Source organism: Lepisosteus oculatus, chromosome 7 (genome assembly GCF_040954835.1).
Source record: "Lepisosteus oculatus isolate fLepOcu1 chromosome 7, fLepOcu1.hap2, whole genome shotgun sequence".
NCBI lineage: Eukaryota > Metazoa > Chordata > Actinopteri > Semionotiformes > Lepisosteidae > Lepisosteus > Lepisosteus oculatus.
The window spans coordinates 41,018,351-41,130,005 of record NC_090702.1 but is presented as its reverse complement, the minus strand read 5'-3'; the positions used below and the strand labels follow the sequence as shown (position 1 = coordinate 41,130,005).

The following is a 111,655-nucleotide window of genomic DNA, read 5'->3' as shown; positions in this document are numbered from 1 at the left end:
GAGGTACTGGCCAGGCTCACAGCTGCTTAGCTTCAGTGGGTTGCCAGTTATGAGTTTCAAAGTGATAGAGTTGCTCGTATATAATGATACTTTCTCCGCATACACTTTGAATAAGCATTTGGAAATATGCCTCTGTGGATCTGTTGGGCACAGTGTAAGGTCTGTAAAACAGCGGTGGTGGGCAAACACCAGTCCTCAGCGGTCATGGGATATTCTGATTTTCATTCCACTTGAGATTTCTGGTAGTTAATTGGACCAGTTTTTTTTCTTAAACCGAGTACGTTATGTGTTAATTTAAAAACAAGGTACAGTGCAGACATGTACTGCCTTGGCAGAAGTTACGATTATCTAGAACACAATATCTCACTGTTTCATACAGAAAGAGTTTTTACCATTGCTTCATTAAGACCCTTATGATGACAGCATGACACAAATCACAACAAAAAGCCACAGAACGCAAATTAAACACCAAAGCTCACTTTATAATGGTTCAGCAGTATGTCACATTAAAGGTACACAACGTTTTTCTTATAGCTACAGAAGAATCATTATTGTGCAACACGTTATTATTTTAATGGTCGAAAAACGTTTAAATGCGAAAAGCTCACAGAAAATTCAGACTTTTAACCACAGGTTGGTGAAAGAGTACGCACACGCTATAAAACCTTAAAAACTGCGGAATCTACAAAAATAAAATAGGGAAATATATAACACCGACGACGAGGGCTGGCTGGCTTTCGAATACTATGAGACAGATGTAAAAGAAAGCGTTTCCACATTTTTATTCCACAATAAAAAAACGATGTTCAGAATTTGCAGCATTTCAAATCATTCCAGTCGGGAGGGAAAATGTTAAATCGTGACGTTGTGGACGCCCTGCCTCCATTGCACGGCCTCGGCGCCAGTGCGCATGCTCGGTAGCAGGCGGCGAAACGTTTGCGCTGTGAGAGGTCACGAACTCTGACCCTCCCTGGAGCTGCAGCTACCAGCAGAAACATACATTTTTATTTTAACATTCTCGGATACAGAAAACGAAACAGCCACACTGGGTAAGATTTTCATTTTTATAAACCGCAAATAAAATAGTGGACTACCTAAAATGCAGCAAAAAGGGAAATCTGTTTTCAAAAGGTAAAAGTGCATTAACTATAAGGGCAGATACATACATAACGACAGCGGAACTGCTCAAAAGGATGTTCTCAGATTTTTGCAAGAAACAAAACGAGGTCTTAGATTTCATTTGACGTATACTTCGCATCTTATGCTTCGGTAAAGTTGCACCCCGTCAAGGGTAAACATCGGCAATATTTGGTGTGGTTATACGGGTTTGCCATTTCCTTATTTTGTAACTAGCGGCTCCTGACTCGAAAATGAAATGAAATGTCCTTTTTTAAAAACAAGCAAGTACAGATTAAAATAAAGTCCAGATCCAAACGAATCGTGTTACGGATTCGGTTTGATTTTTTTGTCTAATTGGAGTTAAATGAAGATTGTGGACTGGCGCCACATCCGAACCCATTACCTCCTGCACGAGCTGCTTTGCCTCTGAACCGACGGAACGGCAACATGCTTTAACCCTTCAATGTTGACCTTTCACCCACAGGAAAAAAAAGATGTTTCTTCCTCCATTTTGAATTTAAATAATGTTGTTTACCTAGGTTAAAGCAACGCCTGATTGCATCAAACAACGGGACGATAGCCCTCTGATGCAACTTTTAAAAATTACAAACATGGAGGTTGTCTGGTGCGCCTTTTGTTTTCCCTCCGTCTCACGAGCTCTCTTTGCAAGGCGGCTGTCGGCCAGCAGCCCCGCAGCTACAACATGATATGAATAGCACGAAGTGTTTAGTTATTGTGCCGTAATTCGGCTTTTACCGATTGTGTAAATTAGAAGAAACGTGCAAATTAGAACGGAGAAGTTAGGAGTCTGCAAGCCGGAGCAATGTCGGTACTGGCCTACATCCTGTATCCCAAGTCATTCTTGGAGTTCACCGTTAAGACGTTTTATCGTAGCCAGTTTTTCACTCCCTTTAAAATACAAAAAAATAGACACTCCTGGGTTGTATAAGAAATATATTCGTGTGTTTTAATGGCACGGACTCTATGCAGCCATAGACAAGTGTTTGTAATCGCTTGTGTCTGGTGGCTCCGTGCTTCTGCCACCTAGAACATACTTTTTTTTTTAAGTGACAAAAACATATGGAAATTGGCAAAAATGTCCAAGGAAAGAAATAACTGAAGAGAAAATATTGTAGAAATAATTTGGAAATTCTAATTATGACAAGGATTTAAGATGCAGAACTGTTCAGTGCCGGCTCTTACAAGTAGCAGTGAAATTGATCGGTGTTGTACTGGTGCAGGCGCGCGAGCTACAAAGACCAAAGCTGTCATTTTTTAAACTTTTTTTTTTATGTTACCAAGGCTGCTGTTCTGTCCTCCGCTGTTTTTCCTGGGCATCAGTTAACTAGCAAAACTCATTAAAATACCGTAACGGAACCGTTAGGGTAATGGGAGCTGTGCTCAAAAGGTGCTGTCCAGTAAGGTTTCTAGGTCACATTAAATCTCCACCCTCTTAAGAGCAAGGGAAGACTTGGGGATTTTTAATGACCACAGAGAGTCAGGACCTCGGTTTTACGTCTCATCCGAAGGACGGCGCTTGTTTACAGTATAGTGTCCCCGTCACTATACTGGGGCATTAGGACCCACATGGACCGCAGGGTGAGCACCCCCTGCTGGCCCCACTAACACCTCTTCCAGCAGCAACCTTAGTTTTTCCCAGGAGGTCTCCCATCCAGGTACTGACCAGGCTCACACCTGCTGAGCTTCAGTGGGTTGCCAGTTGTGAGTTGCAGAGTGATATGGCTGCTGGCTTCGCTCCAGATTTCACTGGAATGCAGCAGGCTTTGCCAAATTCTGGTCCTGGGGAACCACACACACAACAGCTGAGGTCTTTACTGAAATGAATCCTCAACTAATCCAACAGGTTGCTTGGTTAGAACCTTTGCAAGGGTTTTTCTCCACTATGAGCCTGGAGATTTTATGTTTTGAAATGCCTAAGAAACACACTGGATCCAGCAGAATCAGTTTTTCCCAGGAGGTCTCCCATCCAGGTAATGGCCAGGCTGCTGAGCTTCAGTGGGTTGTGGGGTGATATGGCTGCTTTCTGACATACAAACTCCATTCAAATAGTACCATGGGATTGAACCCAGGGCAGGCCCCACTGCTGCACAGTAGCAGTGTTAACCACTGCGGCACCATTCTGCCGTGTTGTTATATCTGTGGGCAAAATATTTCTCACAAGTATCTGACTTCACCCCCACTCTCTTCCCGTTTCTGTGATGGGTAATTTAACCTAATGGGTTTCCAGTAACATTAAAGGACATTAACGTAAATTCATTTATATACTATGAAAGTATTAGGCCCACATGTGCTTAATGGAACACTACAAAATAGTATTTCGGAAAAAATAAATTTATGTTCTGCGTTGAAAGGAGAAGAAACAAGACGCAACATTTAGGCTGTGGAGTCTTCTTCAGGTGTGAAGAACGCTCCACAGCCGAAACGTTGCGTCTCTTTCCTTTTCCTTTTCGGTATATAATACATTTTTATCTGTTCCTTTGGAGCCTATGCATGCTGACACACACCTACTCAAAGTAGTATGTAAGCTGGTACATATGAGATACAAACCTAATCAAAACTTCTCTGTTAAAGTGATTTACATGACGTATTTCTACATATATTTGAAATACATAAAGATTATTTTTAATATGGTGATAGTTGGCATTACTAGTGTTACATGGCAGGTCTGTAAAATCTGTTTAGCTATACCCTGTCCTTATAAGTGACGTACCAGTTGCTGAAAATGACTGTTTCAAGCTGCACTCCCTAACAGGCAATCCACTTTGTTAAATATATTGTGGTATTTCATTTTACTGACATTAGGAAATTTGGCACTGGACAGTGATTTATTTTTCTCTGAAACTCTTTTTTCCATTTATGTACTTGGAGAAAATGTCAAAGCGCCTAATGTTGCATACGACACCACAGCCGCAGTTTTGCAATAATAAACCTTTGCTTTACCAGACTATTAGGAGGGGAGGTGTGTCCAGTACCGCCAGCTGTCTGTTAAATTACCAGTGAGATAGCCCAAAAAACTCATTTATGACAAAAATGTGTGTGTGTGTATATATATATACTGTATAAATATCTTCTGTGTCATGTTTCAGTTTAACTGCATCTCGTTGTCTTTCATCTTGCGAATATCTGAAACACTTTGCTTTTTGTCACTATATTCCACCAGCATGTGAGCCTCGGGCATGCTAGATTCTAATTTTTCAATTAACTCTAATTTTTCAGTTATACACAGATTAACTCTTTATTGTTCTCAATACCCCGTGCAAGATGATGAATCGCACACATAAACAGGGAAACAAAGAGTAGTGTCCCTTTTGCAAACAAAACTCACCATTAACACATTTTGTCCATTAAATTTGCAGTTTCTTAAAGCAAGGGTTTACTGTATTGTTAATCCCAGCAAAGGGCCCTTCACATACTGCATACTTTCAAAAACTGTCCCTGTTTGCGTTTGGGCCATACACAAAGGATAAAAGCCTACAGACCGTTCTGTTTAACCATTTCTTAATTCCCTGTTGTATTTGCAGTAGCCTTTGTCAAAAAGTAGATCGAAACAATCAAACATTTTGAATAAATATTTACACAGTAAATGATTTGTTTTCTTTATAATGGCTTTCGATGGATACAATTATTATTGATAGATGTCTGGAATTGTCTAAATCAGTGGTTCTCAATCCTGGTGCTGAAGTACCCTTGTGGCTGGTTTAGACTTTTTATGGATTCAGTTTTGTGGTTTCAAGAATACCATAAAGTACATTATTTCCAACAATTTAATCTCAGAACTTTATGCAATTCTCTCCTCAACTTGCAAATTTTCTCCCTTTTTTCTGAATAAACATCCCTTGGTAGGTACTTAATTGATGACAATCAAACACAAATTGGATACTATATCACACAACTCCTACAATGCGTCTGTGTTTCTCATTCTGCTTAAATGCAATTAGTTATTTTTCAGTGAGCACACCTGAATGAGAGCAGTGGTGAAATTCACTCATCAGCACAGGGTTTGTACAGATTACAAATCTCATCTTTTTAAGAGCTAAAACCCCTGGTCGAAATGACTAATGTTGCTGATCTGGTACCTGACAAGGTGCAACAAAAACAGCTTAAGAGATTTTCCTGACCGGTCACTTCATTAAACATGCTACACAAGTGCCATTCAGAATTTTGGGTACAAAACGAAATTGCCTTTCTTCACCTTTTCCCTCAGCCTGTGTTGTTTTGATTACCTGCTACTGATAATAGGAAACATGGTTTCTGAAAGTATAGATACACCTTACCATTTTTGGAAAGCTACTCACTCTTCAGGGCTCCAATGAAAGTGCCAGATACAAATAAAAGATCACTTTTTTTTGTGTCCGTTTTGACATTGACCGCTTAAGAAGGTGAACTCTTTTTATTTACTAATTTAGAAATCACCCAAATCAAAAAGCTCTCAAGCACCAGAGGTGACATCTCCCCTCTTTTAACTGAATGTATTTGCTGTGTGAACGTATCAGATTTTTATATTAATTCCCATTTCTTTACACATTATAACAGAAAAACTGCAGAAGTTTGACTGTATCAGCTGAGGAATGTGCAATAGCCTTGGTACAGGCTGTGTGGTTTGGGTTTATATGAATATTTAAGTAAGGTGTACTAATAGAGTTTTTGCGCAGGTATTTCCATCCCATGGAGTTAATAACCAAGGGCTTGTAAAAGGACGACAAACAATGGACAGCACAGCGCAGAGAATACAGCTTGTTCCAGCAGAAGGTGGTGTGGCACTGGCTCATCGTATACAGGTAACATTATTATGTATTATGCTTCACACATAATTAAGGTAGCAGCAGTGTGGCATTTCTTTATCTTTTCTATAGTAATGATTTTAATTATTTTCTCCTACATATTCATTACGCACAAACAACTGTAGAAGGCATCATGTAATTTTAAAGTGTATTGATCTGATCCTTGTGTTTAGCTGCTCTGTGCATGAGAATTCCTTTCATTGTCAGTTATGGTGTCAGGTTTTTACGTTCGTGTTAAAAGAAACATTCTGAACTTGGAATGTTTGTCATTGATATGTTTGACTAAATTTGACCAACATTTGTTCGTCCCATATGAAATGTTGCTTTTTTAAAAATTAGTATTCTTTTTTTATTGTTTATTAATTTGCATGTTTTCTTTTTTAATTAATGGAGGTTGTTGGCTGGGAAGCACAATTTCAGAATAAATAATGTCTTTGTTTTGCAGATTGTCACAGACCAGCAGACGGGGCAGAAGATTCAGATCGTCACGGCACTTGACCAGGCCTCCGCAGGGAAGCAGTATATCTTAACGAATGCTGATGGCTCCACACCGGGCAAAGTTATCTTAGCTAGGCAGGAGCACTCTCAAGGAAAAGTCATCTTGGCGACTCCGGATGGGACTGGTGTCAACCAGGTGCTGTTCACTTCACCGGACTTGTCTACACAGCAGATCCAGGTATGATATTCAGTGATCACTCACAGAATATCCATTCATTCTTCCTCTTCTCTCTTTGTATATTACCTGGAGCAGTGGTTCCCAATCCTAGTCCCGATGATTCTCACACCTGTTGCTTTTTGTTTCAGCAGAGCCCTCAGCTACACAAGCAAACCCTTCATTCATTTAATAATAAAATTAATCTGAATTCTTTATTTCCAGCTCTTAAACATATTACAGCTGTAACGGTTGCATTTTGTAAGTGAAATCCAATCCTAAACTTGTGACTAGAAACGCAGATATTAAATATTTAATTGACGCCGACTTCTTAAGTCAAGTAAGACTTCAATTATCTAATTAAGGTGGGATTTTGTGAAAACTAGCAGGCGTGTGGGTCACCAGATTGGGAACCACTGACCTAAAGGGTGACTGAATTAAAAGGTACAAATGTAGCTGTTTTCAAGAACTCTCAATAGTGAGATATGTAATCTGTTTATTGCTCACATAAGGTTTAGAATTTGGATTGTAAATCCGTGAAATTTTGCTTTTGAAATCCATGTTTCTAGACTATTAGCTCTTTGTAGAAAGGTTAAGATGAGGTCTGGCCTAAGCCCTGAAGATGTGTTATAAAAGCTTCTTTTTATATACATGGGCATTGAGGAGAACTTTGCATGACCAATTTTATAGATGCATTTAAGGACAAGAATTTGGAAGCTGAAAGAAACATTCATTTCCTAAGTTTGCAGTGCTTTTAGAGGATTGCACTGCAAGACTGGAGTGGGTATCTGAAGTTGACATTTGCTTGCATTTTAAAATACAGTTTTTTGTCTACTTTTTGCTTTTGTCTACTTTATTTCTCCCTATTCAAGATAAAATAATTAACATAAAAGAGCTGAGCTTGGGGAATCTGTTTTTGTAATGAACAGGCTTCCAATGATTCAAGATTTGTATGTTCTGCTAAACTGTTAAAAAATTAAAGGATCGGGTTTAACCTGTAGAAATTTCAGTGCACCATAACTGTATGTATTGAAACTGTATGGGATGTACAGTACAAAAAAGTATATGGATTCTTAGGCTTCAAAGTTCAGAGATTTTGATAGTTATTACCCTCTTTTTTATCCTCCATGAATGCACATTGTCCTTTTAAAAGTTTTGTGTTTATTAGTGGCACTTGCTGATGTTGTTTTTTGGTTCTAGATTGTGACAGACACCGGGACAGTGGATCAAAGCTCTTCCAAGCCTATAGTTGAATACTGTGTGGTTTGTGGTGACAAGGCCTCAGGTACAGTTTAAAGCTTTAACAGCTTCAGTTACTACCACAGGGATAGAATGTTGCAGTCGTCATCCTTCTTTTATTTACCACCTCTCATCGTACATCACTTCAGAGGGCTTTGGAATAAAACAAGAGAGACACCCATCCACTTTCTAGTGATGGTTTACGGTAGTATTTGATGATTCTGACTGGTTTTCAAGTTTTCCACTGCCTTTGAATAACAAAGCAGAAAGTGTTAACAGTCTTAGTCTGAAAACGATGTGTAGTGTTTTATGCTGATGGCTTTGATTGGCTAGTACTGAAGATGAACTGTTACTATTAGTTTCTGTACTACGTCTCATTTGTTTTTTTGTATTGCGTTGGGCTGATGGCCTGGCTGTTGTGGCTCCCTCCCAGGGCGACACTACGGGGCGGTGAGCTGTGAGGGGTGCAAGGGCTTCTTCAAAAGGAGCATCCGGAAGAACCTGGTGTACACCTGCAGGGGGACCAGGGAGTGCGTCATCAACAAGCACCACCGCAACCGCTGCCAGTACTGCCGCCTGCAGCGCTGCATTGCCTTCGGCATGAAGCAGGACTGTAAGGCCGCCTCTCAGCTCCCTGCTGCTTTCACATTCTGCCAGGTTCACGTAGGCAGTTTTACAAGGAAAAGTCAGTCGTTTCAGACCCCTCTAGCTGCAAAAACTAGGATGAAAGGGGTTGACGAATCACCTTTTGATTATACTTCTTTCTGAGTCTGTTCATTTTATCGTGTTCCCTGCCTTTGTATTTTAAGACACCTACCTAATATAAAAGTATGTAGATTTTGGAGAATGTTCTGGAAGAAAAGGAAAAGTACATACTATCTTATCTACATAATGATGTCAACCGGGTGTCTCATAAGCTGCCACAATTTAATAGAGAGGCACCCTATTCAAAGACAAGCGAGAGAGCCGGCTGGTCATGTGCCTGTGTGGGAATTTGTTTTGCGGAAGTTACTGCTGTCAGTGTCGTCGTCAGTTAGTCACTAGCTCCCGAACTGGACTCCTCTGGTACGTAACTGATCTCGTGTTCGTGGCAGGTACAGTGCGTTGTAAAATCTGATTGCCTGTCCATAGAGTAGGAAGTAAAACGGAGCTGCCTTTGTAGTCCGTGAAGCAGCCAGGAAACCAGTGAATGAGGGTTGCAACCTGAGACAGAGTCTGTTGTGTCACATCACCACCCTGCTAAAAGAACAGGATACGGGTCTTCCCAACTGGCAGCTGTTACAGCACAAAATACCTTGAGAAGCTTTGGGAATTTTCTGGAAATTGCTATCCCTGCACTTTCCTCAAGCTGGTGTAGGATTAAATGCTTTGAGGCTTTATGCAATGAGCACACCACTGATCCTGAGAAGGTGGTTTAGGGTCCCGTTTTATTGAATTATGGCAGCTTATGTGACACACAGCTGACATCATTATGTAGTATCTGGTCTTCCAGAATATTCTTCAAAATATACATACTTTTCAGTACTACTATTGTAGTTTTTGTTAAACCATTTTTATATACAATCGCTTGTTTTTGATTGATTTTGAATTATGGGGAAAAATGATCGTTAATTAAACTTATTTGCATGAAATGGAATTGTGACTGCGGTATAATGCTGAGTTGCCTCAGACATTCGGATTACAGCCCTTTTCTGTGTGCTGTACCTCTTTACTTCTAGCTGTTCAGTGTGAACGGAAGCCTGTGGAAGTTTCCAGAGAAAAGTCTGTGAACTGTGCTGCCTCCACTGAAAAGATTTACATCAGGAAGAATCTCTGCAGTCCCCTGGCTGCTACACCCACGTTTGTAACAGACAAGGAGACTGCAAGGTACATGGATACTATTTATAAAGTCAGCAAGTTCTTGTTGTGCAGTAGTTTTCTTAAACCTTTGTTTAAATCGGTTTCATTCTTAAAAAAATAGGTCTACAAGTTTGCTGGAGTCTGGAATGCTTCTGAATATTCAACAGCCCTTCACAAAGGCTGACAGCACTGAGATGATGACATCCCCTGATAAGGTATTAGTTCTCCTTTCTCTCCAGCTCCCACTGGTGCAGTTGTTTCCTGATGGGTCTAAAACAGACTCATTTTTGTTCAAATGTTTATTTCTTTCATAAAACATGACAGTTGTCAACATGTAATTAATACATTTTATAAGTGATTAATCTACGAAAGTATAAGTCTTTTTCAAGCTTTTATAAATAATACACTGTAACCTGGAAATACAGTTTCTGAAATTGAGCTAAATTCCATAAAAGAAATGAACATGAAGCCTTAACCGCATTGCAAAACAGATAGTCCTGCTCTGTCCAAAGAAGAGTATCAGTTCCAAAGCATTGAGAAAGCTGGCAACTGTCAAATACAATCCAGAGAATAAGAGTGGAAACTGCATGGAAGTAAATTTAAGACTAAAACCAAGTTGCGCTTTTGATACACAAAGGCCTGTGGGAGCCTGGCTCAAGCCACCAGGCCATGTTGTTCAATCTGATACCCTTTCTTCTTTCAAGAAACATCTAAATGGACCAAATGGCCACCTCTGGTTTGTAACGTTTCTTAGGTTCTCATATGTGATTTTTGGCTCCATTACCTACGGGTAGTCTAACAAGCAATTTGTTGTCAGCAGTGCTGAACACTTTGTAGCCTGATATGTTAAGATCCCAGAAACTTAGCAAGGCTGGAACTGGCCAGTACTGGGATTAGAAATAATGGGATAACAAGGATTGCTAAGAATAACAAAGTTGCTCCTGGAAGTGGTATTAGTGGACTGCTAGATGATACTCTTCCCTGTGTTAGAATTTCCAAATCAATGCCCGGGTTCGCTGACTTGACACACGTCTGTAAGGGGTGCCATTGTTTCAATGAGTCGTTAAACCAAGGCCTTGGGGACTTGGTCTTTAAAGATACCTTGGCTCTCTTCAAAAGAGTAGGGGGTTAACTGTTGCTAGTGGCGTGACTAAATTCCATTTTGGTCTCATACATCTGGCCTTAATGAAGTTCCCGGTGAGGTATTTTTTCACTTCAGCACCTGATCTTCCGCATAGTGGGACTAACGGTGTGTGATGGCCGCTGTTCTCCAGTGGTGGTTGTAGTGGGTGCCTTCTGTTATGGAACCTTTGGCATGGAAGGTGAAATATCAAAGTGTTGAATTATTATTATGATGTATTAATATTTATTGTGCTTTCTTGCAGAGTGACCTGTGTCAAGGTGATTTGAGCACCCTTGCTAATGTGGTGACATCACTTGCCCATCTCAGCAAAACAAAAGAGATGAGTGACAGTAACACAGACCTGTCAGTGATAGAGACACTAAGTAATGGAGATAATTCAATGACTGAAATTCAGACAGAAGAACAATCCAATGATATTACAAGGTTTGTCTTTTTTCTCAATGTAATTGTAAAGTAAAATGGGCATGTGTTATTATGGCAGTGAAGAGTTTATCCTCTTATCGCTAACTTATTGCAATGCTGAACACTGCGCCGCCCTGCCCCCTCAGTAGCATTTCTCACAAAGTGTGAGTAGAACACAGTGGTGGGGATTTGCATCAGCTTTACATGGCTTTAAAGAAAGAAGCAAAGGGCAGTTCTGCTCTGACCCTCAGGAAGAACCTAATTTCTTCTTTCGACCCTTCAGTGCAGAAGTAGCATTTTCCTGTTTCGTGGTGCATATACATTCCATGCTGCCAAGTGTACCTGAGCTTTGAATGCAGGTTTACTCATATGTTCCTTTTTAATGCATGATTATTATTTTTGTTGTTGTAAAGCTTATGCTCTTCATCCTTTTTAGACTTTTTGCAAATGCCGATACCACAACAGTGCGAACCTCTTTGCAGTTGGCTTCACTTTTCTGTAAATTATATTTTTATATCGAAAGCTGTGCCTACAGGTTTACTTGTAAGCTGTTATCCCTGTGTGTACCATTATGTAACTGAAAGTATGACTTTACCTTATTTAAAATATGTATTTGACCTAAAAGGAGGTGTTATTTTCTCCTGGCTACAGAGCATTTGATACACTAGCAAAGGCCCTGAATCCAGGAGATCACCCTCAGGGGGAGCACATAGAGACGAGTATGCACCTAGTGTCAGGAGACCAGTCGGGGAGTGTGGTGGAAATAAATGGCCCTCTCTTATCTGATGTTCACGTGGCTTTTAAGGTAAATGTAGTTGCAGTGATGTCTACAATATTTTTGTGAAACTAATGATTTTGTCAGAATGATGCAAACCGCACGTTTCTGTACCTTTCCCCCTCTAGCTTACCATGCCTTTACCCATGCCGGAGTACCTCAATGTGAATTATATCTGTGAGTCTGCTTCAAGGCTGCTGTTCCTCTCCATGCACTGGGCTCGCTCCATCCCTGCTTTCCAGGCACTGGGGTGAGTCATTCTCCTTTAGAAATGCTCTCATTGACACAAGCTGAATTTTGACATCACTTACGGTACTTCATAGAACTTTCTAAAAATTGCTTAAGTCTCCGAAAAAGCAGGGTGTTCAACATCACCTTCTCTATTTTCAAGGATTTTCTCTGTAATCTGAGCTTGATTGAATATTTTCGGAATTCTGATTTTTACACCACAATCTGTAAATAAATAGACTGGTTTAATAGTGTTTCTCACGACTTTTATGATCTTCCTACTTCCTACTACTAATCTTCCTACTGAAGTAAGCAATTCTATGAGAGAAGAAAGGTGATACAGTTATTGCATCTAAAAGTGTTATGTTGATTTCCTGTGAACCAAAAAAAGAATCGATTTAATGTTCCATCTGTTTCTTCCCATGTGCAAATGCAAGTAAATGGCATTTTCCCATTTTGCTCACTAAAGTCAGTCTACTTGTCAGTAAGGAAAAAAGAAAAACACATTTTGCTCCTCTCTGATTACCATTACATTTTTCAAAAACTAAAAATTAAATAACAGCATTTTCTGTGTGTTGTTGTTGTTTTCCACAGACAGGACAGTGACATAAATCTGATGAAGGCTTGCTGGAATGAGCTCTTTGCTCTTGGCCTAGCACAGTGTTCACAGGTGATGAATGTGGCCACAATTTTAACTGCTATTATCAACCATCTCCAGAACAGTTTACAGGAAGGTGAGTGGTTTTGAGTGTGAATCACTTCAAAAGTTTTTTAAACGCATTTTGAGGAAGTTAACAATTCATTAACAATTCACTGTGCAGTGTAAAACATGGTAGCATTTGTAAAGTATGTAGGAGAACGCCAAGGCTGAATATTATGTGCCTGTCCCCTGTCACCTGATGCTTTTACCAGAAAGACTAAAATAAATTCTACCAAATCCAATGTTAGGAAAAGGTTTTATTTATTAATGAGTAGCAAGACAAATGTTGCCCAGTGAAGAAGAAGACAGGTATTTTTTTAATTATTAATAATGTGAGAGAGGGCAAGAGTGGGATTGTGGGGAGGGGTGTCAGGGGAGTGAATTTGGGAAGGTAATTATGCTTTCTAAGCAAATGAAAATGTCTTTGATAACTTGAGCGAGAAAGGGATTCACACTGGTGTTTCAGTGGGAAATGGGAATCGGGCACAGGTTTGCGTACGGTGTTTTTCCTCCATGGCGCGTGTCTGTTAAGGCATGGGGCTCCTTGCTGCAATATTGAAAGCTTGTATTACATAAAAGTTCAGGAGACAACAATTGCTCATTGAAACAAAGCCCTATAAAATACAATGCCCAAAGAACCGAGAAACATGAATTCTGCATATTCACGTAGGTGTTTAACTGTGAAGTTTCAAAATGGGAACTGTTTAAGATGCATTTGTTGGCTTATCAGGTATTTATCACATGCTGTGTGAACATGGTGATAATGATATAAAATGATTTCTATGTTTAGAAACATTAACAGTCATTCATCTTGTCTGTTTGCACATGATAAAACATGCTTGTTCTACTCAAGCTTTGTCAGAAGAAAACACCTCTTTAAGGTAGTGCTTTTCAGTCAATCATCATTCATTGATTGTTTTTTTTTTCCATTCTGACTGTGATAAGGTTTTGTAGGCAAAATCCAGTTAGCACAATAGATCTGAGTATTGCTATATTCTCAATCTAAACTTTCAAATTACAAGACACGGGGCTGATACAACTTTGCTGGTAAAAGCTTCTTTTCCTGTTTCTTTGCTTTGTAGTTTCTCACAAACCCCTGTTTCTCTTTGACAGATAAACTCTCACCAGAAAGGGTGAAGATTGTAATGGATCACATCTGGAGAATGCAAGAGTTCTGTAACAGTATGGAAAAACTGTCTCTTGATGCTTATGAATATGCATATTTAAAAGCAATTGTTCTGTTTAGCCCAGGTAAGAGACTTTTGCTATTGTAGAAAATAAGTGTCTTTCTTTCAAAGAACACCAAGAAGTTAAAATTATGCAAACTTAAATCTACCATGATTAGGATATATTCAGTACATATTCTGTGATGGTAGAGTGTACGTTTTGCAAAGCATCTTGAGACTTGCATTAAGTCAGTACTTCACTTCCAATCTCAAATCCAATTTCAATTTAAAATCTTTATAGTGGTATTATTTATTATAGTAGTTTCCATTGTATAATCAAGTAGCTTCAGGCAAGTATAAATCTAAAGCAATATGAGTTCCATACATTGGAACTTATAGGGATCTATAGGGCTGTATACATGCTATTATTACTATTATTATTATTATTATTATTATTATTATTATTATTATTATTATTATTATTATTTTGTTGTTATTAATGATGATAGTAATATTAATTAGGCTGACATTCTGTTCAGTTTTTCATTAATATTTTTTCCTCTTATAAGTTCACCTAACGTATCCCATTCATTTGTTTTTGGTAGATCATCCTGGTATAGACAATATATTACAGATTGAAAGGTTCCAGGAAAAAGCCTATATGGAACTGCAGGACTATGTCGCACAAACATACCCAGAAGACACTTACAGGTGAGTCATTTTAGCATTGGTGCCTGTTATTAAGAATAAAAAAAGAAGAAACAAAACTACATTTTAAAAAGTACTGTATTCATTACTATTACCATTTGAATGATCTGTTCATGTACAAAAACGTTTTGCTTTGAACTTTTTAGTAAACGGTCCATACTTTTGTCAACTGAGAATTCATGATAAAATACCTTTATTCAGATCTGCTGAGGATAAACACAGTTTGATCTCTCAGCACAAAGCAACACCCCAAACTGAAACCTGTCTTTAAACATTGATGGTAAAGCTATAAATAAGGGTGTGAATTTTCTCTGAGGTATTGTTGTACTTCTGTTTGAAGAAAGAAACATTTCACTGTTTTGTGAAGGAAATTCTAGTATTGCAGTATAGTAAAAAAAAGAGCCTATTTTACTATTCTGTTTGGTATAGTGTTCTGAGTCCCTGAGTTTCTATTTTTATTTTCTTTCACCAAGTAGATAAAACATTCTGGCATTCTGGTCATATTCTCAAACATTATTCAGATTGATGATTTCACTGACGGTACCCAGGTCTTTTTCTGTAAGAATAACGGCCCAGTTCGCACCAGGGTCCCGTGAGTGAGCGCAGAGCTGGTGGAGCAGCTCCAGGGCAGGGTGTTTATCAGTTGGCCAGGCTCTGCCTGTGCTTTTGGATAAATGGCAGCTCCGGCAACCGCTAGGGTGTGTGCAAGCGTGATGATGATGTCAGCGAGAGCGGTGCCCTTCCTGCAGCCTGTCCTGTCTATCCTATTAGGTACCGAAGAGCTAGCAGTGCCTGTAACATGGAATAACTCTTGACAGGTGGCGTGTCTGCAGGCCCATGTTGTCCTCATGCTGCAGAGATCCATTCTTAATTCCATATTGTGTAATAAAATAATAAAAAATGTTGATCCCAAATCTAAATAAATAGGGAAATGGAATTTGCCAGCTCTGCTACCAAAAATCGTCACGTTAGGCTTTTTAGATTTAATTATTACTCCCAATTGTATTCTACAATTACAGGTAGAGAGAGGATATAAGAAATACAGCCAGTATACACAGTAGAGAGACACCCGTGGTACACATGGAACGTAGCCTCAAGATAGAATGGAGGTGGAGGCTGCTCTTTGTACAAATGTACACCGTTAAGTGTAATTAATATCATTAATGTGCTGCTTGTAATGAGCAATGTTTTTCTGCAGGCTATCAAAGCTGCTCCTGAAGCTGCCAGCACTGAGACTGATGAGTGCAGCAATCACCGAAGAGCTGTTCTTTGCTGGCCTCATCGGCAACGTGCAGATTGACAGCATCATCCCCTACATTCTGAAAATGGAGTCCACCGACTACAACAACCAGATTATCACCTCTATAGAGTAAACTGAGCTTGACGAAAAGGCAAAGGCCCTTCATTTTTACAAAAATATACAAATTGTGGGGATACAACTTCTCAGAGATATCAGCAGATTAAGATTTAACAATTCATATTGGCCTGAATTTTACTTTCAAATGTTTGATTGCCAGTAGCCTGGAGTGTGTTTTTTTTTTTTGTGCAGGTGCATTTTGTATGTGAATAAGTAGAAAGTGTATCGCTGTACGAAGAATATTCTGTTACATTTAAGGTGGTCTCCTTTCTCATTAGTTGGATGTTGGATTTCTTTGTCGAGATTTCATTTTTGGATTCTTGTATGCTTGTTTGAGTTTGAGAAATTGTACAGATTACAACCTTATTTCTAAAATCTTTATCCCATCTAAAGGAAATTAGTGCTTAAACTGTAGCTTGCTCTGGACATGACCTGAATGTGGTGCTTTATGTGTGTATATATATAAATATGTATATTAAAAATCAGGGACCATTACTTGTAACCTCCCATTATCTCTGGAAATATATTAATGTACTTAAAAATATTAAATTGATTAAAGGTATTTTCAGACGGTATCGCAAATGCACTTTAAAATCAGTTGCTCTTTTTATAGTGGTATTAATGGGTAGGCAACATATTTTCCATTATGTTTAATGATCATCTGTACATTATACTGCCTTGTACATCTTTTTAAATTAACAGCTATTTCCACTCAAAGACACTGTATTACACAAGTAAAATGAGTTGTTACTCTTCTAGCACAAGTAGGTATTGGGCAGAAAATGTGTTTTTATTACTCCAGGAAAGACGAGTCAATTATGGAAAAAGGTGTTATTATTTTAAAATGTATTTTGTAACTGATTACAAAAGGTTTTGTCCAGAACTGTTTTTGCACAAGTTGCTGCAGTTCATGTTGGAATGCTTGCTGAGCAGCTCAGCGCTGCCTTTTAAAGGAAGCATTTTCTTTAACGCTTCTTACTGTGTGTTAAGTTATATTGTAGAGCATCCCCACGGACCGACACCCTTTCCATTTTTAAACTCAACATTTTTATTGAAATGTGATAGCAGTTTGTGTAGTTTTATTTTTCTTAAAGTGTCCTGCTGCATTGCGCTGCAGTGAAATGACTTATCAGGGCTCTGTTAAAAAACTGAGTTTTATCCAGTACCCTGCAATTTGGAAACCTGGCCTAGGTTCTGTGTTTTAGAAAGAGGTGTGCTGTGGTTTTCTGAAGTACTGCATTGCGCCTGCCTATCCTTGCCTTTTGGGATCTAGAAGGCCGGTGGACACCAGGATATATGATAAAAAGTCTCTCCCTAAGCCCAGTGAGGCCAAATGATGCAAGATGTGTGCCATGTTAATGTTTCAGATCTAGCAGAAAAAAGCCAGTTCATCTGCTGTAATAAACATAGTAAATGTTAACTGTATCTTGAAAATTATACTAGAACAATGAGAAAGTTGGAAAAATACTTGTGTAACCATTGTAAGAAATATAATTTTTTTCACAAGTTTCAAAAGATTTGCATTTAAATACACATTTTTGTTTTCCTGGAAGAAAACGTCGAATGGAATAGAGTTTGGTTAATAGTGGAGTATTCGGTCAGTCTAATGCTTTGGGGGGTTCTGTGTTTATTAAGGATTTCTGACATTGTTAACTGTATTAAAGTAGGTGATTCATGTTTTTTTTTCCTTGCATTGTTTTTGTTTATTGTAAAAAGGATAATGTAAACGTTCAATTTCAATTAGATATGTAAATGGCATTTTCTTTTGATTTTTAAAAATATAACATCATCTTTTTTTTCTTATCTGTACTGTAGGCTACATTATTGAAATTATTTTATTTTAGTTTTGTAACCTTAATTTGTCATGTATAACAAAGTCACATTTCGTTCTCATTAAAAAATAGAGGTTATAAGATAAAGTTGGTTTCCAATACTGTATTAAAAATAAATATGCAGGTTGTACTTTGTGGAATGTGTTGAGTATAAAGACCATTAATGATACAATTAGACATTAAATAAGATTTATTTTTCACTGCACCAGCCTTTTCTGAAATCAGCCAATGGCAATTTTGTAAGGGGTATTTGGAATTGACTTTATTAAATGTTTTATTTAAAGTGTATTCCAGTGGTGTTTCTGGCAAAGGTCTGCTATTGAAGAGTAGAGTTAAATTAAGGTTTAAATTAATTCACTAACAAAAAGCTGTAACTTGGTACTTTACTTAGCTTTACATAAACATGAATTTTCCTTTGCCTTCACAAATTCTTTTGAAAATTCTCTTTGCCTACAGGACATACTCATTAGGGTTAACAAACACATTGAACAGAAGAAACATTTAAAAAAGCATATATTAAAAATAACAAAAATGAATTTGATGAATTACAAGAGTTTGGGTTTTACATACATAAAGGCAAAATATTCTGTGACATTTAAAGATTAGCTTCAGAAATGTTGGAATGGAAAAAGTATCTAAAATCAGTTTAATCAAAATATCAAATGCAGTGTTGTTTTAGTCTGCAAATGGGCTTGTAAATATTTTCACCTCCTATCACTATCACTAACATCAAGTTTTTGATCAATTACAAATAATGCATTTTGTTTATCAAAGGAACGTTTTATTCAAAACTGCAAAGATTGAACTGAAAACTGTTATATGTAAAGGAGGTTGAATGTCAGTAAAACCAGTAAAGAAAAGTTGACGGTTTACTTATTTACCTAAGTACTCAGCCTCTTACATCAGTGGAAGAACTTGGTGGAAACACTTTTGGCAGCAATCACTGCTGAGTGTTTAGGCAGGTCTCTATTGGCTTTATACAGTGGGGTGGTGTAATGCTTTTCCATTCAGCCTGGCAAAATTGCCATTTTTTACAAGCTCATTGGGGATCATTGATGAACTACATTCTTCAAGTCTCACCATAAAGCTTGTATCGGACTCAAGTCAGCATTTTGACTAGGCCACTCAAAGCCATTCACTCTTTTTGTCAAATTATTCCAGTGTGGCTTTGGCCTTGTACCATGGGTTATCACCCCTTTGAAATGTGAATTTTCAGTGCAGTTTTAGATTCCTGGTTGATTCAAGAAGGATTATTTCCCAGAGGATTCCTCTGTGGTGTGCTCCACCTATTTTCCTCTCTGTACTGACAAGTTTCAAATTTGTTAATCATGAATCAGAAGCATCCCAGAACCATGATGCTGCCGCAATGCTTGACAGTTGTCAGCAGCCGGAAGTTGCTTTGCATTTAGAGTAAAAAAAAAGTCTGTCGCAAGCCCAACAAAGCACACCACTCATTCAAGCTATTTTTCAGTTTACGCTCTTTTCTCGCCATTAACCCACACAGACCCACTTTTTATAGCAACATAGCAACGATTTTTTTATTGTCCCTCTTTGTTGGCATAGTATCATAACGACTACATATACACGTATTCGACATTCTGCTAGGAACCATTGTTTCGAGCACCCTAGTTTTCCTGCGGATGTTTTTACAGAGAACAACGTTCCTACCGTGTCACGGCTAATTCCGTCTGAACATGGCGGAGTACTTGCAGGTTGTTCGGAGGGCTGTGGGACAGTTGCGAGGTCATGGGGGTGTTCGCGGTGCTATTTTGCAATTACTCAGGTTAAATATCTTTATGATGCATTTTCTTACGGCTAAATAAGAAAATTAAGTTCTAAGATTGCAATAATAATAATCTAATAACCTTATAATTGACCTTTTCTACGGCTTGAGATGTTGTTGCTATGTAGCTATAAAACCAATATTGATGTATTTCTTGATATTTAATAACACCATTCCTAGGAAACCGAGAAATGCCAATTTTGCCACACAATTGTGTCTTTTAGGTGGTGTTGGTGGACGCGATGGATTGATTCACTTGTCGGTTTCATGAACAACATAGCTATAACTTGTTCTGAGAAGCGTTCCAATTAAAACTGTATACAAGCTATTAGCCGAGACCAATGTGAATACTAACCGTTTACGAATAAAAAAAAAACAAATTTGTCAACCTAGTTAGGGTTCATGAATTCTGGGGGATTTTGAAGCTTTTTTTTATATTGCCTGGAGCTAATGCATTAAATTGTAGTGTTATGCTTTACAGAGTAAACGATATGAAGACTGGAACTCTTGTTGGAGTAGACAAATATGGGAACAAGTACTATGAAGACAATCGGTACTTCTTTGGTAAGCCCAGAACTGTGCAGCTTTTTGTCTAACCTACTCACAGACATGCCTTGTCAGTAAAATAAGAAGAAATGTTTAGTCTGTAAAGAAAAAATAGTGAGAGAGGAAATATTTTTAAATATAAATCTATGAAATAAGAAAAGGCTTGGCTGGGCAAGTTGCATTTGCAGGTTATGTGGATTCCTGAAGCTTCAGGATGCATGTACAGTAGATGTATAATGTTCCGCATGGTTAGTTAGAATTGCTGCCTGGCCTCAATTCTGGACCTCACATCCTATCTGCATGGAGCTTGTTTCCCCCATGTTCACATGGGTTTCCTCTGACTGCCCTGGTTCCCTCCCACAGTCCAAAGACATACTGGTAGGTTAATTGGCTTCTGGGAAAATTGCCCCTGTTGTGTGTGGCTGTGTGTGCCCTGAAGTGGACTGGTGTCCCGTCCAGGGTGTATCGTGCCTTGCACCCATTGCTTACCAGGATAGGCTCAGGCTCCCCTGTGGCCCTGTACTGGGTGAAGCGGTTAGAAAATGGATGGATGGGATGCTTCCTTCTTTTGGGTGGGGGTCTGTATTTGAGAACTATTCTTTTAATTTCTAACTAAAACAAGGACCAAATCTTGTTCAGGTGACAGCTGGAGGATGAGCAGAGGGCATCTCTCTTTAGGAAGAACCTGTACTATGCTCCTTATTTCCTATTCTGTCCATTAAATGTGTATTGCTCCAATTGAAAATAAAAGTCTTTACTGTAACCCAACAAGGTGTGGGTTTCAATCCTTACAAGCACATCAGCTGTAAGCTGGAATCTCCTATTATGTGAAGGTAGGGGTATTTCTTTTATTCTTTTTTCTGTGATTTAGGTCGCCACAGATGGGTGATTTACACTGAAGAAATGAACGGGAAAAAAACTCTCTGGGACGTAGATGGTAGCATGGTCCCCCCTGAATGGTAATTTAGCAAACAAGACTCTCTTTTCAGTGTGTTTTAGACTGGTGTTTAAATATGAAGGGGGTTTAAGATCCATTTTGTTTGCTTTATCAAATTGTTGACGGCTGTATCCAATCACACAAAAGGCCATGGTACACTACAATTCAACACTTATCTTTCGGCATTCAAAAAGTCTTTCAGTGAATTACATTGCACAGTCCTTGCCCCTCAGTATATCAATTTGTTGGTCTATTTTGATCTTTTGTGGATAACAAAAATCACAATGTAAATATCTCTGTGAGGCCTGGAGTCATTCATCAACCTTTTTTATATTTCCTAATCTGTTGATTGAAAAATGGTTTTAAATCAAGCGCTAGTCAAAAAAAGCCATCTTTAGACTTCTGTTGGGAGCATGTAGGTGGAGAGGTGAGAGAGCCCGATTTTGGGAACGTCCTGTTCCATGATGATAATAATAATAATAATAAACTTTATTTTATATAGCGCCTTTAAAGGTGGCTTCTTAAAGCGCTTTACAGAATGACAACAACAATAACTAAAAAGAATACACAAGATAAAACACAATTACAATATACAGAGGAGACCGTGGATGGTGGTACTAAGAAAAGCAGAGGGGTGAAGAATGGAACAAGTTAAGTAAAGGCTCTTCTAAAGAAAGGTTTTGAGTCTGAATTTGAAGGAGTTTAGAGAAGGTGACTCTCTGATATCCTTTGGCAAAGAGTTCCAGAGCTTGGGGGCATAACAGGAGTAGGCCCTGTCACCCATACAATGTAGGCGGGCTTGGAGGGCAGATATAGGAGAGCAGAATTAGAAGAGCGAAGGTTGTGAGGTGGGGAGTAGGGCAATAATAGTCCAGACAGGTACTGAGGTGCCAAGGTGCCAAGCCATGCAGAGCCTTGTGGGTGAGCATGAGGATTTTAAAGTCCACACGGAATTTGACAGGAAGCCAGTGCAAGGACTCCAGGATGGGAGTAATGTGATCATTTGCACTAAACCTGGTCAGGATTCTGGCTGCTGAATTTTGGACATACTGCAGTTTGTTCAAAGTAGATTTAGATACTCCAGCAAGTAGAGCATTACAGTAGTCAATTCGAGAGAACACAAATGTGTTGATCAGTTTTTAAGCCACAGTTAGTGATGGTATAGGGCACAGTCTAGCGATATTTCTGAGGTGAAAAAAATGATGATGATGTGAGACACAGCTGGTCTGTACCACACGGGGGAGCTCTTTACTTTATTCATACCCACGAATACAGCAAACTCAGGTTTCCTCCTTGTCATTTTCCTTTCTACAGGCATCGCTGGCTGCACTCCATCTCTGACGAGCCACCAACAACGCACCCTCCAGTCCCCCGCAAGTTTATCTGGGAGAACCACAAGTTTAATGTGAGTGGCACACCAGCTCAGTATGTACCTTACTCCACCACCCGCAAGAAGATTCACGAGTGGGTCCCTCCACAGGTATCCAGCAGGGGTGAAACCATATAGCTGGAACAAGAACTCTTATTTCCAAATGTCCTCGCTGATACTCTGTTCTTCGCAATAAGTGTGATGTCTCATAACGACAATAAAGTTACAATGAAGCTGTGTGACTGATTCTTCTAGTTACTCTTCTGAAAAACATTTTGGGAGACCCCTTGCAAGTAACTTATGAGATATTTTAGTGGTGATTTAAGAAAGATTTTCAGTGCCGTTTCTTGCACATTATATTCAGGGTCTTTCCAGGGAAAAACACCTAAATTCCATATAAATTTAAAATAGTGATTAGATCCCTAAATAAAGGCAATGTTCAGTTGGAGCAGCGTTTAAGGATAACTTTTAAATATTATGTAATATACTGATTTTTCTACAAACAAAAGTTCTCTCAGTTCCTGTAGTTGTTCACATTCAAAATATGTAGTCATATTGAAACAAACGTGTCCTTTCATTACTGTGATAATGTTACACAGTACTAAATTCTGCTAAATAATCAACTGAAATTTTCTTACCAGTATAATGTTTTGCCTGAATGTGTTTAAAATTTGAGTGTGGAATGTTTTTGTTTGAATTCAGCCCATGTTTTTATTAGAAAAGATGGAATTTTGTATAATTATGAAATACATTTGCTTTATTAAATTTTTGACAGTTGTGTCCAATCACAGAGTTCAACACTTATCTTTCGGCATTCAAAAAGTCTTTCAGTGAATTACATTGCACAGTCCTTGCCCTCCAGCAGATCAATTTGTCATTCGTTACAGACAAAAAGAGCATTTCCAAACTCATGTTGTACAGAAAACAACTAGGACTGCAAGGAACCAGGATTTCAAAGAATTGAAAGGCACAATTTTGATTGAAGGTCATTGTACTGTCATGATGCGTAAGGTGTGATCACGAGCGAGCGTTTCTTAATTTAGCATATTTATGTTAAAAATATCTATCTTTTACTGCTGAATGAGCTGATGCATTTTAGCAACAGGTATGACCTCTTTCAGCAAGAAAGGGTTTTAATAGAGAAATGTTCCCTGCTCCACTGAAAACCAATGTGGTGCTGTTCTTCTCTGTAGAGAGTCAAATGTGTATAACGATTTGTACCTTATAACAGAATAGGAAACTCAGACGTGTGGCGTTAGGGCTGTCTGGTATTTTTAATATGTGAAAAGCAGTTTGCAGAGCTTATCTTCTTACTCTTGAGCTTTTTAAGGATGAAAGACATTATTCTGCTTTAGGTATGTATTCTGGGTTTGTTTTGATGTTTCAACAGAAAAAAAAAACACTGACCCTTTCCAATACAGCCATTAGTTTTGCCAACCAGTTTTTGGAACAAACTCTGTCATGCATCTCCTACTTGCATCCTAGCACTCTATTGATGTGGTTTGGACTGTAATACATTTTCCCTCTCCTCTATTACCAGCTCAATAAAATACAGTGCCTCTGGGACCCTTATTTCACTGCACAATGTAAAAGGCCATTTGGTGTTTTTAGCGTCATACAGCATTGTATTGAATTAAGAGGTGCTTTGTTTAAAAATGAAAATAGCCTTGGAATCTGCAAAGATCTATGATGCCCTGTATGAGATAAATTGTTATGGCTCTTTTCCCTGGGTGTCAGTCTTAAGCCCTGAACTGAGGTGACTCTTATTTGTTTACTGTAGTAGCAAGTAGCATGTGTGGAGCTTCACCCTGTGGGTTGACAATTTGCACTGTGTGAAGTGCTCGCGAATCTTCACAGGTTAGAGAGAATGTTTAGTTTTCATTTATATAGAAATGATTGTGTGATGGGGGAGGGGAGTGTAGTTTTTTTTATAAAAGCATGAGTTGGTTGTATTCTGAGATGAGAATTAAAAAGAATTTTAAGTCATGGAATGACTTTTTCAATCGCTTTACTGTGTCTGCAGTGCTGCATAACATTTATTCATTGGGCATTGTATTTTTCTGTTCCATGTTTCCTGCACGGTTATGTTTCATATGTTTGAAGAAGCATATTTGTGCTGGTGACATATTATGTTCATTGATGTGTTTGGTGATACCAAATTATGCCAAAGGAAGAGCTATAAACCTCAGCAATGTACTTCAAATAGATTCCCAAATTAGTAAAAGGTGTGGCAATCTGGATATCTTGGGGAGAACACAGGTGAGACTGTCTCCTGTTACTTTTATAGCAGTATCCTCAAAAGAGAGAAGTTAATTATATTTTCCTTCAGCCAAGTTTAATTGACCAGTGCATGAACTTGTCCTGTTCTGCCATTGCAAGTAATGTTCGTAATTGCTTTAGAAAAGCAGTGCATCTTGTGTTCAGTAAGGCCAGATTAGTTGCAGCTAATTTTTGTGTATGCTATGTATAACACATTATTGTTATGTATGATAATTGTGTATGTGTGACATATACTGTACCGCACTATGAACAGTAATGAAATGTTGAATACAGTCAGCCCTTGACCTTCAGTGAACTTGTTTTAGTGAACTAAACCCTTTCATGCCAAATAAAGTCTGTGAAGAGGAAATTGATTTATTGGTGTCAGCCAGTAGATCAATGTATGGGAAAGGTCATGTTTATGTCACAGGTAAGCATTGACCATCTTTTTTGACTAAGGTTTCTAAATCTCATAAGAGTTCCATACGCAGAAATGTGTGTGGAATTAGAGATAAAGAATTTTTAATAAACACAAAATCTATACTGGATGTACTGGGTATGTTAAGGGGCATATCGGAGCTGTCCCTGTGTGCTTGTGTGTCTGTGGCAATGGATTAGTGTTAGGTCTAAGGTCTAGTCCCATCTTACACTATGTACATCTGGGATAGGCTCCAGGATGCTGGATCTTTGAATGAATGCATGTACTTGGGTAGGATCAAAATAAATGTATCTTCCGAGCCACCGAATATTTTATGATGGGTGCCTGCTTTATGACCGCTTTCATGGTTTAAACAGAAATAATGAAATTGCTGAGGAGTGATTTGGCAGATGCAACCATACATACACATTATGTTGCAGCAAAACATGAAACTAGAAGTTTTATACTGTAGATTATTTCAATATTCCCTTAGCACTATCCCAAAACACTTCAATAAGTGCATTGAATAAAGGGTTTAAATATTTAGGGACTTCATATTTACTGAAATGTACTGTTCATATGTGAAATATACACGTGAATTTATTGTAAGGGTGAGCAAATTAACAAAAAATGTAACGTTTCTACCTTTATAATGATCCGTCCCCACTGTGCTCCTGTTTTAGAGGATTGGTCTGTTCAGAGCACTGGGATGCATATCTGAAATAAGAGACAAATGCTTTAATTCAGACTATACCTGGAGTCAGTTACAAAATATTGAGAGTGGAGGGTGGTAAACAAAATTATTTTAAAAGGACAAGTCCTAAGTCTTCTAATGAGTCTCCAAAAAACATTTTGTTTTAATTTGGAGAGTCCGAGTTAAAACTGTATAGATGTGAAATTCGAAAACATCTTCAGATGCATGCACACGTCCTCTGTAGCCAGCCCTGAAGGATATGACTATTCGTAAATGTAATTAGCTTACAGAGTTGTATCCTGTTTGTTCGATGTACAGCATTGACAGTGTTCGTTTCATGGTTGGCCAACTTGTACAAACAGAATAAGAAAAGCTTTCTGCTTAGCAGAGCAATCAATAATCCGTTATCTGCAAATGAGAGAAACAAATGGAAAACATTTTGTTTTAGAGGTGATTGGGAGTTCTCTGTATTTTCTTTGCAAAAGGCATGTGTCAATGCAGTAGAGTAAACTAGAGTGTAGGATGACAGTTAGCTCTCAAAACATCTAATGTGCTAGCCGGAAATCTAATACAGCATGTTTCCTGTCGTATCCTTCAAGCTGTTTTATAACCTTCCACCACCTTGCCATCCTAGTGGTTTCTTGGCAAACACCTTACAGGGATCTTCATGATCAGCCTGCTTGTGATAAGCTTGCTCTCCCCCTTCTACTGTTGAAGGCCTACAAAATGAATCCAAGGAATATGTGCATATAAAATGGGTTACAGTTAAATAGTAGGGTGTTGTCTTGATGTCTTGTGCTTCAGTAAATCGGCAATATCTCGGAATACACATTAAACAGTTTCAGAGGCCTTCTCAGAGTCTCATTATGGCTGATGTTCCTTCATTGTGGACAGTCTTTTTTCAGTAGATATTGGTCTTAAAAAACACATCCAGATAGCCATGTCAGTTTAAGTCAGTGTGTCTTGCAAAACATTGGAGCTACGCAAGTTTCACTTGCTTGTTGAAAAAATATTGTAACGCATACGGCCGACATTACAGGTTGTGCGAGCCGGCTTACTAGCGCGGTGACGTCACCGCCCTTCCCTGTGAATAGCAGGGACCTCAGCTGCCAGGCTGAAGGAAGATCTCCCTTTAGCTCAGCTGGCTAGTTCCCTGTTGAGTGATGCCGGAGGCCTGGGTTTGAGTCCCCTGTGGTGGGTTGCCAACCTGAGGCGGCAGCGGCGAGGGCACATACCCACGTGATCCTGAAAGTGCTACAGTATGTACTAGAATTTCTAACCTGTAAGAGTGCTGTTTAAAGGACATACAGATGTATGTCCTGGCACTGCAGGAACAGATTGTTTTGTCTTCGTGTTATCAATGATTTTACTATGGCGTGCTTATGAAATATTTGTTTCTTTGCTTTCTGACTTTTTGTAATACATTAACAATTGTGCACAGCTCTGTGGAATTGTATACTTCAGCAGTATTAAATGTTTTTTGGAAAGTTACATAAGTGTTGTGAAGCTTACCAAAACATTCTAATAACTGCTGAAGTTTGTAACTCCACAGAATGTAATACATATTATTTTTCAATTTTAGAATTTACTGTGTAACTCACTGTGTGATCGGTCATCTTTTACATAAAGATGTCACTAAATTAAATTGCCAGTTGTCTTACCTCAGCTCCCAGCCATGCTGCTTCTATCCACGTGGAGAGAATGAGGAAGCACAAACCAACCTGCCCTTTGGACCTTCATGCTTTCTAATGCATACAAGCTCTGTAGTGAGGCTCAGGAGGGACCAATCTGATTGGAGGAGGAGTGTGACATCTCAGTGACATCACCATCGTGAGTCTGCCGGTACCTGCAGGAAAGTTACAGGGGCCACTGTGTCACTGGGGCAGTGATATTAACAGTATAATGAATGTATATGTAAGGATATTAGTTGGTGCTACTGGTGGGCAGTATAGACGGTATATGGTATATAGAAATATGTGCCACGATATGGATTTGGCTATACCGTTTATACCGGTAGAGAATGGATTTTGATGTTTAAATAGATTCCCCCGCCATCGTCGCTAAACAGGGTTTGGAAATTTTTACAATTGACCCGTCATAGTTTAAAATTCTGCCGTATTTTAGCTCCAATTACGTGACGTGACCCGGCCTCTGACTCATAACATCTGGATCACTATGGAGTGTAGTCACTGCCTTGAATTTTATGACAGTGAACACCAGGGTCAATACTGGGATGTGTACTGTGGCATGAAATTTACTTTATAGTGTCAGGGAAAGAAGTGGAGTTAATAGCCTTTTACCTGAGATGCTTTGGACAATTAGCTGATTACCACTGATGCAAAATGTGCTGATTACACCCAACTTATACAATCTTGTACAACTACCTTATCTTAGATGATTAAATTTACAGGAATTGTATAATTACATAAACTACAGCTGGCATTTTAACAGAGAATAAATATGTTTGAAAGTTCCGTTCAGGAATTGTGTTACAGATATGCTAACAATCCATCCATCAATTATCTAGCCACTTTATCCAGTAGAGAGAACCTGTCTCAGCAAGCAACAAGTGCAAGGCAGGTACACCCTGGATGACACACCAGTCCATCACAGGGCAGACAGATACCAACACACTCAGACCAGGGCCAGTTTTCCCAGAAGCCAATTAACCTACCAGTATAGATTTAGACTTTGGGAGCAATCTGCAGCACCCAGAAGAAACCCACACAAACAGGGGGAGAACATAATAGCACAGATAGCACCCCAGGAATTGAACCCAGGGCCCCAGTTCTGCAAGTCAGCCCCATACAGAATTATACAGTATTATGCATATGTTATTACAAATCACATTCCTGTACTTTTTGACTTTTTGAGACAAGTCTTTCTACAGTTGTTTAGAATGAAATATAAGCACAGTGAAAAAAACTCTGTGTTGTTAAAAGCCACAGTTCTTTCTAAAAAGCTGCAGGGGGGCTTTTGTGTACAACATAAAAGTTTATTTTTCAGTCAACTCTTAGCATGCAACTCTTAGCATGTTTCAAAATAGTTCAGGTACTGTAGGTAGCATGCATAGGCTGCAGATGAACAAGTAAAAGTTTATTCCATGTTTATTCCAAGAAAAGAAACACGACGTTTAGGCTGTGGAGCCCTACTCTTCTTCTTCTAACACATCTGAAGAAGGCTGCACAGCCGAAATTTTGTGTTTTTCTTCTCTTTTCAGCATGGAATAAACCTTTTACTTCTTCTTTTGTAGAATTGTGTTTCTTTTTGTGCTTCTTTTTTAATATAGCCTACCTCTATATTGCTTCTCTGTTGATCTTTAGGCAGTGTGAGGAGAGATGGCTTGGGAGTCGTGTGGATGTCGTGACAAAAAGCAACATGATAGCTGAACACAGGGAGCAAATCAGTGCCCTTCGCCTTGTGGGCTCCTTTGCTTGCTCCTATTATCAAGTGGTACGGGAAACATGCTGACCATCAGTGGAACACTGCAGACTTGCTGTGTCACATGCTGAAATGCACTTATCAAATCAATGTTGATACCAGTGCATGTCTCATGTGTGATTTTTGTAGTGGTCCTGCACACCCTCAACAAGCCTATAACATTGTTTTTCAGGCTTTTTCTTTGCTTAGTTAATCAATAATGATTGAATTACAATTATGTGACAATATCTCTGTTTGAAACTGACCTGGAGTATTATAATCTTCCTGTTGCTGTTTTCAGATCAATTAGGGAGCTTATCTACAAAAAATAAAGTCTGGATGGCTCCCTCGATTCGCCCATGTGGGTTATGTTTAATAGCATTTGTTTATCTCTGAAAGGGGAAGGAAAGGCTTTTTCAGCAGCACAGGAAAGTGATTTCCTTAACGCCCTTCCATTGCGAGCTAAACTATGAAAAGATGCAGAGTTCAAGTCAAAATAAGCATGGACTTCCACACATACTTTGACCTAGATGGAAAAAGGACAAGAAATGAAGAAACACTATGGTGTTGTTCCACAGATACATGTCTCAGAGGTATGTCTCCCTATTCCTTTTGGCATCTTACTAAATCAGGCTTCTGTTCAAGCATTAAACTTAAGAACTTGCACTGTGTCTGTGGATAAATAGCTAAGTTCTAGCTGCAATTTAAAGCAAATTCCAGACTGTTTACTGCTGTAATTGAAACAACACTAAAATCATTGAAGTTCAGAAAGACATATGTAATATTGTAGCTGTCGTACTCACACGAGACAGTGAGACTCCGGGACTCGGTATGCTATACAAGTTGTGATCTGTGTAGCATGGAGTGAGGGGTGCTTCTTCATTGAAAGAGGCTCATGTACTGTAGCAGGTGAAGACGCCTCTTCTTTCATCTTGTGTTACCCTCCCAGGGAGATATAAAAAAAGGAGAAAACCAGACCCATGCTCTTTTTTAGCACAGTCTTTAAGAATGACCTTTGTCAGTGTGCACACCTACTGAAGTGCTCTGCCTGCTTCCCAAGTTTTGTTTTAAAACTTTTTCTTCATTTTTATACTCTGTCTTATTTTGGATTGTGTCTGAAACCTGGGGGGTACTAACAGCCTTGTAAGCATCCAACACCCACCGAATCATCTGGTTTCTCCACATTGCTGTGGGAGCAGGAACTACTGTATGTGACACTAGACAGTCAGGACATGTTGCGCAAAGAGGAAGTAAAACCTTCGTGTCACAGTGGAGGGTCAGCTGACAGCAGGCTGGGGAGAGGGTTCAGGCGCCACGGCCACAACCACAAGAGTGGCTGGCTGTAGCAGCCTGACTGCCAAGTGTCAGAGTATGCCAAGGTTTGATACTGTGGGCAGCTTTTCAGAGTGTCTGGACAGACCCCACTGAGCAGTGGTAGACCTGCTGGGAGTCTTCCTGCTGGTGACAGCAGGGTCTTGAGTGGAGACCAGTCTTCTTCAGGTGCTATGAAGGTGCAGCCGAAACGTTGTGTTTCCTTTCTTTTCAGCATGGAATAAACCCGCTACCTGTTCCTTTGCAGCCTACGCATGCTGACGCAGCTACCTCCTTGAGCTACTTCTTCAGGGGCTAGTCTGACTCTGCCAAACCAAGTGGGTAGGGAAAGGAGACTTAGTAGTCCCTCCTACCTGTGCGGAAATATCTTGATCTCCAGTGTAGCACAGTATGCTGCTGTGCCAGCAGCAGAGAAGGGATTCAGTGTTTGATGGAATTGTGCTAAAGGGAAGTGGGTCAGGTCCAGCTTGAGATGCAGGTGAGAGCAAATTGTTGGAGAAAGAAGATGGCACGGCTGGTCGAGTCCCTGCAGGGCCTGGTCCTGCAGGAGCTTCTGGATGAAAGTGGTGAGGTGGTATTATGATTGGACACCCTGGCGCATCCCCGGGCTGTCCAGGCTGACATGACCATGGGGAGTGGTCAGGCAGGGACCAGGAATGTTAGTCTTGATAAGGGTAGAAGTGGCGGCTGAGGCACATAGAGCATCTGCTGCAGGGGAAACCAAGCTCACCACTTCCTTGGCTGCCAAGGCCAGCTATGCCAGGCTGTGCTGGAGGATATGGGAGAAACTTTAGGCATTTCAGTACATTGCAATTCAATATTTTTTATGTTAGACTTCGACTTAACAACATTATCTCAGTTCCGGTTCTTTTGTGCTTATTCGGGAAACATGAGAGTTTTCCTTTTGCTGCATCAGTGGTTGCATTCAATCAGAAGTTGAATCTTTAGAGTTAAATACCTGGAGTTCTTTGAAAAACATTGTTTCAGAATATATCATGTTTGTCAAGCTTTTGCTGGTAAGATAAGAGGGGATTCTGTGAAAAATGCTCCTGTCACTGCAGGAAACAGTGGTCATTATTATAGTAATGATGACATAGCAAGTTTAGTCATGCAAAAACTGTTCCTTATTTTATTTAAAGGAATTGGGGTATTCCACATCTGTAAATGTTTTTTTGACATTATTTCAAAACACAGGGCATCAGTTTATTTTTCAGTCTGTGTGGGTCAGCTAGTGGCTCAGCAGTTTTCCAAATCCTGTGAACTGCAGTTTCAGCTGCAGCCTTGTGAAAACACAACCAACCACAAACTGCAAAAGATGTGTCAGGTTAGAAACACAGTGTGACCCCAAGAAAAAACTTTGACATCCTGTCTTGATAAGTTTTATTCTGAACGTGCAGCGGGGACTGTGACATTACCAGCACCCGAAGACCAACACTGCCAATGTTGGTTTAGTTAGTTTTTTCATATTTTAAATGTTCTGTCTCTTCCTTTCGGACCCCTCTGACATCCAATTTTTTATTATCGGTCTTCTCTCAGGGAAAACTGAAGAAGCTTTTTCCTTCTGCTGGTCTTATCTATCTCTTTTACATTCCTGTCATGAGTCTTTACACTCAGTGGACCTTCTCACTAACTCATTAGCCTCTATCTTCATTAATCACCAGGCACTAGAGCATTCGTATTCACTCTGTGATGCACAGCTTCTTGTACATGCTCTTCACTCTCTTGTCGTTGTTAATCACCACATCTTCACAAACAACCAGTAACTCTTCTCCCTGCTGACTGTTGTGGGAGATCCTGTGTGGCCAGTGACACCTCCCTGTACCCAACACATTGCATCCCTGACGCAGCAGCAGCTGGTTTGTTGTTTTCCCATTCTTACACCCCCTGAGACCACCAGTCTGTCTGCTGATGGTAAGACCGCAAGAGTACTCTTGTCATCTTGAGTCCTAGCTCTCTCAGCTCTGGAGACAAGGTGCACCACTATCTTGCCAAGTGATGCTCCACTCCAGCAGTCAGCCCCAGTTCTGTCCTGTTCCTTGACAGAGTGTTTCAACCTCAAACAAACTGCCAGCCTTTAGGAATGTAGGACACTCTTTGTCCCTCACCTTTGGGACTTCTGGGCAAGCAGCTCCTAGCTTCACCTTTGGGTCTTTTGGGATTGCTGTACACTACCTTCCTTATCTTCTTTAGTCTTTAGGTAGTTCACAACAATCCCATTCCTAGCTACCATGCAGCCCTGTGGCCATCTGTGGCCCCTCAGTATAGGCTAGGCTGTATTTTCTCAAGCATCCCTAGCTCACTCACAGGCCTGTAAAACAGCTCAGTCCTTTGCTAATGAATAATCCCCTCTAGAGCTCTCACTCTCCCTCCATCCAAGCTGAAGACTAGAGTAGTCCAAACCTTAGCTGGATTTGTAAACCTCTTAATTGGCCCAGAGGCGGGGCGACTTCCATGCTGAGCACTATACTGCCGGCACCTTTCCCTGACATGGAATATCACTCCCTTTGAATGCTACTTACTCAATCAGAGAGTGTACCACATTCTACCGGCTTTTTTTTCCCCCATTAATGGGTGACTGTCTCTCAAAACCAGCTCTCATTACCTCAAGGGGACATTTCGGTTTCGAGCTCAGTTGCAGATAGCATGTCTCCCTAGCAATTAGAACATATAGCCCCGGGCTGTTCCGAGCAACTGGTGAATTTTGAGTTTGGTTTACAGCATGGGTTAAAGGACTGGGTTTGAATGCTATGCATGTAGGTTCATGCCATGCAGGTATACTCTAGTAGACTTTAAGAAGGACACCAGCTTGAGGCTGAGCCACTGTCTGGAACAGTGGGCTGGTGTGCCCTGACAGGAAAGCATTGCAAAAATGGGGAATTCTGTTTGTGGTGTGACCCCTGCGTCACTGTGATAAATTCCGCTCTACTCTGTCACAGGATTTTCTGTAGATGGATTTTGCCATAAATCATGCCAAATCCCCCCCCACACACACTTTTTTTTTTCCTTTGACAGTTCATTTAAACAGAAAAGAATGTGCAATGAGAAATGTAAACTCAAAACAGCAAACGGAAGATGAATAGTCCTCAGGGGACGGGACAGGCTGCTGCATCAGCAATCAGAGGAAGCAGTGAAGCCAGAACCGAATGCATACTGGCTAAGAAAAGATAACGCTTCCCTCACCAGTGTCTCAAGTGTCTCACTGCAGGTTCATTGTAAATGGTAGAAACCGGCAGTAAATGCCTCTTACATGCTTACATGGCAGAATATCGAATTGTCTCTGATTTAATACCTTATTCTAAGTATTGCTTATTGATTTATGTTTGTTAAATGTTTAAGTATTTGAGCGAATGCCTATGATCTCCAATAAAATACGATCCAATTCCTTATAGAAATCAAATACATTGAATTGACTCCTAAATCAAATAATTTCTTTTAAAGGTGACCTTTGCCTATATAAGGCTATTATTATCATTACTCCATAAGCTAACTCAGGTGCCAAGGATGTAAAAACGGCTTTTCAAACGTTGTGCAGAGCAGCTTCCAGGATGAAGTGTGACATTCTATTTGAAACAGAATCTGTTACACGTTTATGAAAGTCAAGCACCTGATTCCCCACCGCAATGCTTTCAAATAATGTGTCATTCCTTTTATATTTAATATATAAAATATTTTCAGGATCTTATAGCAATCTTCATTATTGCGAAATTGCACAAGTACTGATGCTGGCAGTGTGCAAAAAAACATTTGTCTCCATCTTCTTCTTTCACCTGAAATAAACAATATGTGCAGAGTGCACAACAAAAACAACTTTTGCATGTTTTAAGGCTTCTCACTCATGTAGGTGGACAGAAGCATGCTCCTGGTGAGCTGTACTGTTGTTGCTTCAAACAACTTGAGCAAGTTCAAACAGTTTAACATGTCTACTTTCGGTCTGATTCTAATTTCTTTCAGATATTTGCTATGCTGCAATTCCTTTCCACATTCTGCAAACACACAGCTCAGCATATTCCATTTAAAACTACAGTGCTCTCTGCTGTGACTTCTTTATCTGTAATGTCTGGACACAATGCCTCTTAAACAAGACCGTGGTTTTCTTTCTGTCACATACTAGCAGATGTTAAACACCAGAAAGGGAAAACTCACTTGTTAACATACAGAAAATAACCTTCAGGCAGGTTGTTAAGAATGTAAAAGACAGTCAAGGAATAGAAAACAAAGTGTAAAGTGAGGGGGTGAACATTGGGGATTGAACCTTAATTGTGTACACTCCGAGCAAACAGACTATTACATCATGAAAGGGCCTGGACTGATGGTTACAGGAGTTGCCCTGCTGCTGTGTGCATCTTGGAAATTGTAAAGCATACAAATGTCATTTTTATTCCCCACCTAGTAAACTATATTGTATAGCAAAAAATTGAGTTTTTTTTTCTTATGTATCAGTACAGCATTTGACACAGTGCTGATATACTGCTTCTCTTTCAAATTTTTTTGGATTATTTTTTCCTCTGCAGTAATTATTGGTTGTTCCAGGAATTTATCTCCTGTGTTGGTTATATCGCAAAACTGGATTAAAAAAAAATTCTACGTTCAGTAAAATATCTGCCCATCCAACCAATTTCTAACCACATCATCCAGTATAGAGTTGTGGGGAAGCCCGAGCCAATCCTAGCAAGCAAGTGGGTCAAATAAAGCAGGATACACCCTGGATGGGATGCCAGTCCATTGCAGGGCACACACACATAACACAGACACGCACACATTCATAGTAGTGCTAGTATTACCAGAAGCCAATTTGCCTACCAGTACGTCTTTGGACTGTGGGAGGAAAACCGGAGGACCCAGAGAACAATACCCACATGAACAGGAGGAGAACACACAAACTCCACACAGACAGCACCCCAGGAAGTGACCCAGGGCCCCACAAGTGACAGCTAGCAAGGCTTACCACCACACCACTGTGCCACCCACAATAAGCCACTTTATGAAAAAGATAGGAGCCACGTGGACAAGATAAATACAATTATGATCACTGGCAGAAAGGTCAGTTTTATAATTTCATTTGCTGTAAATAGATGTAATTGACATGATGTCATTGACATGATGTCAGTGGCTTGTTGCCATAAGAACCAGGATGATAATGCAGTTCTTAAAAATGTGACAGGCAACAATAACCACTGCTTCATTAATACTGTAGGGGCCAGCAGTATGAATAAGAATGTTATGATAGATTATATTACAGGAATATATAAATATTTACAACATGTAATTGGAGATGAAATCTATATCTATGTGTCCATTTTCTAAAGAGTATTTGGACCTCCTTGGTAGTCTTTGTTTGGCAGACTCAGCTGTACAGTTTGATGCTCTGCTACCCTTCCACCTAGTCACAAGGGTCCCTGTGTACTTCTCCCTTCCTGATGATAAAACACTCCAGCTTTGATCCATTGTAGGCAGGCGGAAACTGTATTGTTTGTAGGCCACAGCAGAGCAAGGCTCACTTGTACAGTACAGAAGAACGGTATAGAGAATCTGTGTAACAAACTGCTGTAGCAATTCAAGAAGATTTTACTTTGATGATGCCAATCAAACATCCGTTTTCATTAAAACTCCACATCTACTAACATTTACAACACTAACAACAATAATGACATCAACTATAAAAACTGGTGGTGGTTATGCTGCAGTGAAAAACAGCAGTAGTAAATCTGGAAGAAATATTTACCCTTACGTATTTACCCTTGTACCAAAAATAAAAACACAATCTTTATTTTAACATTTTATTTTCTTTATCAGAATATTTATAATATTTTAAGCAATCATCTTAAAAGGTTCACCGCACAAAAAACGAAAATAAAACGAAAAAGCTGCTGTTTATGAGCTGCTATTTTTATTTTCAAAAAATCTTTTTAATACGTACAATTTAACACATGCCACCTTCTGTTTGTGACTTAGCTGACATCTGTATTTCTGCAGTCCATTAACATGCAGCTAAAGTCAGTACTGTATATGTCTCATAGGACGGAATATTATTCTGAATAACAAACAACAAAAACAAATCCTGCATCTCTCTTTATTCTTGCATTGTTCAGACTTGTGTTAGATACAGTGCCCTCTTTATTTATTCAGAACTCCAATGAAATAAAGTAAAATAAAACCATCATATGATATACTCAGAAAGATTTAGGGATTATGTACTGTACCAATCGGGAAAAAAAAATCAAAAACTGTCATAATGTAATCTTAGTATCAACGTCATATTTCTCATAAATAATGAAAATCCAGAAAACATGAGGGTCATTTATGTGAACACCCCTGAAGTTACCGTAGTATTGTGCAGATCCTCCTCAGGCATGGAATGCATTGACAGAATTCTTCCTGTAGTGTACGCTGGGATTCTGGCTCTTCTGTGGGGTTGTTCTGACCCTTCCTCCAGGCAAAATTTCTCCTAGCCCTTTGGTTTCAGTCTGTGAATTGCTTTCTTGAGCTCAAACCACACATTATGTATTAGATTGCAGTCTGAAGTGTGGGGGTTGAAATGACCAGGAGAGAACATTTATCTTGTGTGCAGTCAACCATTCCTTTGTCGATCTGGATGTATGCTTTGGGATCAGAGTCATGCTGGAATGACCATTTTAGCCTGTACTCGAAGAAGTTAGGGTTCAGGCCAAAATGGACTGATATGTATGGAATTCAAACTCTATGATTCATGACGCCTATTTTATCAAGGGCTCCAGGAAACCATAAACAAAACTCAATCCTAATATATAGCAACTCCCAGCCCCCTGCACATTTCACAGGGGGTAATACCTGAGCACAGTATTTTCTCAACATGAGCTACACTTGTAAGGTTGTAAGCAGTCTTAAATGTCTTAATAATGGATACTACAGTGGAAAGTGGTAGATTAGATAACTTTACAGCCATCCCCCATCTTGTGGAATGAAATGACCATTTTGCCTATAGTCTTCAGAGAGCTTTTGAAGTTTCTTTTCGAAATAAATGACCAAACCCAAACAACAAATGACTTCTTTCTAGGAAATATCTTACTCCTGAAAACCAACCCTATTTACATCACTAAAGACAAGTTTCTTAATCATCACAAAAGTAAGGCAAAAGAGAAATCCCATAATAGTACTGGTGTACCTTGTTGTCAATGAACAATATAACACTAGCTCATTGAAAAAGCAGCCGTCAAAATGTAATGTGACCAGGCTCTGTAGAAGAACAATATATACTGAGACATGAATTCTTAAATAAAAGATGACACAAGATTGGAAAGGCATCTATTGTCACAGCATTCTGAGAGAGAAAATGTAAGACACCCCTGCTACAACTGTATTAAATAATTCTTCACAAAAGCTGGAGGGAGGAAAATAAACATACATTTTCCTTAAATGTATTTGCTGATGTGTTTTTTTCCAGTCAAATCTGTGTTTAGACTGGGACACTCCTAACCTGTGCAGAAATGTAGCTATAGGTACTGTACACTGTAATCTGACTGGGCAAAATGAAACGCTGACATGTATTGGAAATAAAAATAATTTTTCTGATGGGAGTTGGTGGAAATGTGGCTGTGGTTTCTGTTCAGTGCTTTCAATTTAATGCTTAGCTAAGATTATTGGTGGACACACATAATTACAAAGAGAAGGTATTTTTATCTTTAAGGACTACAAAGTGGGTGTAAGCTAATATGGTTTTTCTTATGACTTGTCATAACCAGTAGCAGTAGTGCAGTTTGGTGTTCTGCAGAGTTATGTTTTAAAGGTCAGGATTGTCCCTTTTTCATTGTTCGATTAAAATGTTTTGCTCAATGTCAAAGATTTAATGTCAAATAATAAAATGGATAAATTATAACCTTTTCATTTTTTGAATAATTGCTCACAGTTAATGAGACTCCAGAATACTATATATATATAAAATTGCTTCTATTGAAATTCAAAAGCATTTCCTGCCACCTTCTCTCTCTCTCTCAGCTGATTGTAATTCAGAATTGTTAATCACCAAAAGCTAAGTTTTGCTGTGTTGAAATCTTAGAATTTTAAGGAAGAGGAAGAAAGTGAATCAAAGGAATTTTAATTAGAATTTGTTATCCAACTGCAGTCTATTTTTTGGTACGAGCAGAATAATCGACAGAATGACCCTAGTGTTTGAATGAAAGATGGTCTTTATTTCGATTTCATACAGGAGGCCAAATTCATACAATTTACAGTCCTTCAGTGCTGACATTCTTACTGAACCTGTTACACAAGGGTCTCCAATACTGACTCTGGAGGGCCGTTTCTCTGCACGAATGTATTCCAACCCGGCTCTTGAACTTCTGAATCATCTTGCTATTGCTGAAATTACACCAGCTTAACAGCTTTTTCCAACTGTTCAAGTGCTAGTGCTTGAAAGAGGTCTGCAGAACCCATATGAGCACCAGCCCTGCATGACCAGAATCAGAGCACAAAGGTCTGTTTCATTCTGCGGTTAAACTGATTTCACTCCATATATTAAAATTATTTGAATTCAGATAAATTGGATTATAAACTACGATGGCTTAGATCAAGCTGGTTCAACCCCTAGCTGTGCTTCTGATTCACTGTATCTTTCCCCGAGCAACCTACACCCCCCCATGCTATACCCTCATGCTACCATGTTGCAGATGTTCTGTATAGTAGATTAGCGTTCGTACTATATTGGACTCTTCTGCAACACCTGTAGAGGCAGGTTGCTTTGGATAAGTGACATTTTAAATTCTGTAATAAGAGGGCCCTGCCTGATATACTGTAGCTAAATATTGTGTGGGCTGAGACAAAGCAAACGAGACTTTTGATTTATAGCAGAAATTGACATTTTTCTTTCAGTGCAGATTTCATAGAAATACCCTGCATACTCAGCCATGATGACACAAATTGCATTATTTTAGCTTGTACCATCTTGCTAACTGATTGTATCAGAGCACTGTCTGGCTGCATTTCTATTCCCATGATTCCCATTGCTCTGTACAGCTATAATTATGGCAGAAGAGTGATGTATTGTGGTCATTTCAAGCTGTCACATATTGCCCTAATATGTCTAGAATAACTGGCTCCTGAAACTGTAACATCTGCGTCTCCTCAAGCCTGTTAAGTTAGATTTGATACTTGATTTCATTTAATTGCTTTTATTTATTCAAGTTAATTTACATAATAAAGTGGCATGTTATTTTAAATTTGCTTATTTCACAATGTCTAAGATAAAATGTACCAATTTAAATGATGCTTATGGTAATTTGGAATGCGTTCCCTACTGTACCTTTACTCAACAAAAATTCTAAAATAACAGTGAAATATTCCAACAACACTAGGCATTAGGTGTGTAACTGGCATATCTGTGTTCAATATCAGGTACAATGTGCTTCAGTCTCAAATACAGACAGACGATCAACACAATCACAAAAGTTGATCACTGATTGTGATGAACGGAGGTAACATTGGTGGGAATTGTAGCCTCTTGCTTGTCAACATAGTGTAAAATCTACTGCTGAAAGAGATGTTTCTAGCAGATGAAAATGAAGAACAGTCATGTTTTCTAGCAGATAACTACGAGCTTTGATTAAAAAGAAACAAGCCCACAAAATCCACAGTTCTCCAGCTGTTATATTTCTCCAGCCGAAATGTTTTCTGCCACAGGGTGAACTCCCCCACAGTTAATGCTGAAATGTTGTTATTACTATGGCATTATCCTGCCACAGTGAAGCTGTTGACCAGCAGAAGCATGGTCTGTATACAGTAATTTCTTCAAATCTTTGATATATTATGCAGGACAATGTGGTATGGTGACTGCAATCTCACTACAGTGCTTTATTTTTAGCGTTAGAACATGCTCTTAGCCTTGATCATTTTGGAATGCCTTGAAGATCATGTCACCTGCATTCAGAGTTACTATGGCAGCACGACTCCTTGATTATGATGGTGAGAATACATGACCCTCGTTCCCTGAAATGCCACAGAAATATATCTGAAAGACTGCTTGTTGGAAATCCAGGTTAATTCACATCTTTCTGTCTCCAGTATTAACTGCTAGGTTTAAGAATATGTACCGTAGCTTGGACATTACTAAAAAAAACAATTGCACATTTTTTCCCCTGAAGGATGTGGTGAAAACCTTCTCAACTGAACAATGAACATAATGGAATTTATCAACAAGCACAGGAACAGCTTGAGACAGTGGTACACACCTGTTGTTCTAATGAATTATTTACCAGCAAAGCCTGTTTTAAAGGCACGCATATCTTTCTGGCTGCTTTCAGCAGAAGGTGTTGAATCATTAATGAAGACACAGCATGACTTTAGACATCCTCTGTTAAGGCCCTTTTGTTCCTCTCTCAATTTTACTACGGAAGAGTGAGTAGAAATGACTTACAAATGTTACTCCTGGATTTAGTAGATAAAGCAGCACAACCCCTTGAGCTCACCTGAAGTTCCATCACTTAATTTCTTTTTCCATTAATAATGAAAGAATCTTCTTCTGCTAAAAGTTCTGTACACAGGATAAGATAAGGGCAACAATGGAATTTCAAAAAGCAGCAGCGAATAACAGAAATTCTAAAATAAAAAAGGATTACATGTTTTGTGCGGTGCTTAGGTTTCTCAACTCCTTGGTTTATTGGATATAGACTTTTTGGATTCTCTGCTCTCATTGCAAGTGTATTCATTAGCAAAGACAGTAGAATCAAGGAATCACAGGTTATTTTCATAGGAGCTGTGCTCTTGAGGGTTGAATATGAAGAAATAATCATTTTGGATTAAAATGCATTCTACAATAAATCTACCACTCCAGTTCCCATGCTGCAGTTTATAAAATCACTTTGAGAAACAGACTCGAGACAGCCTTCTGCTTTTTGTGTCTTGAGTCACCTGTATTTCATAACTTTCAAATGAGGTCTGGTCTGCTAGAGATTGCTGACTGCTCTTCAGAACAAATCTAAAGAATCTTTGCAATGCATGGCAGCCCTTCTGTGATGAATTTTATGATGGATCCTATTACGGCTCAGTCCTTATCTCAGTGCTGTGGAGGCTGCTGTCTTTTAGTATGAGTGTTTACACAATCTCCTAGCATGATGAATCCAGACTCCTTCATGGTCCACTGTTGAGAACGAAGATGGACAAAGGCTGGATCTTCAAGATGGGACAGTAAAATGTTGCTCTCGCACCAGCAATTACAGTATCTGTGGTAATGAAGTGAAAAGAGAAATGTCCTGTAAACGGGGCATCATTTCTCATTCCATGTACTCTAAATAAGGCGAATTAATCCTGAGAATGGGTATATCTTTACATTGCTTCCTGCATTGTGCCGTTTTATTAGGTCAAACAAACCTGTCTGAATAGGTCAAAACAGAATGAATAAAAGTACTAACTTGAAGAAAATCCCAGACTATCCTTTCAGAAAACAACGGTACTAAAAGAGGAACTATCTCCTGAAACATTACCAAAGGAGATTGTTTAGCATTACCTGAACTCTTCGCTGCATTGTCAAATTCCCAGACTACTGTTGCCCAGTACATCTCCTCCTGAGCTGCTTTTATGGAGAGTGTACTGTAGCTCTGTGCCCTCTGGAATTCAATCATGGTCTCTCATGGGCAATGTCTGTCTTCAGAGCGGCACAGTACCTCTCTCCAGACAGCAAGCCAGGCCTCATACAGTGGGAGATATCAGTGCCGTTCAGGCTCAAGGAGGTGACACCATCTTCTGTAATAGACTCAGTACGGAAGTGCCCCTGTTACTGTCCGCACCATACTCCTTGTTCTCCTCTGCTACAACCTCAGTGACCAAGAGACATTTTTCTCTGTGGTCTGGGTCAAGGCTCACATTGCACATTGTTGAAAGTGCGGCTCAGTTCTTCCGGGATTGCAATTGTGGCGAAAACTCCAGACAGCACAGTCTAAAGCTAAAGGCCTGGCCATGTGTTGCAGAAAAACTTGGTTCCATCCAAGTTAAAAGGAGATGATGTCACCTTCTGAAACAGGCTCAGAATCAAATGATCTCTGCTACATCTAATTGTAAATGCACTGCACATATATTTAATGTCATACAAACAAATCTTGCATCTATACACATACTCTTCCGTATTAACTGGTCATATTTGGTTTAATTCAAAATGAATTCATCCATAGTCTTTTTGAGCTTCATAACAAGCAGCGGGACACTGAAAATTAGTCATCATCTAATTGGTGTCCTGGAGAGGCCATTCATCTCAACACCAAAACAAAAATAATTAAACTTACAGTCAAACCCCAAAAAATAAACACATGAATTCCAGGGTAACAATTTATGTTGTTATGTTGAAGCCTGCAAAATGTGCAATACTTGTTTAGGGAACATTTAATTTTGTTAATAATTATCTTGAGTCATCTAAGATGACATCATTTAACAAAATTAGCATTGGAAGGAGACGATCCTGGGACTGCTTTTTATCAGTAAAAGTCCTCTTATATGAAAACCATAACGAAGAGGGACAGAACCAAGACGTGACCTGCAGGCCTTTTTAGGTTTCACTTTAACATAACCGAAGGTAATAAATAAGAGTGGCCTTAAGTTCTTAAGCGAGGACATGAGTAACATACATGTCAAGAGACTGAAAATGAAATGAAAGCGCTCTGCCGGCCAGACACATGACGTAATCCTCCTCTTGCAGGTTTGCCACCGATTTACTGATAGTGAATAGACAGGACTCTAGAGCACCCAGATGTACAAGATCAAAAACAATTACCATGGCGATACTCAGAACTAATCCCAGCATGCACCCATGACAGTTCAATGATTTCCCATCTATGGAAGCAGGTAAGGGAAGATGAAAGGAATCAAAGACCGGAATCTAGGCGGCAGTGGAGGTGTGTGTGAGATTGTACCATTTCATCACTTTGATCTCTCTTCAAGGCTGTAACTTCAAGAAAGAAAATCAGCACTGCCCTTGAAACAGATACCAGTGTGGTTTGCATCATTCAATGTTTCTCATTGCTTTGCCTACTGTACATTCACCAGAAAATGGTAGTATGTGCAATAGTGAAGCAATTGAAAATACGTTCAAAATGACTTACTAGTTGGATTATATTTGGAGAACAAACTTTTTAGTCAGGAATTAAAGCTTGAAAGCAATCCTGTACAGTATGTGTGAAGGCTGTGGTTTTAGCTGTCTGTTCCAGGAATACCCTTGAGTGCACTGAGCTCTGACTTTAATGAAACCTTAATTGAACTAATAATTTGTTCCATTACTCCTTTTATTTTACCAATTTCAGACCCTATTAAGCTGGTTATTTGAAGTTTCCCGAATAATGCTTTACACACTGAAATCTCCAGTGATTTAAATAAATTAATTTATAAAGGTCTGATGAAGCAATTTGTCATATCAATTAAAGTTGAATTCAATAACCAAGAGCTCATTTGGAATGAAAACAAAGAGGGACACTCTAAAACAATGAAATCATGCACAAAATTAAAAGTGTCCTAATGACTTGGTTTTTCAAGATCCCATGGCGCTGTTTTTATCCTGGTGTCCGGGCAAAATTCCATTCTGAAATGGAACAAAATGGAATCTCTAAAGTTCTTTCTTAATAGAATTGCTGAAGTGATTTCTTATTTCCCTGCCTGATCTTCTGTGTTGGCCTGCTGCTGGTGCAGAGCAACTGCTGGGCGTCCCTCTGGGGCTGCTGGGAGCTGCACTTCGATGTAGAAAGAAGTGGTCCCTTCCTGTGTGTGAAGCACTTTGAGGTCCTCTGGGAGGAAAACAGCTGTCCAAATGCAACCAGTTATAAGAAAGGGAAGCTGAGTTTTACTACAGTGCATATGCCTGTACTATATTCTGGCATAGCTGGTGCAAGAATTTCAACATTTTCGAAAAATGGAAATGCCAATTCCTTTGTTATTGTCCCTTTTGAAAAGCCACAACCTCAAAACTGGGTCTGTCAGTCCGCTGTGAAGGGGGTTGCAAAAAACAAACAAACAATAACCCGGACCTTTAATAACCTCAATCCCTCCAAACCCCAGTGACTCTACCGATTATGGCCACAGTTAGCTAATGACTCAAAGGAAGTTGACGATATTTGTCTCTGCATTAATTTCGCTCACACTGAGCCTAAATGAAAAACATCACATTTTGTCCTCTGCTATCTAACATTTTCCAAGAAATAGCGAAATCCATATTCAACCCACATGTACAAAGAATTCACCAAATGAAAATTGTCAAAATAGAAAGGGATTTAACATATTTGTGTTCTATTAGAACGTCCTGTGTTTTTAAAAAAATCATGAAGCACCATAATGACAGAGCTTTCAAAATGTTTACCTAAACTGAACAAAAACTTGTTAATTTTACACAACAAGAAGACAGATCGTACTTACAGTACTTAGCCCACTACTGAGCATCGGTTATTTTTACATATGTGTGGGAAGGAATTGCTCCTAAATCACAAAAAAGCAAAACAAAAATTAGTTGCCAGAGCACTTCTGTCCTGTCGAGGAATCATTTAAAAGATAATAGAGGAGAGTGCTTGGGGTGGATGCTGTGGGTGTGAACACTTTATAATGTTATATAGAATTCAGCAGAATTACTGCAGTTTTATCTGTGCATTTCAATGACACGCTTCAGAAAAACCCTAGATTAAATATGGATTAAATTCACTTTAAATTTTAGGATTACCTGAAGATATACAGTAGCTGTAGGATGTCTATGTAAATGGAGTTTAAAATTACTGCACCCTGATTAAGCGGTGCATTAACAATAAAGCATTGATTGTTTAATACATGTTGAGATCCTTGCGGAGGTCTGGGCTAAAATGTACTTCAATTATTTAACATACATGTACTTTACTCTATGTATATGAAAAAAAACTATTTTAAATCCCCCCCCCCAAGATTTAAACAACAGATGTGTCACGATTGTAGTCCCTCCTCCTTAAGGGCGCTTTGGACTTATTCTGTGCACCTGCCCCTTGTTCCACCCTCCTTCCCGTCCCCCTTAAAAGCCAGACACTCAGTCAGTTCCGGGCTCTGCATCTGATTTCTGTATCGTGCGAGCCCGGGTCTGGATGAGTCTGGCTCCGTTATGGGTTTAAGTCTTTGTTCCTGTTCCCCTTGCCGGTTCCGTTACCCGGTTCCTGATTTTATCTCCTGTTTTGGATGGATCGCATGGCCATGGGCTCTGTCTTGTTTTTGGATTCCCTGTCTGGATTATTTTTGGATTGTTTGCCTTGGCCACACCAGCGCACTTTGGACACGTCCCCGTTTTCATCCCCGTGTTCCTGCATGACTTTTTCCCCAGTGTTTCCTCACTATTTCGGATTGTGTCGTCCGCATAGGGTCCGGAAAGAACTGTTCCGTTACAAGTAGTAAAACACCCCACCTACCTCTTTCTAAATGGGTAATTGGAGGGTTTGTGTGATGCACTCCAGCCTTATTCAAATTCAAATTTTAATTCAAAGTCTGGTTTCATATTTAAATGTTTCTTTCATTTTTAATTCATTGTTTTTTTTTTTAACTGGTATCGCAAGTCATACCACTAGTAAGCTTATGTGGAACCCTTAAGTTTGGAACACAGAGATAGTTTTCACAGCAAATATTTCATGACTAGATTTTCTCAGCGAGAGAAGTGTCAAAATGTGGCTAATGGATTATATCCCCACCTTGCCAAGTAAAACATCTTAAAGGATAAAATTGAGCTAAATTGTGCCTCAAGGAGATTTGAGAAGAACAAGGATCAGATTCAATCACTATCAGACTGTGGGGAGGCTGAAACAATTTGACAGACATACATTTTTTTCAGTGCTGCTATCATTTTGTTACTTTCCTCACAAGCTTCGTTTTGAATGAGGCTCTTATTGCTCTAGAAGGAAGGGCTGTCAGTTTTGCTAGATGTGTAAAGAATAATAGCCATACATTGTAATCTATAGCAGAAAACTGATTCTGTAATGCAAAGTTTTACTTGTGTGATCGATCTATATATTAATCTACTGTATAATGATCACAGCTAAAACTAGGGTACTCCAGAATACACAAGGAAAATATAAAACACAATCCTTTTACTTAAGAATTCTGAGGGTTAAGCACTGTTTAATAGATGGGTTAATAGATTAATTGTGTTTACTGTCATGCAATTTGTGATAAAAAATACAAATATACATTTATAAGTTTGTTTTTATCAGACAGAATTTATTGTAGTTGGACTAAATTATTACCCTTAAGCAGAAAGAGAACACTAGTTAGTGCTATAATTTAGTAAAAATATACCACAAGACAAAAACGCTTACTTAACTTGAGGTTGGTGTTGTAAAACAAGGACTTAGCCAGTATGGTTATTAAATATAAAACATCCACAGTTTACTTAATATTAATCTTGGAGACAGAATAGATGATTGAATGTTTCTTACCAAGCATGTTTTTTTCCTATTGAGGACAGTAGAATTTCCATTATTATGTTGATGAGACCTGATGAAATGGAAAACTCAATTCTCGAGATCAGAAGCATAAATGTAGAGTTGGCAAAATATCAGTAGAATTCATACACTGAGGTCTGGTCATTCACCCAATGCAAGGCAGAACTGTGCAGGGCAGGGTTAACAGGGTCTGTGGACTTAAACCCATTCTTAGCACATAGTCCATTAAAGGGTCTCATGGACCTTTTAAAAGGTCACAATTGTTGCCCACAGTGCGTCAAACAGACAAATCTTTCCACAGCTTGTGGGTGGTTCAGTATCTAACCACACTTCACCACTTGTCTGAAAACTGAAAGCCAGGATCTGAAGGGTAAAGGTTTTTTGGCAGCATGTGTCGCAATGCTCTTTAAGTAATATTATACAGTATATGCTGCTTAGATACAGTAGGTCCAGTGGCTTGTAGGATGATAAGCTATTGTACTGTATCTGCATCTTACTCATCCCATGTGGATGTGATATCCGTCAGTTCTTATGAATAACTTCTCTAGTTTCTTCTCTTCAAGGAACTGGTGTATGGTCTATAGGATATGGCCATCTCTAGCACCAGGAGGTTGCCATCTGGCTCCTTTTAAAATGGGCAGTCAGCCTTTTTCAGCAGCTTGGAGAATTATTCCTGATACTTTGTTTAATTGCCCCAGCGTGCACCTTCATTCAAAGTCCATCAGTTGTTGTGAACCTCTCTTAAGTTACACTCCTATTATTTGTGCTGGGGAACATTTTGTTTTGTATGTTTAATATCTCCTGTATACAGTACATATGTGTATCACCAGATTTTGAGAGGTTAAGAGGTGCTAAAGGTGTGAAAATGGCTGGATACTTATAAAAAGTAAATTGAATCCACAAAATAAAAAAATGTTAATATTAAGTATAAGAACAGCGAAAAGTGTTTGGTGCCTGCAATATTGCTGAAAATGTAACAGTAAGGGCACTAGAGACTCTGAAAAATGACAAATTAGACCAAATGGAAATAACAGACTAAAGGTTGAGGAAATTATCTGCTAACCACTTATTCAATATTACCAAATGGCCTGAATCACACATCAGAAAATAATGAGTCAGTATGGCAAACAGGAGACCAGACATTCAGAGATCCAGAACTTAAACTCACAGAACCAAAATAATATACTGTTAAACTCACACAGTCATTAATACAAAAAATACTCAATAAGCAAAGAGTTGCAAAGCATCGGTGTTAATGGTCAATGCCTATAGAATCATGAAATTTGACCAAACAAAAGTCTGTTTATATTTGATAAGTCATCAAATGTACGGTATATTGCAACCAAACATTAACATGCTTTGTTTTCAAATTATAGGGTATCCAGACTTTTGATGGACAAAACATTTGCCTTGTTGGTCATATTAACATTGATTGGTTTAATTTGACTTTCAACACTCCTTTGTGTTAAGTGGTGGTAATAATATCTCAATCATGCCAAGCGTGCTAATATCCATGCTTTAAACCAGTTACTTACTGAAACTTAAGAATCACATCTGTTTGGAAAAAAGTATAAGAAAGGTGCTAATTTCTATTTTTTGGTTCTAAGGAAATATACTATTTTAGAGGGGAACTATAACTGAGGGATTGTACAGGAAGACAATGATTTAAATGGAAAGCTGTTGAAAGTTATACAGACAAATTGTGAAAATAACAGAAAGATAATTATTCAATCAATGGTAAAACCTTCAATTTTCATTAGTAGTAAAAAATTTAACAAATATGCATTACCAGGATTCAGGGCTAAAACTACAACAAAGAAGGTTAGGAAAGTTAAGGTGAAAAGGTAAGAGTTCATATCAAATCTGCATGGTCTCAATGGAAAGAAGCCATGATACATTCATATAAGCTTTAATTCAACAGCAGTCAGTAAGTCTGTGCAAGATCTCTTACCTGACTGGGTTTCATTTTTGCAGAGTTCCTTTTTGTGGTACTTCTGGAGTAATAGTTATGTTAGTGTTCTCAGAACTTGATTCTCTCTCTACAGTTGTTCTATTAAAGTCAGCTTAAAAGACATGTAGCTATCTGCAGATTTAAATGTATTAAAACAATTAAGAGCAAATTGCCTTCTTGCAGAAATGCTGAAGTCAGAGTAGAGTAATTGTTTTGATGAACACTATTTCCTGCTTCACCAAGCATCTGGGTGTTAATGTGTCTTTAATTCCTGTTTTTCCTCATCATGAGCACTTAAGCCCTACTCTCTATTAACACAGTTTTTGTTGTTGTTGATTTTCCCCATAAACCAAAACAAGATGAGGTTATAACAGAGATACAATTGTCATGTTGTTACAGTACATATTAACATTGATATTAATTATATTTAATTCAGCTTAATTTGAATGCTTTTTAAGTAGGATGCTCAGCTTCAGTATAGAGTGCTTGTTACTTTTTTTTAAATATAAAAAGTATACAAGTCATTAGTTTCTATGCTGAAGTATCACTTAGAAATAATTAGGAATGAAAAATGGGATATGAAATTGGAAGTGAAAGAAACGTAAGAAAAAATAAACAGTATGTCAACTACTCACTGAGCAAATCCTTAAATGTAACTTTGGTCCTACAACTTTGATCTTTTACCCAGCTGTGTGTGAGACAAAGAAGGCATCAAAAATATTCTTGAGCGGTTTAAAAGTCAACTGGATGAAAATGTCTTTCTGTGAATACATAGCCGTGCTTTGTCCCTCATTAAATGAACCGTTAAATCGTGTACTCAGCGTCTTTTATAAATATTAATTTACTAATTTGATTTTCACACCACTGACAGTTTTATGATATTTTATGAGTGCAATCAAAATATCGATGAATCTGGTTATCGTAGAAACCACGCGTATTGACGAGTCTTCATTTTTGTAAAACAAATGAGTTTGGAGCAATTGTCCTGGCTTGCAGGATCTGTGATGGGATATTCTTTTCAAAGAAGATTGACGACTGCAAGTTGATAGAAAAACTTCATAATGGAGAGGTTCAGGTGGAGAGCTGCGTCAGCATGCGTAGTCTGCAAAGGAACAAGTAATAGGTTTATTCCATGCTGAAAAGAGTACCTGAAGAAGGCTTCACAGCCGAAACATTGTGTTTTCTCTCTTCTCTTTTAAGCATGAAATAAACCTATTACATATTCCTTCATAATGGAGAGTTTGTGAACTAATATGAACTTCATTAAAACCTATACAGTAGAGGCTATTTTTCTTTTCATGTAATTTAGACTGTATCTGCATACTTTGTGATTTAATATTAAATCGACCAACCATACAAGCAAGATCATGCAGTGTTTTCTTAAATACAACTTGTGTGCTTGTCTTTACTGTACATTGTTGACACTGGAGTTTTAATGGTTCTTAGTTATTCTTCAGAGTTTGCCTTGTGAAATCTACAGGAAGGAGCTAATGACCTCTTGGCTGGGGGAAATTAAGCACATGCAGAAAAAAGCACTGATGGACAGCAATGCTATTAGTTTTTTTTTATTATGATCATAATGAAATGGCGAGGAATTTAATAATTCAATCAAAGGGGCAGATGCATTTGCTGTTCCTCATGCTACTACTAGCCAGCAGCTACTGTATATCAGCCTCCAACTCACAACCGGCAGCCCACTGAAGCTCATCGGGTGTGAGCCTGGTCAGTATCTGGATTGTTGATCTCCTGGGAAAAACTAAGGTTGCTGCTGGAAGGGGTGTTAGTGGGGACAGTAGGGGGCACTCATCCCATGGTCTGTGTGGGTCCTAATGCCCCAGTACAGTGACGGGGACACTGTACTGTAAAAAGGTGCCATCCTCTGGATGAGAAGTAAAACCGAGGTCCTAACTCTCTCTGGTCATTAAAAATCCCAGGGCGTTTCTTTAAAAGAGTTGGGTTGTTAACACCTGTGTCCTGGCCAAATTTCCTATTGGCCCTTACCAATCATGGCCTCATAATGATCCCCATCTATGAACTGGCTTCATCACTCTGTTCTCCTCCCCACTGAGAGCTGGTGTGTGGTGAGCGTACTAGTATACTTTAGCTGCTGTCCCATCACCCCAGGTGGAGCTGCACATTGGTACTGTAGCAGAGAGAAGTTTCCATTACCTATAAAGTGCTTTGAGTGGAGTATCCAGAAAAGTGCTATATAAGTTTAAGGATATTATTTATTTTAATTAACTAATAGCATAAATCTTTGTGTGTTCAACACAATAGTCATAGAGGAAGCTGTATTGTGAGGAGGCTGATGCTGAGGCAGGAGAAGAGCACTCAGCAGATCAGGTCCAGAAGCTCAGACACTGAGAGGACTGACGGCCACTGTAACTAAATTACTGCAGCATTGGTGCTGCACTCTGTCTGAGCTGTGATGTCAACACTGATACTCATTTCAGCATGCGCAGTTGTGTTTGGTGTGGCAAATGTAAAAAATGAGGATTATACGGTATGTTTAAGACAGATGAGGGTTTGGGTTTGAGATGTGGTACAGTATGTCCTAAAAACACCAAAGAAGTGCATCCAGAAAATTTAATAATCTGTTACTTTTACTGGGGTACAATCAATAGGGACCGTCATCCTTATATAAGGGGAAGTAACTTAACTATATAAACTCATTTACAGTTCAAGAAGGTAGCTGCGTCAGCATGCATAGGCTGCAAAGGAACAGGTAACAGGTTTATTCCATGCTGAAATGAAAAGAAAAGAAACACAACATTTCAGCTGTGGAGCCTTCTTCAGGTCCCCTACCTTTCTTTCTTTTCTTTTCACTGTGGAATAAACCCGTTACCTGTTCCTTAACTAATTTATACTCTACAGTATTACTAATAATTAATAGACTGTTTAGACCACACATTTGGTTAGATATGCTTTTATCCAGTCAGAAAAAAAACATATGTGAAGCTGTAAAGCATACGTTTTTAGGATGACATTTTAAGACATTAAAGGCAGTTGGTCTTTGTTTTCCTTTTTAAAAAAAAAATGACAGTGACAGTGCAAAAACCGATAGATTTGGAAAATTACATTTTGGGAATTCCTGTAGACACCTGCAGTATGATTAAAAAAACCTTTGACCAAAGGCAGTTTATGGCTGGCATTTAGAAGAATGTATCAAATACCATTACTGAATGCAAACTTTGAACTGCATTTATCAGTAAAGAATTACATTAGGTGTAATGATCACAGATTTAATAGCAACAAATGTCTAACCTGCTGCCTTCTGAAACATTGTTATGAAAAGGTCTTTCTTGTAGATTAAATGTATATGTTCCATCATAATAGCTTTTCTCTCAATAACAATGTGTTAATGAACATTCTCTTCTTTAGTATTTCCTTTTAATGATTAGATGGGAACATAAAGTCTGACTTGTGCAGCTAATGTAAAAAACAACTCGATGAATAGCAAAATGTGCTTCTGCTTTAAATTCATGTGCTTCAAGCTACAAAGAGTATAGGTTATACAGAATGGACTAAAAGAACCAGTATAAAATTATTTTTGTTATGATTTTAAGACACACGTCTCCTGTTGAAGTACAGATGAAAGGCTATCTAATCAATGTCTGAATAAAGTAAAACTGCTGACATGAGTTATTAAGCTTAGACACCACAAAGCTGGTTAGTAGTAGGCAATTTGAACTGAGGAAACATGATCATAAGCACTGAGCACAGAGGATAAAGAGACACATGTTCTCACATTTAATTCAGGCAGCTCTCTACATGGATTAGTGAAATACAGGGAGGTATAACTGTCACCAGCCATGATGTTATTTAAACAGCATTTCATTCTGTGTAAAGAATTTTTTAATTATTAACATTGCAAGACATTCCCTTAGACTAGATTTATTTCTTAAGCAGTACAGAAATACCTGTGGGATACCTGTACTTGCAGGAAAGATGCTGGACAGCTTATTTTATAGCACTCATATACAGTACTGTCATTTGTATCTGCTCCATGTAAACATATCCTAAACCAACAGTCCTTCAAAGTGAATAGTGATGAATGAGGTTTTCTATAACAAATCACAATAAATCCCTTGTGAAATACCTTGAGGGTATACAATACTTTCTGTCCTTTATAAACAAACATAATATCTTCAGAATTCTTTTTGCTGCTCTGTTATGTATAATATGCAGTCCCTTACATAATTCTTTCTGCTTATAGAAATAATTTGCCCTTATGAAACTGAATATATATTAACATCAAGTCATTTTCCAAAGTCTCTTCTTTCATGTTATTTCCTCTTTTCTGTTGCAAAACCAATCTTCTTTTTTGTGTGAGGTTGTTGTTTATCAATCAAACTAGATATTTCACCGAAGAAATAGCTTGTGATTAGGCTTTTCATACCTAAATACTAAATGGAGTCAGTACAATTTATCAATGATAAATGCTTCTTTATAAGACCTGTGTGAAACTGATTAGCTTCCCCTATGTTTACTGTACATCCTGACCATTTACAGGAGACCTGCCAGTAGTTTTGCTTGTATTTTTTAGCATTTATGAGATATTGCTAAACTTAGAGCTGCCATCAAAAGGAAAGTTGCAAAGATATTAATATATGTCTTTGTGACCTCTCATGTTGTCTATTTACTTATACTAGGCAGCTGTTTGTTAACTAGTCTGGTTCATAATAAGATCAATTATAATCCTAATTAAGTTACTGACTTGCACATCTTTCACACAGTATTTCAGTATTCAAGTCTTTCTATTGGTTACGGTTTTAAAATATTTACAAAAGTTAGCATTATAATTTAGAATATCCTTCATGCTGTAGAATCTTCGTATCTTAAAGAGTTATTTTGGCCACACTTTAAGTGACATTTGCTCATGTTCTTTGTTTGGTCTACATTAACGTAAAGTGCTCTGGAATACCCTTGCACATAGCCAGGTACAATTTTAATTTGGTTGACTGAACAATTACATTTTCTAGCCATTATTTAGTATTTTTTGTATCATTTTCTGTATAGTGAAATTAAGCATGGCTGACCAGTACTTCCACCTGAATAGTAATTACCAAACAAATACTAAATCCTGTAACTTTTAGACTTAAACCAAGGAATTACAACCTCTTAAAGGTACAGGGTTTTAAAGTAATTCTATGATGTTTACACTTTTAAAAATATAAACATACAAATCATCTTGTTTCAATCAGTTTCAAAATGTTCTCAATGAAAAAATACAATTGGAGAATGCTAACCTGTTTTCCAGATTGATGTTTTTCCAAGCAATATAAAAAGGAATGAAGTCTGACCTGTTGTTCCCAGAAATGTTGAGAGAGAATGAGAGAACAACACAAGAGCTTTGAAGTGCTAAAATCGTCATTCTGTGCCTGTACTGTATTGTAATTTCTGAAAATAGCTCAATGATCATTTAAGTGCAGCTCCAAATGAGAAAATAAAATTAAAAACTAATAGTTTTCTTCCCCTGAATACCTACATATTATTCAATTTGAATATAATAATAGAAATTGAATCAATGAAGAGGAAATGAAATGTGGATTGTTATTTCTTTGCATTGTGTAAGAACTTAATTGTTTATACATTGTGCAGAATAGGATCCCTTTGATGCTCTAAACATATTTCATGTTTTTTTTAATGGCATTTTATTCATCATGGTACTGAATCACTTTCACATAATTATTTTTCCCCTGTGCCATTGAAAAGTAGTGAAAGATATAATTTTCAGACTGGTAAGGAGTAATTTAATTGTGGTTGAATCTCCCAAGACCTTTGTCTTGCTACAGTATACTGTTAATGAAAATGAATGGCTGTGTTTCATAGATCTCCTGGCCCTTATTAATGGCTTTTGTGTTTAGTCAATATTAAAAGCCGTGCACGCCATTATGGAGCTCAGTGAAATCGTGCCAGTTGTGCTATCTCTGTGCTACAGGCTAAAGCACAGAGAAGCTGGTATCACAAAAACAATTAAATATATGACAATTTTCAAAAGAAAGCAGCAACTGTACAGTTTAAGGAAAAGCATTCAATACTTTCCTGTAACTGTTTTCCAAGAAAGTGTGCACAGGAGAACACCTCTTACTTGCAAATATAGTAAGGAAAGTAATTACCATTCCACCTCACCATGTGGTGTTCTGTTCATCCATCCATTCAGTTTCTATCCACTTCCAGTTCAGGGTCACAGGGCAGCTGGTGCCTATCCCAGCAAGCAATGGGTACAAGGCAGTGTATACCCTGGATGGGACACCAGTCCATCACAGGGAAAATGGACAACAACACGCACACACAGCCACACCAGGGCCAATTAACCTATTAGTATCTTTCTGGACTGTGGGACAAAAGTGGTTCAATCAGAAGAAACCCATATGAACACCTGCACTAAAAGGCAGCAATGCTAGCCACTGCACCATAGGCCTGCCTTGTTCATTTTATTTAAATATACTTAAAAAAATATTAAAGTCTTTTAATACCTCACTCTGTTCATCATGAACTCTTCACTCCTCATGCTTAATGATGCATCATGTTGCATCATGATGGAGGTGGAGTTAGAGCGAGCATGTGGGGAAGGATGGGCCTCTTTGGCATCCAGGGTGGTAGGATGACTGTTAGATACCCTGCTGAGCTTTTCTGACAGCACAAACTTATGCAGGTGAAGTAATCCTACACTAAATATTGGACGATGGTAATGTCCACAAGTCTAGAGCAAAAACCATTGGAGCTTATTTTGAACAGAAGGTGACACAGTGCATGGAGTTATCAGAGGAACCTCTGGACCTTATCACTACTGAACATACGGGGAAAATTATACTGAAATTAAGAACAACCCACACCGTGCAAAGCAACACTCCACTTCTATTCAGTGGCGTATTAAAGTGTCACTGTGACTTGTGCTAGATAATTTCTAGTTATGATCCTGTACAAGTGCGCAGGATCTTTTAAAACTACTGTAGTTTTCAATTTTTTTTTGTTTTTAACCTTTGTTCTGGCAGTGGGAACAGAAGGTTCCCTGTGCCTTTGGAGTCAAGTAAATGACTTAATGAATATCATATTATTATGCATAATGTTCTTCATGTTAAACTGAGTATTAGCATTCTCGGCTTTTCATAAATGGCACAGAATAAAATCCTTTTGGTCAAAAATCTAGACGCCGAGAGAATACTGAATAATGAAAGGTTGAGGGCACACATTTGCTGCTGATGGTGCTCCAGGACTTTATTCAACTGTATTGTGTGTGAAACTGACTTGGTCTGAAATTGTTTCCACTTAGCCCTTTTGCTATGTGAAGAGAATGATAAAGTCCCCCAGGTAAGTGGAAGGAAGCAGTTAACAAACAAGAGGTGAGGTACTGTACTTACAGTATGAATAACTAATCCATGAATCATTTAAAAAAGAGGAGTTTAAAAGACTGATTGCTAATTAAATGCTTTGTGTTTTTGCATTCACATATCCAGTTTTCCTCCTATTACATTTTCAAGTAAACTCTTTAAAAATGGATGGTGTAAAGAATGTTTTTTTTATTAATGTCTTGTTCTTTTCTTAGCAACCATTATAAAGGACTGAGTTCTTCTTCACACTTTTACATAGCTGGGTGTTACGAGTCAAATTCATCACAACTCCTAATTTATTTATTAGCGATCTATGAATCTTTTTAAAGCATTTCATGTGTAATTAATGATAGTGTATGACTAAAGCCATGTTAGGATGGTGTACTGTGTGTTGATCTCATATTCTGTACATCTTCAGGAAAAAGATAGTTATTTAATAATTTAGCACTTATGCAAAATATAAAATGATAAAAGGCAACCAATGAATGTTTTTGTTGGTTATTAAATTCTGAACTCATATAGGGCAGGTTGAGGTGAAAGTCTGAAATGTCCTCTCTCAACAGAGTATTGAGGAAATATCTGAATATCAGAGAACAATAAGAAGATGATTTCATCTACAGAGCTCCAATATAAGAAAACTAGATGTCAGTACATTAGTATCTGTAATACTGTACACAACTGCTTGATATTTAACACATACCTTCAATTGTACTGTTCAGTGTTATTGTGAATGTTCATCTACAGTATATATAAACATTTAACCCCATACCTTTTGTAAAGAGAAATCAGAACAAAAAAAGTCAGAGGAGATACATCAGTATGCCAAGTGTAAAGAAAGAAGTTTACTTTCTTGCTGCAAAGTAAAAGGAAAGAAGCAAAAACACAACATTGTGGCTATAGAGTCCTCCTCAGGTGTGCAGTGAAAGGAGCAGGACACAACAGTGAAAATGCATTGCATGAAACTCATTGAACTCAGTTCATTGAAGTAAAGTTACAGATGATACTTCTTCATGATTATTAACGAACTCCATCATGCTAAATCCAGGAGAGCGTTTGCTCTTTCTAATGTCATCTGGACATAGTTTCGGACATTTTAAACAACACTCAAAGTGGCAGGGGCAAAGATCAGACCTAGGACCTACTGTACGAAAGGCCTACGACCTTGGACATAGGGTTTGTAATGCACTAGACTTCATTTACAATATATGGCAAGTGCAATCAAGTACATTCTCCTATACTGTCAGGCTAAAATACGCGAACTTGTTCAGTAATAAACACAGACGTTTATGAGGGACCTGGATCAAGAGTTCATAACCCTCACAGGTATTGACAAAGTCAACCCAGTGGACTTTATCAGAGAGAGCAATGAAATATGAGCCAAGGGGCACGAGCTGACTAAGAGGAAGAATGTGTAAAACTGCAAACGGCTGGCAGTTTTGTGTAACACTAAATGTAACACTAAAACCATAAAAATCAATTAACAAAAACGGGATTACCTTGCTGCGAATTTTGCTGCGACGTTTTGTCTTTAATTTGTCTGGACAAGGTGTTGGTCTTCTAGTATTATAATACTACAGAGAACACATAAAAGGTAACGATTGACGTTTGTGACTTTAACCTTCTGAAAAAAACACTTAATACCTATTTTAACAACAAATCAAGAAGGGTCTACGCTTCAGTGCACAATCAGCGTCACGTGTTGTATTAAACGTCAAGCACCGATCATGTTAAACGTTTTGAAACACTCATTCTGCATCGGGTTTTTTTTTATTGAGAAAGATGAATCCAGTCACTTCAAAACATTGGATATTATCCATTAATGATAAACACGCTCTGAATCTTCTTTGTGGCAAGCGCTTTGCGCTTTCGTTGGGCTGTAATGAAAATGAACCGAGGGACAGACAGACGGCAATTTTAAAGAATTAGGGCTTACATGTTGGAATAATACAATGTAAGTGTACTGTATTGCTGCATTATTATTCGTGAGAATTTAAGAAACGAGCAATAAGTATAAGTATTAATTATTTCCTCAGTCTCAGGGAGATTTTACAACCGTGGGGCGTGTAAAGAGTTAACTCAAACTATTCCCTCTGTCGCACTCGGAGCTAGGCGGGGTTTACTCGCACATTGCGTTGCTGGCTGCAAGTGTTGTACAAGCAGCGCGGCAGTAAATCTGGGTGAAGAGTTGTTGTCGGTTGCACTTGGGAACCTCTACGGAGTGAGTCATGTACCTGGTCTGAAACAACCTGAATACCTCTGTGACCGAGTTGCAGCAGGATTATGCCGGACGCAGAATTAACAGTTGCAGCGGATAAAAGTTTACCCGAATCGGGCAGTTCCCACGAGACCAGGCAGAATATGGTAAATAGACTGTTCACTATTAGCTTTTATTTCGTCTTTTTTTTAATTATTTCGAGAAGATCAATGTTGTCTTATAACTTCGATCGTTCAGACGGGTTTATTTATTTATTGAAAACAGTAAACACTGGACGAAATGAGTCCCCAAACATCGTTAATTTAAAAGTAGGGGGTTTCCAGGATTTTTAAAGGGTATAATACTACGGGTTGCTTTCTTAGCTCTAAAGGAGTGCGAAATTAATAGGCTCTTACACGCGAGAAATGAATAAAATTACACTATACCGACTCAGTGCCTGTACACACTGGCCCACATACCCATAGTGTGTATACGGTATAGAAAAATCGTAATTCGTGGGTTGTATATGCATTTATTGCGCTGGTGCTTTGTCTCATCGTTGCTATACATTTATTATTTTTTATTTCAATACTGAAGTCCAAGGACAAGCTCTTGGCTACGCGTTTGTGTTCCACCCTGCTTTTACACTCAATGTGTGTTCCTCATGCATGTTTTTGTATCTTGTTTTGGTTGTGAAAGCGCTGCTATTTCAAAATATTTTGAGCTCGTTCTTACTGCCTATGCAAGCGTTTAGACACAGCAACACGTTGGTCTGTATAGGTGAGACATTGTGAAGAAGCGAGAAATAAGCTGTCCTCCAGCCGACTTCTTGTGGCCCGATGATTTCAGTTCTGTGCTGAGTACTAAGGCAGGAGTGTTTTATAGTTGATTCTCCGTGATGATTTCATACGGAATATGAAATATATGAAAGTCTCTTGTTGTGTACAGAAGAAAAAGATCGATATGTAACATCACCCATTATTAACTGTAACTTAACTTGAGGGTATATGTTCCATATGTTTAAAACAGCATTTAAAATCTTGATTGTGACAGCGCTGTGTTGGATCTAAATGCTAGGTGGAAAGCCGATTTTGTCGATTAATAATACTGCAGACGTATTTCTAATTTAAGGTTAACACAGAATCACCAGAACAGCAAAATTAACGGCTGCTCTTTTGTGTAGGTAATTATGGTCTAGATTAGTAGCCTAGGAAGAGCCTCATTCACTGTTCAGGTGCGGCTATGGTGCAGTACATCTCAACACCTGAAGATTTAAACACTGGATAAACCAGTAGTCTCTGAACAGCTGACAGTTTACCTGTTGGCTCTCTAGAGGCTTGAAGCTATAGCGCTGCAGATGTGAGTGGTAGTTTGCGACTCGCTTCAGTTGTCTGCAGACTCATTTCGTTAGCTTGATGACCACAAGACTCTCGGCAGCGTTTTAGATCAAAGAGCGTATTGTAGGACTCTGGATACAGTAGATTAAGGCACATAACTGAAATAACGATCTCGTTACCATTTTCTACCAGAAAAGCGAAACAAAATTGAATTTATGCTGGAAATTATCCAGATACCGTAATCACTAACAGCGAGTTACACACAAGTCTTGAAGAAATCGCAAAAGCAAGTCGAAAATGAAATTATCACCATGTCCACCACAATGCCTTAGATAATGTAAATTCTCATTTATGTAAACGTACCAGTGATTTATATATTTGTTCTGAGTTTTAGTGGCAAATTGCTTCACATGAGCTATTCTTGTTAACGTATCAATGGTCTTTCGATGTTAGAAAACGTCAAATATATACAGTCTAATACTACTTACAGTTGTGTCACCTGTAATTAGTAATACTTGGCAATATTTACTGACATTTTGAATTTAGAAAACATTACAATCATATTAGATGTTTTACATGATCGTTTTAAAAAATTGCACTGTAATTAGATTTAATTGAAATTACACCTGCAGCGTTTTGAAAACCTCTCTCTTTTGGACATTTGTTATCATTAGTATGTGTTAGACCACTTTGTATTTGGGAGGAAATTCTATATTCAGGGTATGAATTTCTTTATAAAGGCTTTCAAACCTTAGGACACTTAAGTCCTGATAACATTTTAGAGATCTGCATACACAGCTACAGTATGCATGTGTGGTGTGCCAAAACAGTTTTCTGTAGTATAAAACATATTCTTGTTTTGTTTGCAACAAATCTTTGTCATCGATTTTTGGTGCTTCTAGAACAGGGAAAAACAATGACTGTGTTTTGCAATAAAGAGCACTAAGAATTGCTTTCGTGCGTCTACGGTGTACTGGTTGCAGTTTCATTTTAGAAAAACAGCAAGGATTGTATGCACTACCTGAATGCAACAGGTATTGTTTATTTACTCCAGCCTGCTACTTAACTTATTCACATTATACACATGTTATACAAAAAGGTTAAGAAGAACATTTTAGAACTTTTGCACAAGGATAAAACTGTACTCAGAGAGCAAAGTTTGTTTACCAGGTAGTGAGAATTTTTCTGTGACCTGTAATCTTGGCAGTCGCTCTTGATGTTTCCTTCTACTCCATTTACATTACCATTTATCATTACAGTACCATTTACAGTGATAGCAGTTCATGGCCTCACTTCCAAGAGACTAAAATTATGCAATTAATTCAGTTTTAATAATAATAATATTACTAATAATAGCTTACACTTATATTCCTGGACACTCCATTCAAAGCGCTTTACAGGTAATGGGGACTCCCTTCCACCACCACCACCAATGTGCAGCATCCACCTGGATGATGCAACGGCAGCCATAGTGTGCACAGTTTGCTCACCACAAATCAGCTCTCAGTGGGGAGGAGAGCAGAGTGATGAAGGAAATTCATAGATGGGGATTATAAGGAGGCCATGATTGGTAAGGGCTAATGGGAAATTTGGCCCAGACACCGGGGTTACACCCCCTTCTCTTTTCGAGAAACAACCTGGGATTTTTAATGACCACAGAGAGTCAGGACCTCGGTTTTACATCTCATCCAAAGGACGGCGCCTGTTTACAGTATAGTGTCCCCACCTATACTGGGGCATTAGGAACCACGTGGACTGCAGGGTGAGCGCCCCCTGCTGGCCCCACTAACACCGCTTCCAGCAGCAACCTTAGTTTTTCCCAGGAGGTCTCCCATCCAGATACTGACCAGGCTCAGACCTGCTGAGCTTCAGTGGGTTGCTAGTTGTGAGTTGCAGGGTGATATGGCTGCTGGTGCATAGTTTTCATGCAGTTTGGACTGGGGAAATGAATGTATGTTGGATGGAATAAAAACCACTAGGCTCTGTGCTTTACCTTATCGAAACATTGGTGTGCTGATCTGAAAGTGGTGGAAGTGCCCACACGTTCATCTGTACACGGCATGCATACAGTATTTTTATTTTTTGACAGTACTTCAATTCCTTGATTTTGTTTTTCTGCTTTGTGTAGCTGGAGGATGGACAAATTCAGCGGGGATGGTTCTAATTTGAAACAGCTGGAGTTGCAGGAGGGAAACTATGCGTAGTTGGCAGGAAAGTCAAAGACAAAGAATACTTAGATGTAGTTTGTGTCCTTCATTTCCTTGGCTGAATTCAGCATCTCTCAACTGCTTTCCACGCATTTCTGATTGGTTTGTGCTGTTCTACTAAGGTATTTTGGAAAGGAATCAATGTCATTATTTTTATTGGTCTTGCACGTCTCATTTCAGGAAACGCATGAAAAGCATTTTGCATAATAAGCAAACATTATCTTAGTAGATAACCTCAGGGATTGCGATATATTTCTGGCATGTGGAATTTGCATTTAGGTGAAGTACAGAGAAAGGAAAACCTAGTTTTGAATCTTTTCAATACTTAAAGACACCTTACTTAAGAAGACACTCATCATAAAGGTTTAAAACTATTTTAATGAAACCATTGTTTTAGTGTTGGTTTTCAATGTACAGTAGTTTTAGGTTATGGTAAAACTGTTTTGTATCATGTCAAAGAGTCTTCCTTTTAGTTTCCCTTATATACATATACAGTAAATGTCTGAAAGCTTATGTAGCATAGTTTTAGTTCAGTATTCTGTATAGTGTTATTAATACATGTTTCTGAATAGTATTTCAGCCAATCAGGTGATTAAAGGAGTTAGGAGGATTGAGGTCTTGCCAATTGTCAGCTGAAGTCTTGTCTTGTGAAGCAGTCTGACATGCTGCAAGCCATGTTACTACTCTTCTTCAAACACACTTATCTGTAAGTATTCATTTTTTAAATATATATAAATGACCTTAAAGTGAAATGCTGAATGTGAAAAGAGCACAGGAAAAAAATGAAGGCATCCAATAGCAGTAATGATACTTAACGTTTCTTCGAAAAGGTGTCAGTAAGATTTTTAAACTAGTCTTGTTCCGTATTAAAAACAATACATATGAAATTCTCTTAGTCAGAGAAGAAAGGTTTGGAAAATAAGACTCACAACTAACACAAGCCTGTGCTTGTTTAGTTTCTTGGTACAATACAGGGAGATACACAGTTCGGTTACATTGTGATTTCCTCCTATCTGAAAGAGCTATCGAAACCTGAGTGTGGAATTGTAAACAGGGAGAAATCAAAACAGATACTTAACTCTTGTAGTTTCATAAGGAAAGGTTCTGTGGAAGTAATGTAGTTATGTGAAGGTGGTTATTCCATCATGAAATTGATGCTTATCAGATATACAGTATCAACTGTTGCTTCGTGAGACATTTAAGTTCCTGAAAATTCCCTCACAATAACATCACATAGTCAGTACTTCCCGTATTGGGGACAACCCCCGCTCCTTCAAGGATGGATGAAATCCCCTTGAAGTCCTGCCTACCAGACAGTGATCATTTGGAGTAACTAGACAGTCAAGCCTAACCTGCTTGTCTTTGGGAAACCAGAATTCCTGGAATTATGGTGCTGTATGACAGTAGTTCTGATCACCATGCCAGAGTACCAACCCCCTACAATTTTATTTTCTGCTTATATTTTCTTGAAAAGGTGTTAGATAAGTGTTTTACTCCATGTTTAGTTTTTTATATAAATTCTTCGAGTCTGATTTAAAATATTTAATGTAAAATTAAAATAAAATATTTTAGGGCACTTTATAAAAACTGAATGCCAAATTTACTAAACTTTAATGAGGCAGTATATTTCAACACTAGCCCCTTAGGAAGTCTGTGGCTTTCTGCAAGTCATAGCATTGTATACTGTGAATGTTTGTTCGTGTTTTGTGGATGTTATGTTTCTACCATCAAAGCTCTTCAGGAGATATGCTTTTTTTATCACAGTAGAAGTGTTCTTTACATGTGGGGAAGGAGTCGTGTTTGTGGTTTTTTTTCAAAATGGAATGAAAGGAGGGTAATAGACTGTAACCTAACACTGCTACAGTTTTCGGCAGGAATGTGTCTACCTGTCATACGACAGACTTGCTTGGAAGTACAATGTGGTTTCAAGTATGTTAATGAGGCTTCTGTAAACAAGCAAGGAATAGTAGTGTTAAGATGACTTACCGTATTGATGGCCGAACATGTACAGTACATCAACATACAAGGTCTTGACATTTCAAAAGTCATGCCTTTGAGAATGCTGGCCTGCTGGCTATTACAAATAATTTTCCTTTTAGATGGATATTTCTGTTCATATGACTTCAGAGCTGCCTCATTAATCATTAAACACTAAAAGCCAGTCATGCTTTTTTTTTTTAAAAGGTGGAAGTGAATTTCAGTGAATGGGCACCTTAGTGTTTGAAGTAAAATGGTCAGTTCTTTATTCTTCAAAATGTTGATAATTACAAGACATGTTCAAGGTGACAAATTTCTCTCGCCAGTTGGACATCTTTTTGAAGTGCTCACAATTATTACAGATCATAACGATATCAATAAATCATGTGTTTGAAAGTACCCTTTATTTTTTATGTGCACGTGAGACCTACATGGATGGTGCTTTCACAGAACCCTTCCAACATTGAAAGGAACTGGTGTGGAATGCAGGAAAGTTGCTACCCCAACAGCCCTGGTTCTGAAAAACCCAGAACAGCTCTGCACTCTCGCAGCTGGTAACAAATATTATCTACAACGCAAGAAAGAGGAGCCCCTGCCCAATATAATGCACACAAAGCGGTACTTGCTAGGCTTATTCAGTTGTGTCAAATGAATTTATCGACTATCACTACTATATACCTGTCAACTTACCTACTGCAATATAGAGGAGCAGTGACTGGAGTAAACCCCACATTGCAAACATTTAAGGAGGTACTGTAGGTTGTAATTTTACTGGGACTTCTGATGTTCAGTATAAATGATGTACAGTGATTCAGTAACAGTGACAGCAGGACATGCAAGGGTTAAAAAGACCTGATCATGATATAAAAAAGGCAACCTTAGTATTTCCAAATTTATAAACCTTAAAACTTTATGGGTTTGGTAAGTATGCAAAGGCTCTGCTTCTGTATTGGCCAAAGGCTGTAGTACGAAATTTGTGTGCTCCAGTTGTGTTCTGTATACAGTAGCTGGATTTCAGGGTTCAGTGGCTGCTCTTAATTGCAGTTTTCAAAAAATGAATCTTGCGTGGATATTTAAAGATTCATTTAAGAACATGGCTGCTACTTGTAATGACATTTTATACTGGTGGTGAAATGACAGTGATATGGTGCTGAAAATTTCGGGAGCAAGAGTTATATTTTCACTGACTTTTACTGTCATTCCCATGGATAAGTGAAAGGCTAGCCTTATTTGCTCCTTTACTTTTTCAAGCTGCAACAACTTTATTGCTGCAGGACCATCTGATTCAACATTTTAAGCTTTACTTCCAGCTCAGTAGGCAGCTTGTCTCAGAAACATCTGCGGTGCATTATGTGATATAAATCAGTCTGTAGCACTGGGTCCACAGGAGACTTTAAAATATGAGTCCTTTTTCTGGACTATCTCCATTGGAAATTCTGGGTTGGAGACTGCTGTTGTACTCTTGGTCCAGTAGATGCCCTGCTGTAAGAAGGGGTCTCCAGGTTATCATTGTGAATGAGAATTCCTTCTCAATTTACTTCCCTGGTAAAATAAAATAATCAAAAGTTAGGATTGAAGTGTTTTTGTATGTTCTCAGACAGTGGTGCCCCTTGTTGTTTGCTCTCATCCTTGACTTCAAGAACAGTTCAAAATCTCTGTTTTTGAAATATTTTTAAGTTATTGTGGTATCGGTTGCATGCTTGACCTAAAGTAGAATTGATCATTTTAACCCCCCACAGAGAGTGTGGGTTAAATAAAAGATGTTGTAATGTTTAAATCTTCTCTTTCGCTGTTCTTGAGACTCTAGATGGAGTTTGAAGTTTGGAACTCTATTTGGAGTTCAAACCTCCAGATATTCCTTAAAATAACTTGTTGCTCTCTGCTGAGGTGTGCATTGTTTCATTTTCAAAATGCCATAAGAGATCTGTAAACTGCTGTACTACCCCCGTGACAGAAAATGAAAGCCTTTGTATGATACAGGAGGTGTTTGTCACCTATCAGCACTATAAAACAGAGGAAAGTGCTGGTGGTGTCTTTCAAGGTTTTCAAGGGTTTTCTGTACGACTTCCTGTACTCACTAGTAAACACCCATTACTGTATACTACCATTGACTGCACTTTTGTAAAATGTATGATATTTTTTTACTGAAACAAAGCATTACATTGTTAGATTAAGAGCATTTTGTTGTAATGATCATAAACAAGCGATTGTCCTTGGTTCAGTAGTTGACTGAAGATGGACTTGTGTAAAAAAGCTCTGAAAGCAGATGCATTGGTGAACTGTTCGGGGAATCGGGACGCCATTTTCTGTTGTGCTACAAAAGACGCTCTTTCATTGTAGTGAAAAATTCTTCCCAACTGCGAAAAATGGGTTTGAAAATTTGTTTTGGTAAAAATTTGTAAATCAGGTGTTCAGAAATCAAGGATGTGGTTATATTAGCGAATTAATCATTTGGATGTTTTACCCCTCTTATAGCAGAATATACTGTAGTTCTCGTCAGGTGTTTGTGAAGCCAGAAAAAATGTAATTTATATTATGACTTTCATCAGACTTCTGTGTTATTGTGTTGCCTAGCAGCACCAGGCTTTTATAAGGTTTGTAAACAGCAGTTAGTTTGAATTAGTTGCATCTTAATAAATTGAATCTTTGTTCCCACACAACCCCTTTTTCAGATCCACAACTAAATTCCCCAAGGGCCAAAATTTTCTCAGTTAATTAAGTGTCTTTTTTTTCCCCCCAGTGTCATCGAGTTTCAGTTTGAATATAGTGGGTGGTTCTTGAAATCTGTTGGGAGATCATTGCTGTCATGATCTGTTATTCGTTAATGTTATGACAGTGAACAATTACAAGGGGTAGATAAGCTCACTGGGATTCAATTACATTCCATTTCTCCTGCCCACTTTTAACTTTGGTCTTTAGTTTCAGTTAAATTCTTTAAAGATCATTTGAAATAGCATTTTTTTTTGCCTTTCCTAAGTCAAATTAATTCTAGTTCAGTATTTTCAATTGTTGTAAAGGGAGAAGTCCCACTTTACTGTATATATACACTGTTCTCTCAAAATCAACAGCTTTCAGTTTTTTGTTCTGTTCTATGAAGCAGCTTTGAAAGCTTCTGCTAGTTTCATGTTTAGGGCACTTAGCACCTTAAATAAGAGTTCTCTGCTAAGTTTTTATATTGCTGAATAATTATTTGCATATGCTCCTCTTGTTATTCTGTAGCCGTTTGTGGTTGTCGAAATATTTAAGAACACGAGAGAGGTTAAAAATCTGAGGGGGTGGCATGGTGGTGCAGTGGTTGGCCCTGCTGCCTCACAGCCCTGGGGCCCTGGGATTGTTTGTCTCCCTGTGCTTGCATGGTTTTCATCCAGGTGATCTGGTTTCTTTCCACAGTCCGGAGACAGAGTGGTAGGTTAAATGGCTTCTGGGAAAATTGGTGTGAGTGTGTGCATGTCTGTGTGTGCGCCCAGTGACGGACTGGCATTTCATCCAGAATGTATCCTGCCTTGTGCCTGTTGCTTGCTGGGATAGGCTCCAGCTCCCCTGGGACCCTGAATTGGATAAAGCGGTTAGAAAATGTGTGGATTGAGAAATGAGAGGAGAACATTTGGCCCATCTGGCTCATTAGGTACTTGCTTATTGATCAAGAATTTCAGCTGTTTCTTGAAGGAAGCCAATGTATCAGCTTCACCCACTCGACTGGCTAAATCTTAGACTCCTGTAACCCTTTGGGTGAAGAACTGCTTCCTTTTCTTAGTTTTAAAATAATTTCAAATGTATTTTATCTTTTACCGTAACATTTATTACAAGTGTTTTTTTTTTTAAATGCTCTGTGTCTTTTAGGACAGGTAAAGTATTGACATATTTTGTTAAATTTGCTTTTTTTTAATGGATGTTCAGTCGAAGTGCAAGATATCAACTTGAAAAACTTTCCACAAGCCTCCACTCAAATCTCAAGCAGAAATACGTCACTGCTCCTTATCTCAATATGGATCTTATCTCAGTAAGCACATGTGTGGGGAACAAAGTGCAGAGGTTTCAGAAGTTCACGCTGCTATTTGTGTGTTGTCTATTTTTATACATGTCTGCTCAAGACCTGTGTGGGACATGGGGCTTCACTTCAGTAAAGGGAGTGCTTTGCTTTAAGTAATCATGATATTTTTGGGCTTCATGCACCTGTGCTGTACCAGTATTGTTGGACTGTCTTCAGTAAAGCACAACAGCACTCGTTTACTGTAATAACCCTGCTTGTAGATTTCGTCACAGCGATCTCGAGTTGCGGCTTCCTTTGATGTAGTTCATTATCTGAAGTCTGCACTGTCACACGCTTGTTGCCTGTCAAGGCCTTCATTAAAAAATGTTTTTTGAGCAAGTCATGAAAAGAACTTCTTATGCGGTAACATTGCTCCTAAGCCAGTTGGGCAGCACCAGCTTTTTGAAGTTCTCTAAATTTCCCCCCATTTTTGTTTGAAAACCCAAAAAGAAACGCAGCCCTGTGTAATCATGCAGGAGTCACATGAACATTAGGCTAAATGTGATGTATTTTTTCTGTTATCACTATATGATTTTTTGACTACATATTACTTTGATATACTTAGAGGGAAACCATGATATATTTTCTTCATAGCTTATTTCACACTTCAGTGAGGTCTTTTCCATGACTTTTCATATTGATTTCTGTGTAATATTTTATAAGTTAAATCTTATCTTTAATTTTTTTATTCTGTGATTAGTGAATGAAAAAAATCCCCATTTTTCCTCCACATTTTACAATTGGCAGTTATTAACTATTTGGAAATAATATAATAGAGAATAGTTAACATGGATTTAATAAGTCTTACCTAACTTGTTAGAGTTCTTTGAACAAGCAGCTTCATTTGAAATGCAATTTAAATTTTCATTCTTTATTTTAAATTGAATTCTAAAAAGCATAGCATTTTGCTCACAGAAATGTCCTTATTTTCAATGTGAGGTGTCCTGAAGCTAACAGTTCAAAATGGCTGTCGACACCAGGTATTTATCTTGTCTTTGAGCCTATGGTAGTTTTCATTTCTTAATTTGTTAATTGTATATAATTTGTATTTGAAAAAAGTGTTCAGACAAATTAATATATGCATTTGTCAATGAAAAGTGTGAATAAGTGGACAATATGGTATTATGCAATTTTCTCTTGTAGAAAACTTGTGCAATTTCTAAAAGTGTGAAAGCTAAATGAAATGTGCTATAAGATATACGAAAATGAAGAAAAAAAGAGATGTGATACAAAATTAATATTGATTAATGGGCTAAACAAAGTGAAACAGAATCCTGTGCAAAAGGTGTTTTTAATCACCTTGTTCATCTTTCATGTCAGCCTTTTGCTCTATGAAATATTATGAGCAGACTACAGGACTGACAGCTCAAAGAATATGCACTGCTGACTTTGAGGGGGGATTAAGAACAAGTCATTGACACTAAATTATGCTTTTATTTAAGTTACATTATTCTCTCTTTGACAGACGATTCGAGTTACAAGTTACAGTTTCGAGTAACAAAGGTTTTGTGAAAGATTTATTCAGGGTTTTTTTGGCAATTCTATTAAAGGATAAACTGGCTTTAATCTGATACCTGTTCCGCCAGTTGCTTTGTGCTCATAACTTGTTCAGTGAGTTTCTTGCAGAGTGGCTAAGGGAGTCTTATCAAATTACTTTTTTTTATTTTGTCTCATTGCAACCCAGTGGATATTTTGTACGGAGTTTTTTACATGAATATTTTCCATCCATATCGTCTGAATTACAGTGCTACAAGGGCAGTCTCTCTTTTGGTTTTTCATATTTGTCAAGTTCCTGTTCCTTGAAAGTGCCATCAAGCAGAAACTTCCCAAAACGGTATAAGAGAAAAAAATACTAAGAAAACATTAAAGTCTGCTGGTTTTGTTAAAATTACTGGATGTACAATAAATTGCCACTGGATGACACTGTTATGGAAAATCAATTTTTTTCTCCTGACCGCACTTCTGTTACAGAATACATCTTGCTAGTTCTTTATAAGATATTACAGTTTTCTTAACCTTAATGCAATGTTACACTAGACCTTACCAAACAGAATTTTAAACAACAATTATAAAATCCACTTTGCTGTCGAACGTTACCAGTGCAAAAAGGAATCCACTTTGGTGTCCATTCCAGTTTCTTCATTAGAATTTTTAACCCAATCCCTGTTGCAGTTCCACTCAAAAGAAATGAGAATTTTCTTTAATTAAATTAGAATTTAGAAAACAAGAAATGACCAGCTCTGAAAAGAAACTCGTTGTTGTTTTGGCTTACTTTACCATGAACTTGAGACGGGTTAAAGTGAGGACTTTTTTGGCTTGTTTGGTCAGTATCTTATTGATCCCAGAAATCCAGCCATTTCTTGAAGGAAGCCGTGGTATCTGCGACAGCTGCATGCCGGGTAGCTTGTTCCACACTCCCACATCCCTTTGTGTAAAGATGTTCCTCCAGTTCTCAATTTTAAATGCACTTCCAGGTAGTTTCTTCTTTGACTTGCGGTATGTTTTTCACTGTTTACTCTTATTCATTTTAGATAATCTTTATCATTATATACAGTATATAGAAGTATTATATATAAATAATATTATTTCAGTGTTTCTGACTGTTAAACTTCCTTTCTTCAGTTTGTTTGCTGTCCACGTTGACCAAATTGAGTCTTGTAACAGTCTTTTCTGCCTACATTCTCAGGTTCAGTAGTAGTGATGTGAATGTATTTGCAGTATGCCTAATAGGAATGAGTGATTAAAAGTGATGTGATGAAGTAAGAATGTTCAAGTAACTTGATACAGTGGCTGCCACATATTTAAATACTATTTCTCCTTCATCTGGTAAGCATGTTCAATTGCATACAAAATTGCTGCCACTCTGTATTTGAAACAGCATCGTTCCCTAGTTTATTTTAACGCCTACAGCTCATTAAACTACACTAATTTATTAATGGTAAAAGTAAAGATTAAGGTGAAATATCTAAACTCAAGTAATTTGGAAAAAAGTCAAAGGTCAATCACAGTGTGCTACAAATTTTATAAATATATAACATTTTAGATTAGGGGTACCAATACCTTTGATATTGTAAAATATCAATTATAGTGTTTACCCAATTAATTACTGTATTTTAACTACTCTGGAAGCCTGCATGGTTTAACAGGCTGTTGCCTTAGATTCTCTGAGCTTATGTATTGAAAGAGAAAATAGAACAACATTCTTGTTAGATTATCTTGACCTTGGATTAACTGATTGGCAGTTCAAACCCTGATGTCAGATATTGCTAGTAGCCAAACAGGAGGTAGGCTTGTCTGTCTGGTGCAAAGCAGATTTAGAGCAATGTAACCTTAATGTGAAGTGTTCAAATAATGTTTTGTAACCTGAATTCTTTAACCACTTTGCATAATTCCGGGTGAAACACAGGAGTGCTTTTAGTTGCCTTTCAACCACTGGAATAATTTCTGATGTCAGAACATACTTACTGGCCGATATAATTTGTCTAGCCTCCATTTTTCTGTTTTTGTGTCTACTTTTTCGATGATCTCTTTTGTCTTGTGCGATTAAAAAAAAAAACCCAACCCTGCATGAGCAGTAAAGCGATAAGAAGATGATTTTAGTTGTGCATGTTTCCCCTTCTGTGTTCCCCATCGTGGGAAGTGACCTGTGCAAAATGGGTGCAACTTGCTTTCCCAGCCAGCACTCGGGGAAACCAGATGGTCTCACAGCTGGTTCAGTTCGGTTACATCAGAACAAACAAAACAAACAGGAAATCCAGGGAATGAGGTTTTGCTATTTGATACTCCACTTTTCATTATACACATTGTGTGACTGATAATAGTCAAATCTATATGCAGAAGTTGAAAATGTGTAATGAGTTCAATGCTCCATTTAGCAGTGAGGGAGTAATGGTGAGATCTCCAGTCTTGCTCTAGGTACTTTAGTAACTAGAAGTCGGTGCGTTTGAATCCCAGGTGGGACACTGATGTTGTGCTCTTGAGCAAGGTACTTGACTCTGATTTCTCCAGTAGAACATTCGGCGCTGTAAATCACCAGTCAAATGAATTATTAATTTCATGGCTTACAAAGTTTGGTTTTCTTTAGAAGTGGACCCTTCTCTCTGTATACAGCATATTTGAGTTTACATAGTCCTCAACCACTATAACGCACAGTAGTATAGGAAAAATTGAAATTATATCTGGCTGTATTTCAATAGGAGAGGGGACAGTGTATTGGATTCTTGCAGTATTTTGAGGGGAAACATTTTGTTTTCCAGTTACCCATGCTCTTTTTGTTTGATGTTGTTTTGATTAATATTCATAATAATCATATTAATAATCAGTCCTGTTCCTGTGGTGCATCAGGGTTTTCTGTTTTTTTTTATTCTGCCCATGTTAATAATGACGTGATTAAATCTATTTTTCTTAATTTATCTTAATTGCAGTAATTTCCAAGGCTTAGTCATTGAGGTGTTTGAATTCCCTTATAAAACCTGCAGGGCTATCCTTTCCAGGAGATGATGCAAGGATTACTCAGGGGCTTGGTGCTTTTTTTGTGACACAAATATCTTACTAGAAAAGACATTGCTTTTTACAGGATTGCCAGTGGTACAGAGAACAGAAAGGTAAAATCAGAATTTCTGTAGTAGGGGAGAGACTTAAGAACCATCCATAGTGTGAGCAAAGTGAGTGTGCTTTGTTCCACTGAATTTTTGAATAATAGATATAAAATAAATCTTACAAGGAATTCGGATCTTAGTCTTAGTACACATTTGCATTCCTCATTTGTATGCATGAGCCGGTGGTGTCTCACAGACGCATCCTGAATTAGATTGGATTAAGAATTGCATTTTTGGTACACATTTAAATGAACAGAGACGAGGTGAGTAATAAGTGCTGTAGGAAGGCTACTGTCTGATTACATGTTGGATATTCTGCTCAAGTTCCAAACTAGTTTGTGGGTGACACAGTGCTGCTGTTCATATCAAGGCACTATGAGTTTGCATTGTGCGGACATACACTTACTGTATATTAAATAGAACTGTATCTGACCTTTACTGTGGCTGCCTTTGAAGTCTTCCTTCGAGGGACTGCTGCTGTGTCTAGCCTTGCTGTTTAAGGAATAACCAGTAACCATCGCTTTTAGTCACATTGCACAACTGCATTATGGTTACATTAAACTACCTTTCCTTGCGATTTTAGTGTCAAATTGCTACTAGTTTATTATTGGGTAAAATTATACTAGAGGCTATTTTAGGTTTCAACTAAAGCACTGTGGAGTAATCCCTGTTTTTAATTTTTTTTGTTAATTACATTAGTTCAGGGAAAGATATATTTATGCTTAATTTCTTTTGGGGATTAAAGTAACATTTTAATTATACAATTGTGTGAACCTCATAGTAGATATTTGGCAAATAGGATTTGTGTTCTGAGCTGTAGTTGTATCGTGGTTTCACTCTTACGTTTTGTTGGTAATTTAATGGTAAATTAATGCAGATAACGAATGTTTTTTAGGATGCTTTGCACTGATGCAGATGTTGAATATTCCTGTACTCATTGATGCTCAGCACTTGATTATACTGATTTATTCTTTACTTACATTGTGCTGGCTTAATTAACTTCTTGAGTTCCTGACTTAAATTCACGAATGCTGGTTGTTCAGATTCAACCATATTTCGTAGGGCTGTAGTAGTAATATCTGTAGTACCTTAGTTGTTTATTATAATCACTTTTGATTATATATTTATTATAAGTGACCTTATTTAATAAACCTGACACCTGAAGAAGGCTCCACGGCCGAAACGTTGTGTTCTCTTTCTTCTTTTTTTCAGCATGGAATAAACCTATTACTTGTTCCTTATTTAATAAATCCTACTTCTGGAAACCAGAACTTGGTATTTGTAGCTGGTACAGTATGTAGCACTCTGCATCATTGGAGATGTCAAAAGCTTTCAAATATGGTTAAAAATCCAACCAGAGGAGAAAAAATAGTCTATTTTTTTATTTCCATATCCATTGCATCTCAACAGACTTATAAGTAATAACTGTGGGATAGTATGTGCAAGAGATGTACTAATTAAAAAGTATTTAAGCCCATACTTGATAACTTAGACAAGCTTAACCCTCTTTGTTTTTAGAAAGAATTTCCCAAGTATCTTCTGGACATGTTAGAACAAGAAGCAATACTAGTGCTGTATTCACATTCTTGAGATTGTCAGCTGCCTTTATATTGTACCTCAGGTTAAAGTGCTTTGAAACCACTCCCTGGAGGTGGCCTGCCTGTTGCAGTTTTTAAAAACACGCACTTGTTTTGATGTCTACTTCAATCATGCACACACAGAGTTTTTGTGTTTTTAAAGCCCCTTCTCCTCTGCTGTGTGTGGGGTTTGAATGGCAAACACAAATGTAGATCCTCTGCTTTGGTAGCAGTGTGGTTAAACTGTTAAAGGGAGTTTAAATCCATGACGGAATTGGACCAGTAGTCTTGCTTCTGATAAACTGGTTTTAGGCTTCTCTTGCTTTAGCGATCTCGAGTAATTCTGGTCCGAAGAGAAGGCTGCCACCTGCTGGTGACATTTACAGCAGCATATTGGTTTTCCTTGAAAGTGTTATGCCTGTGCTGACCAGGCCCAACCTGTATTTTAACAAGCACTGTTTATGGATTAATCAGAAAGAGGATTATAGCAGAGCTCTGACTAATGACAAAACCCGAAAAAAATTGTTTCTGTGAACAAGTCTAATCCTGCTTGGATGCCTCCCTCTTCCGCCTTTTAGTTTAATCATAGAGCATTAGAATGTGTATGATATGGATTTGAGTAGCTTCTCTTTATGGTACAACACGGATCATTCATGTTAATCCAACACTAGCACAGTACTTCAAAAGACAAAAAGGCAGAAAATTGCCTGGTACATTTATTTTTGTAAGAGCATTATAATAACTCGTATTTAAGGCCTTAATTAAGCACTCAGTATGGCTTAATAAGTAAGTGGATCATAAAACCTAAATGCTTGAGTAGAGTTGAGTTTCCAATCAGCAGGTCTTGTGTATTTGTTTTGTCAACACTGTATTTCAGGTAACTTCCAACATTGTTATAAAAATAGCAAATAAGACAAATTTCATTCCATTTCAGTAAAAGCCATACATAATCCGCTTAAAGAAACATGCATAAACATCCTCAAGCATATGTTTGAGTTTGGAATTCTGTTTGCCTGCAGTTTTGTTTCTGGTGCAGTTTCAGCACCACATTCCCTGGGCGAAGAGACGAGTAGTCATATGTGTTTAAACACTTGACAAGGATCTTCAAGTGCTCAAATATCATATTTCCAGTTTGCCTTTTTTTGCATAACTGGAACAGGAATTGGCAGCTTTATTGTCACCAAAAGAATGCTTAGAACTTTTGCAGTCATAGTTTTGACAAAATAAACTGTCTCCTGACCGACCTTGATAGGGTAATTAATGATTAGCTTGACTTCTGATTTGTGTGACTTATGATACTGTCAGTCACTCCTACTGGAGTGCAGGGAAAAACAGGTTGTGATCACTGGTACTTCCCTTAGTTGGGTTCACTCCTGTTGTCAGAATCCAGTTAGTAAATGTTGGCTGTTTTGAATCTGAATCCCAAGCTGCTTTGTGCCTTTAAGAAATAGATACAGTGGCCCTACAATACCAAGGTTATAATAATAATAATAATAATAATAATAATAATAATTGCTTACACTTATATAGCGCTTTTCTGGACACTCCACTCAAAGCGCTTTACAGGTAATGGGGACTCCCCTCCACCACCACCAATGTGCAGCATCCACCTGGATGATGCGACGGCAGCCATAGTGCGCCAGAACGCTCACCACACATCAGCTATCAGTGGGGAGGAGAGCAGAGTAATGTAGCCAATTCATAGAGGGGGATTATTAGGAGGCCATGATTAGTAAGGGCCAATTGGAAATTTGGCCAGGACACCGGGGTTACACCCCTACTCTTTTCGAGAAGCACCCTGGGATTTTTAATGACCACAGAGAGTCAGGACCTCGGTTTTACGTCTCAGTTTTTTATCAGAGTTGGTGACGTCAGTTCGGTGATTGACTATGCTGATATTTAACACATGATAGAAGTTAAACACATTGGTTTTACTGTTGACCCTGTGTTTGTCATCTGAAACCCGTGATAGGAATGTCACTCATTTTTCCATCTGCTTAATATACTGTAGCAAGGGCTCTAAGCCAGCTCTGCCTGCTGCTGAAATATTTGATTCAAGCCTTTGTTTAATCAAGATTATACTGATGTTGTGACTTATTGGGATGTCTGTGTATATACTGTAAAAAACCAGCTTCAGTATGTTAAGAATTGGGCTTGATATTGGCATAAAACTCCTATACTAAATCAATTGGCTTCCTTTGAGGACTTAAAGGTTCTCCTGCTCCCACCTAAGGTACTGAATGGTCCATCTCATAAGATCATAAGGTCTTATTGTATGAGTGTAGTCTAATCTAGACTAAATCTGATTTGAGTTGTGATGATTCAGGCTTTCTTACTTTACTAAAGAGCAGATACAACAGGTGACGTAGATTCTTACGCAGAGCACATCTGAGGCACTTATTTTCTGAATTTGCTAGAGGATCTGTGACTGTAGGCATTTTAAAAATATTAAAGATCAACCTTTTCACTGTAGGTTTTAATGTAAGCTTCTTTATCTTTTATTTTTTTGATATGCTGATTAATATAATGTTCTGTTTTTTTGTGTGTGCTTTGATATACTTGAGAGGTGATAATGAATAAAATGTATTATGTCATTTTGTATGGCCTTGAACAGATAAAGAAGCATTATCAAACTGAAATTATTTCTTTCTTTTTCCCAGACAGGCCTAGTGTTTATTTCTGTCCTCAGATTCACTATTATAATATTTAGGTGAATAGTGTTAAAAAGTGTTCTTCACAATCCATGACCAAACAATTAATCTTAACCATTTTTTCTTTGATCTCTGGGTTTAAGTTGTCATGTATGTCAGCCCAAAAAAGAAAATAAGCACCCAGGAGTTCACTGCACATGTCCTGTATCGAAGAAGAAAGATTATGCTTTCACAATTCTCTTTAAAAATAACTGGTCGGAAATTTCTGTGATTTGATTCGTTTTATTCACAAACTTATTCACAAACTAAATTAGAATACCAGGTTCTGTGAAATTGAGTTTAGGCTGGAGAGTGCAAAAGAATGGCAAGAGAACAAGTAAACATTCAGTTTTGTGTATATGATCATAGGTTCAGCTTGGAGAATAATAAGCAGAAAAACCCTATCCTGTATGAAAACAAAATCACTCTATCTGGTCTTAGTCTTTCAGAAGAAATTTAAAGAAAAAGACCTTGATGCTGAAGGCAATACATTACAAAGAAACTTGTTCAGCTTTCAGACGTTTTTTTTTTAAAAGCACAGCAACATCAAAAAGTAATGCAGACAGAAATCGGTTAGATAGCTGAGCAACTGTGTGTGCAAATACTGTATATCTGATTAACATGGTTTGCACACTGTCTCGGAATTCTGTGTTCTTTACACAAAAAGGAGCCCAGTTATTGCTCACTTGTTTGAGCAAGCAGTATGGTTTAGCTTCCAGCCTCAAGCTGACTTGTACTTGACACCTGCATGAGGAGCTATCAAGGAGCTATCTTGGAATGCCTTTAAAATGAATTGGCTCGTTTTGTGAGCGACAGGAGAGCACTGCGATGTCAGATACCACCCTCCTAATAGAAACTTGCTTTATTTAAACTTGTGTGTTTACTTAGTGTCATTAAGACAGCTTTTAACCGACATTCATTATCAGTCTTTGCAATGGCAAGATCATGCAGGCCCGCTATCAACATATGTTGAATACATTTTATTTTTTTATTTTAGCAACTTTCAAGAATGCTTCTCAGTTACGATAAAATGTCTGACATTTGTCAAACATCATCAAACATTGCTTCTAAATGGAGTAATAATAATAATAATAATAATAATAATTGCTTACACTTACTGTATATAGCGCTTTTCTGGACACTCCACTCAAAGCGCTTTACAGGTAATGGGGACTCCCCTCCACCACCACCAATGTGCAGCCCCACCTGGATGATGCGACGGCAGCCGTAGTGCGCCAGAACGCTCACCACACATCAGCTATTAGTGGGGAGGAGAGCAGAGTAATGAAGCCAATTCATGGACGGGGATTATAAGGAGGCCATGATTGGTAAGGGCCAATGGGAAATTTTACAATTTTACAATGGGAAATTTTAACCAATGGGTTACACCCCTACTCTTTTCGAGAAACGCCCTGGGATTTGTAATGACCACAGAGAGTCAGGACCTCAGTTTTACGTCTCATCCAAAGGACGGCACCTGTTTACAGTATAGTGTCCCCACCTATACTGGGGCATTAGGACCCACATGGACCACAGGGTGAGCCCCCTGCTGGCCCCACTAACACCGCTTCCAGCAGCAACCTTAGTTTTGTACTCAGTGACTCTTCTTAATGAAACCAAAGTGTGAGTATGGCCATTAATACCATTAATGTTGTTGCATCTTTATATAACATAGTGCAAGTGGCTCTCTGCATTTTGTTATGGCTATGTCTTTCATTGTATTCTTGTGGCAGCCACTCAAGCTACAGGGTGGCAGGTGGTGCCTGTTTGTTAAGTCTTGTACCCCATGTCTTGCATTGTACTCAATGGTGCTTGCGTGTAGAACCTAGATTATGACCTAGTGTCAAGTTCTACAAATCTGGCCAGTAAACCAGGGCTCATCTTGTCATTTCATGTAGGCTGATAATCAGGCCCTTCCAATTCAATAGAAGTTGCTTGATTAGAATAAAACTATGTATGGAACTTGGAATGGAACTACGTACAGATACCGACAGTAGTAATCTGTTGGTATTTAAACATGACTATGCTAGTACCTTGCACTAGAAACTGTGTGAGTTTCTTCAATTGGTGCTGCTGAACATTAGTGTTAACAATACAATATCAGTATGCATCATCATTGCGGCTCTATATCAGAATTAAAATTTCAGGATTGACTTCTCATTTTTACTGATTCAGGATAAAGCATCTTGTTTTTTTATCCCCCAAAATTTTGTGGGCTTAGGTTTCCTAAACGGAGCCAGATGTGCAATTATAGTGGAGCTTGCACAAAAACGTTGAGCCTATAAGCCGATTCAATTCTTACCATACAAAAATGCGTAAACACTTACTGTAGTATGCGTGTAGCAGACTCAAAGGCCATTTGTGGGTTTTGCAGAAGAAGAAAAATTATTAACAGAGGCAGATCTATTCTTTATTTCTCTTGTGTGCTTTATTGCTGAATTGCCTCTCAATGTTTTAATTTGTGCTGTTAATGGAAAATGTTTTGATATGACAACTGACAAGTTATTAAAAATGATAAAATGCATGAAGTTCTTTTATGAAGGTTTTCATTATGCGTTTTTTTCAGTAACTGCATTATTTTCTTTCCACATCTTTTGTAGCGTTTTGCCCATATTTCACAAAAACATGCTCAGTGTTCAAAATCTGAGGGATAAGAACCCAAGGCACTTATAATTTATTTTGCTCTTCTGGGACTGCTTTACTGTTATTCACTTAATTTGCTTCATTATTGCATTTCTCTGTTCCAGCACTCCAGCAAAGTGCACAAAATGAATATACTCATGATTATCACTTCTGATTCAGTTCAGTTACCTTCTTTGTCTCAAGAAAATGGAGAGCCTATTTAGGTTGCATAGTGTTCTGGTTTCAGTAAACCTTGTAAAGCTTTTAATACGGATGTGTTTAATTTTGTTATGCAACAAATATTTCAGAAAACCATTGCATTTGTCTTACATTAATGTTTAACAAAACAATGAAATAAATGCTTTTCCTTCATAGAAAAACTTAATATAAATGTTTAAAGCTGCAATATTATGTGTGAAGTAGAGATTATCAGCTTTTGATGTGCTGCTTGCATGTATTTATTGAGGTGAAGTTTGTTTAAGAATTTTATCAGACCATGCATTTGAACATGATTACATTTTAGCATCCTATAATTGTCCCATAGCAGAATGAACAGGAATTGGAGGTGTGTGTTCTAGCACAAGAAGACCTGATTCCAAAGTGTTCAAGATCTACTACATCTACCATGTTCTGTGCCCATGCTGTTTGGAAACCTGTTCAGTGTGATTATTCACTCTTGTCACTTTTATTTGCTGCATTTTATCATTACAAAAAACCTGAAGGGGAAGACCTGTGAGATTTCAGCTGGACTCTGAATTGACATTCTGTGTCTCAAGAGAGAGACTGTAACTCTTTTTATCTTACACCTAGAATACAAATGAGAACCCCAAGAGACCAGAGCAAAACAGAGGTATCGACGATAGGTTTTGAAAAGATTAAAAAAGGAATGGAAAGAAGGAACAGGACATTGGCGAGAAAACATCTTTGTGGCAGATGCAGTGGGTCTCCGGGTGCAGTAAGGGCACAGAGACATAGAGTGCTGTAGCTGTAAAAATTTTTGTATAGCGTTCCCATTTGCTTTCATGCTTCATTAAACAGTGTTCAAAGCGAGGCACTTCTGTATCTTTCTACATGTAATAATAGGATTGCGTTTTTGAATGCAGTGGTGTAATGCAGAATACATGTAAGAACCCAGAATGTCTTTCTTGCTTTTGTGATTTCCCTAGATTATATTATATAACACTTAATTTAAAGATTTGTATTGGTTCCTGTAACAATGACCACATGTTCTTAATCCCAAAAACACTTGGGAATGATGCTGTATAAGCATGTGCGTTGTCTCCTTCCCTCCCAGGGGGATGAGGTTTTTCAAGCCAACAGCAGTTAACTTTGAGCTTGACCTGGTTTATGTTATGAGCAACAGTTTATTTCCAGAAAGAGGAAAAGAAAAATACATGCAAAACAACTTGAGCACAAAGAGTTCTATATAGGGAGCTCTTACGCAAATATAGAAAGAGTGACTTAGTTTATGAAAGTCAAATGTTTTTTAATATTCTGCATCGATAAGAGGGTTCATCTTTCTTGGTGTGTTTGTTGAAACAGTAAGAGCATTCATAGGTAAAATAAGACCAAGGTTTGAGATTGGTCAAGACTGTTTTATGTACAGTAGTCTGCAGACGACGCAGTATGTATCTTTTTGGTCAATAACAATCTCTATACTGATCATTTGGTCACTCTGCCCCTTGCGTTACTGAATTAGAGTGAACTTCATACTTAAGTTCAACTCTGCCCTTCAGTGCTTATGTTTTGTGCTCTTTTATCGCAAAATCAGCCAAATAATTGCTCCATTTTAATAATTCCATCCAACCAGTCTCTTCCAATTCAAGGTTGTGGGGGAGCAGGAGCCTATCCCAGCAAGCAATGGACGCAAGACAGAATACACTCTGGTCCATCGCAGGGCAGTTGGAAATGGATACAAATGCAAACAATCGCATTGGGGCCAATTTTCACAGAAGCCGATTAACCTACCACTATGACTTTGGATTGTGGGAGGAACCCAGAGTCCAAACTCCATGCAGTAATAGTAATCCATGGATATAAAATGAAATACATAATTTCAACAAAAGTGTAAATCAACCAGAATAATGATTTCTGAAAAAAACGTGATGCACGGTCAAAATGAAAACTGTGAAAAGTTAGTATCAGGTCTGAACTCCCTAAGCATAATGAGGTTCCTGGGAGCGGCCATGCAAAGCTGTGATCAGGCTGTGGTCAGACTGCTGTGGGACGTTCCACCACCCTCCATGTAAAGCTGCAGCCAGCTGGTGAAGGTTGTCTGGCCGTGGCTGGATCCTCTTGGTGGCATGAGCGAATCACAGATGTTCTACTGGATTCCGGACAGGAGATACAGCTGAGCCTGACAAGACCTTCATTTCATGGGCATTAGGGTCCATGGCCCTTCTAGAGATAGGTTCTCTGGACCAGTCTGGTTAATGTTTGAAGCGGAACATCTCATGCTGTGGGCGGCTTTTAAGGTTTTGTGTGTGATCAGTGAGATACTGACTTAAAACCTGACTCTTGTTCCATTTTCCTTTTTTATTAGTTCACTAGTGTAGAAGTAAAGGGACATTCTGAGTATTGGAAAGACTCTTCTGTAATATCATGTCCTTGAATGTACATAACACTGAGAAACATTATACAGTCTCAGACTAAACGGTATACAGGTTATGATGTTGTTTTATGATCATTTTGTATTGGAAAAACTTTGTGAAGTGAGTCATTCTACATTTTGACTCTTTGAAAGCAAAAGCCGTCTTGGTTAGAAGGTCAATTATATAACACTCCAGTGGAGAAAAAACCTTTTCATAAAAAATACTGTGAATAACCATCACCTGATTGCTATTGTAAAGAGGAATGAATGTTAGGAATGTATTTTAAATAGAATGCAAACCAGAAATAAAAAACGTGTAAGAATTTAAGCTATAAAGTACCTTCCAAAAGAATTCAAACTCACAGCTACTTCACTTTATGTACTTTAAAACTTGTAGTCAACAATTTGAAGTAGCAAACTGTTATTCACATGCTTCTCCATATTTAAAGAGAAAAATTAAGTAAATAAAATGACAGGAAAATGGAAAAGACATGATTGCATAAATATTCAAACCCTTCGTGTCAACTGAAATTTATTTAGATGCACAAAATTGCAATATTACCTCAATGAGCCACGCAGTAATTTGAGTGGTCTTAGTCTGAGTGCAGCAGTAGTGGTTAATAATAGTGGTTTCATAGTTAATAAATCTTATCTTATTTTAAGGTCCTTCAGTTAGGTAGTGAATTCCAGGCACATACTGTGTTAAAACATGAAGACTAAAGCCATACTGGTTTTACCGTGAGAACGTGAATGTTCCTGAGTGTCTGAAAGCCCTGGTTTGATCAACCCCATGAAATCCCAAATGAAATCCCAAGCAACTTCAGAACAAATCTGCCAAGAAGAAAAATTGCACCAAGCCGGCGTGCAATGTTGCTGATGACTGACCAGGCTATAATTGCTGGAAAGGTTGCTTCCACCAAATATTAAGTTCACGGGTCTGAATACTTACAGTATTCTATTTGCTGGTATTAACTGTAAGTTATCTTACCTGCAGGAGTCTTCAGTTTGAGCATTTTACTTTTGAATACAATTTTAACTTGGGGAAAAAAACAAGGTCATATGCTGCGAGAAATATTTCATTTTTACAAAATTGGACACCATTTCAGGATGTTATTTAAGACCGTAACTTTTTTAAGTTCATTAGTGATAGTTTGTAATTACTACTAATAATTAGTAATAAAATACAACAGTTGTTCAACAATTCAGGTAAAATACCTTGCTTAATTTACAATACAATGTACAATAGCAGTGTCCAGTCTGGCATTTGAACCCACAACCTTCTAGTTACAAGTCCAGAACCTGGACTCCTCCTGCATACTGCTGCACTAATTATAAGAGTGCTGTTCTTGTTTTGCAGGCAGATCCGAACGACGTGAGCAGTCTCAGTATACCTGTCCCAATCCGCAGAGGGGGATCGGACACCAACCTCAACTTCAGCGTGACAGATGGCGTCTCGAACTTCCACTGGCTCAAACCCGGCAATGAAAACCTGCAGCAGAAGATCCTGAAGATCGCAGAGCAGATCAGGATCGAGAAGACGGCCTGCGACGAGAACGTCGCCGAATACCTCAAGCTGGTCAATACTGCGGACAAGCAGCAGGCGAGACGCATCAGGCAGGTGTTCGAGAAGAAGAACCAGAAGTCGACACAAAGCATCGCTCAGCTCCAGAAGAAGCTGGAGCAGTACCTCAAGAAGATAAACGAGAGTGAGATGAATAGCTCCTCCAAAGCTCCCAAAGAAAGCAAGGAGTCCTCCAAAGAAAACCTGAAAGACGTGCACTCAATCACAAAGGATGTGGTCTGCAGCTCTAGGACTGGTAATCCTGGTGTGGACAAGATCAAGAGTTTAGGGCCAGGCGTCACCTTGTCCCCACCCTTCTTTTTCAGCAAGCCCAGGGAATTTGCCAACCTGATCCGCAACAAGTTTGGCAGCGCGGACAACATCACGCAGCTCAAGAACACGCTGGATACGTTCCACCCAGAAAGTGGGAACAGGGCACTGAGCGGCAGCGCCACGATTGTGGCCAAGCCCAAGTACCCCAGTGACGACGAGTGTTCGTCTGGGACCTCGGCGTCCGCCGACAGCAATGGGAATGCGGACTGCGGGGCCGAAAGGCCCATCTCCGCACGGAGCCAGGCTCAGCTGGCCATGATCACAAAGGAGCTTGAGGATCTCAAGGAGTTGCAGTCACATCTGGCTGAGAATCTGGAGAACTTGAAAATTCAGCTTAAAAGAGACTACACATTCCTGACGCAGACCCTCCAGGAGGAGCGATACAGGTAATTGCTTCATTGCAAACTCAAGTGATGTACACGAATAGCGCTTGATGTTATTCACGAGAACACAGAATGATGGCCTGACGTTGGTAAATGGAAGTAATGCCATCCCCCTGAAATTATAAGGACAGCAAAGTCAAAACTGTTATTTTTGCTTTACTGTCAAGTAAGTTGTGTTTTTGATTACGAAATTAACATGGATAACAAGGACAATATAATTTTTTGATGTGTACTGTATATTTAAAAAATAAACCAAGTGACCACAAGTATTGGGGCACATTCAATTTCAATTTCATAGTCTAAAGATTTGGATTTGGTTGCATATTAATTTGAGGCAATAACTGCATGAGGTCTGCAGCCCATTGAGCTCACCACACATCTATATATACTTCTGTTGCAATATTTCGGACACCAACCTCAACCAACACCTTTGCTGCAGTCCCTTTGAGGTCTTACCTGTTCTTGAGGTGTTCTGAATTTTATTTTTGTCTTCAGCATGCAGAATGCATGCTCCCTTTTAATTTGGAGACAGACTTTGGCAGCCTGGGACGTTCCACTTTTTTCTCCTGATGAACTCTGTTTGCTTTAGGTTTATTTTGGGTCATTGTCATGCTGCAGAGTCAAGGAACGCCCAGTCTGTTTGGAAGCATATTCTTGTACATGCGCAGATAAAATATTTTGGTAAACATAAGAATCCCTTCTACATTTGCTGCCATCATAAGTTACATCATCAATGAAAACCAGTGAAAAATTCCAGAGATGGCTACATGTCCAGGTCATGACACGACCTCCACCAGGCTTCACAGATGAGGTGGTGTGCTTTGTAGCATCATCATTTGCTTTCTTTCTACACACTTTATACTGTCCATCACTTTGGTAAAGATTAATATTGAGCCCATTCATCCATTGAACTTTGTTCCAAAGCTCTCCTGTATCCTGTTTCAAGCATTCTGTTGTTCCATTTTGAAGCTTGGTGGAGGTAATGTCATGACCTGGGCACTCAATTGTATTGTTACAAATATTCATTTACAATTGTTAGTTTTCAAACATAATGTGTGGGGAAACCAGTGGGTGGGTCTGCATCATCTTCTTTTAAAGGGCTACTGAATACTTTGTCCTGTGACTTTAAATATTAAAACTATTCCCCCTAATTTCCTTCTTAGGATGAATATCCTGCTTACTTCTTCAAAATGCTTTCTAAAGCGTTTCTATTGATGAGAAATGTCAACATTGTAGAGAATTCAACTTTGTCCAGGGAAAGGATTGCATGTGACGCCACTCTTCTGACTGAGGCTCTGAGACTGTTCTTTCCTCTCATCCATCACCTGCAAAGCCGTAAGATTGAGGATTGAGCCATAGCAATTTACTTTAAGCATGTGCCTTGCTTAAAAACTGCCACCAAGAGCATTGAAAATAGAAATGTTAAAATCCCACCTCTTGCATCCCAGGTGTGTTTCTGCCTTTGCTCCTTGTGCTTTCTGATATAGGTTCCAGGTTGGTGTGACCCCTACCTGGAAGAAGTGACTTTCTCCTAATGGATGATCCCCCTGCTAACCCTCATGACATACGTCCTATGATTTTTTTTCTTGAACTTTGCAGGTTTGAGCGTTTAGAGGACCAACTAAATGATCTCACAGAACTGCATCAGCATGAGACCAGCAACCTCAAGCAAGAGCTTGCCAGTATTGAAGAGAAGGTGGCCTATCAGGCTTATGAACGAGCCCGAGACATTCAGGTATGAAACAGCAAATCCAAAAGGCAACAGTGCGTTGCTTCGTGGACGTTGTCTCAAAGGAGACCACAGTTAAGTTGTTGCTATATCAGTGTTTGTTTTCTTTGAGAAAAAGAAGGAAATAAAATTGAAGAACAAGACGTAGAAGAATACATTAAAAACTGAGCTAGATTTGAGTGAAAGAGTGAGAGGTGTAAGGCTGTTATGTGTGTCTTTACTAAAACCGACACAGTTTGAAACCAGTTAGCATAACAAACATTGCATTTCTATAAAGGTTTCAAGAATTTGCAGTCAGGTTCTGTCTGCTACCAGGCCTGAGGAAAGAGTGTTGACCTTTTTTCACCTCTCTAGCGTAGGGATTACAGAAGGAATAGATACTGATAAGGATTAGAGGCGCGAATGCACAGTTCCTGCTTTGCCACTCCCTACTGTTGCTAGTCTTAGAGGGGTACAAAGTGTGAGCTCTGCGCATATTTTATATGAATCTTTTATATTAAAGATTTATTTCTGTTTTGCAACTCGAGTCATTGTGCTCCAGGTTTACGCATTGGAAAATGTGCAACAGAAGCTGTGCTAGTAATGTAATGGTATAAATCTCGTACTGGTAATTACTGTAGAGTCTCAGCTATTCCTGGTCATACTGTATCATGCTATAATAATAATAATTATAATAATAATAGTTGCTTACACTTATATATCGCTTTTCTGAACACTCCACTCAAAGTGCTTTACAGGTAATGGGGACTCCCCTCCACCACCACCAATGTGCAGCCTCATCTGAATAATGTGACGACAGCCATAGTGTGCACAGTACATTCACCACACACCAGCTCTCAGTGGGGAGGAGAACAGAGTGATGAAGCCAATTCATAGATGGGGATTATTAGGAGACCATGATTGGTAAGGGTCAATGGGAAATTTGGCCAGGACGCTGGTGTTACACCCCTACTCTTTTCAAGAAACGCCCTGGGATTTGTAATGACCACGGACAGTCAGGACCTCTTTTACATCTCATCCGAAGGATGTCGCCTTTTTACAGTATAGTGTCCCCTGCTGGCCCCATTAACTCCTCTTCCAGCAGCAACCTTAGTTTTTCCCGGGAGGTCTCCCATTCAGGTACTGACCAGGCCCACACCCCCTGAGTTTCAGTGGGCTGCCAGTTGTGAGTTGCAGGGTGATATGGCTGCTGGCCGATGTTCTAGTGCCTTGAATACACGTGCCGCTTTGTGCGCAAGGGCTCGTCTCAGTGCGAGAGGGTGGTATTACTCACTGTCCTTTCTGTCCGTGCTCGTCCTGCGCAGGAGGCGTTGGAGGCCTGCCAGACGCGCATCTCCAAGCTGGAGCTCCACGCTCAGCACCAGCAGGTGGTGCAGCTGGAGAACACGGACGCCAAGGTGCTGCTGGGCAAGTGCATCAACATCATGCTGGCCATCGTCACGCTGATCCTGGTGTGCGTCTCCACCGCGGCCAAGTTCACCGCCCCCCTCATGAGGAGCCGGCTGCACGTCGTCTGCACCCTCTGCGCCGTCACGCTCCTGGCCATCTTCTGGAAGAGCTGGGACAACCTGCAGTGCGCCATGGAGCGTGTGCTCATGCCGAGCTGAAGCCGGTGGGCACGTCAGTTCTGCCCTGCTTTCTAGGAAGTGGTGGATGTGCTGAGGTACCGTTCTGTTGAGAAAAAGGACAAGGCCGTTTGGGATGCCGTCTGCTTCGAAGTGGACTGCATGGATTCTGTGCGGAGGCTTAACTTTAACTTCCGTGTCTCTTCCTTTCCTGCCTTTTCCCTGTGGTGAACCGTCGTGTTTTGCCTTGTAACGATGACTTCAAAGAGCCACTTGATTTCTCGTCTCTCATTTGACAAGTGCAATATACGTGTTTAGTTTTGAAAGTGTCTTTTTTTTTAAAACCAGGAACAGTAAAGTTGTCTCTTTGTGTGTACCCAGTTAATTACTTTATCAGATTTGTATTTTTGGAAGAGGTTTTCGTGTATGATTTTAAAAAAAACTACAATAGTGATGCTTGAAAGAGGTTAATAAACTGCAGAGCAGTGCCCTGTATAAAACATGTCTCTTAAGCAGTTATGTTTGGGTCCCTTTTAGACGCAAATTGCGTTCTTTTGAAACACCCGGGGCAAGGGTCTGGGGTTTGATTTGGGTGTTTCGTCTCTGGGTGTTTTGTCTCTGGTCCTGATATGTTCTCATTTCGTTTCCCTGGACTAGGTTTGATTGGCCATTTGAGTTGGTCCCGTTTTTCATGGTCCTGTGATGAGCTTTGTCCAGTTGGTGGACAATAGTTGTGTGCCAAGCGTCATGTGTTTCCAGGATAGGCTCTAGCTCTTCAAGACTTTCTGATAAAGGACATGGGAACTGATATTTCTGAAGGTTCATTCGGTATATTTTTGTTAGAATTAGATGTGTTAGGTGTATATACATAGGAAAATATCACAGGGAGCTTGATGCAAATCTAATGATACATGTAATTTCCTCTAAGAGGACTTTAATGATAAAATGCATTTGTAAATTAATAATTGTAACAGGGCTTAATATAAAGAATCACATTTTCCTTCATATTTTGATGCTTATATTTAAGACAAGGAACATTAACATTCTCAAAATTAGCTTAAAGCTTAACATGTACAGTATACAGTAACTTTATTACAGTTTTTATAATATTATTTTTAAACGTTTCAATTAGAGGGGTGATTAAATTGGGGGTTGTCTGAAACAAAGTTAAAGTTTATGGTCACTAAAGGGGGAACTCTATTCTTAATTTTAGCTTTAGTGCATTTACAGTAGGTGCCCCAGTCGTTGTGGATTGTGTTCAGGGTGCATTTTCTTTTTGATTTTCTTTTTGCTGTGTAGAATCCATCCTTCTAACTGCTTCACCTAATTTGGTGTCACAGGGGAGCTGGAGCCTATGCCAGCAAGCAACAGGCGCAAGACAGGGTACAACCTGGACGGGACACCTGTCCATCGCAGGTCAGACAAACACAGACCAATTCACCTACCAGTCTGTCTTTGGACTGTGGGAGGAAAGCAGAACACCCAGAGGAAACCCACAGGAACACGGAGAAGACATACAAACTCGACACAGCTAGCCCCTGTGCAAAATCAGTTTCATATTCTTATTTTTTACACCCTTGTCTGAAATCAAGTAGCGTTAAGTAGGAGTTCCAAGGTTTCTCTTGAAACAGCATGGAAATCCTCAGCTTCTTCGGCTTGCAGTTTGTGTTGTAGAAATGGTGAGCTCCACGCAGTCTTATAGGAAAGAGCCTGGGTTGTAGGAATCCTGCTAGCTCAGGGGTGCCCAGGAAATCTCAGGAGTTACAATTGTGTTGCTACTGAGGGAATCTTGACTACCTTGAGTCCATTTAGACTCTGCACTGCTTTCCCTCTTGTGTGCCACCTATTGGAGAGTGAGCAGCTTTGCTAGTTCAGCTGTTCTGGTGCCCCAGGGGTGCGATTGTGCAATTGTCCTAACATTGCAAGTGTATCTTTCTGGATGTTGTGATCAGTTTTGTTGCTACTTACAGTTTTCCAGGAAACTGAATGTAGTGCCTGTGGTGGGGTTTGCTTTGTCTGAGTGAATACAGGGATAAAGTTCCAGAGTGAAGCATGACTCTATTCCTGTCACTCAGTAGACATGTTAGTGATGCCTTTGCAAGTGAAATGGAAAGATAACAAAAGTGCACATAAAAGAACACCATGGCCTTAAGACCACTGTACCTGCATTGGTGTCAGCCAGCAGGGGGCACTCATGACATGCCTGGTCACTCCAGGTAGGAAAGATCCAGAGCAAGTAAAGATCACAAGGTTACTGATCTTTCAGTTAATGTTACTTTTTGCATAATATGTAGTTAATTCACAGAAATGCAGTCATGCATTTTAAGTGGGTGATAGTTTTCCAGGACTGTATACTGTATCTCAGGAAGATTAAACCTGTGGAGAAATATGCTGTTCAAAGGATTATACTTCTGCATTATGAATTGCTGTAATGAGCAGTTTCCCTTTGATCTGCAGTGGATCGGCATTCAGTATCAGATTTGAATGGTATTTCAGTAGGTGCCTGTCAGTGTACTTGCCGACTGTAACCAACTGAATTGTATAAGCTTTTGAAATGGAACAAGTAATGGGTGTATTCCATGCTAAAAAGAAGAAAGAAAACACAATGTTTTGGATGTGTAGCCTTCTTCGAAGAATGCTCCACAGCCGAAACGTTGTGTCTTCTTTCTTCTCTTTTTCAGCATGGAATAAACCATATTATTTGTTCCTTTACAGCCTACGCATGCTGACGCAGCTACCCACCTGAACTACTTCAGCTTTTGAGGTGGTAGCACAAAGAGAAACACATGAAACAGAAAGTTCATTCAAGTACAGCAGGGTGATGTGTGAATAAAAATTCTGTAACTTAAGATTGCAGGTAAATAACGAATTGGGGAAACTTAGAACGTCTTGCCGAGAATGAAGACTGTACCAGTTTTATCGTCACTTCAAGTTCAAGTTCACATTTGTCATTCCAGCCATATACAGTACAAGTATACAGTGGAACGAAATATCATTCCTTCTGGTCCATGGTGCAAATACAGACAGGACACTGACATAGACATTGTAGACAGGAACATATGGTGCAAAGTGCAGATTACAAGGCAAATACATTATACAATATACACAATACACTGGGGGGGGATCTAAACCCTGTTTCTGGAATTGGGGCGGATGCAAGTAGATTCTTTTGAATAATATTTTTATGCCTCCGTCATTTGCCAAATCTAAACTTTACTGCTAGCAAAACGTCAGATTTCCTTTGTCTGCTTTCCATTGTAAATTTGAAACACCTCAAATTATTTTACAACGAACGGGCAAAGTAGGGGGGGGGGAGTCTCACGTTAGCCATCTTTGTGCCAGTTCTTATACACTGCAGTATTGAAAGCTGTTTTAAATGAATTTGTCTTGCAATACTTGCTAAAAAAAGAAATTATTTTAAGTTGTAGGATTCTTGTTCTGGTGTATATTAAGAACATTGGCTTTATTTTTGGTCTTTCAATTTCTAGAGTACTGTTTTGGTGTTTTCAACTCTTCCAGCATTTGGATTTTAGCAGTACTGACTAATTGCTCCACTTTCCTCTTGTGTGTACTGATTTAAGCATGACTACTCAGTGATAAACTTACCTGGTTTTACTTTACCTGCTTTAATGAAACTCTTTTCAGTGTCTGTGTAGCAAGCAAAGGGTGCTGGTGTCTTGTGTGAACTTGAACTTGCCTGACACAACTGCTTACATCCACAGTGCTCTGTCTGGGACTGTGCTGTTGTAAAAAATAAAAATGGAACTTTCTTCTACGAATGTGTACAAAACTAACTTATTAAGAACTGTGTAAATGCACCTGCATCTTCTTTTGCAGATGCTGTTTTTTTCCTAAATTTTTTTTATTTTTTAAGAAATGAATTTTATAACTTATATTTTAAGGAGAGACTGCAACAGTTTCTCCCCTTTGGGGATTCCCTTGGAAGTGTACATGTATAATATTTAGGGGTCTTTTGTCAATCAGCTCAACTGTTGTAATCTTTAAAAACTGCCAGTTTAGAGCTCTCCGCGATTATACTTTTTAGATTTAAACAGAAATCTGTGGAATTCACTTAAGACTTCCTCATTCTGGGGAAGTAGCGTTTTATCTACTGTATACCTTTCGTGAATGATATAGAGAAATAAAGTTTCCAAGAAGTGCTTTAGAAGCCTGTAGTCTAATGTGTTAAGTGATTTATGTACTGTATATGTGGTTTTTGCACTCCTCTGCAAGCTATGTTGATGATTGAATGGCCCCAGATTCCAAAAAATCAACGTTACCTTATGGCATTCAGCCATAAGACAAAAACCTTACTACCTTTCTTTTTGAGGGCCACAAAATGACTTTCCATTTTAATGCTTTCCTGTTAAATAGTTTTGAGTACAAGTTGATTTGTAATCCTAGCATGAGATTGTTGTGTTTTACTAGTTAGAGTTAATCACTAAATGTCTAGGAGAGCTTTATCACAATGTTCATTCCAATAGCACCTGTCTTCTACCCCTTCACCACCAGTTCCAGCGGAATGCCTTGTTCTTTTGGCCCTCAAACCCTCAAACCTTTCAGGTGACATAGAAGATCTGATAATTGTTTTGCATCAGTCACAATTGTATTATTTCTGGGTTGGTTTGTTCTTAACGTCAGTCTTTTCTTTCATATTGTTTATCCTATCTGTTACCTCCCATGTTCATTTTATGTAACGTTTTGTGTTTTCTGCTTTGTGTGTGGCTAGCTTGGTTAGTTTGGGTATGTCTTTCAGTCAGACCATTATCCCCAAAGAAACTAGATAGTTATTTTTATCAATAAATGTTGTTTTTCCACTTTTACATCTATAATGGAGCTTGAGTACTACTGCTGCTGAACCTTGTACAAAAGTGGATGTACTAAGATGTCTATTTCTCGATTATTATTTTTTTCAGGGACAGTTTGGAGAGAATAAATGCCATTTATTTAAGGACAGGTCTTTATCATATTATTCTAAGTACCAGGAAATGTACTGCTGTGGAAAGCTATGTAGTATGGAATGCCTTTCAAAAAACGGATTTGAAAATTTTATTTTCCTGTTTGCAGATTTTACATAATAAAGCCTGTCTTAGCTTTACCAGTTCTTGGAAAGTGTGTAATGTTTAATTTCCCTCATGGCTAAGTAATTATTGTTTGAAGCCACATAGCCTAGAATGATTTAATAATTTGGGGGTTCGTTTTTTTATTGGTGATGTACAATATGGTGAGATATGTGGGGAGATCCTCATGTTAATTTACCAACAAATGGGTTAGATTAAATGAATGGCTGCATCTTGTTTGTAATCTTTCTTGTATCTCTAAATTATCACTCTGTGCCTTTGTTCCTTTCATGGATTAACACCTATACAGGTTTCACAGTGCTGCAACCCTTAACAAGAACAAGCAACTTTTTGATAGGGGTTGCTTTTTTGTGGGTTAAGACTAGCCATCAAAATGCATAGATGTTTAGTTTTCCATTTTTATATTATAACAGTTGTTATAATGTTTTTTCAAAAACAAAGTGATACCAGTCACTACACAATGTACTTTGGAAGTAAAATGACTACATTCATTTTATTACAGTGGAAAATACTGATCATAGTATAATACTTCAGCAAATTCAGAAACTTGTTAGGAAAATGTTTATTGTAGTGGTTGCCCTTTTATTGAACAGGCATGGCAGAAGTAAATTCATTTATGCGGATTAACATTTGCCATCCACAGAGTTGATCAACAGAATGGCTATTGTGAAAAAACTGTTGAGCTGTGTGGCCACAGCAGAAAGCCTTTATATCAGCAATGCATTCTTTGCACCAGCTGTTTTGTGGGATTCTCTCCCATTCTTTTCATAAAGCCCGGACTAGCTTGTGTCTGTTCCCTGGTCTCTGAGCCACACACTGTCCCAGCTCATCCCACAAATGTTCAGTGGGGCTTAATTCCACTGACCAGGGCAGCACTGACCACAGCACTCTTACACAATGATTCTTTTTGTTTTCTGGAATTTCGCCACGTCAGCATGAGCCAAGGGATGGAGGGTAAGGTCACAGATCTTGAGCAAAGTAGCACCATACAGTCAAGATGGCATTAATCAGTACTGGTGGAGTTCTGCAGCAACTGCTTATGCCTGCCAGGACCATTGCACTTTGACCTCCCTATCATTCTTGGTTTCCTGGCTCGTGGTCTCCCAGACTGTGACCTGTCATTGACAGAATATAGTTGGCTGTAAACCCTTCCCCAGGTTAGAAATGTTAAACTGCGAACATCCCAGATAATGTGTGCAGAATTCATACAGATGACGCTATATCCAAATGAATGTCCAGATTCAGTCAATTTTGTGTTTTTGTAAACAATGTATGTATGATGGGTCTCCTATGACACTTGGTCAAATGTATTTTTCTAAAATGAATTGAATTGAAAACTTACAGTAAAAGCAACCTTTTGAATTTAATGGAATTGTAATTATCCAGAAAAATTAAATACCATTTATTCTTTTGGATTATGAACTTTAAAAATTTGTTGTAGAATGATTATTCTCCTCGGTGTAGTAGAACGTAATTGTCAGCACATTTTGTTCCTGTCATTCTGCAGTTTGTTTTATAGAGGTATGTAACATCTTAATCTAATTGTTTCTTTCTTGCTGAGAAGTTGAAGAAACGACTTTTTGTTCACAAAGCAGGGACATGTGGGGCTTGGCTCTTTCTGTACTCCTCCATGTAAGGGCTTGCAACTTCCCACACCTAAAAAGGACCATATTGATAGAAATTTATAGATTTTTTTTTCTGAAAATCCACCATCAGGTTTTCAAAAACTATAACCAGGTATATCTCCTCAAATGCATAAAACCACATTTTTAAATATGTGATTTATAACATTGTGTAAGGATGTTAGACCTATAAAAACAGATTTAAAGAGTTAAAGTTTTAAGTACAACATCCTCGTCAACCTAAACTTCTCAACAGTGGGGAACAAAACTGGCTAAAGTCCGTCGTAGGCCCTTAAAAAAATCTGAAATTGATCCAAGAGTTAAGGTTTCTAATTCTCCACTGACGAGATTTTTATAGGCATTTCAGTCCAGTAAACTAAATAAAACTGTTCCATTCCCATTTGATGACACAAACATCTTCAAAATGAGAAATGACAAAAGAAACCCCGCGCTGCTTACTTTCTCTTGCAGAAGCAGTTTGTGAACAGCCTCAATGTCTGGTGTCATGACGCGGTCCTTATCCAAAGGCCTAATGGGGATAAAATTGACTTATGATTCTTGGACAATTCCAAAGATTTACGAGAATTGTTCAAGCTTAGCCGTTACAGTGGTCTTACTTGACAGATGCACGAACAAGGTCATAGACTTTCTCCAATGGAGTGGTAGTTCTCAGGGGGCGTAAAAACTCGATCCCCTGGCAGGCTGCGAGCAGCTCTATGGACAGAACTGAGACGGAAAGTCCAGTTGGAAAAAGAAATACAGCAAAAACATATACTGTTTCTTAAACTAAGAAACCTGAAAAAGATTATTTTCCACCTGTTGTTTATGGTACAGTAGTTAAAAAAAATCAGTGTTATTTTTTCACACTATGTATGACAATAAAACAAATTGTTTTAGTGGGTTATAGGGGCAACAAATAAGTACCAGCCTAAGCCTTGAGGCACAGCAATTCATGACGCTGGAAAACGAAGAGAAATGTAGGTCTCAACAGCAGAGTGACGCGTGTTGCTCTAGCAACCTCCCACTTCTGAAACAAAGCCCCTGCAGGGACATGATCAACCCAGCTGGTGGCTCCAGAAGATGACACGTGGGATGTCTTCGGCTGTCATTCGGATATTGAGGCTCCCAAGAGGAGGCTGCCTTTCTTTTCAAAAAGATGTACGCCTCCCTCTGTCTTGCACAATGACCGCCTGCATGGTTCATTAATCATCATGAAGTTCTGTTTACACCATTTCCTTAAAACTAAGTTAGAGCAGCTTTGAACTGAATAGAATTTGTTTTAATTCTGTTTCTCTCTTTATATAATATATATAAAACCCGACTCTTTGGTGCATTTCATCACTGTGTGGGAAAGAAAAGTAACTAACTGTCATTTTAATAACTTATAGTTCTTAAAATAAATATAACTTACTGTGTATGCTGCAGTATGTTTTTTATTTCTCTGCTCAAATGTTTTGTATGTAAAACTGTTTAAGCTCCTGGCTGCATGTGCGTTTGCTGTTCCCACTGAGATAACAAGTACCGAGTACCTTGTTCCACATGCTCCACCACACGGAGGGCCTTCCTGGCTGCCCAGCCACCCATTGACACATGGTCCTCAGTGGCAGCACAGGTGGACAGGGAGTCCACAGAGGACGGGTGACACAGTACTTTATTCTCGGACACTGCAGGGACAGGACAGTGCTATTGAATGAAGAGTCTGTCCTACCATTATCATATACAGTGTCCCTATCAAGGTACCTACTGTGTCCTCATCATGCACCATACATTGTAGTCATCACACCACTTGTAGTGTCCTCTTAGTGTAACATACTGTACAATGTCCTCATGATGCTACATACAGTAGACTGTGCCACAGACAGTAGCCTCATCATGGCACATACAGTGTCATCATCATGCCACATGCAGTGCTATTGAGCTCTCTTATATTCACAGTACAGCTCGAACAACTTCAAATAATGACAATACGAGCAGAATAATATAATGGAAAAGTTTCCTTAATTCTTTGGTGCTAATTCATCTGGTTGAGGAATTTAGAGCCCCGGCTAAAGAGCTTACACATGCACACGCACACACATAGCAGGAATGAACCACATCATTGTTGACAGCCAGACAGTATTTATAGGTAGGAAAGCAGAAGAGCAAGATCATAATTTGTCCATCTACTGACCTTCTGTTAAATAACAATAGTAGGTACAGGCACAACTGATCAGGTTATATTTAAACTCGGTAATGAAAATGATTCTAAACCCTTTTCTGCAGTTTATTTGTATCTTATTTCAATGCATATCACTGAATAATAAAAGGATTAAGAACAAAGTATTAAAACCATCTTAGTTTACTGGTTATTACAGATTTTACTGCCATATAGACCTTAATTCCTGTTCATATACTAGAAGAAAGAAAACATTACAGCAAATATGACAGCAATTTGACATATGAAAGTGAAACATCCAAGTAATGGAGAATTACAGAGAAAATTTAGTGTTTCAAATCCAAAATTATTTGGGGAAAAAAAAACCCATCTGGTTGCTTATCAACTTATCAAATTAAATAAACAGTCTATTAGTATATCTTTGTGATATTATCTGTTCATGTCCCATAAATGAAATTATTCTTCACATTAACTTTTACTCATATTTAAACTAGGTGTTATTTAACTTTGATACTCATAAAATAGTACCCCTTAATCTGTACAGTTTCCTACTGTAGGTATTGTCACGACTTTGACCAAGGATACAAGATTAAGCTAACTACAAACAGATTTTGCTAAACCAGAATTTTCGGCTTTTGACCAGGTTTGCTTCTGGTCCTACATTTACCGTGGGTACAGGGTCGTAACAGGTGTAACTTCAGGACTGCTCAACAGCACACGTAACCACTTACTCACCCAGAGCAGCGGCAGTGCAGTGGGCTATCATGAACCCGGAGTTCAGGCCCCCTTCGCTGACCAGGAATGCGGGCAGCTCGCTCAGAGACGGGTTACACAGCCGCTCAATCCTCCTCTCACTGATGGAGGCCAGCTCGTGCACACCGATGGCTAAATAGTCCAGAGCCTGGAATTACAGAAGGTGAGCAACTTCAGAACAGTACAGGGTTTATTGACAGGTTGTGGCAACCGTATTTCCAGTGTTTCAATTCCTACAGGTAAGTTCATTCATCCATCTATTTTCAATAACCACTTAATCCTGTGCAAGGCCGGATCCTAACTGGCAAGATTCACCCCAGTAAATCACACGGCACACAAATTTACAGACACATACTGTATGCATAGAGGGGAACAACTGAAAAACACTAGGTTACCTAGCCAGGATGCCTTTGGATTTGGATTGGAGTGTACGCAGTATTCAAACATCTAGTCCCTTAAACTATAACACTAAATGTACTTTTAAACTGAGCTTCAGTTACACAATTATCATCGCACCTTTGCAGATTTCATCTACATGAAAACAGCAAGAGAAAATTAATTTGATTGGACAAACTTCTAAAAATGCATAGCAAACTTCTTGGGTCTTTTATTGTGTTCACGAGAAATTTTCACAAATATTTCCATTCACATACTTTAGCAGGGTATTCACCATGAAAATTCCCACCAGAAATAGTTTCTCCTCTCTCAGCAAAAACCATCTTCAGTACTCGTTAAGGTTCTTAATTTTTAAACAAAATGAACAAGCAAAAAGGTAGCACTTTAACACAATCGATTTCTCTCTTTGAAACAGTAACATAAACATCACAAAAGAGATCTACATACCATATGTTAAGACACAAACCATTCTCTACAAATAAAATAAAAAAAGGATTATAGGCAAATTGTAGTAAAACCCATAATAAAACCATTGTTCTCAATGGTTAATGTTCATTGTTCAGTGCTCAAAATAAGGTCTGAAGTATTTGAACCTAAAGGAATTCCAAGCACCCCTAAAAATAAAAAAATAAAATAAAATGGCTTTTCCATTAGTGCAATATTTGTTGACTGCAACAATACGTAAAAGATTTCCATTTGCAGCTGAGCCCTCTAACACTTGTGATGTTAACACCAGATTAATTAGAGCAAACTTTCGATAGCAGCTGCAGGATACAGGGTTGTCTGTGACGCTGTTGATTTCTGTGTTGATGATGTTCTTGACAAACGCAATTGTGTCGTTAACTACTCCGTGGACCTAGAAGAAATGAAAGTGTGGTACACAGTAAATCTGAATAGCCGATTGATTAACATGTTAAGGTAGTATTCGGGCTGTGTGTGTTTGACCAAGGCATGGAATTTGATCTCTTAAATATCACCTAGCATCTGCATTCTATACCTGAGGACAGCAGCGCAGGGTGTATGCATCTTGAACTTGGTCACAAAACCTGTGGCTTTCTGTCGAACAGAATCAGAATCAGAAATCAAGCAGAACAAAATCTGAAAAGGAAATAAGTGCTGATTTAAACAGATCTCCACCTGCTATTTCCGAAGGATGATGACCAGAGTCCAGCAGTGATCGAAACCTGAAGGCCACTTCCTTCTGTCCAGAGTGAGGACGCAGCTCATGGATACCTAGGGGACAGTGCTCTCCAGGTTGGTTAAAGCTGGCTTACAAACAGCTTTATTTGCTAGTGACCAGCAGAGTTCTTAGCAATAAGCAACAAACAGTGCAATTGTCTTGACCAGGTGCTTTCAGCAGAAGGCCTAAATTGTAGCCACCACACAGTGTGTATTCACGCATAGTAACACAGACACAGAGAGGAAGCAAAACACAGCGAGGGAGACAAAAACAGAACTTTTCAGAAATAAACAGCAGAAAGACTGAACAGTTACATAAAGCTTTACTTTTCAGTTCCCTTCAACTCCCAAGGCCTTAGTCCTGTGTGCCCTTAGCAACTGTACAGTTCTCTTCACCTGGTACCAAGGGAACTGCCAAAGCAGATGGTGCTAAAATATTTTTTTCCTATGTCATGATTCACTTTGCGCAGAATTTATTCAATCTCTAAAATATTATCTTCATTTTTTTCCAGAATTATGACTGAGCCTTTTGTCAAGACCATCTAGGAGTTATTCTAGATCTCAGTCGATGCTATCGGAAGTTCAGTCCTACCCTGAAATTTCATATCCAAGACAATGACACGTGTGACAAACATTTCTGACATGTTATATAAAAGAATAAAATAGGTAGGTTGCAAAACATCTCATGCACAACACCCAAAAATACCCAAGTGTGTCTTCTGTGGTGAAGCAAACAGAGCTTAAAAAAGGTATTCCCAGCCAATAAGAGCCCCTGTCTCACCACTGTCAAAGGCCCTTGTGGTTCCCTTGAGCACCTCCAGGGTTAACGCGGCGATGATGTCAGCCTGCCTGGCGATGGCCTGAGCCCTCTCCACTGCCTCCGCACCCAGAGACGTGATCATCTGGGTCCCATTGATGAGGGCCAGCCCCTGGGGGTCAAACACAGGGAGCCATTGACATCCACCAAGCAAGTCAATATTTGACGTTTAATATTTGAAAGTGGAAGAAACTATTGTACATATACAAAGCATAATATTTATTGACTTGGCACATCAGCAGTGCACAGTTTGTCTCTACAGTGCATAGTTTATCAGGACACGTATGAAAAATAAAGGAGATTCTGAATCTTGTAATGAACTACGGTGAGATATTGCAAAGATAACATTGATCAGTACCTCTTTAGGCTTCAGAGATATGGGGCTCAGTCCATGGGCCTTCAACACCTGAATAATGGAAAGCCAAATAAAAGTTCAGAGGTAATGGGTTTATTACAATTTTTTTTTTTAAATCCTTTATGAAGGGAAGATTCAATGTTTCTGTCAAACACAGGCAGAGCACATTTTCAAAGGAGTAATAAAATAAGTTCAAATTTAGGAGGTGGAGTAGTGTAAAGGTTAAGCTGTCGGACTCATTTCTAGCAGGTTGTGGCTTTTACGTCCCTTCTGCTAACTCTGCTGAGTCTGCAGTTATACCCTTGAGTGAGGTACTTTACCCCAGCTGCCCCAGGCCACTCAGCTGTATAAGAAGGGACCTGCACTGGTTGGGTGAAGTCCCTGCAGCGGTTGACGTCCTATCCGAGGGGGGGAGAGGGGTCACATGCTCTCTCATCCGCTTCACGCTACAGAAACCACGATGACCTCTGGCCTGATGAGCTGCTGTGGCTCTGGGGATGAACTTGATCTTTTTTACGCCAACCTGTTCTAACTCAGTATCAACCAAGAACAGAACGGAGGGTTGTGTCGTGTAGTGCGAAATCTCACGGATTTGGCGTCGGCCCAGCCACTCTTCGGCGACCACATCTTGCCCTCTCCCATGAGCCCCAGGGCCAGGTGAGCCAGGGGCGCGAGGTCTCCGCTGGCCCCGACCGTCCCCTTCTCTGGGACATAAGACAGGCAGGAGGCTGCAGAGACAGGCGGGACGCGAGTCACCCATCGCACATGCCCAAGCGGCTTCTTGTTACACATTAACGCAATGCATCTTGATGAAGGGAAAAGAGCAAACTAAAGATTACAATTGAAAGCCGCTATCATGTGTTGCAGGGTTTCAAGGGAGATGCCACTGTATCCTTTGGCCAAGACATTGATCCTCAGTGCCAGCAGCATTCGGGAGTGCTCGGGGCTCAGGGGCATCCCAACACCTGCATTCAACATGAAAGGAGTACAAAAAGACAAAGGTCGTGCCATTCAAAAGACAGTATTTTTCTTTTTATTATTATAAGAATAGTTGGTTATTCTTGAGACATTCCTACATCTGGAACAGCTGCCTATTAGAAATGAAAATTCTACCAACTTGTCCTTTCAAGCAAGAAAATATCTCAGTATCAGCGGGGCTATTCCCAGATAAGACACAAGAGGGACTCCTGGTGTGTGATGAGCAACGTCATCTCCAACCCAGCAAACCCAAACCCAGGGCATCTGAATACTTTGAAATCCCTCATCATACTCAGCTAATGTCATAGGCTCGTGTTTACAAGGGTTTTCTTTGTGGATTTTCATGGTTTCCTCACTAAATTCTAAAGCAAAACTGGTAGGTTAACTTGGTTCTGGGAAAACTGGCCCTGGTGTGAGATTGTGTGTGTCTGTGTGTGTCCTGTAATGGACGGGTGTCCCATCCAGGGTGTATCCTGCCTTGTGACTGTTGCTTGTTGGGATAGACTTCGGCTCCCCTGTGACCCATTATTGGATAAAATGGATGGATAAGTTTGATCTGGCAACCTCTGGGGGATATCCTGCAGGGAATGTTCTACCTGTTATGGCTGGCGAATTGTGTTTTTTTAGCCCTTGCATTAGTGGAAAAGAATGTGACTCACCAGTTGAATCTGCCCGAATCAAGTTCTCCTGCAGTTCCCTACAGATCCAAGACAAGGGTGAAAATGAATCATGTAATTAGTCTTATTTTGAGAGGTATGTGTAATGAATTTTGTATTGTTGTCTTCAGAATAAATTTTTTAAAGTGACCAAACAACATATACAAATAATAGAAACAAATCTTCCACACGGAGAACATAAAAACTAAAAAGAGGATTCGCATACTTCTGGAATCTGTTTAATATATAGAAATAACTGCAAAAGTAGCTTTGGTGGGTTCTGGAAACCTTTTAACCTTTTAAAACCTTTTAAAAGAATAAGAGTAAATAATCTACAAGGAGATGAAAGGCAGGACGAATTCCGTTTTAACATCTGACATTGTTTTAAAAAGGTCAAAAACCAAAATCACAGATTCAGAAAACACCTGGGCCAAGAAGCAGTATTTGTTTAAACTGAAGAAAAACTGCTTCCTGTGTCATACAATGTGGAGGGAATAGAGGAACACAAGAAAACAACTTACTTGAGTTTACTTTTTGGTATGAGTGTTCGAGCAACCTTTCCAAATCCTGTATTGATTCCATAAACAACTAGACAGAAATGCAGTTTTTAAATTAGAAAGTACTTATGTCATCATAATTATAACATTTTATATAATATTTCAGGTTTGTGAACTAAAGTGGCACAGGGGTACAGTGGTTAGCATTGCTGTCTCTCAGTGCTGAGTCCCATGGTTCAGTTCCAAACCTATTGTGCTATCTGTGTGGAGTTTGTATGTTCTCTTAATGCTCATGTGGACTTCCTTCCACACTTCATACTTTAAGACACACTGGTAGGTTAATTGGCATCTGGAAAAACTGGCCTAGCTGTGCGTGTGTGCATGTTTGTGTGAGCTTTGCAAAGGACTGTTGTCCTGTCCAGTGTGTATCCTGCCTTGTGCCCACTGCTTGCTGGGATAGGCTGCCCTGTGGTAGGTTAAATGGCATCTGGAAAAACTGTCCTAGCTATGCGTGTGTGCATGTTTGTGTCAACTTTGCAAAGGACTGTTGTCCCGTCCAGCGTGTATCCTGCCTTGTGCCCACTGCTTGTTGGGATAGGCTGCCCTGTGACCCTCTACTAGATAAATAAGTTAGAAATGAATGTATGGACAGTTCTGAACTAATTTCTATCAGTTGTGAATTTTTTAAACTAGATAATATGCTACAATACAAAAACCAACATGGTATCCCTCTCCATATCTCCAACAAAAGGGCATGTAAACAAGAATAAGATCAAATCATGTACAGCACTCAAAGGTCCATTGTCTGCCTCAAACACCTCACTGCACTTCATAGATCAGAGATCTCATAGATCATAGATCACACAGAGCTCCTCATTAATCCAGTGATGTCTGGGAAGGAAATGCAGAAGAAAGTTTAAGATGTACAAAAAAAAAAAAACATTTCCTAAATGTGGCATTCTCAAATGTGTAGAGAGCCACACTGCAACCTGACCAGAACTTTTACAAGTGACCAGAAACTAAATTCACATAATGGAGCCCTAGAGGAGGGTCAAGTATGGAAGTATGAAAAAATATTTTTTGTAATTTAAAACAAATTGAATTACTATAGTCTCAAATGTTACAGGAAATGCCTTTATTTGTAAATTTCACCTTCCCTTTTCCATACAATAACATCTGCTGAGGGTTAATTATTTTAAAAGTAAAATTTTCACAATTTTAGAGAAAGAAAATTACCTTTATTTTCATCAACAACCTTTTCCACAAGTTGTCTTGATTGTCTGACTTTGTGTTCTGCCTCTGGGGTTAGCTGAACCACAATATGACATATGAATCTTATTAGCAATCATATATAAATTACAGTCAATAATATCTTAATCTTGTTGATAAACCTCACCTTAATCTGGTAAATTCCTTTCCCTAACTTTACCAGATCTGATGTTGTAAGACTGTTGCCATCCAGATGAATAAACTATGAATGAAAGTAAAAGATGCATATTGTCATCAATTGTTTGCTGCTTGCTTATATTTTACAGATATTATAATATACTTATTTTACTAGAAATGACACTCACTTCATGGGGTTTTTGATAAGTAGGACTGTTAAAAGCTGTTAAGGAAATCTTTTGTCATGATACTGTAATTGATACAAAATATCAGCTCTGACCATTTAGAATTTCAAAAGGATACAACGGAAAAGCTCCAGGATGAGATGGGATAGAATCTGTAGACATCACATCTCCCTCTATAACTGCAAGAAGTAGTATCGTTATTTTATACTTCGATCATACTTGTTGAAAGAAGAAGTACGTTGATAATCCAAATTATAAAAATATAAAATGTTACTAAAAGTAGAAAATCCGTAAATTATAAACGATTGTTATAATGTTTTTAGTTACTCTTATTTCATTCTAATGCGTCCTACGGTATGTGAAACGAAATACTTTAGGAAAATGTTGGTAATAAATTCTAATAAGAAGGTTTTGAAACTGTGTAAACTAAAAATCACAGATACTATTGAATTATGTTCGAATGATAAGGTACTGTAATTTGGGGAGGTTATTTTTAATTACCGATTTCAACGAAATCGTTGTCTTCCAAAACGTCTTCGATCACATCGTCCGCGTCCAGCAGCCCGTGTCCCTGACATCGCCTCACATAGAAACGCACATCTTTCACCGAGCTGATGCCCCCATTGTCGGGCTTGTTCTTCGTGTACCGTCGGAGCGCCTCGACGCCCAGCCACTGCACCGTGTTGGACACGTCCTTGCAGGGCACGGTCAGCCACTCGTCCCTGACGTGCACCGTGAAACGAGGCATCGCGCTGCTGGCGGGGGATACCCTGGACTATTCAATTCAATTCAATTCAAGGTGCTTTATTAGCATGACCGATGGGTACAATCAGTGTTGCCAAAGCAAATAAAAATAATAAAATTAACATAGAACAAAACAAAAAATAGAAGTAAAATAAAATCTACAGACATGTTACAGACATTTACAACAAAGACATATTATATAATATCGACATATACTGTAGGCGGCTGGAGCATTATTGGGAGACGGACTCACTGTTCCTCAGGCTGTGACAGGAGATCACATACTGGGCTGCCAGATCAACTGAGTTCCCTCCTCCCTCTCCCAGTAGGATTGGGACCTGTTGTGGTTTTGGCAGGTGTGGGAACTCTGGGATTAGATTTCTGAATTTCGGGAAGAATGTTTCTCTAATCCCAGAGTATCTGTCACAGTGCAGTAGGAAGTGCACCTCTGTCTCTATTTCTCCCTGCTGGCAGTGGGAGCACAGCCTGTCCTCTCTGGGCAGCCAGGTCTGCCTGTGTCGCCCAGTTTCTATGGCCAGGTTGTGGTCACTGAGCCTGTACTTCGTCAGGGTCTGTTTCTGTTTGTTATTTTTTATTTTGGTCAAATATTCAGCTAGTGTGTATTGTCTGTTTAAGGTTCTGTAGCATTCCAGTTTATGTTGTGTTTGTGTGTGTGTGTCCCAGTGTGTGAGATATTGCTGTTTGATCTGTGCTGTGATGTGGACTAACTCTCCTACTTCGCTGTTCATAGCTCCCTGTACCTGCTCGTACCTGCCCGCCCATGGCAGGGGCGGCACCAATCACATGTAGCCGGAGAAACACCTCCTGATTCAAAGTTAAATGGACGTGCGTTTTGTTTGTTGGCCTCTCATATTTGAAAAGCTTACAGTAGAAACCGCACATACTATACAGTGCCTTGCGAAAGTATTCGGCCCCCTTGAACTTTTCAACCTTTTGCCACATTTCAGGCTTCAAACATAAAGATATAATTTTTTTATTTTATGTGAAGAATCACCAACAAGTGGGACACAATTGTGAAGTGGAACGAAATCTATTGGATTTTTGAAACTTTTTTAACTAATAAAAAAATGAAAAGTGGGGCGTGCAAAATTATTCGGCCCCTTTACTTTCAGTGCAGCAAACTCACTCCAGAAGTTCAGCAAGGATCTCTGAATGATCCAATGTTGTCCTAAATGACTGATGGTGATAAATAGAATCCACCTGTGTGTAATCAAGTCTCTGTATAAATGCACCTGCTCTGTGATAGTCTCAAGGTTCTGTTGAAAGCGCAGAGAGCATCATGAAGACCAAGGAACACACCAGGCAGGTCCGTAATACTGTTGTGGAGAAGTTTAAAGCCGGATTTGGATACAAAAAGATTTCCCAAGCTTCAAACATCCCAAGGAGCACTGTGCAAGCGATCATCTTGAAATGGAAGGAGTATCAGACCACTGCAAATCTACCAAGACCTGGCCGTCCCTCTAAACTTTCAGCTCAGACAAGGAGAAGACTGATCAGAGATGCAGCCAAGAGGCCCATGATCACTCTGGATGAACTGCAGAGAACTACAGCTGAGGTGGGAGAGTCTGTCCATAGGACAACAATCAGTCTTACACTGCACAAATCTGGCCTTTATGGAAGAGTGGCAAGAAGAAAGCCATTTCTCAAAGATATCCCTAAAAAGTCTTGTCTAAAGTTTGCCACAAGCCACCTGGGGGACACCCCAAACATGTGGAAGAAGGTGCTCTGGTCAGATGAAACCAAAATCGAACTTTTTGGCCACAATGCAAAACGATATGTTTGGCGTAAAAGCAACACAGCTCATCACCCTCAACACACCATCCCCACTGTCAAACATGGTGGTGGCAGCATCATGGTTTGGGCCTGCTTTTCTTCAGCAGGGACAGGGAAGATGGTTAAAATTGAGGGGAAGATGGATGCAGCCAAATACAGGACCATTCTGGATGAAAACCTGTTGGAGTCTGCAAAAGACCTGAAACTGGGACGGAGATTTATCTTCCAACAAGACAATGATCCCAAACATACAGCAAAATCTACAAAGGAATGGTTCACAAATAAACGTATCCAGGTGTTTGAATGGCCAAGTCAAAGTCCAGACCTGAATCCAATCGAGAATCTGTGGAAAGAGCTGAAAACTGCTGTTCACAAACGCTCTCCATCCAACCTCACTGAGCCCGAGCTGTTTTGCAAGGAAAAATGGGCAAGAATTTCAGTCTCTCGATGTGCAAAACTGATAGAGACATACCCCAAGCGACTTGCAGCTGTAATCGCAGCAAAAGGTGGCTCTACAAAGTATTAACGCAAGGGGGCCGAATAATTTTGCACGCCCCACTTTTCATTTTTTTTATTAGTTAAAAAAGTTTCAAAAATCCAATACATTTCGTTCCACTTCACAATTGTGTCCCACTTTTTGGTGATTCTTCACATAAAATAAAAAATTTATATCTTTATGTTTGAAGCCTGAAATGTGGCAAAAGGTTGAAAAGTTCAAGGGGGCCGAATACTTTCGCAAGGCACTGTAATATGTCCACACTGTTCACGTGAAGCAAAAATGCGTCCACTGCCTTTGATATCCAGCTATTCAGTAATCTACTGTATTTCTACTTTATGGGATAAGCCAAATACTTATTGTGGTGTTGAAGTAGAGTTTTTTAAGAAGTTTGCAAGCAAGAGGAGGTTATTCGGCACATTTGACTCTCTACTAATTAACAGCAAACAATAGACAGTACTGTATATACAGTAGTACTGTATATGTAGTATAACTAATATGTATTAAAATATATCATTATATATAAATATACCTTTAAACATTGGTATTATTCTCTCAATGTAGTTAAATTCCCAATTATATTTGCTTAAAATGTAAATGCATTTGTAATAATAAGAAATATACACTAGTGTCCTCTAATAATTGTGGCACTGCTATTTCACTAGGAAGTTTTTATTTCAAGAGGTAAGCAATTTAAAACATTTAATCCAAGTGATTACATTATAAGTGTGTAAATACGTCACAGCTATGCACGCTATGCACGAGTAAATTAAGTAATAAAACGCACAGGCTCATAGCCAAATGTACTGCAGCAGTTATATTTTACATAGAATATCACCAGCTTTAAATCTAATCTGCATATTTTGTAACTTGTTGACACTGTAGTTGGAGGGGTTTGCCATGAAGATGGTTTCCTGCGTCTTTTCCAGAAATGTCCTGTGTTCCTTACTTCCTTATTTGTCAGGAAGTGAGATTCAATAATTACACCATTCGTCTAGAACTATAAGACTGACTGCAGCAAACACAAGGGTCTTGGCATACAGGCAAAATGGCATTCCCTGAAAATCTAGTAAAGAACACAAATACTCCTGTGTGGTTACATATGGAAGCATTAGTCAACACCAAAACCTCTCTCCCAGCTGAGCCCTTTTCTAAATTGTAATCTCTCACTAAGATGACAGGGACAAGTATTATTCTGAGGAACACCCTGAAAGTACTAAATCAGATTAAAAAATTGGACACAATACCCAAAACATCAGGTTGTGCTTCAATGTTTCTCAAAATGCCTGTAATCACTTCATAATTTTGTGAAGGAGTACAAAATGTAAGGAAGAAGACTGATTACTTTTAAAAATTTGGGGTGGAGTGGTGTCTGGAAGGTTGTGTCACAGAACCTATACGTGGAATAGGAGGATCCTTATGCATGACCGGAATCCCACAGGACGCAGAGTAGCAAAGGGACAATCCAAAAGACAAAATCCAAAGGCTGGGTCGATAAGGGAGGCAGAGGGTCCGGTAACGAGAGATATTCAAAAACAATCCAGAAGGCAAGGTCAAGACACAGACACAAGTCCTGCAGCTGGCAGAGGAATCCTACTCCATCTGGCCCCTGAGCAAGGCCCTTAACCCCAGCTGCTCCAGGGGTGCTATACAATGGCTGACCCTGCACTCTGACCCCTAACTTCTCTCTGTCCATGTCTTATGGAGAGCAAGCTGGGGTATGCAAAAAGATGAATTCCTCATGCAAGAAATTGTAGAGGGTCACTAAAGTTATCTTATACAGTAGGTTATACAACTTTACATTGTGTATTCGTATATGTAGTGTATAGGAACAAGTAATAGGTTTATTCCATGCTGAAAAAAAGAAGAGAGAAAAAACACAATGTTTCGGCCGTGGAGCCTTCTTCAGGTGTGACACCTATTACTTGTTCCTTTGCAGCCTACGCATGCTGACGCGGCTACCCACCTGAACTATATCGTGTATATTTTGTCAGTTAAGATATTAATTAAGCCTTACGCAAATGTACTTTTTAAATCTTTTACATTTTAGACACTTGTTAAGCAAAATGTGCCTCAATTTGCCTACAGCTGGTCTGTTCTTTGATCTCGTGCAATGAGCTTCTAAGTCACAGCTGGTGTCTTTTTTCCCAAGCACATTAAACTGTCTGTTTGTCACCTGAAATATGCTCAGTGCAAGGAGCTCCGTATAGAATTTTTGAATGCAGGTTGGGTGAAGGGCTTAAACAATGCTCTCACGGGTGCTCGATTATAATGCTAGATCATCAAGTCATACAATACAAGGTCTTGCATTGACTTCATCACTCTAAAACTAAACTGAACACGATACATCCCTTCAGTGTCTCCTTTAAGGGACAGGTGCAGGGTCTCTGGTGGTACACTCACACATCTCATCTGACTACATCTTGAATTGTATGCCTTGTGGATAGAAATAGTCCAGTGGTACTCGAAAGTGTTGAGGATGAATATTCCCTCTGATCCTGAATTAGCACTCTTTGGTTGTTCAGAGGCAACATCTGGACTAACAAAGGAAGGGCAATCAGCACTGAAATTCAGAATGGTTGTGGCCAACAAAATATGTTCTTATTCTCTGTTTCAAGAGCTGGCACAACAAGATGATCTCCTCAGTTAGAATGGAGTCACATACTGTATGGTGCGCATCATAAACAGATACTGTAACTGCGCAATGCCTCAGAACTCAATGCGTCTCTACACTATGCACTTTTGACTTGAACTGCCATGTATTTATGTTCACTACCATATATTTCCTGTTCTGGTTGTTTATTGACTGTACATTCTATCACTATTTATTATGTACTATGGTGTTGTCTGTTGCACTGCGCTGTGCTTATCCTTAAAGAATAGCGCAAATACGAATTCCAATGTTCATGGACATGTAGCAGTAAACTCTTTTACCTACCCTCTCTACCTCTGAAGGTAGTATTTGGCAACTCCTCAAGAAAAAGTACGTTGATAATCCAAATTATAAAAATATAAAATGTTACTAAAAGTAGAAAATCCGTAAATTATAAACGATTGTTATAATGATTTTAGTTACTCTTATTACATTCTAATGCGTCCGACGGTATGTGAAACGAAATACTTTAAGAAAATGTTGGTGATAAATTATAATTAGAAGGTTTTGAAATGTGTAAACTAAAAATCACAGATACTATTGAATGATGTTCGAATTATAAGGTACTGTAATTTTGGGAGGTAATTTTTAATTACCTATTTCAACGAAATCGTTGTCTTCCAAAACGAATGAAAATGAAACGAGGCATCGCGCTACTTGGCAGTGTGGCAGCTGTATGTGCTCTGGATAGCGGCTGGGTAAAATAAAGTATATAGGAGATGAGCAGAGTCATATGTTCTTTGTGAATAATTAAAAATATGGTCACACTTTTATGTAAAAATAACCAGCATTAAGTTTCAGTTTGATCCTACTGGATGTATTCATTAATCCAAGTTGAACTCTGCAACGGGGATTTTCTGAGACAATGCCAGAAATGTCTGGAGTTTATATATACTGATGGAAAAAAGAAACACAACATTTTCTGGAATGAGAATACTATAGTTATAGCTTATGTACCTTCACAAAAAGTTGTCAATTTGTTTTAAGCCCCTTGACCAGCAATACAGCTTGTGCAGTGAGCCATTGCAACTTGCCAATCACACGAAAGCTCGTTGGGTGCACTTTTACTCAACGAAGTCCAGGTGGAACAATACCTGATCAGGTCACCTTTAAATTTACCTTAATTCAAAGCTTAGGTCACTGCAAGAAAAAGACAACAAAGTCAGTTTTCTGTGCATTCCATAATGCCTCCAGTATTTCCAGAAGCAAGGGAGAGGACCATTGGCATGCTGCAGGCACGCATGTCATGTGCCAGCGTTGCCAGACGCTATGGAGTAAGCCTCTCCACTGTGTCTCGACTGCAGAGCAGGTTTCACTGCAGACCAGCAGGACAGATGACTGGTGACCACACCAGAGAAGGACCAACACATCAGACTGGTCCATCTGAGAGATCGTTTCAGATCTGCCAGCCGTACTGCTGCAGAAACTGTCGGCAGACACAATGCCCGCATCAGTGACAGGACAGTGAGGCTCCATGCTGCTGGCCTTAGAGCAAGGCGACCTGTCAGAGGTCTGCTCACACCTCCTAGACGTCACACCCGACTGGCTTGGGCCAGACAGAGGCTGCGATGGACTCATCACCAGTGGCATCAGGGATGAGTCACTCTTCAGCCTGTTCCACGCAGACAGGAGGGATAGAGTGTGTAGGCATTTCTTTTTTCCATCAGTATATACAGTATGTTTAAAAGTAAATGTACTTTCTGTGACATACAGTATATCCCATTAGATTTTGTTTACTACAGAAACAAACACTAACTGGTGGGGAGCTTCTACCATTCTACATTTTTTTTATTGTCCTTGACATTATTTTTAAATAGTAGGTGAGTGGTAACTCTGTAGATCAGCTTGTGTCTCTAAAACAGGGAGAATTCTTCCATGACAGGAGACCCATTCTTTGGGCATAGAGGGAATCTCTGCTGTCAGTGGAATGGCGCTGTCTGTGTGGCTCTGAAGCTGGAGTGGCTCTAATTGAATTACTGTGAAGATAGAGCCACGCACACTATATTGGTGCCATTTCTCCTATTACAGAAACTGGTGGCTCTTAGTCACAGAGGTTGCTGCAGAGGAGAAAGGAACATCTAAAAGAGAAGAATGTTAAAGGGCTTGTTCTATTACTGAGAG

The 111,655-nt window shown here is 38.9% G+C and overlaps 4 protein-coding genes and 1 long non-coding RNA gene across 8 annotated transcripts; 3 read left to right on the top strand and 2 right to left on the bottom strand.

Annotated features, from left to right (window-relative positions):
• The first annotated feature begins 911 nt into the window (after window positions 1-911).
• Window positions 912-18,251, top strand: nr2c1 (nuclear receptor subfamily 2, group C, member 1). 3 transcript variants are annotated; one of them, XM_006633310.3, is made up of 14 exons: window positions 912-1,049; window positions 5,793-5,918; window positions 6,367-6,597; window positions 7,774-7,858; window positions 8,246-8,425; window positions 9,531-9,678; window positions 9,773-9,866; window positions 11,037-11,218; window positions 11,849-12,002; window positions 12,101-12,222; window positions 12,795-12,934; window positions 14,014-14,151; window positions 14,672-14,777; window positions 15,973-18,251. In XM_006633310.3, exons 2-14 carry the CDS (start codon window positions 5,847-5,849, stop codon window positions 16,145-16,147), a joined length of 1,827 nt encoding a protein of 608 aa, XP_006633373.1. In that variant the 5' UTR covers window positions 912-1,049; window positions 5,793-5,846; the 3' UTR covers window positions 16,148-18,251. The 3 variants fall into 3 exon arrangements, with proteins under 3 accessions (XP_006633373.1, XP_015207789.1, XP_015207790.1); XM_015352303.2 differs by lacking the exon at window positions 912-1,049 and adding an exon at window positions 1,085-1,269; XM_015352304.2 differs by lacking the exon at window positions 912-1,049 and adding an exon at window positions 1,278-3,110.
• A 1,385-nt stretch (window positions 18,252-19,636) lies between these two features.
• Window positions 19,637-22,837, top strand: ndufa12 (NADH:ubiquinone oxidoreductase subunit A12). The gene is made up of 4 exons (XM_006633363.3): window positions 19,637-19,746; window positions 20,228-20,310; window positions 21,164-21,251; window positions 22,544-22,837. The coding sequence occupies exons 1-4, from the start codon at window positions 19,658-19,660 to the stop codon at window positions 22,734-22,736; spliced, it is 453 nt and encodes a 150-aa protein (XP_006633426.2). The 5' UTR covers window positions 19,637-19,657; the 3' UTR covers window positions 22,737-22,837.
• A 3,080-nt stretch (window positions 22,838-25,917) lies between these two features.
• LOC138240827 (uncharacterized) lies at window positions 25,918-30,277 on the bottom strand. Its single transcript, XR_011190091.1, has 3 exons — window positions 30,193-30,277; window positions 27,631-27,815; window positions 25,918-25,992 (listed from the first exon to the last, which is right to left on the bottom strand). It is a non-coding gene; the product is annotated as an uncharacterized lncRNA (long non-coding RNA).
• Window positions 29,692-92,885, top strand: tmcc3 (transmembrane and coiled-coil domain family 3). 2 transcript variants are annotated; one of them, XM_015352307.2, is made up of 4 exons: window positions 29,692-29,982; window positions 83,574-84,496; window positions 86,093-86,228; window positions 87,527-92,885. In XM_015352307.2, exons 1-4 carry the CDS (start codon window positions 29,920-29,922, stop codon window positions 87,827-87,829), a joined length of 1,425 nt encoding a protein of 474 aa, XP_015207793.1. In that variant the 5' UTR covers window positions 29,692-29,919; the 3' UTR covers window positions 87,830-92,885. The 2 variants fall into 2 exon arrangements, with proteins under 2 accessions (XP_015207793.1, XP_015207792.1); XM_015352306.2 differs by lacking the exon at window positions 29,692-29,982 and adding an exon at window positions 58,510-58,755.
• Window positions 92,886-94,212: 1,327 nt separating this feature from the next.
• On the bottom strand, window positions 94,213-104,619 carry LOC102685943 (histidine ammonia-lyase-like). The gene is made up of 20 exons (XM_006633365.3): window positions 104,349-104,619; window positions 103,966-104,026; window positions 103,851-103,875; window positions 103,673-103,747; window positions 103,513-103,585; window positions 102,301-102,367; window positions 101,783-101,820; window positions 100,985-101,110; window positions 100,734-100,873; window positions 100,149-100,196; window positions 99,755-99,902; window positions 98,932-99,027; window positions 98,792-98,850; window positions 98,570-98,650; window positions 98,052-98,117; window positions 97,381-97,546; window positions 96,020-96,154; window positions 95,108-95,216; window positions 94,950-95,019; window positions 94,213-94,524 (listed from the first exon to the last, which is right to left on the bottom strand). The coding sequence occupies exons 1-20, from the start codon at window positions 104,593-104,595 to the stop codon at window positions 94,453-94,455; spliced, it is 1,902 nt and encodes a 633-aa protein (XP_006633428.2). The 5' UTR covers window positions 104,596-104,619; the 3' UTR covers window positions 94,213-94,452.
• Between the last annotated feature and the right edge of the window lie 7,036 nt (window positions 104,620-111,655).

Coding starts and splice junctions, on each gene's coding strand:
- nr2c1 (XM_006633310.3), top strand. CDS start 5,847: ATGGACAGCACAGCGCAGAGAATACAGCTTGTTCCAGCAGAAGGTGGT. Junction 7,859..8,245: donor TTGTGGTGACAAGGCCTCAG/GTACAGTTTAAA, acceptor GCTCCCTCCCAG/GGCGACACTACGGGGCGGTG. Junction 14,778..15,972: donor TACCCAGAAGACACTTACAG/GTGAGTCATTTT, acceptor GTTTTTCTGCAG/GCTATCAAAGCTGCTCCTGA.
- ndufa12 (XM_006633363.3), top strand. CDS start 19,658: ATGGCGGAGTACTTGCAGGTTGTTCGGAGGGCTGTGGGACAGTTGCGA. Junction 19,747..20,227: donor GCTATTTTGCAATTACTCAG/GTTAAATATCTT, acceptor TATGCTTTACAG/AGTAAACGATATGAAGACTG. Junction 21,252..22,543: donor AGCATGGTCCCCCCTGAATG/GTAATTTAGCAA, acceptor TCCTTTCTACAG/GCATCGCTGGCTGCACTCCA.
- tmcc3 (XM_015352306.2), top strand. CDS start 58,675: ATGCCGGACGCAGAATTAACAGTTGCAGCGGATAAAAGTTTACCCGAA. Junction 58,756..83,573: donor ACGAGACCAGGCAGAATATG/GTAAATAGACTG, acceptor CTTGTTTTGCAG/GCAGATCCGAACGACGTGAG. Junction 84,497..86,092: donor CTCCAGGAGGAGCGATACAG/GTAATTGCTTCA, acceptor TGAACTTTGCAG/GTTTGAGCGTTTAGAGGACC.
- LOC102685943 (XM_006633365.3), bottom strand. CDS start 104,595: ATGCCTCGTTTCACGGTGCACGTCAGGGACGAGTGGCTGACCGTGCCC. Junction 103,586..103,672: donor AAGGAATTTACCAGATTAAG/GTGAGGTTTATC, acceptor ATTGTGGTTCAG/CTAACCCCAGAGGCAGAACA. Junction 95,217..96,019: donor GGTGGAGCATGTGGAACAAG/GTACTCGGTACT, acceptor TTTCCGTCTCAG/TTCTGTCCATAGAGCTGCTC.